A 144,179-nucleotide genomic window follows, 5' to 3' on the forward strand; every position below is an offset into this window, starting at 1 on the left:
CGGAGACCCAACGAGGGAAATGGGTAGGGAATTTCTCAAATGTGTAGGTAACAGGCATTGCTTCCTTCCTTTGAGCAGGAGAGGACGTCGCTTGGCTGTATCGCCTGCATCCCGGCCTGCTTAGATACCGTAACATGAGACCCCCCCCCCAATGCTCTCTGCCGCCCCCTAGAGCCTCGTCGGAGGGGGTGAGTCTAGATGGCCTGCAGGCCTCCCAACGACAAGCGAGGGTTCAGGGGGCGACGGCGACCTCTTCGAGCGCCTGCTGCATCCCGAGGCCTCCTCTCCTCTCCCTCAGCGCTCGGCTGGGCGGTCCGAGGGGAAGCTCTCCTCTCTCTCCGCGAGGGCGGGGGGAAGGAGCCAGCAGCCCGGCGCGGGAGAGGCGGCTCTAGGACCCAGGGGGATGCGGCGCGGCCGGGTTCTCCGAGCCAGATTGCAAATTCTCCTCCGTGACTCAGTCGGCTCTGCGCAGCGCACAGTAGGCGGCGGCAGCGGCAGCGGCGGCCGGGGCTGAGCTCGGGCGAGCAGCAGGTCCGTGGGGCTCGAGGTGAGGGGGCCGTGGGGGGGGGGGAGAGGAGGGACAGGGGGAGGGAACTGGGCCGGGCCCACCCGACCGGAGCGCCACGGCTTCCTCCGCCGCGCTCCCCTCCCCGCTCGGGCCTAGCGTCGCCGCCTCCGCCGCTACCGCTAACGGCGGCCGCCGCCTGTTGTCTTTGCAGAGCGCCAAGATGGAGTACGAGTGGAAACCCGACGAGCAGGGGCTCCAGCAGATCCTGCAGCTGCTCAAGGAGTCGCAGTCCCCGGACACCACCACGCAGAGAGCCGTGCAACAAGTATCCTCCTCCCGAAGGGTTGGCGGCGCCGGGAGGGGATGAGGGGCCACAAGGCCAGGCAGCCAGTCCGACGCCAAGCGGCGGGAGCCCGGCCGGGCCCATCGTCTGGGCCCCCCGCGGGAAGGGCAGAGGCGGCCCCAGAGGATCCGCGCAGGAGGGAGAGATTCCGCCGGGCGGGCGGAGGAGGCCGCTTCCCTTCGGGGGTCGCTGGCTGGCGAAGGCTGGGGGCGTTGTAGGCCCGGCCGTGGCGCGGGCTTTGAACCGCGAGGAACGGAGCCTGTGGCGGAGGCGGCGACCCTGCTCCGGCCCCGCGAGGCTTCGCGGCCTCGCACCTGTTGCGAGCCTGGCGCCGAGCCCCGTTTTGCTTTTTAAAGGCTTGGCAGCTCCGGTGTCGGTCACTTGCCCGGGGTCTCGTCTCCCCTCATCTCCGGGCCTGGGCATGAGGACCCTTTCGGCCATGAATTCTCGTCCCGTCCTGCCGGGGGGCAAGCTCAACCCTCCGCCGGTGGTTCCTCTGGATAACCTGGCTGGATCTGGACGAGACACGTGTGGAAGCGGTCCTTTGTACCCCCGGGCACGGAGTCGTGTCGGGCCACCCCGGTGCAGGTGTGAATGATAGCGCCCGGTGAGGCAAGCTGGCTTTGTTGGCATTTCGTTTAACAGGTAGAAAGAACGGCGGGTCGCTGTTGCAGACGAAGAGGGTAAGGGTCACCTTCAGAAGTGGGGAAATAGGCTGCAAACCGTTAGTTCCCAGATTTCCTTTTGTTGCATTGTGAAGACCCATTGTCTGTTGTGGACTCGGGTAGAGAGCTGATGGATGGGCTTGCTGTTGAATGTCGGTGTATAGGAGCCACTCATACTTCTGCTAAAGGCTGAATGAAATCAAAGGTTTCTCGGTTGAACCCCACCCCCTAAAGCATGTAGTTCTTACATGTGTATTGGTATGGTTAAGACAAAGCTTGCAAATGGATGTTTATAGCATTAGGGTCCAAAGTTACTGTGTTTGTTTTCCCTTGGACTAGAGATTGGGTATGATTCAGGAGGTTGAATCTAAGTAAAAAGCATGCAGCTAATCAAACCTAAAATGTACGACAAGGCACAGTGCTACTAAATTGAAATGATTGAACAGCTGGTGGTTGATAGGTATGGTTTGTTCAGATTTTCAGTTTACAAATGTGTATTTTATCCCCATTAAATTCAGATTTCCAGAGTACTTTACAATGAAATATCACTGAGCACGGTGTAGTAAATGGATGGGAGAAATGTAAAAAAATCTCATTTTTTACAAAAAGTGGTCATGATGGGTGACTTTCGCTCATAACTCTACAATTTTATGAGCCTATGATGGGTCGCACTAGATTGCATTATTTTGTTTTCCCATCTACACTCCGTTGGGGTAGGCTATTGTCACGGATAACTAACTAATTTGGAACCTAATTGCAGAAAAGTGTCACAACAGTCCATGAGCGCAACGAAGGTGGTACATTTCCCTATGAGTAGAAAACTATAGAATTGTAGAGTTGGAAAGGACCTGAGGGTCATCTAGTCCACCCCTTGCAATGCAGGAATCCTGTCCACAACCATCCCTGGGTGGGCTCGAACCACCAGCCTTCTGGTTAACTGCCAGATGCACTGACCCATTGTGCCACTGGCCTGCTTTTTGGCTGGCCAAATGGGACAAAATTACTACTTTTCTGACATGAATATCATGGCCTGCATCTTGCAAAAGGATCAGTGAGAAACTTGATCCTTACTTGACAACTGTCTAGACTTCTCTGCTGAAGTTCTTACGTTTTGAGAACCATTGACATAGCAGTGGGAACATAAGGAATTTTCTACTTGAGTCATTGCAGCACCTTAACCATCATTTGTAAAGAACCTTAATTACAAATTACAAAAATAATATGCTTTTATATAGATAGTAGGGAGAAGCAGAAACTGTTTTCATAGCATGGCTCAATGGCTGGAATATTTGATACTGTATGTCCCTCCTACCTCTTTGATTGTTAATTGGGTGTAGGGAGTGCTTAGCTAACAGCCTGTATTCAGAAGTAATGTACAAAGCTAGCGTGGCACTGAGAGTATGAGTATGGTAGCTTTCATTGCAGCCTAAGGCTGCAATCCTGACACTCTCAATAAGATTCCATTGGACCCAGTGGGATTTGTTTTTGAATAGGTGAGCATGGGATTAAGCTATAGCAGGCATGTCCAACAGGTAGATCGTGATCACTGGATGTCTGTGGTAGATCACCGGTAGATCAATGGCTCTCCCCCCCCAGAAGCTAAAAATCTTTGGCTCCCCTAAAAAAATCAACACCTTTGCTCTGCACCCCTAAAATGACCTGAACCACCAAAAACAGGGCTTTCCTTCCTAAAAAAAAAGCTCAATGTCACTTTCCTACTTCCTAAAAAAAGCCTCAACAACTTTGACCTGGACCCCAAAAAGGGGGGTAGATCACTGCCAGTTTTTAACTGTGAGTAGATCGCAGTCTCTTGGAAGTTGGCCACCCCTGAGCTATGGGATGTATAAGCATGCATAGTGTAAACAGGTATGCTCAGTTAATCTTGAAATGAGTCCCTTTGCATCAGTTGATTCTCGCAGTAGTCAGTCTGTGAGTAACTTAACTTTAAACGACAGCAAAAATCTAGGTGAGTTGCGAAAGTTAGCACTGGGTTTCTGCCAGTGTGGTACTCACCAGATGTTACGGACTATAATTCACATCACCACTGACCATTGCCGTGGCTTGGGGCTGATGGCAGTTGTGTTTCATTACTTTAGTCTCATGGGTTGAGCCCAGCAGAGACCCGAATTTGCTGCCATTTGCTTTGGATTTGACAAGGCCTAAGGCAAGTGATGGGGGAGGAATGGTTTCTGTATATGCTAACCCCTACTAAGCAGGGAAGAGGAATGATCTGAATTATATTTGCATCCAACAAAGAGCTAGGAAACAGTGCTGTATGGGAGGCTCTTAACAGCAGAAGGGAGACATAGCTATGCATGCCTTCCACATGGTACTGCGTTAAATTTCTAGTTTTTTCTATTGTGGTTGTTGGTGGCAAATGTTCCTTGTTATTGACAGCCAGTTAAATGGCAAATAACAAGACCTCCAGATTTGTATTGAAGTACCTTGCTGTGTTTGCGGTCCTGATTACACTTTGTCAGTAGTTAGAAACTTTTTTCTTCCAGTTTTGATCTTTAAAAACAAACAAAAAACAAAACAGTTTCAGCTGTGTGTTTAAATGTATTGAGATCTTGCAAACAATGCACAAGAAATGGTCTTTAACAAAATGCTCTACTGTAGAAACTGGAACAGCTCAATCAGTATCCAGACTTCAACAACTACCTGATATTTGTTCTTACAAAGCTAAAATCTGAAGGTGGGTCACTAGCTCTATACCATTTTTAATAAGCACTCACAAAACTAGAAAAAATACGCAGGCACTTTTCATGTTTGGGGGCTTTTTACTTGCAATTTTGTAGATTACAATCATCCTGTGTTTGCTGTGTGTGATGAAAGGCACCGTAGGAATTCAGTGCATACATAAATACAGTCTGTAGACTTGATTATAATCAAATGTTTCTTATGCTGTGGTCCCAAGATCAGTTGTTTTGAAACAAATGGAATTTGCTTTCAAGCACATCTGTTTAAGTTAGGGTTGTGAGTAACAGGTATTGGTGGAGCTTTCCAAGATTCTTATTAAAAAACCCAGATGTGTTTATGTCAATGAAACTAGTAATACAGTAGTGTTACATGGCTACAATATCTCACAGAAAAGCAAAAGTTCTAGGGCAAGGGTCCCCCCCCCAACATTTATAAAATGATGGTGATGCTAAATAGTACAGAGATTTTAACTGTGGAGGGGGAAAGCAGAGAACTTCTGCTTAAAAGGAGTGCATAAAATTATGCACTTTTGCTAGCCTTCATTTATTTTGAGCTACTGTTGTTGTTCCTGTGTGTCTGCCAATTGTTTAGATATTTTATGCCCCCTTTAGTAATCTAGCTCCCTATACATTAACAGTGGCTCCATAACAATGCATCCATCTTTAAAAAATAAAACATTCTTTTCTAATCCTGCTTTTGATGCATGGCTCCCTGCTAAGGTCTTCTAAAGGCCAATGTTTGGATCCATAACCATGTATTTCCTGCTAAATTATTCAAGCCCTGGATTCTTACTAAATGTGGCATTTGGATAATAAAAAAAGCACTGGTTTGTGTGATGGTGGGATTTGGTCTTTATGCAGGGAGTGTACCTCTAGTTTGGGTTTTGTGCTTGGCTATTTCCTGTAACAGTGGAATCCTACTCATGGCCTGCTTAGAACTAAAGACACATTAAGTTCTATTAAATTTATTCTCAGGTAAGTGTATGCAGGACTGCAGCCTTAGTCTGGGTGTTCAAATCATGGAATGTTTTCCAACAGAAGTTTATACAGTGGTACCTAGGTTTAAGTACTTAATTGGTTCCAGGGTGCCATTTGCTCCCCGAAAAGTACTTAAACGAAGTGGCGATGGCGCGTGTGCGCTAAGTGCCGATAGAGCACTTCTGTGCATGTGCGGACCGCACAGATCACTTCTGCGTGCACGGCGGAACCCAGAAGTAAACACTTCCGGGTCTGTGGAGTACTCAAACCGCAGTGGACTTGAACCGAGGTATGACTGTATTTTTAACACACTTGAAATTCTGTTTAACTAAATAAGCAACAGGGTTCATTCTTAGAATGTCAGTATCTAGCCTGGCTCACCAAATCATCCAGGAGGGGACAAAGAAGCAATTAAGACATCCAATAGGGTCTAAATTGTATTATGCTTTCAATTCCTTGATTGTACCTTAATGGGAAACTACTCATATGCAAATATTTGTTTTCTTTTCAGATGGGTTTTAGTGTATAAAAATCCCTCATCTGCCTTGTACGTTTTTTATGTTTTGGAGGTGAAAATATGGCATTTCCATACAATAGTTAAGAAAGAGACTTATTCACATAAGACTTTTTAGGATTTCTTTTTCCTTAAATTTTGATGCAGGCCATGGGAAGGTTCCCATGTACAGTATTCTGGATAGATGGCTTCCCACTACAAAGCACAGGATAAATAAACTCTGGACAAAGTGAGGTGTTGTTCTCAAGATATTACTCTAGTACCATAGGCCTTATTCCTTAGTGACAGCCATGAAATATAAAACAATTTAAATTTTATACTTGATATTGTGAGCCGTGCTACAAGATGACTGGTATATCCTGTTTCTAGGTAAAGGAGTGCTTAACTCATACTGTACTATCAAGTTCTTGCGTTTTTAACTGCTAATTTTAATGTGCCCCTGATACATTTTTGCCATATCAAATATTAGCAGTGTTTAAAGTTTCTGTAGAGTATGTATTATTTTACTAAAATATTTAAATTCCTTTTTAAAACACTTCATTTTAGATGAACCTACACGGTCGTTGAGTGGTCTCATCTTGAAGAATAATGTGAAAGCCCACTTTCACAATTTTCCTAATGGAGTAACTGATTTCATTAAAAGCGAGTGCTTAAACAATATTGGAGACTCCTCCCCATTAATCAGAGCCACTGTAGGTGAGTTGCCGGTATTTAAAGTATTTGTAGGCCAGTTCTTGGTGGCAACTGTTTGCATGCTATGCTAAATGACTCAAAAGCTTCTGGGATAGCTGTTTTAGAGGGTTTCTTAAAATGTGTTTGTTTTTTCAATAATTAAGAGGTCCAAATATGCTAGTGTACCAATCCAATCTGATTGAATTGGATAGTGTACTGTACTTCAATATTTTAATTAACATTGGAATATTGTGGTCTATATTGCCGTAGTGAGACATTTTGACATAAATCAGTTTAATATATCATTGGTTTCATATTCCTTTGTTCTGATCTTCACAGAAAACAACATTTTTTTCTTTAGATGTTTTTGTTTTGACCAGTTACTATTCTTCTGGTCAAGATGTGTGTTAAAGTAATGTTTCATCTTTGTGACTAAAAATTGAAATGGGTTTTAAACTTCAGCTGACTGTGAACTGCCCTGAGATCTTCGGATGAAGGGCAGTATACAAATTAAATAAATAAGACTTTACTATATATATGTTCTGGTTGTAGTGACAATCAGCAGTGTGTTATATGTTAGTGCAGGGAAAAAGAAAGTAGTTGCTGTCTACAAGTCTTTACAATGAAAAGTCACACACAAAGTAAAGGTAGCTGTGTTGGCTCATAAAAAAGAATTAGGGCAATACCTTCTGTTGGGCTAACCAAAATAATCATAAAATGGTGGCCAGGGTTCTGAAGAACTCTTCATCAGATTAGCAGGAAGGGGGTGAAAAATTTGGCTGGTGGAATGAGTCCACATCTGGTAAGTCTTCAGATAGAATGTGGGATGAGGTAGCAGAGATCCAAATGAAACTCTTAGGTGCTGTGCAGTTATCAGGTTTCACAAAATGCCTACTGGGAAGAGGCGAAACAGTGGCTGATTCCCCATTTCTGGAAACACACAAACACACGGCTACCTAGAAGATAGTCATTGGAGTGTGGAGTATGGTGACATTGTTTTGACATGTGGAAAGGAGGATGGATTAAAGCTTTCTCCTTGCACTTCAAGGAAGCAATTACTTTAAAATGGATTACATTCTGTCAATATATGGTTGGCTAACTTCTGAAACATTTAAATGGCTTTTTGCTGGACACAGCTGAATTCTCCACAGTTCAGTCTCCTCCACACCTCCAATCCATGTTGATAAATAACCATTTCCATGCTTTTGAAATGTAACATTTTAAGGAAAATGTGTAGAGTATGATTATCAAGGTGGGATTTTTACTTACAGAATGCAAATACAAGTCATATTTTCTTCTGTGAAGTAGGAGAGGAGCACGTTTCCTTTGGCACAACCACATTTTGCAAGTGGAAGTGTTTTCTTAGCTGATTCTATAAGCTACAATATTTAAAGGGGGATTATATGAATCAGTGTTTGGCAAATGGTTTAAGAGAAGCTATTTATACTAGTAGGTCTATCCTCTTGACCACTACTTGTGATGTAGCCATTTAGTACATTGAATAGCTTGGAGCTGGATCACAAGGATTTTAATCAGAAGTAAGTTCCCTGCTTCCTTGTAAATGTGCACAGGGTTTCAACATTAGGTTTGAGCCACAACATTGGAGGTTGTTGTTTTGAAGTCTTTACCGCTAGAAAAGTTTAGTGTAATCTGTTTTGCTTGCACTGGTTATTTACTGATAGTTCTCTTATTTCCCTCTGCCACACGTTAGAATGTGAATATTTTTATAGCTTTATGGTGTAGCTAAATGTCTTCAGTCTGAAATGATTGCCTTGTTTCTGTGCTTTGAAGGTATTTCAGAGATCTTTCAGAGCTGACTGGTAATTGTTCCAAAGAGGAATGACTTATCAACTCTGCCTAAGGGGGGTAGTAGTTCCATAATCTGAACCTAATAAATGGCTTGTTACAAGGCAAATCCAGCAATCAGTTTGAGTGTGGTCAGTGTTAAGATTGGTGTTAGTTTTGTAGAGCAAAATTATTGATCTTTCTGCACTATTATAACTTGGTACTCACATGTTTACTTTAGGTGAACAAGTGTGGTCCCCAAGTGTTCCCAATGCTGCCATAAATGGCTGCCTGCAGCTAGAGTAGTATAAGCATTACTGCCCTGTAAATACGCAATTGAAAAGTTGCATATATAGCTATACCACTGCCTGCTAGATTCCCTCACCCCCTGTAGTAATGGCCAGAAGTGGCCATCTATCTGCCTAGTGTTAAACAGTGTTGCTTGGAATGTTGATTTCATCACTTAATATTTCTGTAGCTTTAGAAAAACAATGGATTTGAGAGCAAAGGAATTTCTTTACGGTACTTATCAAATTAATTCTGTTCACAGACCGAACGATTCAGCCATCTTTCTGTTTAATATTCTAAAGAGGAAGACTGCTCCTGTTTCTGATATAATTTGTTAACCCTTGTACGCTTACAACAGAATACTAAATGGGTTGGTTAACTTTATTCTTTTTCCAACAAATCCAAGGTATCCTGATTACAACCATTGCCTCAAAAGGAGAATTGCAGAATTGGCCTGACCTCTTACCAAAGCTTTGTAGCCTGCTGGATTCTGAAGACTACAATACCTGTGAGGTATGACTTATTTTCCATCTACTACTACATTTGCATTTGGTAGAAGATAACCAAATTTTAAATTGCATTCAAATTGCATTGTAATCTAACCATAATTACTGCTGAACAGTGTAGGAATCTATTTTTACCTTTAATCTTCCAAAAAGCGATTTAAATGATTATGCTCATTCAAGCACATTAGTGTTGATCTGTTACCCATAAGAAAATAGCATAATTCTCAGTGAAAGTAGAGTGAAATGTTGGGATAATTATTGTATAACAGACACTCAACAAGGTCCAATTTTTTTGCTGCCTGATACTCAAGTGTGCAAATGTTCTTTCACATGTCAATGTAATCCTACAAAAAAAAAAGAATTCCTGTTTAGTATTGGAGACATCCAAGAGAACAGGCTAAGCAAGACTTGTTCATACAGATTTTTGCATTTATCAAAAAATCTTGTTGTCCTATGAGATCTGGGAAGACTTTAGGCAGGATGCTTGGGTGCCAAAACTCAGGGCTACATTTCTTGATATTTAAAATAAGAATTCTGTTAAGTTGGTGGTATCTTAATATTTTAACATAGTAAATGTTTTTAAAGAAAAACCTTGTACTCTTTATTTTGCATTGGCTTATTTTAAATAAGTATTTTTATTGGAGTACTGAAACTGCTAGTTGTAGCATTTAAATGATCAAGATGAATAGACAGTAATAAGAAAGCAACAAATGTTATGTGGTGCTGCAAAATAAAATAATGAATAGAGCTAAAACATGAATTAATTGGTCTTTGATTTAAAAAGTGGTGTTTTTACTTAGATCTCTTCCATTGTAACAGATCATAATACGGATTCATTTCTCTAGTGGTAGTAGGACATTCTGTAAACTGGGATCACTTCTCCTTTGGCAGCAAAGAATTTTCTTTCACTGATGTCATCCTCCAGAAGGAGGAGCTCCTGTTTTTGCAAGCCAACTGTCTTAATGGCAGAAGATAGATTATTCAGAGATCTCATTAAAAGAATTCCTAGTTAGTTGTTTCTCTTTTAAAATATGCTCACTTACAATTACTTTATTCAGGAGCTGAAGGAAGGACTTCCTTTGATTCTGCTTGTCTTACTGATTCCCTTCCCCTACTTTGTTTTCAGTAGTTCTACAGTTTTCTGCAAGGAAGGAGTATGGTCTTCCATCTGCCTGGGTGGGCCAGAAGCACTGAGAACTGAATATTGCAGTCACACACCCCCTCCCAAATGGGGTTACAATGCTTTCCCTCAGTTTCTACAGTGGGGAATAGACTGTTGATTTCCTCAGTTTGAAAGAGGTGGCATAGAGTTCTGTAGGTGTGATTTTACCATGCTGTAGTCACTTTAGAAGCACCATGAGAATTTTCAGTGGATAATCTGCTCCAACATGGCAACAATTTTAAAAAGCAAATTTGTCATCTCAGTCTACCTTCCACAACCTTTCTGCGTCTGGCTGAGCAGTTGGCACTTCCTGAGAATTTCATATAAAAACTGGCTTTGGAAATACTGGGTTTGACATATTAAACTGATGTCTGCTCTGCAGGCTTTTTCAGGATCTCTGCACCCAGGAATAATTTGCACCCAAGAATCACTCCGTATTTCAGTGACATCTTACTGAGATCCTTTGCCTTGAGAAGCACAACATGATAAACAGTGACAAGAATGTTTTGCAATTTCCTTGGAGGCTATACTGCTTGCACCCTGGACCCTACTTGGGACTGGTCTTTATCTCCCCAGACAGAAGATTGGGTACTTAATTTACTATTTACCAAGCAGGAGCACCTGGATTCTGTTTTTATGTTCACATCTTACCAGAAGGTAGTCAGCTTCCATATCAGACCTCTTCCAGAGGTTCTTCAGCGATTCCTATGTAACATTCTGTGTTTCATAGTGAAGAGGAGGCATTGACTCCTTACTTTTCCTTATGCTGTCAAGGGTAGTCTTGGTTGGTGGCTATTCTCGGACATCTTCCTTCAGGGCCCTTATCCTGACTAATGCAGCTTATTCAGCTGGAGCCTACTGCCAGAAGATGCTGGAAATCATCAAACACATCATATCTCAGTTCTAGGACAGAGTCAAGGACCAAGATATTGTGATGATATGCACGCAGAATATTTCCATCCAAGATGGAAGGACCAGGCTAAACAGCCTTCATCAATAGGCAAAGCAGATATTCATAACAGCATTGTAATTATAAGGGCATCCGTAACGATTTGCCTAAAAAGGAATTGGAACCCCAGACAATGCACATATGATCAATACTTGTCTGGATTTATGCAAGATTAGCCATGCCGGGTGAGATAAAAGTCCTATCTAGTTTCAAATAGTGACTAGCCAGACCATGGGAAGTCCACAAGCAGGACATGAGGGCACCAAGATGGGGACAGCTGAGTTAGCACTTGAGATAAAATGGATTGTATCTGCTCTTACTTGCTTGTCATAGCTGCTCCTAAGCCAATCCTGTTTAGCTCTGATGCTCAGGTCTGACCAGTGACAGAATCTTCTGGGCCAAGCTAAAGACACTTGCAGAACTATCCTCTGGACTTTGGCCTATATCTTCATAAGAATGGTTTGTGTATCTCCTTCTTGGTGGTTGTCTCACACCCATTGCTACTGTATACCTCAGTTTCAGATTGCCCTACTTTCCTTAGGAGGAGAGAAGGAATTTTGTTACTTACCAACAAATTGTTCCAAGTGAAGCTAGGGCAGTCTGACCTACCTTTGAAGACTCTGAGATTATGGGGCTGCTCTTTCCTGTCCTAGATTTTTAGTGTTTGAACTGTTGATGTTGGCTTAGTTATTTCAATCTAGTTTAAGCTCTAATGCCTTTAGCCACAGGTGAGAAGGAGGAATTGTAGTCCTGCAGTGCTCTATAGGTCTGCCTGAGCTAGCTCCTTCTGGATGACATCATTCTTTCAAGGTCACGATCTGCTATTTGGAGTGATCACAGTAATCTGATTGCTCTCCTTCAATTAGGAAAAAACAGGAACTTCCTCTACTTTTTGATGCCCAGATGCTTGGTGCTTTCCTCTCCATCCACTTTGAGGGCTAACGTGGGGAAACCTTCCCACTTCATCCCTGGAGTCAATCTATCTTTTGCTTCCACAGCAGATGGTTACAGGATCCCAGGCAGGTCTAACTGATTGGTTCCAGCAGGATTTTTTTTTGCTTGTATTTTTAATCTAGAAATTGCTACCAGGTGTTATTTTTTAAATATGAGTATACTGAGATAAGGGAGTAAGTATTTCTAAAATAATAAGGGTGTCCATATAGAATTTTTCAAACGATCACCAAAATGTGTGTTTATTTGGCAGGGTGCATTTGGAGCTCTTCAGAAGATTTGCGAAGATTCTGCTGAAATCTTAGATAGCGATGCATTAGATCGCCCTCTCAATATCATGATCCCTAAGTTTTTACAGTTCTTCAAGCATAGCAGTCCAAAGATAAGGTAAGAGATGACCTTGCATGTTTGTACACACACACACACACACACACACACACAGACACACACACACACACACACACATTTTTCAAATACTTCAGTTAGCAAGATTTTATGGGAAGGTATTTTAAACATGGCTAACTTGAATAACACTTCAGGCCAAAAAAATTGTTTATCTAGTCTGACTGATACTCTTCCAGTTTCTGAGACCTTGAACAAATGCTTTGCATTTGCTGAAGTTCCTCAGCATCGTTTCATGAAAGCATGGTTCACTTCACTGGAGCTTAGCACCATTGTAAACAGTTATTTTACCTGGCCTCTAGGAAGGGAAATTACTGTAAACCAGAAGAGTCGGTTCTTTTTGCCCAAGGCAGTTGCTATGACGCAAGTGATTAGGAAGTACAGGTGGGAAACCAGTCAATAAACTTTTGTCATTAAGGCAACATGGGTGTATTTTTGTTGTTGTTGTTTTTTGTCCGACTCTTCATGACCCCATGGACCAGAGCACGCCAGGCACTCCTGTCTTCCACTGCCTCCCGCAGTTTGGTCAAACTCATGTTCGTAGCTTCGAGAACACTGTCCAACCAACTCTGTCGTCCCCTTCTCCTAGTGCCCTCAATCTTTCCCAACATCAGGGTCTTTTCCAAGGATTCTTCTCTTCTCATGAGGTGGCCAAAGTATTGGAGCCTCAGCTTCAGGATCTGTCCTTCCAGTGAGCACTCAGGGCTGATTTCCTTCAGAATGGATAGGTTTGATCTTCTTGCAGTCCACGGGACTCTCAAGAGTCTCCTCCAGCACCATAATTCAAAAGCATCAATCCTTCGGCGATCAGCCTTCTTTATGGTCCAGCTCTCACTGGAGCTCTCACTCATTTTGCCAAGAAAACTCCAAAGTCAACAGGTGTATTTTTACTGGATACTAACAGAAACACCTCTAGTTGTCTCCTGGGTGTAAACTCCCTCTCTCCCCCACTCCACATCTTAGTGTTCCCAAACTACTCAGTTAACCACAGTTGAATCTTAATGTGTGTATGACATTTGGAAAGAGCCTTGACTTTGGAGCAGCAGTCCAAAAATAAATGTCTTGACTTGCATGCAGACCTCTTTGGATCCCGGCTGCAGTGTTCATGTTTTGTAACTTGCAAATCCTTGGGCTCACTTAAAATTTGGGCATGCTTTAGAGATTACAGTTGGTTATAACTGGTGTAGAATGTTTTTGCTGTTCCTGAGTCTTTTCTTGTTGCTAATAGTTGCTATACAGACATGCTATTGCCATTGTACTATTTTTAAAAAGCTGGCTGTTTCTTTCACACATCAGTTTCAAATCTGTTTTGAGTCTTAGAAGTGTTGAATGTACTTTTTTATTTGAGTTTTAAAAGAAAAAAATTACATTTTTGTAGGTCCCATGCAGTTGCATGTGTCAATCAGTTTATCATCAGTAGGACTCAGGCCCTTATGTTGCACATTGATGGATTTATTGAGGTAGGTGACACAAAGTTTCTTATCTTTTCTGAGTCTGATCCTTTAAAATTGTTGATAAAATTTTAATTAAACTATGGAAATTGAACACAAACATGCAGGTCTCCCACAAAGCAGGGTAAGAATGAAATGTGTGAAGTCATAAATTTTATTAGTGTGTTAAACCACTGCAGAGCCTAGAACTCTGAACAATAGCTGCTTTCAAGTTCTGTATTATATATATAGCAGGGGTGGGGAACCATTTTGGCCTGGCAGGCCACACTGTCAGGTAGCTCCGCACAACCTGGTATGCTTCCCACATTCCCTTCCCTTGGGAAAGGCCAGTGGGCTTACCTGGTGAGGAGGAGGGATGATGGCTACAATTTTGGGGTAGCCACAAACTGTAGATCCTTCCTTGTGAAGAGCTACAGTAGTAATTAAATGGAAACTTTAAAATGGTCCCTGCAGATATCAAAGCTGGTAGAATTCCCACTATAACAATTGTTTCATAAGTGTTTCCCCCTGCCCAGCCAAAAGACTTTTAGAAGCAGAAATTTCATGGCTATGCAATGGATGAAATCCATGGGTGTCTGTCCATAAGTGGAATTGACTTCTGTGTGCACAACAGAACTTTCCGTCTGTCTCCTCTCCCTCCCCTAAATCAGTGCTGGAGGGTTGAGTGAGGCATGGGAGGTGTTATGCAAGCAGAATTGTGTTCTTGCAACATTGGATTTCACCTAATAGCTTTTGGCTTGAGAAAACACAACAGACCCCCAGTCCCTAATATGAGCTAATCCAGTAAAAATGTCTATTTCAGTTGACAGATGCTTTTTCCCAATGAAGTTAAATTTTTTTATCTTTATAACACAGTAAAAAAAAACTGCTTGAGCTCTGAAGTAAATCTGATAGTAAGGCAAAATAATAATTCTAAAAAATTAATATTTAGGTCCACTTCTTTCCTTCCAAATAAGGGGATTACTAAAAATGAATTGACATATTTTAAACCTCATAGATGCTGTAAACCATTTAGTTTGCTCCTATTCACAATACCTTTTCCCCTTCAACAGAATCTGTTCGCGTTGGCGGGCGATGAGGAGCCTGAAGTACGCAAAAATGTGTGTCGGGCTCTAGTGATGCTCCTGGAAGTTCGAATGGACCGCTTACTTCCTCACATGATTAGTATTGTTGAGGTAACTTTTTTGTATTTGTATGAATACACGATAGAAGTTTTTGTATTTGTATGAATACATGATAGAAGTTTTTTGTGTGTAGAAGGAGAGGGAGGAGAAGTAAATGGGTAAGATTCACATATGTTCAGACATACATGTGTGTGTCAAATGTAAAAGGAAAGCCATACTATTTAAATTCACTGAGTGATTTTTCTGCATATGTGGGGTTATTTTTTAATTTAATTTGTATACCACCCTATACCCAGAGGTTTCAGGGCGGTTCACAGAAAAAAAAATCAAAATATAAAACCACAAAATACATAAAATAAAAACAACCCAATACCCCCCCCAAAAAACCCCCACATTTTAAAAGGGGATAGGATGTCAATCAAATCAACCAAAGGTCTTGTTTACAACGTGCAGGGGTCAGCAAACTTTTTCAGCAGGGGGCCGGTTCACTGTCCCTCAGACCTTGTGGGGGGCCGGACTATATTTTGAAAAAAATAATGTATGAATTCCTATGCCCCACAAATAACCCAGAGATGCATTTTAAATAAAAGGGCACATTCTACTCATGTAAAAACACCAGGCAGGCCCCACAAATAACCTAGAGATGCATTTTAAATAAAAGGACACATTCTTCTCATGTAAAAATATGCTGATTCCCAGATCTGCCGTGGGCCAGATTTAGAAGGCGATTGGGCCGCATCCGGCCCCCGGGCCTTACTTTGGGGACCCTGTTTAAAAGTACAGTAATGTTTTTGCCTGGTGCCTAAAGGTGTATAACGAAGGCGCCAGGTGAACTTCCATGGGGAGAGCATTCCACAGACTGGGAGCCATTGCAGAGAGGCTTGTTCTCATGTTGCCACCCTCCGGACCTCTTGAGGAGGAGGCACACGGTGGAGGGCCTCAGAAGATGATCTCAGGGTCTGGGTAGGTTCATATGGAAAGAGGCAGTCCTTGATGTATTGCAGTCCTGAGCCATTTAAGGCTTTATAGGTCAAAACCAGCACTTTGAATTGGACCTGGAAACTATTTGGTAGCCAGTGCAGTCGGACCAAGGATTGGTGTAATATGCTCAAACTGTCTTGGTCTGGTGAGCAACCTGGCCGCTGAATTCTGCACTAGCTGAAGTTTCTGAACCATCTTCAGAGGCAGCCCTATGTATTGCAGTAATCTTGCCTTGAGTCGTTTTTGCACTAGATTAAATATGTATTGGCTGTCCATTGCAAAATCAAATATACAGTTGAGGGTTGTTCTAAATGTTCTGTTTTATGTTTGTGAGCTGTTTCTCCATTTGTCAAATTCTGTGTGAAGTGTGGATACATAAACACATTTTGTGAATTTCCTGATTCAGAATGGCTCAAATCTAGGGGAAGTGGAATAATCTAGGGGAGCACTCTCTCTGTCATGCACATGCACACACTCATACTACCAACATGGTTAGCTGTTTGTGAAATCTGAGCTTGAGCACAAAAATATTATCATAAAGGGTCAGTCAGTGCAGTGGGGGAAAAAAGAATTAACTGTGGTGTTCACGCTTAGCTGGCACTTTCAGTAAAAAAAACAAACACACTCTTGTAAGCAACCCCATTGGTGGTGGATTATTACATTAAACTCTTTTGAATTAGATCACATTTACAAAGAAACTGACACCTGTACAATTTCATTCCCTTGACATTGTGTGTAGTATATGCTACAAAGGACTCAGGACCAAGATGAAAATGTGGCTTTGGAGGCTTGTGAGTTTTGGCTGACTTTGGCTGAACAGCCAATTTGTAAAGATGTTCTGTGTCGGCATCTTACCAAGTAAGTTGATCCTACGTCCATAATTTTACTAATAGTTTCAGAATTTATTTGCATCATGCTTTCAGTGTCTTTTTTTTAAAAATTGATTTTGGGACCAGACAAGAGGCAAGAATCCACGTATAAAACTTATACATTCTTTTGCATTGATGGTAGCGTAGTTGAGAGTGATCATTGGTGGTGTTTCAGTGTGTGCAAGGAAGATAACTGGCACACCTTTTTAATACTGGGAATGTATGCAAGGCTGCTGAAATCTTATGCCTTCAAGTGGGGTTAAGGGGGGTGTCCTTGTAAGTGCAAGTGCTAGAGGCTCAGAAACCACAGCTGCCTCAATGAATGCTTCCTGGATACCTCCATATTTTATTGGATGCAAAGGAAATTATATAGCTGCAAACCAGCTGATATTCAAGAAATGTCCTTTCTCTTTAGGTTGATACCTGTGTTGGTAAATGGCATGAAATACTCAGAGATAGATATAATTCTCCTGAAGGTAAGCATGATTTCCCCCCTCATTTGTTGAAGATATGCCACTGCCCCTTATATTAGATACTCTTACAATGTTTGCCTTTAACATGCACAATATATGCAGCAGCACACACAACATTCAAACAACTCTTGATTATTTGTGGACTCCGACCGCTTTGTTGCAACATTGCTGTTTTTTGCAGCCTTCCCACTTGTTGTTTCACGGGCTATGAAGGGAAGACGCAATGCACTGAATTAAACAATGGGATTGGGTGCAGGGTGGCTATGAAGCTAAAATTTAAGGCAAGCTGGATTTTCCAGAGTAAGATCAGTTTTTGGAGATACGGCAGTTTGGGCTTATATGTTGTAAACTCAGAAGTCCTTCACTTTGCAAATAGATTTAAATCACACTTTTACTCTACTTCAGTGCCCAGAGGTTTAGGGCAAGTAACATAATGTTGAAGTCTCAACTCTGCACAGATAGTACAAAAACAAATACACCGACATTACTTCAGCATGTATAGGCTCTTTGTCATTTTGGTTTCTGATTACAGGGAGATGTTGAAGAAGATGAAGCTATCCCAGATAGTGAGCAAGACATAAGGCCCCGCTTTCACCGTTCACGGACGGTAGCACAGCAGCATGAAGAAGATGGCATTGAAGAGGAGGAGGAGGAAGAGGATGAGCTGGATGACGATGATACTATTTCTGACTGGAATTTAAGTAAGGCCATATAAAATACTGTGCAGTCAAAATATTTATGTGGTGAATTTGTAGAATTGTAGGTTTGAAATGGACTCTGCGAGTCATCGAGTCCAACCCCCTGCAGTGCCCAATGTGGGACTCAAACCCACGACCCTGTGATTAAGAGTCTACCAACTGTCCTTATATTATTGTTCACCTATTCAGCAATTGTTCTGAAGTTGTACTGCCAACTTTGTAAAAATTCTAGTTTTTTTAAAAGTCCTCTGGATTATGTTCTGTACTTGTAATTTATCAGTCACTGAGCACAAGTAGAATATTTCTTCTGGATTTTTGCAATTGTTGCAGATTTTCGATAAAAGGTGTGAAAAACATTTATGAAGTACAAACCCTATTGAAATTAATGGGGGCTTGAGAGCCTTTTAAGGAAATCATGCTCACAGTTGAGCAAATAAAACTTTTCAAGCTTTTCAGAAAGTTCTGTTACTTAATACATGTCTTGAGTGTTACTCAGATGTTATTCAATAAAAGCATTCAAAACATGTTGCACATCTTGTGAATTGCCTTCATGAATGCTGTAATGAAAACTAATTGAGCAGTTAAACCTTCTGATAATATGCATGGAGTGATTTTGTTTTGATTATTTTATAAAGTTTTTGTGGCCTACAATTAATACGAATGCAGCATTGAGTTGAAATTTTATGACTAAAATGTGTCTCAGATGTATTGAATGTGTGTTTGTGTATCTATTTTAGGGAAGTGTTCAGCTGCTGCTCTTGATGTCCTTGCCAATGTATTCCGCGATGAATTGCTGCCACACATTTTGCCCCTTCTAAAAGAACTGCTTTTTCATCCAGAGTGGGTTGTGAAAGAATCAGGCATCCTAGTACTAGGAGCAATTGCTGAAGGTTAGTCAGTACTTTCAAAGACAGGCTTAGCATCCTATATTCCGCGCCAGCCCCTGGCCATGCTTTTTCTCCCCCTCCTCCTCACCCTGTCTGCTTCTTGTGACCTCTGGCTCTTCCTGCCCCAAACTCCACCTGCTGTTAGTTGCCTCTGCCCTGTTGTTTTCTTTCCTTCTTGTTCTCTCTACCATCCCCAGTGGGCAACAGCCACCACTTGTGTTTGCTAAAATATGTTGCCTCCTGGAAGTTTGTTAATATTATGGATTGTTTTTTCATGCTGGCTTCACTCCTTTGTGTGTGTGTGTGTGGAGGGCAAATTCTGCTAGGCATTTCTAATTTGTAACCTATTTTTACAGGTTGTATGCAGGGTATGATTCCATATCTTCCCGAGCTAATCCCTCACCTTATTCAGTGCCTCTCTGATAAAAAGGCTCTTGTGCGCTCCATTACTTGCTGGACTCTTAGCCGCTATGCACACTGGGTAGTCAGTCAACCCCCAGACACGTACTTGAAGCCATTAATGACTGAGTTGCTAAAGCGCATCCTGGATAGCAACAAGAGAGTACAAGAAGCTGCCTGCAGGTAGGTCAGAGTCATAAAAGTATTGCCAGTGGTCCTCAAAGAACAGGGTGAAGATGTGAAACCCTTTTTCATTGTGCTGTAATATTCTGTTTGATCTTGAACAAACATTACCATAGTCTAGACAAACATCTTACTTTTGAAGTTGTCTTAGGAGTTTCTCTTCTGTTCTAAATGCCCTTGTTCATTGTAGCTGCTTTTATTTGTTTTTTGTGGGAATGATAACATTTGTCACTGATCCTCACTTTGCACAGAACATGAATGCTGTGTATTGTCAAGTCAGCAAGTTCTGTTCTAGGTATTATTTTAAGAATTTAATCCAGAGACACATTCAAGTAACCCATCACACCCACTAGAACTTTCGGATTTCCATACCTTTGGAGCTGCAGCCTAGCTTTTACTTGGAAACTTGGGGACTTTTGAAAACTCTTCGGGTTTATGGCTTTGTTTTATTATTAAAATAATTTACTACCCTCTCTTCATTGTTCACCCAATCCCAAAGCAACAAACAACTTTGAAATACAATAAATACAATAGAACAGTATTTCACTTAAATACAGTTTAATGTGAAACCAGACAAAATATAACTTTATATATTGCAAGCACTTTAATCAGCACTTTAATCACTTTAATCAGATACTTGGGTGAAGAGCAAAATCTTTCCTTCAGTTTAAAGTAGGGTTTCTATATCCACAGGGGTGATATGACCTGTGAAAATAAATGCAAAGCCAACTTTCAGTGCATCTCACCAGAATGGGTTCTCCCCCCCCCCCATGTGACCTTTTAAAAAAAGCTGTGAAAGTTTGTCTCAAAGAGAAGGGTGCATTACTGCAAACTAAATTTTTGTTTTGCTTCTTAGTGCCTTTGCTACTCTAGAAGAGGAGGCTTGTACAGAACTTGTTCCTTATCTTGCTTATATACTTGATACTCTGGTCTTCGCATTTAGTAAATACCAGCATAAGAATCTGCTCATTCTTTACGATGCCATAGGAACTTTAGCAGATTCTGTAGGCCATCATCTAAACAAACCAGTAAGTATTGTTATCCTTCCATTCATTTTAAACTGATAATTTTGTTCACTTCTCCATTAGTCCTACATTCTAGAGGCTTATTTCCTTAATTTGGTGTGTTACAAGAGGGTATATTTCATCACACTCCATTGTTTAACTACCAAGCAATTTGCCTCATCATCCTTTAACAAAATTTCAACATATATTTCACTGTCCTGAATATTGCTTCCTTTCTGTTCGTTATGAAATATTATGAAATCTATGGTGCTATCTTCATCAGATTGGAGAACTGTGCTAAAGCTAATAAAATTTCAGTAGGAACAAATGTAAGGTTCTAAACCAGCTTCACTAATATAAGATGGAGGACACCTGGATTGCCATGTGAAAAGGATCTGGGGGTCGTAGTAGACTACAAGCTAACACGAGTCAACAGTGTAATGCAGCAGCGCAGCAAAAAAGGCTAATGCTATTATAGGCTGCACCAAGTTTAGTGTCCAGATCAAGGGAGGCAATAGTAACATTCTATTTTGCCTTGCTCAGACAATACCCGGAGTACTGTGTCCAGTTCTGGACACAACAAATTATGGAGGATATTGACAAGCTGGAACTTGTGCACTTTCTCCTTGCAACATTCCTGTCATGTAGGTTAGACTTGAGAGCTAGTGATTACCCAGTGATCTTTATTATGGAGTGAGATATAAACCTGGGAGCCTCCAGACCAAGTATGACACTCCTTTTTGGGAGTCTGTGATTGTCATTTGGTAAGGTAAACTTTTGGAGATTATTCCTCTGTAATTTTGATAATACTGGATTTTTTGAAAAAAAAAAGGTGTCAGATGTTTGAAGTGGAAACAATGCTGGATTTAATGGAATTTACAATGGCTTACTTAAATGTGTCATTTTATTTCATTGTCTTTAGGAATATATTCAGATGCTTATGCCTCCATTAATCCAGAAATGGAACATGTTGAAGGATGAAGATAAAGATCTTTTCCCTTTATTAGAGGTATTTGGTTGATTATTTAATTTCTTTAACGCTTAATATATTAAAAATATCTCTAAGCCGCATACAAATAAGAAGCAACAACAGACAACTTAAACAAAATATTACAAAAATACACAGTTACATATAAAAATGTTTCATTTCCTTCTGACATTAAGCCTCTGGGTTCCTGCTGAGAGTCCAAGCAAACTCTCAGCTCACCCAGAAAAGTCTCACAATGGGAAGAGTTCCTGGAAATAGCAGACATAACGCTAGTCTCTCACTCTAGACTTGATTTTTATGGGCATGCCCAAGGTGGGTGGGAACTCTCTCAAGCTCCCCCACAGCTGTGTCCTATTCAGCTGCACTCTCCACACCCAGTTCCAGATAGAGCAGGTTTGTTGAGTTTTTCAGGGAACCCAGAGGAGGGAGAAAGGGCCCCAGTCCACTCACAGCTCTTTCTTCACCCTCTGTCCTCTCTTTATCCTCCTCCTCCAGCTGCAGTTTTGCAGTTTTCCTTGATATACATACGTGAGAGAAGCTTCTCCTGGGAGATTAATTCTATGCCCGTTTACAATTCTACACCCCCTTACTTAGGAATAAACCCCATTCTGACTTGGTGGGATTATTGTCTATATGTGTAGCAGAATGCATTGAGCTCAGGATATATTTTGAGGGAAGGACACATAGGGTTGAGCTGTATCAATTAATGATGTTGGTAATTGCATGGGTCTTGGCATGGCCAAAGCTAGAACTCTGGCCACGCTGTTACGAAGTTCCTTAATTCTGCAGTTGATATACTTCAAAAAGTTGGCCTTTCTAAAAGAAATTGTAGCAAACGTGCATGCCCGCAATTGAAAGCTCATATCAGTTGAATATCCCTGATACTCACTACTTTATCTTCTGTATTTCAGTGCCTATCTTCGGTTGCCACTGCCTTGCAATCTGGCTTCCTTCCATACTGTGAACCTGTGTACCAGCGCTGTGTAAATCTGGTACAGAAGACTCTTGCACAAGCCATGGTATTTTTCTGTTGTTGGCCTTTGGAGGATGGGGAAATTTATCTTCAATTGGATTTTAAGTGAAACTTGTTTTCTGGAGAGATTTGTAATATTATTTCACCAACTTAAAATAATGTTAATAGCAAAAATGGTTCATTGTATGTCACGTAATTAAGCCTTTTAAGCAGTGTCCAACTGTGTGTTTTTATTACAGTTGCACAATGCTCAGCCAGACCAGTATGAAGCTCCTGATAAAGACTTCATGATTGTGGCTCTTGATTTACTTAGTGGTTTAGCTGAAGGACTCGGAGGCAACATTGAACAGCTAGTGGCTCGGAGCAATATCCTGACACTCATGTACCAGTGCATGCAGGTGAGGCAAATAATCCCCTTCTCCTGCCTCGCTTTTGAAATAGAATGCTTAAAAACACAAACTTACTCTGTTTCTCTCTTTTAGGATAAAATGCCCGAGGTACGACAGAGTTCTTTTGCCTTGCTGGGCGATCTGACAAAGGCATGTTTTCAACATGTGAAGCCATGCATTGGTATGTGACTTAGCAAGGCAAATTCTTCAAATTTGGGGTCTTGTCCGTGCATGGCATCATTGTGACTAGAAATGCTCCTTCTATGTGCAAAGGGAAATTTTTGAGAGTTTTGTTTTTCCCCCTAACCGGTTTATGGTACAAAAGAGAATATATTATTGCCATCTAAGTTTGATGTAGAACTTTTCCTCCAGGACCTTGTTTCTGGCTAGGCAGTGCCTAGTATACACATGCTTACTTTATAGCAGAAGATCCTGTTCAAAATGTTGGCAATGTCTGAAACTGCTTTTTTTGTTTTGTTTCATTGAACACTTGTGGTTGTATCTGCATCCCACTCAAATTGGTAGCTGAAATCCCTTGCTTGCAGTGGAATTGAATTTAACTTACTGGACTGTGCCATGAGTTGCTTATGACTAGGAAGAGTTTCTGGCTAGGAAAAAGTGATTGTCCTTCACATGGGTTTTCTGCTGAAGTTATATGAAACTGAACATTTGTGTGAAATTTTAGTTGTGGGAGAGTTTTAACAGTGTGGCTTGTGTTCTTTTCAGCTGACTTCATGCCTATTTTAGGAACCAACCTTAACCCAGAGTTCATTTCTGTCTGTAACAATGCCACATGGGCAATTGGAGAAATTTCTATTCAGATGGGTAAGGTTTGCTTCTTTAAAGTTATAGTTTGGATTTTGCATGGTATAGATTAAATTTTTTACCAGTTGTAAATTCTGGTGTTCAATTGCGCTTATGTACCTGTTATGAAAGCATATATTCAGGTTCTTAATGAATTGTTTTATGTTGGTGTTTTTTTTCTTTCTTTCTAGGTATAGAGATGCAGCCTTATATTCCTATGGTCTTGCACCAGCTTGTAGAAATCATTAACAGACCCAACACACCAAAGACTTTGTTAGAAAACACAGGTATCCTACAACTGAACTCTTTGCAGTGAATGAAGTTATGCAGGTTTCTGTTTGTAAACCAGACTATTCAGAGAGTCGTAGGTAAACTGCATCAGTTTTAAAGGAAAAAGCAACTCAGTTTGGATGATGTTGCAAACCTCAGTCTTGCAATTAAGTGTCAGATTAAACAGATTTAATTTTCAATTAGCAGATGCTATTGATTAAGGACTTAAAGGTAGCATAGAATTTGACTTTTTTGTACAAATTGTATGTGTGTTCTGTGCACATAGCTAATTTACAGAAGCCTTCTAACTATAGCTGGCAAGAGGATGCAAGCAAACTGCTATTTAAAAATAAAAGAGTAGCTGACTATCATATATTATATATATCTTGCTAACTTGTTACATAGTTTATTAAATATAGCATGCTCTTAAATGGAGGCCTTAGAAATTGCAGATTGGTTGAAGATTAAAAGACCTTTTAAAATTGAGTTTGAGGCTTGTTCTGTGCTAGTAGAAAGCATGTTCTGTGTTTTTTTTTCTTTTTTAAAAAAGCTTCTCATTTTCTGAAAAATGCTAATTGTCATCTCTGACTATCTCTGTCTGCACTGTAATCTGATACCAGTGATACTAAGAATATGAATGCAGATTTATAGTTACAGCCCGAAGTGAAAATGAATGGTTACCAGAATTTCAGTCTAGACATTGATAACTTGGCCATTGCCTTCACGGCTGTGGGTGTGAGTCAGGTTATATTCTTTGCATGTTTGTTAAATATCTAGCAATGAGTGCAAAGACCGTAACAGTATATTTTATGTTAAACTGGAAGATAAGCGACATGGTAATTTGGCACATTATGTATTGCACTATTCACAGTACAAACACATGATGTGTCTTGTGGAACAATTATTTTAAATCAAAGAAGCCTCCTAGCAATAACTGGGAGTGACACCTGTACATGTTCTTTATGGTCATTGGTACATTACCTGTAGTGCTTGCTTTTTACACAGTGCAGAAGTTAAGAGACATTTGATCCCTCACCATAACTTCTAAATATTAGTTGTAAATATCCAAAAGGCTGATACTACAGATAAATGTTGAATGTGTTGTACTTTAGGTTTGTTGTGGGATATTCTGGTGTATACTGTAGGATGTTGTCATACTTGAAATCTCAATGCAGCATGCATCGATCTACCAAAACTAGCACCTTTTTAACATTAGAGTGCTTTTCCTAATTGGCTTCTTATGTTGTAGGCTGCTTAAGAAATGAACTCTGTAAGAGTACTTGCCCAAAATAACAGGCTTTGTAGTCTAAATTCCACTCTGTATTCTCAACCAGTACATCATTTCCATTATTCTTTAAATAAGTAATTCCAATGGGAACTGAATGAGCTTTGCGGCCTTGTTGCCCATAGCACTGGAAGCGATCTCAAAGGTCATCTAGGTCAGTCCCTTGCTGACGCAGGAAATCCACTACTATAACATCCCTGGTAAATGGTAGGGTAGGAATTGTTAATATTAGAGGCTGATTCGTGTATAGCACAATTGGAAAACAAAGCCGAATATTTCCTTTAGCCATATTAATTGTAATTCCATTTTATAGTGTTGGTATATCCTACACCAAATCTCATAGTGAAAAGAGCATCATCTGCTTTATTGCATGTGTTCATGAGATTGTTCACAAATGCCTGTTCTGGAGTGTTGCACAATGTCTTTTAAGCATAGGCTTCTCTGCTTCATATGAATCTGCTGGATTTTAGTATTCATGTAGTTTGCTTCAAATAATCCTTAAACATACCCACACTCTCCCTTTTCTGAAGAATTACTCTGCGAGTTGAGAGAACACCATTAAAGCCACACAGGGTCACCGTCCAAGCAGCCTCTTCACATGAACGGCCAGGTGCCTGACAGATCAGTTCACACTGAACAGATTCTTTCATATTTATGAAAGATATTTGACTTCAGAGATTAATTCTGACAATTGTTGAATCGTTAGATAATAAAATTAAAAGCTGCCGTATCTTGTAATGAAAAGCTAATACAGATAGAACCCCGTGACTCCTGCTGAATTTAGCTTTTATCTTTAAAATAATTCTTTGAGCATTATGAATAGAATTCCATTTTTTTCCCTGGAAAATCTTACATTTTAAAAGCTTACGTTACTTTGATTTTAAAATTAAGATCTGCCATTTAAAATTTAATTACAAATAGTATTTGTTCAAGGAAGCTAAGTAGCTATGGGTTTTTAACCCTGAGAAATAGGCTAGGAACTAAGTGTAATAAATAATAGTGACTTGTTACTAAAGGTGACTCAAAATACCTTTTGATTAAATAGTGTTGTCACAGTTTGAACCATATTATTTAAACTGAGCATTTGGATTTTAATTTGTGCTTTTGGTGTTCTCTCATTTGCTTAATTCCTTTTCCCCTTCTCCAAATAGTATGCCACATTTGCTACCCCTTATTTTTAGGGGTGGTAATGAACAGCACTGGTGAAATCTTATGTTATTATCATACACAGGTTCTGTTGGTTTCTGTTTCTGAGTTATTTGTTGTTTTTTCTTTATTTTTCTCCTTCCCCCCTCATTTGCTCATGTCTTGGTTGGCGTTTGGTGGTGTATAACCGTGATTGCGTTACCTTAGCAATAACAATTGGTCGTCTTGGTTACGTTTGTCCTCAAGAGGTGGCCCCCATGCTACAGCAGTTTATAAGACCCTGGTGTGTATTATTCAATCTTTTTTTTATTCATTTTTTCTTCACTTTCTTCTTTCTTTCTTCCTTCCTTTCTTTCTTTCCTCTCTCTATCTCACTTCTAGATATACTTTTCAGTTGGTTACAAAAATCACTATTCTTAATCATTGCCAACCATGTGACTAATCTTGTCCTATCAGGTTTGTGAGTTTCTTTAGCAGTACCGTCATGTATATATTTCATGTTGTGGCTAACAACTAATTAATGCATGGGATAAGATTGTCACATGCTTGATGTGTTAAAGCTTGATTATTAAAAGCATTTTTAAAAATCCACCAGTATGATGATGTGCATGCAAATAGCATAAAACGTTAAAACATCGCATTACATTACTTCAAACTCATTTGCGATTTGACTTGCTGTCTGAAATACATGTTTATAAACTTGTACCAAAATAGCTTGCTTGCTGCTGTAAACAAGTGAGAGATGTTCTGTTCCTGGTATTTGATAGACTTCATACTGTGGCAGTATATGCTGCTTTTAGCAATGAAAGCTAATAATGATACAATGCAGAAAATAGGAATATAGGTCACTTGCACTACAAGAAAGAATTTGAAATTGGCTGATCTGGCATCTATAAAATTCTTTGGGTTTCAAATCAGGTTGAAAGTGTACAAAGTAGGGATACAAAGTAAGAAACCTGACAGTATGTGCTGCATAATCCTTAAGCTTCACTGGAACACTTATTCCATCAAATACAATACCAGCTAAAGTTGGACGCAGAGATTAATCTAACCCTCTGTTCTTTGTTTTAATAGGTGCACCTCTCTCAGAAACATAAGGGATAATGAAGAAAAAGATTCAGCATTCCGTGGAATTTGTACCATGATCACTGTCAATCCAAGTGGAGTAGTCCAAGTAAGTCTTGTGTTGGTCTTGATTGGCTTAGATGAACACATTGCCCCATTGGTTGCAGATAAGAATTGAGATGGTGGTGTGTATTTTTAGGAAAAAATCAAGACACATACAGTCATACCTTGTGTTTTCTTCCGCTCTTGTTATGCACTTTCAGCTTACGAATGCGGCAAACCCAGAAGTGTTTACTTCCGAGTTTGCCGCATGCTCAGAAGCGATCTGCACGCTTCGCGCACACGCAGAAGTGCTCGATCGCACCACACACATGCGCAGAAGAGGCGCTCTACTTGCAGACTTTTTGGGGTGCGAACGGCAACCCCAAACAAATTAGGTCCGCAACTAGAGGTACCACTGTACTGCCCAAAGTACTGTAGGAACAATGCTGAGAGACATTAAAAAGTGAGGATCAGAGATTGGTAGGACCCTTTAAGCCAGGCATATGGTCTAAAATTTGATCCTCTGCCCCATGTTACATTATCTTATTTAGATACCAGATTTAAACTATACATATGGGATGAAACCAATGGTGTTCACACACAAGCTGAAGGGGCTTCTCCTTGCGCAGTGGGACTTCACCTTCCTTTCCTCCCCACTGCAGTAACTTGCACACACCCAAAATCTGTTCTAAGGACTGGGAGTCTATCCAGAACAAATTTTGAAGGAGGCAAAGTGGTGCTCCTATTGCATGAGCAGAACTGCACTCACACAGTGTTGGATCAAACCAATAATGATTCTCTAAAATGCCTCAGGAAGCTACCCCCTCTTAATTCTGTTACTCATGGTAGCCACTTCTGAAAAAATTAAATGCTGGAATTCTGCTCTGTCTTTATTTTATTGAGGTATTGTTTGGCCGACATGTATTCAAATCCCTTTATGAATAACAGTTCTTAGATTATTGCCAGACTAGAATACCTGTAAGCAAGAACTAGATAGTGCGACTGTCAGCACCTTTATTTCTATCACTTTGTTGTCTCATTTGATTTTGATATCTACACACACACACACACACACACACACACACACACAGTGTTTGTCGCAGTTGGCTTCAAAGAACATCAAGTGTTGGTCTGTTTCACTGTGGATTGGTCACTGCAAAATACATTGTTAATGGCTTGGTATGAGTATATACTATTTCAAATACCAGAATTGAAAGTGGACACTTCAAAATGTTAGTGTGAGTTAATTTAGTGATATGATGATGTGTTGTTCTCTCTTTAGAATGATGAGTAAAAAGAAAGGTGGGGTTGTAGTATCTAAAATCTTACATTTTGCATTCTTCAGATCAGCTTCTAACAGGAATAACTTTGAAATAAATATTTAGAGTTTAGACAGGGTGTAACTACATCTTACATGGGAGTTCTGTGATTTGGTACTCCCTACTTTTTGTCCTTTTTTGAAAGCAATGATTGGCAAGGGATATTTGGATTAGGGCCGGGGTGTGTGTGTAACCCACCACTAATTCTCTGATTTAAATCCCCTGCAGCTGTTTAGTTGCAGAAGGTAGAACTTGGGGGGGGGGGGACAATGACTTTTGGTCGAAATATTCCCACCCCCACCCCCATGACAGCTGCTTTTTCAGAAGTGGTGGCGGAAACAGTGGAAGTTCAAATTGTGAAACTCCTGCTTCTTCCTCCAGTGGGGTCAAACTAGATGCTAAGTTCAGTTCTAAAAACATTTATTGCTTAGCTTTACCATCAATGGGACTTGCTTTCAGATCAAGTGCTACAAAGAGGAACCCTGCACATTTCTCACAGTTGATCATTTTAACCTTAACTAACTCCATTCTCCTGACCCAAGCCCCTGCGTGTGTTTCAAAATTCACATGGAGCTCTTGGAGTTACTGTCTGGAGCCCAGCTACCCATTTGAATGTTTATGCAGATCACAGATTTGTTACTGAAATCATTGCTACTGTTCCCTATAAAAAGGATACAGGAGAAGGAATTTGACATACAGTAGGTGCAAAAGGCTTCAGATTTTTTATTGGAGATAATTAAATGTTTGATGGAGAAACTATAAAATGTAGAGCTAGACCTCATCTGCACTATACTTTTAAAGCAGTATCATACCACTTTAAAGTCATTACTTCCTCCAAATAATAATCAGAACTGTAGTTTGGTATGGGTGCCGAGAGTTGTAAGGAGACTCCTCTTCCCCTCACAGAGTTAAAATTCTTGTGAGTGGTTGAACAGGGAATTTCTGAGGAAACTGGGAATTGTAGCGCTCAGCACTCTTCACAAACTGCAGTTCCCAGGATTCTTTGGGGGGGAAGCCATGGCGATTTAAGTGGTATAAATAGCTCTTTAAATGCATAGTGCCGATAGGTCCCTAGAATTTGATTACATTGATATTTCTGTGCAGAATCTGTCTATTTGTAAGTAGTCCTCTCTAATTTGCACATTTGAAAACATTTGCAGGACTTTATATTTTTTTGTGATGCTGTTGCATCATGGATTAGCCCAAAAGATGATCTTCGAGACATGTTCTGTAAGGTAATGAGTTATTTCACATTTTTTGCTTTATGGGGCTGTATTATTAGAACATGTGAGGTTAGAGTGTACTTAAAGTGGCACAAAAGGAATGTAGACTATTCTGGTGTTCTGAAAAATTGCTCTACAGTATTTCTATCTGAGCATTCATAATTAGTGGTGAATTCATTATGAGTTCTAATAGCCTGATAGCTCCTTCCAGAAACTAAGAATTGTTAATACACACAGTTCCATCACTACCCCTCTTGATCTTTTTCTAAGTAAAACAGCTGGAGAATGGAATGTGTGTGCAAGAAGAGATGAATATATGCCTAGAATCTAGGGCTTTTTGATGGAAGATAAACTTGTAGCTCAAATAGAACTCATTTTTAAAAAGAAGTTTTGGATCTAGTATGTGACTTTTTGCAGACACTGTAACCATTAGCAATGTGCATCTAGTTTTTCTGTTGTCAGATGGTCACTCTTCTAAGACTTTTCATTTAGTTGGTTTTTGAAGAAAACATTTAACTTTCTGCTCCCCTTTAGATCCTTCATGGATTTAAAAATCAAGTTGGAGATGAAAATTGGAGGCGTTTCTCTGACCAGTTTCCTGTTCCCTTAAAAGAACGCCTTGCAGCTTACTATGGAGTTTAACCTAAAGTATTCAAGCTGCAGTACCATAATGAGGGGTAAGCTGGGTTGATTTTCAAGACTCCTCCCTTTTTCCAGTGCATGAATTGTTCTTTATTGTGTATGTTGACTGGTAGATAAACTGAAGTTTTAATCTCCCTCAAATAACCATGTCTCTTCACCTATTTAGCAACAGCTAATGGAGGAGACTCATTTAGTAGATTTTGTTTGTTCATTTATTCCAGGACTGGGGACCTTTTTGGCCCCACTTATCAGGATCAGTATGGCGTTGCTCATCTGCCTTCCAAACACCAAGTGTTGCTGTCAGTTTCTGAGAGGGAGAGGTGGGGAGCTCAACATAGTGTGGGCACAGCAGTGCAGCTAATCTGACAACCCTACTGCCGCACTGAGTCACCTGCACCTTGCCCCTCTCTGTAATCGGCAGTGATGGCTGGTGAAGGCAAGTGAGCATCGCTGTACTGCCCCACCAATCACTACTACTTGCAGGCCAAATTGGACACATCACCTAGCATGGCAAATGATTTGGTGCTTTCAAGTCCCTATGTCAGCACTTCAAAGTACAGCCAAATGGAGCAGGTGCAGGTCCCTTCAGCATCTATAGCAAACAAGATTGGCCACCCCAAGTTATCAGCTGATGCACAGGTGTACAATCTTCTTTTATACAAAGTTTCAGAAGCTCCCAAGAACCAGCTGGTTGGTGAGCACTTTGAAAGGTGTGCAAGGGGGTTTGCAGACACTGCCGATCACCATGCCTTCAAAGCCCCTTTTGGCCGAGCTCCCACCCTTGCCTGCTCCACATTGATGTCAGGTGCAGGGTAGGTGAGCATGGCTTGACTAAAATAGCCTCATGGGTCAAATGGGGAAGACTCATAGGCCAAATCTGGCCTGTGGGTTGGAGGTTCCCCGGATTTATTCCTTCTCATGGAAACATGCCAAAGGCCATAAACTGCTGCATTCTCTTTATTCAGCATTCTCTTTATTCAGCTGAGCTAAGCCCATAGCTAGTTTCTCTTCTGCAAGCTTTTTTTGTTGACTTCACATTTTTTTAAATTACCTTATGGAACCTTCCATACCCTTGCATGGGTACAAAGCAGTCTTCATATATGAAGTGCAAGAGTTGCAGAGGTGAAACTTCCAACCATTAATGGTCATTACTTATCTTCTTCCATGGTCTCTTCTGAAGGGTTACGGGTTCTTCCTGCAAAATCCCACCTCATGGAAGAGAAGCCACACCCCTCATTTACTCCTTGAAGAACTTGGGGTGAAGATCAAGGCTTTTGCAGGAAGGACAGGGACAGTTGCCAAGTGAGGAAGAGTTGTTTGCTGCAAGCAAGGAAATGAATTTATGGCATCTGCACATAGAATCATTGATAGCAGGGTGACCCTTTATCCGTATCACATGGAATTTGCCCCCTTTCTGTTGGCAGGGGCTGAAATAGAGGGAAATATATCTGATACCTTAATTCTAGTAGTTCTGCATATAGCTTTATAACTATCCTGCTAGAAGTTTTGTCAGTTGCTTGTCTGGGACAAACATCACAATGGTATGAGCTTTCAGTAAAACGTCATAGGTGATGTTTTAAACCCAGAATGATTTAAAGCAGTGTTTCTCAACCAGTGTGCCTCCAGATGTTTTGGGACTACAACTCCCATCATTCCTGACCACTGGTCTTGCTAGCTAGGGATGATGGGAGTTGTAGTCCCAAAACATCTGGAGGCACACTGGTTGAGAAACACTGATTTAAAGTATGTAGAAGAGTCTACTTCAGGAGCATAGAATCATAGAGTTGGAAGGTACTAGAGTAGAAAGGGGAGAGTACCACCTGCGAAAACTGCTTGTCATTTGCTAATAAAAAGAAAGGAAATAGAACATCACTCTAAATATATTAGTACTGCTTCTCTTGGAGGTTCACATTGGGGAAGGGCCGTAGCTTAGTGCAGGCTTCCTCAACCTCGGCCCTCCAGATGTTTTTGGCCTACAACTCCCATGATCCCCAGCTAGCAGGACCAGTGGTCAGGGATGATGGGAATTGTAGTCTCAAAACATCTGGAGGGCTGAGCTTGAGGAAGCCTGGCTTAGTGTATGCAGAAAGTCCCAAGTTCAATCCTCGGCATCTCCAAAGAAGTTTGGGAATGGCCCTTGGCTGAAACGCTTGTGAATTGCTGTCAGTTGGTGTAGGCAGTACTGAGTTGGATGGACCCTGAAGGTTTGTCTCTGCATAAGGCAGCTTCTTATGTTTTTAACATAATCACTTTGCATTTTTGGCTATGTATTCAGATAGTGGTGTATTTAGTAATAACATTATTTTAAAACACTTGCTTTCTGAACACTAAATCTGTGACTTGCTTGCTTCTTTCAGGTCCTTCAGTCTGGAAGACTGGGAGGGAGCCTCGACACCCAGGGAAAAAAATGTTACCCTTTACTGGGGGGAAGGGTAAACCAGTAGGGAATACAGTACAATCCCAAGCCTACTGGGAGGGGCGGGAGGGAGGTGTTGCCGTCACTGTATTAAGCCGATGTTGGGAAATGTTTTAACATCTGGAGCTTTTGTGGGTGGAAGTCTGTCTCCTGTTACAACTCTGCACTGGATGTGAAGAAGCTCAATATATATATAAATATATATATATATTTACAACAGCACATTCTGCAATATTATGGGGAACTGTACCAAAATGAAAACTATAAAATTGAACCATAGAGATATGTAAAGAGGAAATACACTGTGTGAACACGATAAAGGAAACCGAAGGGTAGCGATTGCAGAGAGTAAAAGGTGTGTCGTAATAAGGGGTTTCTGCATTGTTTCATCTTGATGGGATTCCTAGGTGTTGCATGTTAATGAAGAACTAAACAAATGAAGTTAGTACAGTTAAAATAAAGCTTGCTGCCTGTATTAGGAGCAGGCACTTGCAGTGTACAAATTTTAATAACCCCATAATAAAGTAATAAAGGTTAACATGAACAAAATGAAGCAACCTGCAAGATGCCAAATGAGTCACTCCTTTTCATTTTTTGGGGGTGGGGGGAGGGGCATTAGAGAAGAAAGGTGAATCTTTTTTAAAAAAAAACATTGAAACTGCAAAGGTAGTGGATATGATTTGATGGTTGTACTTCATTAGATTTAATTTCTAGAGTAAGGCATAATTCTTAATGTGCCGTTTAAGGTTCAGGCATGCATTTTGGATCATAGTGATCAAGCGTATTTTTAGTGGGAAAGTAGCATGCTTGCATCAAAGGGTGAGAGTGGTATACATTTTCTTATGTTGCGCCAGTTTTGTGTTGCAGTTTACCAATTCAGTATAGCCCTGCGTTTAAAATTCCTTTTATGATTCTGTGGATTTTATTTTTTCTTAGGAATAGAGGTATAAAATACTGTAGTGACAATTAGGCCTCCAAATATCTTTTTAGGATCTGTTAGGATTAAGATTGATATTGTATTGTGTAACCTGCACAATGTGGAAAGCTGATATAGCTGTGCAAAGTATTGCCTCTGTGCTGTCAGTGTGATGTGCTTTCTGCATGGTTATACTAGTGATTTTTATCAAACCTAAAAATGACTTAACATGGTAAGACCTGTTTAAAGGCTACATAAATGTTAGTTGGCACGTAAAGACAATGGTAGAAAACTGATGACATGATTGCTACATTTCAGTGTTTATTCCCACCCAACGTATTACCTTTCTATAATTTTCTCCTCCGCAAAGTATGATCTTAAGAGATGCATAATTTGGTGGATGTAAAGCAGGGTATCTACACTGTATTGGCGCATGTTGGTGGCCCTTTGTATCCTAGAGAGGACACAATGGTGCAAGTTAAACGCTACAGAGTGAAAGTTGGTTTGGATCCTCTTCATTTCATTTGTTTTTAGCTTTTCTGTTTCCCCACCCCCTCTACTCACTTGTATTCCTGTGAATAAATCCTTGTTAAGTTAACCCTTTACTTTTCTTTCCATGTGTATTTTCTTACGTACTGTGAATGTGAAAACCTAACTGGTACACTTGATCTTGTGTTACTATTAAAAAAAAAAGGAAGTTGTGATTAATAAAGAATATCCCATGATGATAAAGGAAAATGGAGGGACAATAACTCTGCTGGTCAGAGGCAAAAGCCACACTTTTCCATTTTCCCTTAAGTGCTGCAAAATTAATCTGTGCAAAAAAAAAAAAAAGCCATAACAGCCGCCTTACATTTTTGCTTCTCATCTTTGCATTGCAAAAACAACTACTGGAAAACTGTTTTTGCAGGGTCTGACTTTGCATGATTTGGTTCTTATAAAGGTTGTTGGATGATTTAGCCATTGCACTGACGTTCAATCTTGTGTGAGTGAATTTAAGAAATCTGGCTTCAAATTTTTGTTTGATGCACGGTAGCATGTATAAATCTTACACATTCCTCTCTCTTTTTTTGCTTTACAAATTTGAGTGGATTAAACATGCTTGAAAATGACCTTTTTAATACATGTCCTATATGAAAGCCTTTGAAGAATGGAATTAATGCTACTAGGTCTTGAAATCTACTGGAATAAAACTGCATGTGGTGATCTACTTTAAAATTAACTTGCTGTGTCAGTAGCTACAACTTTTCTTTTGGCTGAAAACTCTAGTTGTAGCTTTTCCAATCATCAATTCCTAAGAAAGGAAATCTGAAAAATTATTTAGGGTGAAACTTGCCTTAGACAAGGGTTTACATTAATCTTTCTGAAGACAGAGCATTAGCCCAAAATTTCTATATGGAATTCTCTAAAACAAACTTATTTGTTTTACCCTTGTGAAGTTGAACTGTTAAGTAGCCACTTACATAAATATATATACACACACATATATATAATTTTATTACATGGGTTAATGTAGAAGGAAGTGACTGTTATACTGTGACTTAGCTGATCAGGCAGAAAAGTAACAAACAAGAAAGCAATATTGTGGTTAAAATGGTAATTATTGTTATTAAGTTCATAGCAAACCAAAACATTCATTCTGAGTAAAGTATAGCATATTTGCAGAAACCACTTGGGTTAGAATTTGAGATGAGGAGAGCTCTGATACAACACTAACAATTGTAATTCAACTATATTGCATCATGGGATATATAAAGCATCTTTTCATGTAGTCTTGACAGTTATTTGAATGTTGACTGAATGTTGATACTGGTAGACTTGTGAGTTTGTCTTTGTTACATTCCAGTGTTCTCTGCCTCTTGGCATGCTACAAGCACGGCTTACTAAATCTGCTCCTTACACAGTGAATAAAGTGCTTAGTGTGCAAAACTACAGAAATAGCCGCTGCTAAGTGATGTAGATTTTCTACTTGAATATTTTTGTTGTAGGAACCTCAGGAGGTCAGTGTTTACTGTTTTTATATATGCCTTTGTTTTCATGTCTAAGGGCCCCTTGCTTTGAAGGATTCTAACAGTGAATAAAGCTGCTGATCAACCTAAGTTGGTAACAGAAAGTGTATTTTAAAACATTTTAAATGCATCTCTTTTGCAGTTAAACTTGTCTAATATTATAGGGTTTTCTAGTGGTACACTTTCACTATTAAGGGAAAGAAGTATCTTAATGTTCATTTCATTTCTTTAAATCTAAGGGGAATGGATACATTTTGTAAGTTTTTTTAAGCTTGATTTGTTTTCTAAATTGGTGTGTAGACATCAGTTATAAGATGTAGATCCTATCTCTTGCACCCTGATGCTTCGGCATGTTTACGATGAAGCAAATTCTATTCCTTTAAATGGGACTTGCTTCCAAGTAAGTATGCTGAGGATGGCAGCCATAAAAGGGTGCAGTCATAGCAACATGCATAGAATAATGTTTTCAAATACATAGCCAATAGGATTTTTTTAAAAAAGAAACATAAAGTAATTTTAGTTTTGTAACAAACACTATTGATACACACTGTGATAATTCTGAATTTTTATTTAGCATTAGCATGAATTACTTAAGCTACATAAATATTGTGTAATTTAGATTTATACTACTTGTAAGAGGATTTCCAAAGCTGAAACTTATGTTGCTGTTTGGATAAGAATTATTCATACTAGTTTTATCTCAGGTAAAATACTCTTCTACCCATTTTGTTCAACTAGAGGCTTCTAATGTGTCTTAAGTGTTCCAGTTTGTCTTTCATATAGGAACTGCCTAATGTCTTAAACTCTCATATCTAAATTAACTTACTGTGGAACAGCAATGACTGCTTCAATATAAGTCACCTATTTTATTCATATTGAATGTATTAACAGAGATTTGTAACATTCTTCTTAAGAGAAGAATGCACCTGCGCAGAATAGCACCTAAAAATCAGCATAAAGAGTGCTTCATATTGTGCAGTGCAAAGGTTTAAGTTCCTGATTTTTAAAATTAATTATAACTTGGCATAAATCCTTCTGATATATTTTTCTTGTATAGATGCCTATACCTTTTTAGCATAGTATGTAGAGTCAAAAGAATAACACTTCTTAATGCAGTACTAAGCAGTTAACTTCAGCAGAGATCAGACTGCTTTTGTGAGCTACTGAATACCAAGCAGTAATCTTGTAAGATAATGTTGCTGTTTGCATATGGATTTATTGCATATGGATTTATTATGTACTATGTAAGCATTTGGCTGTCTGGGATACTTTAATGTTGAAATGAAAATAGAAATAATCTTTACATATTAATACAATTCTGCTCAACACTGCACTCAGTTTCAGATAACTCTTCATTTCAGAACTATGTGCATAGCCCAGTTTTGCTCTTTCTACTTGTCAGAGCAAATGAGGATTGGACTGTCCTGAATAAAACTTTAATAAGGGCATACACTGCAGCTTTTATTCACTAAGAGAATAAACTAAAAGATACTTAGATCTGTGTGTGCATGACAGGGAAACTAATGGTTAGTTTAGTTTAGTTTTGCTGGACAAATGCACTTCTTACGCAAAACAGTTATTTTGCAAATCAGTTTCAGGACTCATGGTATGTTACCTTCCACACATGCCACATCTTTATGTCAGTTCATTTAAGAATGGAGTTCTCTTTTGGATGTGCAGCAAAGGTACAAATCCTTGGCTAATTTTTGAGGGCACTCTCTCCAAAACTTAAAAGCACTCTTTCTTCTCCATGCCCCCCTCTGGGAAAAAACATAATCAAAAGTTCTCTCAATTAACTCCTACCTGTCCTAAAATTAATCGTTAAGAGTTGGATATACTAACAATAGTTGAAGTAGCCAGATCTTTCTGCTGACAACTTAGGTTGTATGAGTTATGCTTGAAAGCTTTAAATTGAATGTGTTTTCTGTATGTTAGAATATTCCCTTCAAACATCCTTCCACAACCTCTAAAGCTGTATTGAGTTGATTTTTCCTGTCTGCCTCTGCTAACACAACTTCATTCTAAATAGAATATGGTTTTGATTTTTGATAAGCTGCTGAATTCTAAAGAGTTTTTTGGGGCCACCAAATATTTTGGATCATGCAGAGAATATATATTGTAATGTAGTAATTTTGTATTTACATTTGTATGATGTGACAATAGATGTGAATGTTAATCACTGCTTGACGATGTTAATAAAATTTGTTTAAATATAGATGCTGCACTCTTGATTCTTAATGGAAAGAGGAGGACTTCATTCAAGATCATTGGTTTGCTCTAAACTGAATTACATGCTTGTGTAGCTTTCAGTTTCTTTTGAAATTAGGAAGCAGTTGGGTTTGAAGTTTAGTGTGATAGCTAAAAACATTTGCATTCACACATAATGCTACATCATGTTTTTGTGAGATGCGAAGGGACAGGACAGAGTCACATTGAGCCTTGTGCTCGCATGTTCTCTTCATCATTGCCTCCTCACTCCACAAATGTGGAGGAGGGTGTGTTTTCTTTCAGTTTCCCTAAAGTTCTGCTTATTGTGTTGTGCTGATCATGCATTATTATTTATTCCTGCTGCATATGGTCAGTTTCTGAACAAGCCAACCTAGAACTGTGAGTTATTGGTACAGTAGCTTGTTCAAACTAACCATAAGGGTAAAGGTAAAGGGACCCCTAACCGTTAGGTCCAGTCACGGACGACTCTGGGGTTGCGGCGCTCATCTCGCTCAATAGGCCGAGGGAGCCGGCGTTTGTCCGCAGACAGCTTCCAGGTAATGTGGCCAGCATAACTAAGCTGTTTCTGGTGAACCAGAGCAGCGCACGGAAACGCTGTTTACCTTCCCACCAGAGCAGTACCTATTTATCTACTTGCACTTTTAACATGCTTTCGAACTGCTAGGTTGGGCAGGAGCTGGGACCGAGCAATGGGAGCTCACCCCATTGTGGGGATTCAAACTATTGACCTCCTGATTGGCAAGCCCTAGGCTCAGTGGTTTAACCCACAGTGCCACCCGCTTCCCATCCATCAAACTAACCATAGATAGGGATAAACCATCATTTGTGGTCTAGGTGGCATGACATGCTAGGGTTCAAGGAAACTGAAAGTAAGCTTTGCCAAAGTTGTGGACCTAGCCATGAAGGAGGAAGAAAGAGATGGGGGAGTGTGAGAGCCCAAGGCTTGCTGTGGCTTCTTCCTGCTCCATGCTTATTTCACTAAAGCATGATTTAGCATGATTTGTGAACACAGCCAATGTGTAGACTTAGTAATATTGTTTCTTATTTCAATTTGCTTTGGGTTTTTTTTTTGTCTTTGTAGCAGCAGCAAACAGACAACAGCAGTGAGATTTGAAGATGTTACATTAACATTTATTTGAAAGCAGACTTCACATTCAGAACTAGGAACGTATTTAGCCAGTTGAATGTTAAGCTGGTATTTAAACTTTAACATGTTTTCAGTAGAGTGAGAGATTGTGGCTTGTCTAAGATCATCAGAGAACTTGAAAGGCAAATGCACTGACAGCATGAACTGTCCTAATGTAAAATGAATTGAGAAGATTGCTTGATGTTTGGGGACAGTTTGCCTTTTTTCTTTCAAGCAAAAAACGGGGAAGGAATCTGTCTGGGGTTTAGAAAAGGTTGCAAAATGGTGTTCCATTGTCTTTTTAGTGTTTGCTGCAGTATTTTTCTTCCTTAAAGGTTTATTGGTTTGCTCCCATGGTTTTTAAAAGGGCACAAAACTGGCTTGAACTATTATGGAGAAATGGTAGTGGGCCTCTTAAAGAAATCCACAAGCCTTTCTATCCTAAGTTTAAACTGGTAGCCTTCTAAGAACAGTTAATAAAGGTGCCAGCACAAAAGATTAAAATGCCAGTGGCCCTTCTATTCCAACCACCAGGGCTTGAACTGCATACAAGTGGGGACTCGTATATCAGAAGTAACGTCAAGGACACCAGTCACTTTGTGCTTGAGATACTTGAGCAGCTGCATTCAGCGTGGCACTTGGAAAAGTGGATGCAGTAAGATGAAGCAAGGGAGCATTGTAACTTCATAGCAACGAAGTCCTGGAACTTAGAGCACTGGGGGAAATACCTTTACGTCGTGTTCCATCCCAAAGTGAAGCGGTGCAGGTGATGATTAGCCTGACCAAATAATTAGGTGAATGTCATTTATATTTATAAAACATGCATACTGGTTTTCACCTATAATGTAATATTTTAATAAAATATTATTTATTACAAAAATGCAATAAAACACTGGAAGATAGCTGAAAAATGGTGGAAGCATCCTAGTCTAATTAGCAGAAGAAGGTTGGAATCACTGTGCTATCACTGCAGAAGGGAAGATACTAAATGGATGTGCACTGGGAAAGCATCAAGTACTGGTAGAATTACCAGGCTTTCGTCAGTAAAACCCTCCAAAACCGAAGTCTAAAATGAACATATAAAAGCATAAACTCCTATTTTAAGACCTGAATTTTTAATTTTTGTATTAGCCGATCATAGATAATATTTTATGGAAGCTAAACTATACTAGATGTTACAATTTTTGACTAGCATTTGGCCAGTAGGTGTTCAGGGTCTAGGTGGATTGCAATGGAATTTGAAGAGAACTAGGGCAGGGGAAGTTAAATAGGGTGTGTGTGTGTGATTATTATGATGTGCAAGGTTTTTTGAGGAGACCGCATCTACATATATTGTAGCCTGATAGCTACAGGATGATAGAGTGGTATTAAAACCATTCTGTCTGTGGCAAAATTTGAGTAGATTGCAAATGCCAGAATGGTTTCCACAGTTCAGTAATGTACACTGAATCCTGAGCTGGGGAGCAGAAGAAACTTCAGTGGCATAGCAGGATTAATGCTGATTAGAAGCACTGGGCTGTTCAAAGTTTTTATTTGTATAATGTAGTGGAGTTGGGGTGGTAATGGCAAGTAAGATGAGGTGGGGTGGAACAATGCTTTTGAGAAGCGAAATAGACCTCGGATTACAAGAAGAACTGAGTGTGCACTGCCATGGCTGTAGCAACACTGAAGAAGTGGGTATAAAATTAATCCATAACTGAAATGCTGAAAGAAAGTATGGTATGGTGAAAGAAGGAATTCTACAAAGTGTGGTAAGTTGGAAGAGGGCAAGAGGAAAGGGTGGCAGAGGGAGGAGAAGGTGCAGAACTGGAGATGCGAATATTGGGTAAGAAAGTCAGCAGGATTGGAAATGTCAAAAGCAAGAAAAAAATATCAAGATCTGACTGCATTTAAAGGAGTGGGATGGGATGGGGATGAGAAACACCAAAGCAAATGGAGAGATAGAAGGGAACAGATTCTGAGAATGAACCTTCAGAGACTAGAACTGTCTGGCAGGATTTGACAAGAAGACCAAGTATATTACTCTGGGTGTTGGCCTGGGATGTGTGGGAGAAAAAGACTGGCAAATAGCACAGTGCCATCAGGGGGGAATGCCAGATATCAATGAGAGCAAGATGCTAAAGGAAGGGAACAAGGAAGAAAAGCAATTGCTTTCTCAGTGAAGGAGCAGGAGATCTGGCACAAGAGAAATGAGAGCAGGAAGGTGATGGTAGCAGATAACATGGATAGAAATTGGAGACAGCAGATGGGCTGCAGGTAAGAGTAAAGGCAAAAAAATTGCATGGATGACCACAACAACAATGAAGGGAGCTGAGTGGAGGAAGGAAGATGAAAATTTGTACAAATGAGATCCTGGGCAGAGTTATTCTGCCGCAGCATTAGCATTATGAGCAAAGGGGCTGGTGAATGAATCCAGAATCTTGAGAGTGAGGGGAGAGCTTGTTCATTTTTTAAAACAAGTAATAAAAATGAGAGCACACGAGACATAAACGCTTCCACATCTCTGAACATAAGTCATTTGAACAAGGATTCAAAAGAGAACATTCTCAAGGTGTACAGTTCATTATGCATTTCACTTTTAATATGGTATGTAAGGAATGCAGCTTAACGAACAAGATTTTCAGCCTGGCTGAGAACAATTTATTAAATCTAGAATAAACCACCCAACCATATAATCACTTTTTAAAATAAGCATGCCTTTTATATTGGATTTTAATCTCAGGAATGCCAAAAGACCAGTATTCATTCTTTTAAAAACTCAATTAGCAAAACTGGCCAAAGAATCCCCCCCCTTGCAACCAGGTTTCCCTCCAAGAGACTCCTGCACTTCTCACCCAATTGATTTTTTTCCCTCTTTGGTGTGTGTTTTCTCACCAATTTCAGTTGATTTTGTTGGATTTTTCTACATTGTAGGAAGGAAGAGAAATTACATGCATTAACTCATTTGTAACTCAGTTTTAGGCTTTTGGATAATAGCTGACAGCGAAAACTCTTGTGACACTTTAAAGATGTATTATGACAAAAGCTTTTGTGAACTGGAGTTCACATCATCAGATGTATTGAAGATTTATCCTCTTCATACACAGGGTTGATACCTAGGACATTGCTAAAGTGACATGCTAACCAGTGTGAGGTGGTTTAGTAGTTATGGGACCAGTTCTGAAGAAGGCATCATAAAGCCATTTGAGTGGCTACTAAGATATGAGATACTGGGGCTACAGGATGTTGGTACTGTACCACTGAAGCTGCAGTGCTGGAGGTGCCATTGGGTGAATGGGGGGGGGGGTTATGAGCAGTTTGTACAGCTAACAACCATGTTTTAATATTTAGAACCTGAATGGGGAGGCTGAGGCCCTCCTAAGAATGCTGGACTTCCATAATTCCTGACTACTCACCATGCTGGCCAGGGTTTATGGAAGTTGGAATTAAACCTACGGGAGGCCACAGGCTCCCCAGTTCTGATTAAGAAGGAATTTCTGGCAGAGGCTGATTAAAATCAGAATACAGTACATGTCTGAAAAATGATACATATATTGGGTATATCAAGAAGTCAGTAAAGAACGCATTTGAGGTGACCTTGAAGCTAAAACTGTTTTTTTATGGGGATACTAAAGGGTCCCCAAAATGTTAAAAGTGTGGCACTTACTGTAACAACTTCATGGTGAGTACCAGTTAATAATAATTATTATAAAGCAGTGTAAAACAATGCTAGTGAAACAGTCCAGTGTTCTCTGTCATTCTTGAGTTTAAACTGAACCTTTGGCAGCAGGTATTAGAAGGGCAGAAGTTGGGTTTGTTCTCAAGCAGCCATGGAGGCGGTGCCTGGAGTTTCACAGGTCAGTCTGAAATCAGGGCAGCAAACCCTTTCCCATAATGACACCCAAAGCTTCAAGGAACACGCATGCTTAGTGGGTTTTAATAATGTGGGCATTGATTATAAGCAGTGGTGGTGAATTTGCTATTGGAAAAAAGCATATTTTAAAGGACTCCAGAATTTGAAGACTAATAAGAACTTGCACAAACTAAAACTGAGGACAATGCCTGCTTAAACAAAATGAGGAAAATGGAAGAGCTCTCTCTTAAGGGGGGGGGGACAGAATAAAGCTCTGGAGAACAATTCAGTGTTTCTGAAAGGGTAAGTACTTTCTCACTAATCTTATTATTTGAGTGTTACAATCCCTGGGCTCCTTAGGAAGTGTGGGGTATCAATTGAATTGAATGAAATACATAGTGAAATAGAAATGCCACAAAATTCCAAATTCTACAGAAAATTGCAATGACATTCCCTGTTGCCATGGAAGAAGAAAAATGGGAGATGCACACAAGTTTTATGTTGTAAACTGTCCTGAGATTTATGGGCAGCATACAAATTAATAAATAATAAAATAATTCAAAAGTGTCAAGGAAAAAAATGGAAAGAACAGTTCTGTGACCAGAGAGCTCTATAAACTGCACCCAAAAGTGCTCCGCAAAGGCACATATATGAGGAATTGTGTGGAACTGTATACACAGAGAGAGAAAAATAGGGAAATGCAGGACCAGTCTTCCTGCACGTTTAATAAGCTGTACATAAGAACTTCAAGGTTTAAAAAAGCATTACTGTTAAAGATGGGTAGAAAATCATTAAGCTGCAAGCCCTTGATCATCAAGCTGCAAGAAGCCTATCCCAGCAGCAAAAATTGAAAATAAGGAACTTCCAGCTTTCATTATAGAAATTCACCTGCTTAGCATAACTGGCTATTTCACTCCTCTGTTCAGTTCATGTTCAGTCTGGATAACATCTTGCAGACATCAAGAGCTTCCCAGACATATTTGGTGTCCTTATCCACAGAGCACCAATATAAAATCCAAGTATCACAACTCAGTTCTGTTAGAAAAAGATATACTGTACTGAGACAATGCACTTGCTGACTTCACTAGATTGGACCTAGATCAAGCCTACTCACTATCGGAGGGTTTGCCATGTTTTGTCTGTTCCTACAAAAACAATGGTGTATTGGAGCAGGAGCAGGTGCCAACAAGGCACTGGCACTTATTTCATGGCAGGGACAATGATGTCATCTCCAGGATTGCTATTTGCCAATCCAAACATATACAAAGAATAAAAATTAACAGCAAAAGATATTAAAACACGTCAACACCTATGCATCTGGATAGGCTTGCCTAAACAAAAATAGTTCAACATTTCATTCTAACAGTGGCCAGCCTGGTGCCTATGGGAAGCCTGTAAGTCATAGCTGTCAAAAAACCCCTCCCCATTTGAAGATAAGGAATTCTATGGGACTGTCAACGTCCCGGATATGAAAGTAAGGGCGCTGAATAAGGGAATTTCCCACAAAAAAGGGAACGTTGACAGCACTGCCATAAGTAGGACAAGAATGCAATAGCACTCTGCACACTTGTGATGATTCCCAGCAACTTAGAGGCATACTATCCCCAACAGCAGAGGTCAAACACTGCCACAATGGTTGGTAACAGTTGATAGCCCTGTCCTCAAATTTGTCTAAACCTCATTTAAAGCTATCCAAGTTGGTGGCCGTCACTAAATCTTATGTGAGCAAATTTTATAGTTGAGTATGTACTGTGCAAATAAGTTGTTTCTTTTGTCTGTCCTGAATTTTCAAACATTCCACTTCATTGGGTGGCCCTTGGTTCTAATTGTATGAGAGCAATAGAAAAACTTTTCCTTCTCTATTTTTCCCCACACCAGTGATGGGCAACCTTTTGAGCTTGGTGTGTCAAAAAACCAAGCATAACTTGGGTGGTGTGTCACTTCAAGAAAAAAAACCATAATTTCGCGATATTTATAGTTTGAATAACAAAAATGTATAATTGTAATATATAACTGTATTTAATAAACCAAAAACTAATTATTTAACCAAACAATTTATTTAACCAAACCAAACAATTTATTTAACCAAACCAAATATTTAACCAAACCAAACCAAAAAACCCCTTATTTATCACAAAGTGCCCAGAGTTGTTGAGCTTTGGGGGGGGGCTGCTAACCAAAGTTGTGGAGGGTTTTTTTTGGGGGGGTGCAAAAGTTGCTTTGCTTTTGGGGGGGAAAGAGAACAGAAATAAATGACAAATAATACCTTCGCTGGAACTAACACGCAGCACCGGCATAGTCTGCCAAAGCACCAGAAAAAACAGCACAGAAAGGGTTAAAAAACGATCTCCGGCTACCAGCAACAACAACAGCAAAAAAGGATCCGGGTTTTAACAGCGGAGACAAGCTGTAGGAGGAGCGGGAGAACAAATGGGGGGGACCAACAACAACAGCGTGAATGGGCCGATGGGGCGTGTGCCAGCAGTGAGGGCTCTGCGTGTCACGTCTGACATGCGTGTCATAGGTTCTCCATCACTGCCCCACACCATACATAATCTTATACACCTCTTTCATGTTTTCTCTTACTCAGCATTGTTGGTTGGATCACCCACATCTATATCCCGCTTTATCACTACCCGAAGGAGTCTCAAAGCGGCTAACATTCTCCTTTCCCTTCCTCCCCCACAACAAACACCCTGTGAGGTGGGTGGGGCTGAGAGACTTCAAAGAAGTGTGACTAGCCCAAGGTCACCCAGCAGCTGCGTGTGGAGTAGCAGAGACGGGAACCCAGTTCCCCAGATTACGAGTCTACCGCTCTTAACCACTACACTACACTGGCTCTCAAGGAGCTTGTTGACACTCAAATAGTGTAATAGGATTTACCCTTTCGGAAGCCATGCTGATTCTCCTTCAGCAAGACTTGTTCTTCTATATGCATGGCAACTTTGTTTTTAACAATGATTTATACTAGTTTTTCTGGAACAGACTTTAAGCTAACCAGCCCGTAAGTGGTAGATTAGATTAACATACTTGGCTAAAGTTACAAGTAGGTAGCCGTGTTGGTCTGACGTAGTCAAAACAAAAAATAAAAAAATTGCTTCCAGTAGCACCTTAGAGACCAACTAAGTTTGTCTGTTTCAGTGTATCTGAAGAAGTGTGCATGCACACGAAAGCTCATACCTATGACAAACTTAGTTGGTCTCTAAGGTGCTACTGGAGGCATTTTTGTTTGTTTGTTTCACATACTTGGCTAAGAGTTCAACTGCCATCAAAAGCAATTATTTATTATGACCCACTAAAAGGACAAAAATTGGCAAGCAACCATCTCCGTCCTCCAGTCCTCTTCAGTGTATGCAAAGTGGAAGGAGGGCAGAGAAAAAACCTGGCTTGGCACTATGCTTACAGTGATATAGTGTTATTTGTTGTTATATGGATTTGGCTGGTGCACATTCCATTTAAAGCACACCCACCCACAACCCAGATCCTGGGAGTGGTTGTTTAAGGTTGCTGGGAATAGTAGCTCTAAAAGGGGTAAACTGCAGTTCCCACAACTCTTTTCATAGGCGGCAGCGGGTGTGCTTTAAATGTATGGTATGTCCCCAGCCTTGGTGGGAATGGCAAGTGGGCAGGGAAAATGTCATGCCCTGCTTGTGTCCTTCCCATAGCTGCCAAGTTTTCCCTTTTCTCACGAGAAAGCCTATTGAGCATAAGGGAAAATCCCTTAAAAAAGGGGTAACTTGGCAGCTATGGTCCTTCCCATGGGCCACTGATGATGGGCCACTGTAAGAACATGATGCTGGAGCAACAACAGGTGGGCTTGGGGGTCGTCTTAGGGTTCTACCATCACACCACTGCCGAAGCCAACCAAAAAGCCTCAGCGTGGACGAGAATTGCTTGAGCTCTGACCAACGGCTCAGCCTCCTCTGTTGTTTTATTTTCCCCCGCCGCCGCTCCGGCTTCCCTCCACACCTGTTGGAAAAAGTCGCCTCCTTACAACCTTTGTACGTGACAGCATCTCCTTCCTTTTGATCATGCCTTTCCATCCAGGCGTCTTCCCAGGGCGCCTTACATTAAGATATCCCTGATTGCGGTGGGGGAAGGGCATACCCCGCTTCTACCCCATCCCCCACCCCTCTCAGACGCACAGAGTTCCTCGACTCGCCCGCCCCACCCTCCGAGCCTCTCGGCGCCGGCCGCTGCCCCATAAGCTGGGCCTCGCTCGCTCCCCCGCCCCGCCCCGCCGCCTCTCGAATCCTGCACATCCGCCTCTCCGCGCCTGCTCACTCCCTTCGCCAGGGAAGTCAGCCGTTCCTGCGCCGCCCGTGTTGTGCCGAGCCGCGGTGCGCGCGCCTTGGCCGGCAACCTGGCGCATGCGCCCCTTTGAGCTCGCAGGCTGGCTGGCGTCTGTGGAGAGAGGGCGAAGGAGAGGGGACAGAGTTAGAGCAGGACGAGGAGGAGGAGGAGTTGTGCCGCGAAGGGAAGGGCGGCGAGCAGCGGCGGCGGTTCCCTCTTTCTCCGAGCCGCTCTCCCCACCCCCAATTCCCGGTGGCTGTGGCGGTCGGGGCCGGGCCGAGTCAGCGAGATGGTCATGGCGTACTTTGTGGAGAGTTTCTGGGTGAGGAGCTGGTTTTTTTTTCTTCCCTTCCCTCCCCCCTTCCCGGCTCTCCCTTCCCCAGGGGCCGGACCGTGTCGCGCACAATGGAAAAGAAGCGCGGGGAGGGATAAGAGGCGACCCGGACGGCGACCCGGAGCCTGGTGGCGGCGGCGGCGGCGCCTCTGCCTCTTCTCCTTCCCGGCTCTTGCGCCACCTTCGGGGCAGGGTTCGGGCCTGCCGTGGCGACGGCTTGGGATACGGGGGGCGCCGCTTCCCTTCGCTGCGAAGTACGGTGGCCTCGGCTTTTACCTCACGGGCCGCTCCGTGGCCAGTGCCAGCGCCTGCTGCTGGGGGCGGGGGGGGGGGGTGCGAGCGAGCGAGGCCGGCGTGAGGGGGACGGGCTTGTGTGGCGGGGGCTTAACCCAGGCCAGTGCCCTTGTGTGGCTCCTGTGCTGAGGATGCCTGCCTTCTCCGGCTCCCTCTTTCCCTGGGTGAGAAGGAAGTCCAGGGCACCTGTTGCTGTTGCTTTGCCCCGAGAGGAGGGTGACTGGGAGTGGCGGCGGCTTAAAATGTGCCCTCCTGCCCCCGAGGGGCGTCTCTCGATGCGGCGGCGGGACGGGGCCAGGCTGCTGGGTGAGGTTGTTTACTTTTCCTCTTCTTCACTCTCGCGGACAAAACCCTAGAAACTGAGGCTCAGTGGAAGTTTACTTGGGATCCTCCCCCCCCCTTCCCTTGACTCTTCTACTACAGTAAATGCCGCTGCTGAATCTTCAGTGTCTTGTGGAATCCGAAACTACTCCATTGTAGTGCTGCTTTTTTTAAAAAAAGGTCTTGTTTATGCTTGTTTTTTTTTAAAGCAAGACGAGGTCTTTATTTATGACTTAACAAGGAGATCTTACCAATCTATTATATATAAAACTTCTTAGCAAAGGAACCAAAGAGATGAAGTAGCCTAATAATAGGAACCTCAAGTCACTGTCTGGATATTGAATTTTTATGTACTTACTACTGTACATGACTTTTGAGTTAAGCAGTTAGAGGTTTTTAACACTATATAGTAGAATCAAGGTAATCACCTAAATGCAGAGCAAACCTGGCTTGGGTTTTTAAAAATATCCTCTATACACGTACATGCTTTATTTCAGAGACACTGTGTTAGTGTATCTGTGCTTTCCAGGAATGAAACTGTATACAGTGGTACCTCGGTTTATGAACACAATTGGTTCCGGAAGTCTGTTCATAAACTGAAGCGTTCATAAACTGAAGCGAACTTTCCCATTGAAAGTAATGGAAAGTGGATTAATCCGTTCCAGACGGTCCGCAGGGTACTTAAACTGAAGCGTTCATAAACTGAAGCGAACTTTCCCATTGAAAGTAATGGAAAGTGGATTAATCCGTTCCAGATGGGTCCGCGGAGTACTTAAACTGAAGCGTTCATAAACTGAAGCATGGGTGTAATTGGTTCCGGAAGTCTGTTCATAAACTGAAGCGTTCATAAACTGAAGTGAACTTTCCCATTGAAAGTAATGGAAAATGAATTAATCCGTTCCAGATGGGTCCGCGGTGTTCATAAACCGAAAATTCATAAACCGAGGTGTTCATAAACCGAGGTTCCACTGTACAAGGACATACAGCTTGTCCTCTTTTTCTCTGCCTCTTCTGCACTTCATGATTCAGAAGAACAGCAAGCTAGTAGTAGTTTCATGAAATGATTTAAATAGCATGTATAGGTTACTAATAAAATAATTAGATGTTGCCTTGGAATATCTGCTATCTTAAAAGTGTCACAGAATTTTTGTCCATATAAAGTTTCTAAGAATGCTCATTCAACTTTGATTTCCTTAAATTGGATCTGCTTTTCTCTGAAAGCTCAGAGTCCCAGTGAATTGCTGCTTAGGATTTTTTTTTAATTAGTACCCAATTGAGGTTGCTGTCTGCCATTTACCTTTATGGGACTTCCTTCTGAGTAGACATGTATGGATTTGCAGTAGAAGTGACAGATTCCTGACAGAATCAGATGGACTCAAGAGAAAGTCCATCTGAATTCATTGTGGTATATACCGTAGTAAGAGTGCACAGGATTTCAACCTTGGATATCTTGGGACATTTTGAGACAACAAATGTGACCAGCTGTTTCAGAATCAATTGAAATGTTGATTATGGCTTTATAAATGTTTATTTATGGCTGAATGTATTTCAAATGACATCTTTTGAAGGAAGTACAGATATTGGTAGTATATTTGGGGTGGCAGTTCTGCAAATATTTGTATGTTCATTATGTCCAGGATCTAGTCCTTTTATTATATAAAAGTCAGAATATATAACTTATTGTTTCCTCATACTTATTGCCTGTATTTTCTGTTCCTGTATTTTACAGTTGGGTGGTGGTTGTGACTGTGAAATATGTGGCAATTGTTGGTCACTGCTGGAGAAGAATATACTGTACTGCCATTACTGAAAACCTGCATACCTTCTTGGTGTCAGGAACAGATAATGCTAATAACTTAATTATTAGGTTTAACAAGTAAAGGTTTAACTGAATCCAGGTTTAAGTGGTGTCAATTTCAAGGGAAGAACACTGGCAAATGAATGTTTCTAAATTTGATGAGACTAAAGGCCTATTTAAAAGTAGATCATGAATGCAACTTTGTAACTGAACGTGTGAACTGACTCCATAGAAGAGCATTCTGTATGAGGTATTGCGGCCATGATGTTGAGTGAAAATATTTGTTTCTTATACTGTAGATGAAATCTACCTTCACTATATTTTCCCTAGAAACATTTCTAAAAACAGAAACTCTGCTCCAAACTCTACTGTACACCAAGTGGTTGAGTGCGAATTAGTTTTGAAACAAAATGGAGCCACCCCAAAATAAGCTAGTTTTTTTTGCTTCCTTGAGGGGTGCCCTAGAGATACAGAATTTTATAAATCTATTAATGAAAAGTAAAGTAAAACTGCTAACAAGAACATGGGAATTTACAGAACATTGGTAAGAGTTTAGCCTACAAAGAGAGGGGTGAGGGAGGATCTAAATAAATAAATTGGTAGACTGTGAATCTATCAGTCCAATCTATGTCTGAGAACAGTTTAAGACATGGAATTTCCATTTTACTCAATCAATTATAATATTTAGAACTCACCTTTCAAAGGATCTCAAGTTGCAATACATGGTTCTCTCCCAGTCCATTTATCCTCACAACAACACTGTAAAGTCAGTTAGGCTTAGAGAGAGTGGCTGGCCTAAGGTCACCCAGTGAGCTTCATGGTTGAGTGTGGTTTTGAGCTCTGCTTTTCCAAGTCCTAGTCCAACATTCCAACACAGCCTTTCTCAACCTTGGGTCCGCAGATGATGTTGGACTACAACTCCCAGCATCCCTGACTACTGACCCTGGTAACTAGAAATGATGGGAGTTGTAGTCCAACAACATGAGGGGACTTAAGGTTTAGAAAAGCTGATCTAATCACTAGAGTACAATATTTCTGTCAGTTGTAAAAGTAAGAAAAAAGCAAATGAAGGGCAGAGGAAGAGAGGAAATTGACCTATTCAGCAATCAGCTCCTCAGCTGAGTGCCCTTCTACACTTCATAGCTATGAAAGTATTGGGTTTGACACTGACAACTCTCTAGTCACAGTGCTATGTAACACAGCTGTAGAAGGCCAGCAGGGACAGAAACTCCTGAAATTCACTTTGCCCCAAGGCCTGAAAAGCATTTAAAGGCTCCTATTCTGGGTTCTCTGAATATACTGCAACATTGTGCTGCAGGTCCCCCTTGTTTTTGAAACTCATTAGTGATGGAACAATGATAGAACATTCCTGCATTGCAGGGAGTTGGACTAGATGAGCCTTGGGGGCTCTTCCAACTCTACAATTCTATTATTCTATAAAATGGTTTCAAAGTTATAATTAACTGTTATCCCAGTGACTTTGCCTGAATATGTATATAGGGACACACATACAATGTATATGATTTTTCACTCACTCTGACACTTGATTTGCCAATGAGGGTAGAAGGTAACAGGGCTAATATAAATAATCCCAAAATTTGCAGAACTGACTGCAACTATTCTGTTAATTACATTTCATAAAATATATCAGGTTTGATAATTTTGACTATTATATGTTTTTGAGATATTTATGCATTACTCTGAAACTTCCTCCCTGGAGAAACTACACTGGCTTCCTCCTTGTCCTTCTGCTGGCAGGTAAAGACATTCTTGTTCCAACAGGTTTTTTGGAATTGACTGCTTTTGATGAAAGGGCTGGTGCTGTGCTGCTTTTATTGTAATTATTTGTATGTTTTAAACATATTTTATATGTGTATATAGTTTCACCTCTATTAATGTTTAATTGTTTTTTAATTATAGTTTTTTGTTTTGTTTTTAGTGATTCTTGTTTTTATGTAGGTATACGTGAAAACAAGAATCACTAAAAACAAAACAAAAAACTATGTCTGGTTGTTTTAACTGTATCTAGTTTTGAAATTGTTTTGTGGGTCTTTGGACCGCAATAAAGTTTTGATTTGTTTTTATGTGTAAGCCACATTAAGTCCCTTCACTGAAAAAGATGGGGTATAAATATATATATTATAATAATAACATATTATGTGTGTAGCATATTTTTAGTTTTGTTTACCAAATATAAACAAATCGAGATCACTTTAGGGCATCAGTACATTTTTCAGTTGAAGGATTTCCAAATAAGCATACAAATTTATTTACAGAGTACAGTGTTACCTTGGTACTCAAAATTAATCCGTTCTGGAAGTCCGTTCCAAAACCAAAGTGTTCCAAAACCAAGATGCACTTTCCCATAGAAAGTAATGCAAAACCGATTAATCTGTTCCAGACTTTTAAAAACAACCCCTAAAACAGCAATTTAACATGAATTTTACTATCTACCGAGACCACTGATCCATAAAATAAAGCAATAATCAATGTACTGTACTATGAAAATAAATAAAACAGTATTGTAGATGACAACAATTAGAATTATTATTTCTTACCTGCACTGATAATAGTCATTGTTTGGATGGGGGGCTTTTGTCCATTTGCACAGTCACACAATCAATCAGTATCTGAACTGGGTTCCACACAGTCACAAAAACAAATTAACCAAAAAAGTCACAAAACAAAACAAAAAAATGCAAAATAAATAGCACTAAATATAAGCTCCAAATATCACCTCAGAACACTGCAATTGGAAATGGAAGGCTTGAATTACAATGGGGGGATGCAAATTAGCAGTGCAACAGTAAAAATGGAAACAAGGCTTGAATTACAAAATGGAGCACATTTGGCTCCTGAAAAGAAGTTCGAAAACCGGAACACCTAATTCCGGTTTTGCAGCATTCTGGTTCCAAGTTGTTTGTGAACTAAGCTGTTCGAAAACCGAGGTACCACTGTACTTGAACTATTGTTGCTGCATGTATGCGTATGGAAAAACAATGTATCCTTTGAAAACATACACTTCTTATACTATGCTAGCTATACAATCTTCTGTGCAACCATGATTTTTTTATGCATGTGTAACAGCTTTCCTTTCAGGGTTTATTTTCTCATTTATGGTGAAGTATAATGTGAAGTACTGGGTTTGAATTATATAAATAAGATTATGTTGGCACTGTCATGGGATAAGCCATTATGTGGTATACTGTATTTAAAAAAGAATAATGTGGTGCAAGCAGTATAACCCAGTATCAACCCAACCAATACATCAGTGTTTCTCAACCTTTTTTGGGCCACGGCACACTTGTTCTATGAAAAAAAATCCCGCGGCACACCAACTCTGTGCCGCCCTATATTTAGTTTAGTTTGGAGGGGAGACGTAAAGCATGCCACTGAAGAACTGCTGCGCGGTAGCCAGGCGGACCCACCAGGCGCAGAGCCTGCGGAGCGAGCGGGGACACGTTAGACGGCACGCACAGACCCCAGGCGGGCAGACACGGGCGCGCAGCTGCCGCCGCCTCCCTCCCAGCCACCCCAGGCAGCCGCCGCCGCTCTGGCCCGGTGAAGGGAAGCCCTGCGCAGCCTTCCCCGCCTGCCTCCTCCTCCCCAGGCGGCGGCGCCCTCTCTGGCCTCCGGCTGGATGCCAACTCTTTGCCGCGACGTGCGGCGACGAGAAGGGCGATTTGCATTGTCATGTGCCTGGCGGCCGCCAATATCCAGCACTGGCCCGCCGGAAAGGAAGCCGGCCGGGTCACGACACGGGCGCTCGCCTCGCGTCGTGACCTGGCCGGCTTCCTTTCCGGTGGGTCAGCGACGTGACAATGCAAATCGCCCTTCTCGTCGCGGCACACCAGCCAGCGTCTCGCGGCACAGTAGTGTGCCGCGGAACACCGGTTGAGAAACGCTGCAATACATCATTCCTAATACAATGAAGGAATTATGATGCCAGACTGTGATGTGGATTTAATGGGCAGCCAATCCCAATGCATGTAGATTGTGTGACTTGATTGCTTTTTGCTTACAGTGTATAGGTGCCATGTGTATATAAACTATTTAAGGCAAAATCCAAATACCAAATTCTATAATATAATTCATAAATTGGAAGGGACCTTTTAAAAAAAACTGCAAAGAAAGTCCTGAATTGAGCACATCAACACTGGCATGAAAAGAAAATAAGTAGGTTGATTTGTTCATTGCAAAGTCTAGCCCACTGCTCAAAAGCATCCCTGAGAGAGAGAACCATCCAGCCATTGAGCAAAGAAGAGCTTGCCAAGACAGGCTATTCTAATGTTGAACATCTCTTGCCGTTAGGAAGTTTCTCTGCATGTTTAATCAAAATCTCCTTCCTTGCAATTTCCACTCACTGTGTCTAGTCTTGCCTTCTGGAGTAACAGTGAACAAGTCTGCTCCATCCTCCACATTGCAACCCTTCAGATAATTGAAGGCAGCTATAATGTTACTTTTTGATCTTCTCTTCTCAGTGCTGAATAGCTGATAGCTCTTGGTTTCCAGATTCTTCACTATTTAGGTTGCTTTCTTCTGGACATACTGGATAAGGGATAAAGCTCTCTAGCCTTACTCTGCCAGCTTAAGCAGACTAGTACCGTAAATATTTTTGTAGGCTAGTAACTTTTGTGGGCTGATTGGCAATGCAGATATAATGAACATATGCAATGAACATGCAATTATTGTTCCATTGGAAGAGGTATTTTAATTCATAGTTCTTCTAGTTTTATAGGCTGAAAGTAGTAAGGCACTGTTAAGCACTGAGACTCCTAAAAGTGGGCTCATGTTTATATAGAGAGGTACTTTGCTTTTTTACTTTAAGTTCCCTGCTCCATTACAGGATAACTTATTTATAATTGATCATTTGTGGTACTGTAAATTCACATCTGGTTTGGTGCTTTAAGACCTTTTGACAATTGCTGCTGTTTTCCTGTAACAGCCTATTAGTACACTGCATTTTTAAGTACAGGAGATGTAGAAGTGGAATAGCCATCTTCATATAAGATCAGGAGATCAGATAGTGGAACACTCAAAAAGCTTGCTGTGACCAAATGGTCACAGTTTTCAGATAAAATCGCTTGTATCCGCACTGGCTTCTGAGAGGAATGGGGCTTGGACACTGTTTAGTCAGTTGTTATGGATCCTTTTAAGCTTGTATTGCATGAGTATGTGCACAAGTTGCTTGGAAGGCTGATACATATATGTTCTATATAGGGTCTTTCCCATCCTGACAGTTCAAATCAGCTAGAACTGGGTTGGTCATGTGGACAACTCTGAAGGATTAGTTCCCACAGTTCTTAAGGAGGCTGTGGTATAATACAGTGGAACCTCGGTTTATGAATTTTCGGTTTATGAACGCCGTGGACCCATCTGGAACGGATTAATTCACTTTCCATTACTTTCAATGGGAAAGTTTGTTTCAGTTTATGAATGCTTCAGTTTATGAACAGACTTCCGGAACCAATTACACCTATGTTTCAGTTTATGAACGCTTCAGTTTAAGTACTCCGTGGACCCGTCTGGAACGGATTAATCAACTTTCCATTACTTTCAATGGGAAAGTTCACTTCAGTTTATGAACGCTTCAGTTTAAGTACTCCGCGGACTGTCTGGAACGGATTAATTCATTTTCCATTATTTTCAATGGGAAAGCTCGCTTCAGTTTATGAACGCTTCAGTTTATGAACAGACTTCCGGAACCAATTGTGTTCATAAACCGAGGTACCACTGTAATAATAATTTATTATTTCTACCCCGCCCATCTGGCTGGGTTTCCCCAGCCACTCTGGTAAAGAAGTTGTATTTGGACCCAACAAATAGTGTACTTACCTCCCAGTTTCCAGTTTGCAGTTTTGGAGATTTTGGTGCTGGAGTGGGTGATTTCATCTAGGTGACTTTAGAGGACACTTATTGCAAATTTTATGAAAATGGAATGGAGGATGCGGCTTAGTATGACTGACTATTATGTGAAACCTTATGGTTGTTGAGTGTTTGCAATATTTGATAACTTAAGTTGGTGTTTTCAAGGCCTATTCAGATTCTGGGGAGTTTATCTATATATGCATTTACTGAAGAGAAATTATTGACTTGTTTAGCCCTTGGATGCTAGTAGTCAATATAATATGGCTCATGCCATGGAGTATGAAACCAGCCTTCAACTTCCATATGTTTTGTACTAGAATGCTTACAGTGCTTGTTAGGGCTGATTGGAATTGTAGTCCCAAACACCTGAAGGGCATTGGGTTGGAGAAGGCTAATCTAAGCAGTGAAATATTGCCTGTGAATTTGTGACTTACTTCTGAATAGAAATGTTTAGGATTGCACTGTTAAATGTTCTATTCAAACACATTGAAAGCTTTATGTATAAATTATTTTTCAGTACCTGCAAAAATGTAAAGACTGTGGCATGAACTTCTTTTACATTATGCAGTCTGAGATGAAATAAGTTTAGCTTCATTTTTTTACTTGACCTGCACAGGCAATCAGGTAACATTAATGTGTATTTGCAGTTTTATTTTATCCCCAATGACAAATCAAGAAAATATATAGAAGTGCATTCTTTAACACTTCATGAGAAACATTAATTACAACTCTGAAACTGCCAAGCTTGCAGCTTGTAATGGTATTGGTATCCACTAATTATTACCACTTTTATGAAACAAAATTTTAATGGGACATTTTCTACAGAAAAATTAAGCATTGGAAAACTACCTGCAGTTTTCCCACTTTTGCAAAACTTTCCATGGTACATTACTGTTGTCAAACCTGTGACAATTACTCCACAATCCTAATACCCTCTTGCTACAGAATGCTCAATATAAACTGGTAGTCACTTGAATGAGCCAATGCTCCCTCTTCCTTTGCCTTCCATTTTCCTTTTCTATTTTGCAATTGAAACTCTCAGCCATTAAACCAATAGATTCCCACAGCTAACAAAGTTCCCCAGGTGAATGTTGAGAACTACTAACAGAAAATGCAGAAATTGAGGAATTTTGCATAATTGCTCCTTCCAAGGAAAAGGATCAGAAAAGACAACAGTTCCTGTAGTAGCCAGAGAAGATAGGTACAGTGCTGTAGATACAGAAGACATGTTCTGGCGGTACAGAAAGCAGGGAATTGGTGCCCATCTTACAGGGCTCCTTGTTTGAGCCACACACTGTCTGAGGACCTAGCATGAACTTGAAAGTTCCATCTTCAGGCAATAAAATGAGTTACTCTGGTATTTTCTCATTTCTGTGCCTTCTGCCCTATAAGTTGTAATGAGGGTTTTCAGAAACTTTTCCACTACCCTAAATCAGTTGTATCTGATTTTGTGTGTGCATATGATTATTGTCAGAAATCAAAACTGAAAGTATGTCATCTTATTAGCTGTATGGATTTACCAAAGTTTTCTTATCCAGAAAGGTAGTTGAACATAACAGGCTCCAGCAAATCTACTCTCCATGGTAATTATGGTGACTAGTCTTCCTTGCTCTGCAAAGTGATTGAGGTGATAATGACTAGGCTCAAGTTTTGCTTCTGTTTGTGATGATTAGATCAAATTCAAAAAGGTATGAAAATACAGGAAACTGAGCCAATCTCTCTGTAGGAGGAAAGGTTTACTTATTTATGCTAATCCATTGCAGTAAACAGGAATTGCAGTTTAAAAACAAAGTAGAGGGAATGGAGGGTGAAGCTTGATTCTCTCATCAGGCTAGTAACCTTTTTGCAATCACTGGCCATGTCACAGTCAAGCCCCAGGTGAGGAAACAAGCAAGTGGAGGAAAATAATCAAGTAGAACCCGGATACTTCTCTTTTTCTTTGATGTGCTTCCTGTTTTAGCCTAGCACTTTAAATAGTAAAACTTTTTCATAATATTTTCATTTCTGATTAAAATCAAAAGGTTGTATTTGGCTGACTGAAACTTTGTTAAACAAATGTTCAGTGTGTTTGAATCAATGCTGTTTTACTCAAAGGAAGTACCATGGGGTTCAGTGGCGCTTACTCCCAGATATTTGCTGTCTTGGAATGCATTACATAAATCGTTGCATTTGCATATAACAGAAAGCCAATAATTTGAGTTTACTAAGCCATGACTTGCCTACCATGCAGCCTCTTTGCAGCCATTTCTCTCCTTCCTTTATGCAAACACCTAGCATTTAACTCTTATCCATAACGTTCAATTGTGTGCAAATTCAGAAACACTGGTTAATAGCTTCAAAGCAAGCTAGGATACAAGACATTCTCTGGGTTCATATCCTGCCTTGTTTTGAGTAGATTGCAAATGAGTTTAGCCTTTTAAGATTCCACATGAACACTTTCATGAAAAACTAGTAGTTATTCATTTTTGTGAATAAATAGTCTTAGAAAATTCAAATAATTTTATTAGCCAGATTCTGCTTGTTCCCTGTATTTTGTGGTTGTACCAGGAAACAGCAATGTAACTATTTTGTAACTAAACTGATATAAATCATTGGGTAGTATTCAACTGAGTTTTACTTGGAAAAGACCCACTGAAATATACATAACTAAGTTAGGTCCATTAATTTCATTGGGTCTCTTCTGAATAAAACCTAGTTGAATACCACATACCTGCAGTTAAAATATGAAAGGAGAAGAAAAAACCTGTAGAGCAAATTTCATGTTGAAAATGGTTGTGGTGGAGGAATTAAGTATACATAAAACTCAAGTTACATCATTATACAATATGTGTATTGATAAATGCATATAATGTGTATCATGGCAGGACTGGACTTCACAGCTGGTTACTAGATAGTAATGCATGGCTTTTCAACCTGGCTATAATTTGTATACTTAAATGAAATTTAAATAATTAAAGTGCACTTAGTGTGGTTTAAATACTAAATATGTTCAAGCTTGGAAATGCTTGTAAATATTTTATACCAATGGACAGAGTATGGCAAACAAGCAAGCCCAATTTGAGCTCTTAATACAGAATGGCATCTAATAGGCATTACAGAAACCTGGTGGGATGAAACTCTTGACTGGAATGTCGAAATTGAGGGGTCCAACCTGCTGTAAAAGAATATATCAAACCCGAAGGGATGTGGATTACCATTATATGTAAATAATGTGTATACTTGTGATAAGATCCGTGACTTGGAACATGGAAGGCAGATTAAGAGTCTATGGGTAAAAATATATGGACTTGCAAGCCAGACTGATGAAGATTTGGATGATGACTTACTAGAGCAGATTACCAATCATTCAAAAAGGAGAGAGATAATAGTTATGGGAGACTTCAACTTCCCTGATATATGTTGGAACTCAAAATATGCCAAGAATATAAGGTCCAACAAATTCCTCACTTGCCTTGCTGACAGTTTCATCCTGTTCCTTCAGTGGCCAGGTGTATGCCTATGAGAAGCCTGAAAGCAGGACTTTAGTACAACACCATTCTTCTGTCCTGTGATTCCCAGCAATTGGTATTCAGAGGCATACTGCCTTCAATAGCAGAGGTACTTGCCATTGTGGCAAGTTGCTATTGTTAGCCACTAGGGAATACATATTCTGGGACAAGCTGTGGCTCCTAAGAGGAATTTAGTCTGGTGGACATGCTAATGTCCCCATGATCAAAATGCTCAGAGTGGTCTTGAGATGAAGAATGAAATCCAAATCCAAATGAAGCATTGAAAAGAGAGAATGTAGTAATGGGTAACTTAAACCTCCCCCACATCTGTCATGTATATTACATGACAGAAAGGTAACATTTCCGGATACCCTAAATGCCTGTGTCCTAGAACAGTTGGTCATGGAACTGACTAGAGGGGCAGCAACCCTGAACTTAAGTGGTTTCCAGGACCCAGTATGATATGTAAGTGTTGTCAAGTCAGTTGGGAGCACTGGTCATAGTTCTATTAATTAAAACATACATGTAGATTGCCAATTTTAAAGAAAGCCCAGAACAGTCACATTTGATTTCAAAAGAGGATACTTCCCCAAAATGAGGACATTTGTAAAAAGGAAGCTGAAAGGCAAAGTCAAGTGGGCAAAATCACTCAAAAATGCTTGGGAGTTCTTTAAAAATGCAATGTTAGACGCTCAGCTGGAGTGTATACTGCAGATCAGGAAAGGAAGCATGAGGGCCAAGAAAATACTGGCACTCTTAACAAGCAGAATCAAAGAAAATAAAGTATTACTGGCAAGAAGGCTTCCTTCAAAAAATGGAAGTCTTGTCCAGATAAAGAGGATAAAATGCAACACTAACTTCAGCCAAAAATGTGCAAGCATATAGTAAAAGATACTAAAAAAAGAAAATGGGATTGGAGGAATACATTGCTAAAAAGCCTTAAGAGCAAGAAGTTCTTTAAATCAATTAACAACTATTGGAGACTATTAGGGAAGCAGTTTCACCCTTTGATGTCAAGCAAGTCAAAGATGTGTTAAAGGAGGATAAGTTTGCAGAGAAGCTGAATTCTTTGCATCTGTAGGGCAGATCCCAGTGCCTGAACTTTTGCAGGAAGGAAGGAACAAGAGATGAAGTTCTTGGCCTAATAGACAAAATAAAAATTGACAAATTGTCAGGTCTGAATGACATCACCCATGTGTTCTGAAAGAAATCAAATGTGAAATTGCTGAGCAGCTATCGAAAACTGGTAACTTTCCCCATGTTTCCACCCCTGAGAACTGAAAAGTAGCCTATGAAACACCAATTTTTAAAAAGGCATAAGAAGGGGTATCTAGAAGGGTGTTCTCTGTGGTAGGCTCCAGACCCTGGAATGATCACCTGTTAAAGGTGCTGCTGTCTCTTACATTGTTGGGTTTGAGACTCCAGTTGAAAACATTTTTTTCCCATTCAAGCATTTGCAGTTTGACAGATAGAATGTATACTCTTAACAACTTATGTACTTCTATTTTAATGGTTATCAATTTCTTGGTGTATATATGTTTTCAGGATTTCAAGGAAGTAGGATTTATAGATAGGGTGATTTATAGAGAAATAAGTAATCAGTACTGCCTTCTTGTAGTTTATACTTCAAGCATAAAAATACTGTGGTATCAGATTTGCTAATGTTAATGTAGAAACTGCAGCAGCTTAAGTTGCTGTATTTACCAATAGAATAATGGAAGGAAGCTATTCCTTGCTTAGTTACATATTGTAGAAACAAGAATGCTGTTGAAAAGTTGCACTGCTAAACAGGAGTTTTAAAGTTCAAATATGCTGCTTGGATAGACAAGGGTGATGCCTTCTATCTTTTCTGCAGAATTTTCATATAGCATTAGGATAGTTAACAAAACAAGGAGTTCCTGTAATGTGTTTCCTGTTATGAACTGGTTTTTTGGAAATGCTCTAGTCATCTGATAGTGCTTGCACAGCTACTTTTATTTCCATGTTAGCATTAGAATTTGTTTACTTAGTTGATAAAGAGAATAGTCAAATTTAATACAAACATTTGTTTTATTTTATAGCCTTGGACTTAAAGAATTGCTAATGGATTCTTGTTCATTAACACTAACAGTTTGAACAGGGTTCCTTATAGCATACGGTCATGTACTACACATGCTCCCCAAAGCTCATATGGGGAACATTGGGCTCTACACCTTCACAAAAGACAAATAGCTTCATGTTTGCAGCATCCTGCCTTGCATTGCATTTTCTGAATTTGTTGTGTGATAAAGTGTTGAATCAAGAACACAAGTATTATTGGGTGACATACCGTATCATTTAGAACCTTAACAGAGTAATTTGGGGGATGGCTTACAATGGAAAGAGCAAACAAAAATATAAAGCTGAATTCTTTTCTCAGTTTTTATTATGAAATTACTTTGTGGCAATCTTAACTGATTCATTGTAATCTAGATACTGTATATTACAAAAGCTTTCTTAACAGTTTTTCATTTTTAAATGTTAGTTAAAAGCCTTAGTCAGAAACAAACTATGGTTTAATATGAATAAGCAGCATGCTTCTGTACACAGCTCAAAGTTCTCGCTGTGCTCTTCCCACACTCCTGCTTATGCACCACCAGGAAGTAAACTGGAGTCAACCTTGTCATGATGTCTAAACCTGGGCTTTGGTTTGTTTCTCTCCAAACTATAAGTGATAACCAAAGTTTGTTTTGTTTACTGTTCATGGTTGATTTGGGGAGAAACAAACCACAAGCCTTAGGTCAGATGTCACAACAAGCCACACACAGGCTTGTTTCCTGGTGGTGTATCAACAGAAGGAGTGAGGAAGGAGCAGAGCAGCAATTTTTCAGCAGCGCGCATAGGCATGTTTCACGTTCGCATTATATCATTGTTAGTTTTTAACAATGGTTTGATGTGGTGGTTTAATGCCATCAGTCACTATTGTCAGAAGGTACATTTATCTAATTTGGAGCAGGGAAGAACAACACCATGGCCCCCTTTTTACTCTTGGTTTACCATGTTGAACAAGACAGTAATTGCATACTTAAAAAGGAAAGAGCCCTTCTTGAAGCATTTTAGAATGGGCCAAACCTCTGTTGGAAGTAATAAGTATGCAAAATATTAGAACTGAAGCAATTATTTTTTGCTGCTTCGTCTTTTAGTGTAAGAGAAGGCTAGTAGAAGGTGTGGACTACGCAAGTGATGTAATCCCCATATGAGGGTGCTGTTTGTGGTCCCTACTATTGTTGCTCCACATTTCTAAATAAACCACATTATATTAATAGTCCTACTGTGCTTTAGTTCCAGATACTTTGTTTCACAGAGTTTGCTTCTAGTGCTTGTGCAACTGGTTGTGGAGCGGCGCTAATGAGTGAACTTCTTCCGTTATTAATTCTATTATTCATAACTTCAACTAAGCCATTTAATTTTTTTAATCATAGGGGGAAAGGAACAATGGCTTTGATGTCCTCTATCATAATATGAAACATGGACATGTATCTACAAAAGAACTAGCAGATTTCATAAGAGAAAGGTATGTGTGTTTATTAGCTAATTATTCTGGCATACTTATTTACTTATTTTATTTAGAAAGACATCTTTCTAAATACTAGTCAACTACTGTATTACAGTTTAATGGTTTTATGTCATAGTTCTATGCATGTCAACTTAGACGTAAGCCCCACTGAATTTAGTGAGACTTAATTTCCAGGTCTGTGTGCATTGGACTGTGGCCCTAATAAATCAATATAGCTTTGGGAACCTCCAGTCTGTGCGCCATTATTGCCTCCACCACCTGGAGAGCTCCTGAACCTTTCTCAGTGTACTGACACTCATCCAGCCTACATTGGTTCAGAACAGTCATAGCATACTGAGGACATCAGAACTCAATCTCCTAGTCACTTGTTTCTAAAACATGCACTACTGGTTGCTAAACTGGTTTGTGCTTGCTGTTGGAAATGCAAGGAGGCCCTTCAAAACAAGAAATAATGGGAGATGGTTTGGTACTCTTTATTTAGTCTGATTGACAACATTCTGTAAATCTTAAAATGCATTCAAATTTGTTAATGAAATACAGAATTTTGTCAGTGGGTTATGACCATTTAGAATGGTGAAACTCCATATAGTGGCTAATAGTCTACCTGTTGTAAAGATCTTATAGAAATGTTTTTAATATAAAGTGGATGATTTAATTTGTTTATGTTTTGATACTTGTATCAGATTTAATTTATTAATATTAAAGAAAAAAGAACACTGAAAGTTTTGTCTTTCTGAGAACACTACCGTACATAATCAAAACTTTCTCTTCTAGAATTATGCATGTCTAATTTTTGATCCAAGAAATTAGGCATTTACACTAGGAAATGCAAATTCTGCATTCTAGTCATGAAAATTAGTGTTCATATTAGTGAGTTAATACAAATGTTCCCTCCCTTCAACAGAGGCAGAACCTTGGATCCCACCTAAGTTGATTTTGCAGCAATACATTGTCCTTACATAGCTTATTTTTCACATGCTATTTGGGTTTACAGCAAGTGTAATTATAGACTAGTGTGCAAAGTGGGAAAATGAGCTATTTGAAAAACATCTGTTTGTAGTTTAAAATATGAATTTGATACAATCAGTTTGAAAATTAAACAGAATTCGGTATAGAGCAGTATTATAAAAAAAGGGAAACAATGTATTTCTGTGGTGATAGTTAAATGTTGTAGAGAGATATTTGTAGAAGTATGAACCAGTTTCCAGTAAGCAGACAGAGGAATTAAAAAAGCAGAAGCTTGAAGTGTACTAAGGGACTTGAGTATTTTAATGGAACGTGGGGGGGAAATACTTTTAATAAATAAAGCTGCAAAGTTTTAAATAGGATTAGCTGTGCATTGTTCATACCCTTGATCCTCTGTCTCATAGTTTAGTTCATTGTCATCAGTTTCTTTAAAATATTCTAATTTGTAACTCTTAAGAGTACGAAATCTCTTTTGATGGTTACTTAAAGACCTATACTGTTGCAAGCCCTTTGGTCTTGTGTTGGAATGTTTTTATTTATTTATTATTTAAAATCATTTATAAATTTCCTTATATTAAAAAAGAAATCTCAGGCAGAAATATTATCTGGTGTTGTGTGTTTGCCCTTTGGCTGCTAACACAAAACTTGATGTAAACTGTAATTTGAGTCACAAGCTTTGCTCTCAGTAGTACAGTCAAAGATATATTACAGCCATATCACTTTACCCCTCATGTGGAAGAGATGTGGTGGCGCTGTGGTCTAAAACCACTGAGCCTCTTGGGCTTGCTAATCATAAGGTTGGCAGTTCAAATCTGCGCAGTGGGGTCTGCTCCCATTGCTCTGTCCCAGCTCCTGCCAACCTAGCAGTTCAAAAGCATACCAGCACAAGTAGATAAATTGGTACCGCTGCAGCAGGATGGTAAATGGCATTTCTGTGCGCTCTGGCTTCCATCACAGTGTCCTGTTGCATCATAAGCGGTTTAGTCATGCTGGCCACATGACCTGGAAAGGCTGTCTGCAGACATACGCCAGTTCCCTCAGCCTGAAAGCAGAGATGAGTGCTGTACCCCATAGTCAAATTCAGCTGGACTTAACTTCCAGTGATCCTTCACCTTTACCCCTCATGTAAGACACTTTCTGCTGTGCTCTAAAATTAAAGGAGATTTAAAAGCCTAGGTGGCGCTGTGGGTTAAACCACAGAGCCTAGGGCTTGCTGATCAGAAGGTCAGCGGTTCGAATCCCTGTGACGGGGTGAGCTCCCATTGCTCGGTCCCAGCTCCTGCCAACCTAGCAGTTCGAAAGCACGTCAAAATGCAAGTAGATAAATAGGTACCGCTACAGCGGGAAGGTAAACGGCGTTTCCGTGTGCTGCTCTGGTTCGCCAGAAGTGGCTTTGTCATGCCGGCCACATGACCTGGAAGCTATACGCCGGCTCCCTCGGCCAATAATGCGAGATGAGCGCGCAACCTCAGAGTCGGTCACGACTGGACCTAATGGTCAGGGGTCCCTTTACCTTTACCTTTAAGGTTCTGGCAGGGACCTAATGCCCTCCTATCTCCTTCCCAAAGCTGGGAAAGCCCTAACTAGGCTTTGGAAAGGGGGTAGGAGGTCTCTAGCACCCTGTCAGAGCCCTCACACTTTCTTCCCAAAGCCCAGCACCCCACTTACCTGGCTTTGGGAAGGCAGCATGAGGATTGTGAAGGGTAGGGGCATCAAGTGCTGCTGATGGCCATGTGTTGGACCACCCTGGTCAATATAGAGGGGTTCAAACCATTATACTCAAAGAGGGTCTCTTGCTTCTTCCATTGGCACAGGTGCATTTGGGTCCAAAACACAGAAATCAGCCATATTCTTTCTTCTGTCTGTCTGTCTGTCTGTCTGTCTGTCTGTCTCTCTCTCTCTCTCTCTCTCTCTCTGTGTGTGTGTGTGTGTGTTACAATCAGCCTACATGCTGTCCCTGGATCCCCTTCTTCTTCCTTGTTGCCTCTAACAGACTGAAAAGGATTTACTTCAGCCTACATTATCCTTCCAAACTCAAGCTACCAGCATGAGTTTGAGCAAACTGCGGGAGGCAGTGGAAGACAGGAGTGCCTGGCGTGCTCTGGTCCATGGGGTCGAAGAGTCAGACACAACTAAACAACAACAACAACAACAACATCCAAACTGAAATCCTTAACCCCTTTTATCTCTGCCCACTAACATACACTGGAGCAGTGTTTCTCAACCTTTTTTGGGCCACGGCACACTTGTTCCGTGAAAAAAATCACGCGGCACACCACCATTAAAAAAGTTAAAAAATTTAACTCTGTGCCGCTCTATATTGACTATAATTATGACTGTAAGAAACACTTGCCAATTGCTGTGTTGGTTGCAATCTCCTGTAATAAGGCTTCACAACCCGTTCGGCGGGTCAGCGCTGTGTATTGGCGGCCGCCAGGCTCGTTTGCACTGAGCTTTGGGAAAGAGGAGGAGAAATATTGCTTTCCGGCGGGTCAGTGTTGATTATTGGCGGCCGCCAGGCACGTGACAATGCAAATCGCCCTTCTCGCCGCCGCATGTCGCGGCACACCAGCCAGCGTCTCGCGGCACACTAGTGTGCCGCGGAACAGCGGTTGAGAAACGCTGCACTGGAGGAGGGGCTCCATCCCCCTTGATAGCAGGCATTGAAAATGTCCTGATGGCTCATTTTTTGATAAGTCACCACCCGTCTTTGTCCCCCTAATGACCCACACTCAGCTATTCTTCTACCTACTGCTTTATGTGACTCTTAGGGGGGAAAGCACACCTTAGCAGATTGAGTTAAAACACCTGATTTTAGGCTAGCTTTAGGCTAACTTAGGTAGTGGTTTGTTAACAAACAGTGCATTTGTTCATGTGCTCGTAAGATTTGTATTTTGGTTTTGAACTGCTGATTGCTGATTGTCTTCTTCCGTTGATAGAGCTACAATAGAAGAGGCATATTCAAGATCAATGACAAAGCTAGCCAAATCAGCAAGCAATTATTCACAGCTTGGGTAAGTTATGATGATTAAAAACAAAATAATTTTGTGCAGGTTCTTGGAGGCTGTTGGAGGAGCTTTTCTGCCTTTCTCTGTATAATATCATACTAATACTTAATTATATTACATAATTATATGGAATGTGTGTGGATGTATACAACACTTAAAACTGAGCTCTGTATGTGTGTGTATATGGCTTTGGGAGCTTACTCATTTTTTCTTTCTTTGTGTGTGTTTTCTGAATTCTGAATAAAAACAAAAACCTGTGCATTTAAAGAAAATGCAAAATGCTTGTGTATTTTGCATGAATTTGCTGAAGCATGATATACTCTATGTATGGTAGAACTTGTGTAGTTATGTGTTGAATATGGGAATGAAAAGAATCTGTCCTACCTTACAAGGCAATAACAATAATTATAAGATAAAGTATGTAAAGTGGCTGCTAACTGCCGTATTAGCCAGGTAGCTGCCACATTCATTCAGTACTGTAGAAGGAAATATGTGGATGCAAACCTACTTCCTTTACTGAATTGAATTTGGGCAGCCCTTAGTAGCTTACACATTTAACCCATATGTGACTCTCTCTTTAGTGGAAATTTGACATTCAACTTCCTAGAGGAGTAATACTCTAATAAGTGCTCCACTTGAATGTTAAAAAACTTAAAACATTGATGAGTTCTTCATCTACACATTTGAAAATACAATTGAAAGTTATTCACAAAGCACCTCCCTGTAATGTCCCTGCCATTCCATTCTGCTATGCCCAAGGCCCCAACTACCTAACTAGAGCAGGAGTGTCCAAAGCCCTGGTGGAGCATCATATTTTGCCAAGAATGAGATTTAGAACTACCAGGCCTAAAATTATCTGCAGGAATATGACATAATTGGGACTGAGGCACTGCTTGCCTCAGCTGTGCTTGTAAGCCTTTGAATAGGGATGAAAACATAAACATTCCTGTTCAGTCAGAGCTCCCACATCTAGAGTAAATTTCTGAATTGGCGAGCATTCCTATTCCTGTTCTTGTTATATTAAGTGAATTGTTTACTCCTACTAATTACTTTTTTGCTTCTAAACCAAGTAAATTTAAGTGAGTCATGAATATGCATTGAACAGTAATAAGCTGTGATGACATTTGTCAAACCTTGAAATTAACATGTAGCTAATGCAGGACGTAGAAATTCTTACTGGGTCACAGGGAATATATTTTTGTTGGGTCAACATAACATGATAACAGTATAAAAGTAAACAAAAGTAACTCTCTCACAAATATTCTTAGGAGTTGCAATTAATAGAAAAAACCGTGGGTTTTTAAATTTATTTTTTGCTTTCAAGCTATTTCAGCACTAAAACACCCATTTTCTCTCTCTTATTTGTAGGACATTTGCACCAGTCTGGGATGTTTTTAAGTCATCATCAGAAAAATTAGCAAGCTGTCACTTAGAACTTGTTCGGAAGTTGCAAGAGCTAATAAAAGAAGTGCAGAAGTATGGAGATGAACAACTAAAAGCTCATAAAAAGGTTGTGTATAGTCATTTTAATGCATTTTAATAACTTCAGATGACAATATTAAATTGGTAGTGTTTAACACACATGTCATATTTAACAGACTAAAGAAGAAGTTTCAGGAACTTTGGAAGCAATGCAAAATATTCAGAATATTACTCAGGCCCTTCAAAAAGCAAAAGAAAACTACAATTCAAAGTGTGTGGAACAGGAACGTTTGAAAAAGGAAGGTGCAACACAGAGAGAAATAGACAAGGTAATGTTTTAAAGGTTTAGCTGCCTTTCTTTATAGTTTAATAGTCTAACTGCACAGATAGAAAACATCCATACGACATTGCTGCTTTTAGTGTTTTTCAGCATAAAAAATAAGGATAATCAAAGGATGTCTTCTGCGTAAAACAAACAATAGGATGTTATATAATAGTATAGAGTAAGGTTCTGTTTGCTTATTGAATTAGCTTGTGTCACAGGTGCAACATTTTGAGATTCAGTGAGGCTGTAATCCTAACCACCTGATGTAGATGATGAGGATGGGCCAGGGAGTGGCATGGGCTCTTCTCTGCCAGCAGAGAGTAGTGTCACTGAGTTTTGCTGTGACAAATGCTTGAACACTGCCTGAGTGAGCAAAGTCTCCCACCAGTGGTAGCCGAAACAGGGTGTTCTGGTGGGATGCACTGGGATCTATGCTTGATCCTTTGGCTCCTTAACTTGCCAGCCCTGCAACTGGCCCAGCAAAAATACAAAAAGCTGCATCTTCCACCCTGACTGGCAGGAGCAGGCAACATTTTGGAACAGTGGAACCACCACAGCATCCAATCTTTGACCCCTGTTAGGATTGCCCTGCTCTGTTTTGTTCACTTGTTCAGTTATGTGTAACCCCTACTGAATTTTCTGTGAGGAAAACACATTTTCCCCAAAGCACCTTCTATTAGGCTATGTAATATATCTCAGACTACTAAAAAAAGTTACCATCCATTTAGATGTCTAAAGGGATGTCTTAACATGGTCAGCATGCAGTAAACTCTGATGCCACAAGCAAGTATGATTACTTTCAGCTTGAAAAGTGTCGTGGCATTTGAATCCATAATGTATTTGACTCCTCTGAACAATTCAGTTTTCCACTATTGAAGTGCAAAGGAGAGAATGATTATGGTAAATTCAACTTTGGGTCTAGTTGGAATTTTTCTTTAAAACAGGCATAGTGCTACACTGATACTGTGCAGTGTAACTGAGCCAATACACTTGATTTTTAATGAAAAATCGAATATGTGTAGTGAGATTCAGGAAAGATTAACACCATAGTTTTCACTACTTATTTATATATCATTAAAGAATGCTTTGAAAGAATTAGTAGAGAAAAGATAGTAAAATAGGATCATAGAATTGTAGAATTGGAAACGGATCCCAATGGTCATCTAGTCCAACCCCCTGCAATGCCAGAATGTCAACTAGATCACACATGACAGATGGCTATCCAACCTCTGCTTAAAAACATCCAAGGAAGGAGAGTCCACCACCTCTGTTCCATTGTTGAACAGCTCTTACTGTCATAGAACATCTTGTTCTATGTTTTCCCCTTCGAGTTTCAATAAACTCAGTTATTTTAAAATGTGCTAGAAATTACTAACAACTATGTTTTAACATTGCAAGGTGATATACCAACTTAATTGCATGTGGTATGTTGTTTGCATGAGCCCTCATGTGGTAAGAACTGGAAATTACTGTGAGGGAGCAAAACATGAAATAGTAAGTGAGCTAAATTGATTGTAAAAAGTATGCCTTGTTATTCCTTCCTTCCTTCCTCCTCTTCCTCCTCCTCCTCATTATTATTGTTGTTATTGTTGTTGTTATTATTATTATTATTATTATTATTATTATTATTATTATTATTACTATAGGCAGCAGTAAAATCCAAGAAGGCTACCGATACATATAAACTCTATGTTGAAAAATATGCTGCAGCAAAATCTGATTTTGAACAAAAAATGACCGAAACCGCACAGGTAAACCTTCTTTTCTGTATCTGCAAGGCAAACACTATAATTTGCACAGTGTCTCTGCTCTTTTAACTTACAATTTTCCAAGGAGTCTGGAAAAAGAGAATACAGTCAGCAAATTAAATAAAAGTATTCCTAATCTGCACAGTTGGCTTTAAGTTCTGGGTTCAGAATTTGAACTTTTGTGTCAGGAAATACTTTTGAATAAGTTTTAAGTGCATGGGATAGAGAAACAACATTATACTGCCCCTGGCTAATTTCTTCTTACATAATGATTTGCTTCTTTCACCTGGATAAAATTTCCTGTGGAATTTGTTGTGCTATTTGAATATTGCCATTTTAGTTTTGATATTAAACACTTAACTTTTGGTCCTAAAACTGTTGTTAATAAATAGAGAAATAACATAAACATGAAAAATATGTGAAGTATGCTTGCCATTTAAGGCAAGCTGAGAACTTCCTTGGCAAAGAATGTCGTATTTGCAAAGCAAACAAACTGTACTGTAAGTTAGTCCTTTGTGTTGCACTAGAACAGAAGCTTCATATTGCATACTTGTTGGAAGATTCTTAATGTACATCTCCTTATTTTGTTTAGATTTGGCATATCAATTTTTAAAAGTACATTGGCATTTATAGGATTGAACTGAATATCAATAGAATTTTGGTCCATTGGAGTTGTTGGTGACTGCAACAGAAGGGCAGAGTAAAAAAGTAAAACAAATAAATAAAAAAGATTGATATAATTTCCTTGATGAAATTAAATTCAAATTTGTGAATATAAAATATATATGCCAGGATTTGATAAGTTAATAAAGCAAAAATGGCAGCTGTAGTCAATGAAGGCTAAACCTTAACGGGCCTTTTTTTAGTCTCATATTTTTTCAATTTTTAAGTATGCTGTCTAAACTCTTAAAACCCACAAAATGGGTCTGTTTCAAACATGATTGTATAGGGGGGAAGACTTTATGCAGTAGTAATGTTCATTTACTGAAATGTTACATGTAGCTGAGATGTATAGACTTTAGGTAGGGTTGCCATACGTCTGGAATTTCCTGGACATGTCAGGGATTCAAATGGCAAAATAAGCGTCCAGCAGAATTTTGAAAAACAGAAGAAGCTGTACTATGTATAAGTGCATTTTCAGTTACAGTGGTACCTCGGGTTACAAACGCTTCAGGTTACAAACACTTCAGGTTACAAACTCTGCTAACCCAGAAATAGTACCTCAGGTTAAGAACTTTGCTTCAGGGTGAGAACAGAAATTGTGTTCCAGGGGCGTGGTGGCAGCAGGAGGCCCCATTAGCTAAAGTGGTGCTTCAGGTTAAGAACAGTTTCAAGTTAAGAACGGACCTCTGGAACGAATTAAGTTCTTAACCAGAGGTACCACTGTACTGTGGATAGGGACTTACTTTGTCACATCATTGGTAGAGTCTTTGCAATATTAAGCAGCTGAAGGATGCGTTAGAACCAAACTAGATACAGCTTAACTGATGAATGTCTTCCATAATTCCAGATATGAAAGCCAGCTAATAATGGGAGCTCAGTGGACAGTTCAGTATATCAGTATTTGAAATCCAGTTTTGACTTAAGCTGTTTTAACTCTAATTAAGCCCTAAACACAACACTTATTTGTTCTGCAGAAATTTCAAGACATTGAAGAAATGCATCTGTTCCATATGAAAGAGATTGTAGAATGTTTTTCAAATACAGTAAAAGAAGTTCACTTACAAATTGGCGAGGTGAGTTTTTGATAGTGGCTCTTATTATGCAGGCTATGAATTAAGATGTATTTCATCTTCACTGAAGTTTGTAGGTATCCAATTTTAGCAGGACTTGTATTTAATCTGCTGCTGTGGGTGTGGAGGAAGAGATGGGTGTGTGATAAACTTTCAATCAAGTTTTATAGATTGTTCCTCCAGTACCTGTATCTAGATGTAAAAATAATTTTGGTGATTACCATATATATTTCTAGAATAAGAAGAAATAAAAAGCAGCTTGTGATTGGAGTATAAACCAGTAAGATCCACAGAAACCTGGTTCTTTTGTTGGTTGGGATAGTTTTTTCTTTTTGTATTGGATTTTAAAAGCTCTTTGGATCTCTTTGCTGTACACAGGCAGCACATATTCTTTGCCTGTATCAATTGTTTAGCTTAATAATATGTTGTAAATTTTGGAAGAGATCTGAAATACAAGATTCTTTACAAACTGCACCTAATCCAATAATAAGCTGTGAGCTAAGAACAGTATTATAAAGAGAAGTAGGAAACCTCTGTAAGGTGTAAGTTTGGTAATAACTGACAAGTGAGTTTTCCACACGGCTTAATTTTAAATGTGCCATATTAGGGCCCATAGAGCTTAAGTCTGTGGGAACGCCCCACCCATCAGAGACTCACTTTTCAAACTTACGGTTGTAAAGAGAGAAAAGACAGCTTTACAAAAGTCTAGTTGTGAGGAGCTTCTCTTGAGATGATGGAGGTTAACCTCAATGCAGCAGTGGTCTTTGTCTTGAGACCTCCGGTACTGGGAAGCATTGGAAACTACAATCTGCTATAGTTCACATGTTTCCCAGTATCTTTAGATGCCTCAAAACTGGGTATCTTCTGCTGCTTTGATGCTCCTTAAACATTCACCCTTTCTCAATGCAAGGGTTAGATTGGGAAAAGGGTGGGTTGGTAGTGGGGGGGGGCTTGCGGAGTGGCACTGAGTCAAAAGAGTTTCTAAATGGGTCCAAATTATAGTGTGGTTTTTGTATAACTTATAATTGGCCCAGACAGGGAACTCATATATTCACAACTCTGAACACCCTGATCTAGAGATCTGGTGGTAGCATGAGAAAACAATTGTATGTGACTAAGGTTGTTGATCTTTGTCACATGGAACAGGGACACTTCAGTCAATGTAGTGCCCTCCAGATGTTGTTGGAGGACAACTCCTGTCTTTCTTCAGCATTGGTGATGTTGATTGGCACTGATGGGAGTTACAGTTCAACAACATCTGAAGGGCACCACACTGGCATAATTATTTCACTGTTACCAAACAAATTTACTTGGAAGTTGGTCCCCTTGACTTTTATTTACTATAAAAAGGATGCCCCTGAATCTAAATGAAGAAAACTATTCGCTAGGCACAAAGTAGAAAATATATCTCCATTGGCATTTAGCATAAATGAATCTTGTCTCATAGCTCATTTCTAGGAGTAAAACTTTGACTGCTGAATTTCCATACTGAATACTTTTATTGTCATCTTGGCCGTTTGAATTCTAATTTTTCTTCTTCATGTAATTCAAGAGATCAGTTTGCCCATCTAGGATCTAAAAACAACCTACCATAACAGTTTATATCTATTGTACCTTGTATTCTAGTATTTTTATAGTTGTGCAGTATTCATTATACTATTAGAATGTTGATAAAGCATTTTTGCATATGGTTAAAAAATAACTCTAAGCAAAACTTATTTTTTATTCCCCAAATCATTAGTTTGAGTTAAAAATACAGATATTTGAGATCAAAGGGATGGTGTTTATGATTTTGAAATTGTTTCTTTACACTTTTTTTGTTTTGCTCAAATTCTTATTAGGATTAAACTTAGATGGAGACATGGGTATGGTTTAATTTATATCATCTTTATATCAATTATAAACAGCTATATCATGCTTATACTAAAAATGAAAGTGCCCTTGAGGGAGACAGAATGTATTTCTATCATTACTTGGTAGAACAGATATTCTGAGTAATCCTCATATGTTTGGTATTGAAAGAGACCCTCAGTATGCCATTTCCAGACAGATTTGACCCAAACAACTTTTTTTAAGAAACTAAGTTGTTCATATAAGACACATTTCAGGATCTCAGAGGGGAGTAGTCCTAGCTTATTATATTAACAGTACAGTGTATAAAATCCAAAGAGTGGCCAAGACATAGTCAAAAATATTGTGCTAGCTCTGTGATCATATTTACTTCAAACAGCTGACACACACCCCCAATCATATTGCAAATTGCTTTTGAAACTAAAAGCAGTTTGCCAGTCACCATAGGGAATGTTTGAGGAAAACAACCCTAAGGCTTACAGAACTAGTTTCATGGTTTTTTTAGTCCCAGCCTGATACTTTTTACTTATAAGAGCAAGATGGGAAGTGTAATAATTGAGTAATCCGTTAGTGTGCAAATTGCTGAAGCCCACAAAGTCATATTTACTAGTGTTCTTTTTCTCAAAGGTACATGAAGAATTTATAAATAACATGGCAAACACAACAGTTGAAGGTTTGATACAAAAATTTGCTGAATCGAAAGGCACAGGCAAAGAGCGACCTGGTAAGAGATACAAAAATTGGTATTTTTTTAAATAAAAGATTGCTTGATATTATCTCCCAGTGTTTAATGCATGCACACACAGACACACATCTCCATCTATGCTCCTCTTGAATAATTGATACTATGCATATATAACTGTAATTTACTGGCAGTAATGAATGCAGATATTTAGTTCACTATCATGATTCTTTTTTCTTTGAATAATGCCAGTGCAAAGGAAAAAAATACTGCTCTCTGTGTCTCTGTGTGGGACAACTATGAAAAGGTGAATTCCATGCTGGGTATCATTAGGAAAGGAATTGAAAATAGAACAGCCAACATGATAATGCCATAGAAATATAGGGTGCAAATTACTTTGATTACAGTGTACTGTATAGTTCTGGTCACCGCAATTCAAAAGGGATATTGTAGAGCTGGAAAAGGTTAACAAAAATTATCAAGGGGATAGAGCAACTCCCGTATAAGGCAAGGTTACAGTTTTGGGTGCTTTTTGGTTTAGAGATAAAGTGAGTAAGAGGAGACATCATAAAGGTATATATGGTGTAGGGAAAGTGTTCAGGGATTTTCCCTCATAAACCTAGAACTTGTGGACATCCAGTAACTGAATGTTAGAACATTCAGGACTGACAAAAGAAAGTACTTCTTCACTTGGTGCATAGTTAAACTCTGGCACCTGCTCCCACAATAAGTAATAATGGTCATCAACTTGGATGGCTTCAAGGATATCTAAGAGGATTAGACAAATTCATCCAGGATGCGGTTATCAATTGCTCCAAGTCATGGTGGCTAATATAACACTGAATACCAGTTGCTGAAAATGGAAGAAGGGAAGAATTCTGTTTTGCTCAAGTCCTGCTTGCAGGCTTCCTATGGGCATCTAGTTGGCCATTGGCCTCATTCAAAAGGCTCTTACATTCTTACAATATAAAATTAGTTTTGAAAACTTTTATTTCTAGTCAAACAAAGCTTAAATTCCTTCCATGTGACATTCAAACAGATTAAATTATTGATTCTCCAATCATATTCTTTCCTGTCTTCAGCTGTATTTTTTATTGCCTAATTGTGTTAGGCTTAAAATAGTCCATAAAAATTAATAGCTGTGCTCTGCAAACAGCTGCCAAGTTTACCATAATTGTTCTGCACTTGTTGCACAATAATTTTAAACCTTGTCACATTTGTTTCTAGGCTAGCATTCTGATGTTCTGCAGATTGGTTACATGTTTCCAAGGCATTAATTTCCATGACTAATATGCATATATTACTTAGCATCATCTTATTTGATGTAGTATTGGAAAATCCTGGTAGAAACAAGACTTCACGGGCTGCAGATTTGTACCCATGTACCTTGGGAGTGATGATGCACTTAGTGAGGCTTACTTCTGAATAAACATGTGAATCAGCTTCCAGCTGTCCTCATTCTAAAAATAGAAACCTTTTTTATTTTTATTTTCTCCGGGATCATTAAATGCACATAAAATCCAAAAGAGGAAATGTTGTAGAAATGACTGATTTCAACTACCCTGATGTAGACTGACTACATATACATTCCAATGAGGTAAAATTTCTAGATACCCCAAATTACTGTGTCTTAAAGTGGTTGGTCATGGAACTGATCTTTAGTAGTATCCATGACCTGGAATCAGATATGTGTTGTTAAGTCAGTTGTGAGCAGTGAGCATAGTGCTATTAAATATACATGTAAATGACTGATTGCTAAGAAAGTCAATATGGTCACATTTGATTTCAAAACAAGAAACTTGCCCAAAATGAAGGGATTTGTAAAAAAGAATTTGAAAGGCAAAGTCAAAAAGGTGAAATCATTCAGATGCTTGAGAGTTGTTTAAAAGCACCATGTTAGAAGCCCAACTGGAGTGAATGCTGCAGATCAGGAAAGTTAGGAGGGCCAAGAGAATGTTAGCTAACCCTCATTTTAATGGAACATCATCATATTCAAAGCAGAGCACAATACTGTACCTGTAGACACCATACATTAAGTGCATGCACACAGCGAAGGTGTGCAAGTTGATGTTGAATTACAATAAAATGCAAAAAAGTTCAGCTTTGACAACTTAATCAGAGCTTAAATGAATGCAAAACAAATACATTACAATTGATTTTTACAACCCCTGTAGAAATTCCAACCAGGAATTTACAGACCACATTGGCACCTGTACCAGACCCAATTAGTTTAAGGGTAATACTTGAATACACTTTGCCTTCTCAGCTTCCATATTTTGCTTGAACATGTGGTAGATATGCCTGTGGTGTATATTAAAGGACAGAAACTGTGTAGTCTCTAGTTTTCTGTGCTTTATAGATGAATTGCTTGTGCAACTTTCTGCAGTGCTGCTTCAGTTTTTAAAAATAGGTATTGCTTTTTTATTTTGGCAGACTGAAGTTACAGTAGGGCATTATTTGACTGAGCAGATGAGTAGTGTAAATAGGAAAAGGAGAGCATCTCAGGTTGATAGAATTGGAGGAAATCAGTTTTACTATTTCTTTTTTAATTCACTGGCAGTGTGCATGACGCAATAGTTAAAAGTTATGATCTAGTAGTATACAAAAACCTGTGGCCTGCCCAAGCTAATATTCAAAGAGGTGAAACCTCTTATGGTTCCTCACCTGTGCACAACACTTAAAGGTACAAGAACCCTGAACCCGTCTGCATTTGCTCTTATGCATGTATGTAAAACACATTCCAAAGTGCTGGGAAGATTAGACTGTTCTGGTAGTTCAACTGGTTAACACTTCTACGGAAATTATCAGAAGTGTGGAAGAGATAAAAATGGGTATACAAGACTACTAAGATACAGCTTGGGCTTTAACAGGATGAACCTTTAGATCAGGCACCCCCAAACTGCGGCCCTCCAGATGTTTTGGCCTACAACTCCCATGATCCCTAGCTAACAGGACCAGTGGTCAGGGAAGATGAGAATTGTAGTCCAAAACATCTGGAGGGCCGAAGTTTGGGGATGTCTGTTTTAGATTGTTTGCTTGGAGGAATAGAAAGTAGGGAACATACACAAGATATGTGTATTTTGAGTCTTACCCTTCTGGGTAACAATGGCAAAATGCCATATACTAAAACATCCAGTACATTTGTGGGTTTTAAAAGACATGCAGTACAGCCTAACATTATTTTTTTGTTAAGGCCCAAGTCATACCGAACCATTATTTTCATTCTGCATTGTGTGAGTGGACTTCTACGCATGCCATTAGCCTTTAACTTCCTCTTGCCCTCCGTACATTTAAAAAAAAACTGCTCCAGAGGGTCCTCCAACCTAAAGCAGATTTTGAGGGTGTGCAAGGGACTGCAAAGAGTAATGTGAATTCCCATTGTGTGAATGGAATTACATATGCAAATGGACAGCTTTGGATACAACCCATAATATTCAAAATTATCCTGAACATTGTTTCATTTTCCTGTTCATATATTGTTAGAATAATAAGATCTAATGCATCTTGTTTTCTTCACTGATTACAGACGAGAGAGCTCCAGCACTAATTCTTTATTTCATAGGAAAATTGATCTGGATCCACTCTGGTTAAAGTTAGTTGTGTGATGAAAGTCAGTAATTGGATTTACATTAGTCATGATTGAACTATTCTGTTGCAATGTGATTGGGTCATGACTAGCTGAATTGTAATCTAGGTATGATCATAGTGGTATATGGTCAAATAATCTAATACATAGTTGTCACAGTGGCCGGAGCGGACTACTTCAGAGTAACGACGCTACGCAGCTCTGCATTTTATTCTTTTATTGGTGCTGCGTATTTACAGTGCTAAAGTCATTGCTATTTACACGGAGTGATGTGATCAGTCGGTTTCAGAACCTCCTAATGGCTTTTGGCGCGTCTTTCTCCAACACAAAAGCTTTGGCAGACCCATCCTCTTTCCCCTCCTCTTTCTGCGTAGTTCTGGCGTTGGGGGGATGGGTCTCCCTCCCTTATTCGCCCCTTCCTGTCCCGCCTGGGACCCTGGCTCCTCTACCTTGCCTGAGCCTCGGACCCGACTTCCTGCTTCCCTACTGGAATCGGAACTCTCTCTGCTTTCCCCTGTGCTCGGTGATTGGCTTGAACTCAGGAGGGGAGGGACTTCGCGATATCCCCTGTCCCTCACATCCACCCCCCTCCCAAGCTCTCCTTCACCCCTCCCCAGGTCCCCCCCAGGTGTCGGTGACGACTGGAAGCCTAAGAACTCAGTGCTTTCCGAGCCCGTTGGTGTGAACACCTCCCCCCAGTCCTGCAAGCCCCCCCCTTCCGCCTGGGAGGATGGGAATCCCAAAAAGTCCGTGGCGTCAGAGCTGGTGGGGGTAAAAATGTTCTGCCAATCTGCTCCTTCCTCTGACTGGGTGGATCTCGGTGACACCCATACCTCATCCTCTGGTTCCTCAAACTCCGCTTCCCAGCGCCATGGTGAACTGCTCTCCCGTGCTTCCTCCCCCTCCCCCTCCCTTTCCATGTGCCAGGGCTTGGGTCTATGGGGAAAGAGGGCGTGAAATTCTTCTACCAGGAATTCCTCCTGTATCTGAGTGGCTGGGACCCATTCATTCTGGGACGGTGGAGCATCCTCCCATGCCATGAGGTACTCCAGTCCCCCCACCCCCCACCTTGAATCCAGGATGGCCGTGGCCTCATTGAGTTGCTCCCTGCCTTCCCTCTCCCCCCCTCCCTCAGGGGTTTGTTCGCTGTCTCGGAGCCTGCTGCTTTCCCTGTACGGCGACAGCAGCGATCTATGAAACACAGGGTGCACCCTCATGTCCTCTGGCAGTGCCAGCCTGTATGCCACCGGGTTTACCTGTTGCGTGACCGTGAAGGGGCCCAACCTTCTGGGCGCCAGCTTTTTGCATCGCCCTCTGATGGGAAGGCCCTCCGAGGACAACCACACTTTGTCCCCCACCCTAATGACCTCCCCCGGTCGCCTGTGGCGATCTGCCCCCTTCTTGTACGCTTCCTTGGCTCTCTCCAAGTGTTCTCTGAGCTGCTGGTGCACCGTCTCCAGTTCCTCTGCCCAATCCTCAGCCTGTGGGCCCTCCTCCTCCTCCTCCCCCTCCCTCTCTGGGAAAGATCTGAGGTCACGCCCGTAATTGGCCTTAAAGGGCGACACCCCTGTGGAGACGTGCACCGCATTGTTGTAGGCAAATTCTGCCAGTGGCAGGCGATCCACCCAGTCCGTTTGCCGCTGGCTGACGTAGCATCTCAGGTACTGCTGCAGAATGGCGTTGACCCTCTCCGCCTGTCCATTGGTCTGCGGGTGTCTAGCCGTCGACAAGCTGACCTCCACCTGCAGGAGGTTCATGAGCCGCCGCCAGAACCTGGAAACAAATTGGCGGCCACGATCCGAAATAACCCTTAAAGGTAATCCATGCAGTCTGAATACGTGATCCACAAACAGTTTGGCTGTCTCTTCTGCAGAGACCGCCCTGGCACACGGTATAAAGTGGCACATTTTGGACATGAGGTCCACCACCACCAACACTGCGGTCTTGCCCCTGGATGAGGGCAGGTCTGTGATGAAGTCCATGGACACTACTTCCCACGGCCTGTGCGGTGTGGCTAAGGGCTCCAGCAAACCTGCTGGTGGCGCTCTGACCACCTTTGCCCGCTGGCAGGTGTCACAGCCCCTTACATAATCCCTCACATCCTCCCGCACCCCTGGCCACCAGAAGTGTCTCATGACTAGGTGAGTGGTTTTATCCCTCCCAAAATGACCCGCCGTTGGGTTGTCGTGCATCTGCTTGAGGACCGTACGTCTGAGCTGGGTGGTGGGCAGGTACAGTGCCCCCTTGTAGAAAAGCAGCCCCCTGCGTTCTGCAAAGTCTTTTGCCTGCTCCCCCCCCTTCTCAGTTCTCTGAAGATGCGGTTGGCAAATTCATCCGCTGCCGTCAGTGCTGTGAGTTCTGCCTCGCTTACCACTGCTGCTCCGCAGGACCAAGCTGACGGGGGGAAGATGTGCCTGGGTGCCGGTGGCGCCTCCTCCTCCATGTACTCTGGCTTGCGGGAGAGGGCATCCGCCCTGACATTCTGCTCTCCCGGGATGTAGTGTATGGAGAAGTTGAAGTTCGAGAAGAACTCTGCCCACCGTATCTGCCGCTGGTTGAGCACCCTGGCAGTTCTCCAGAACTCCAGGTTCTTGTGGTCTGTGCACACCTGGATGGGGTGCTTGGCGCCCACCAGGAAGTGTCTCCAGTGCTGGAACGCAGCGTGGATCGCCAGCAGTTCCCGATCAAACACCGTGTAGTTTCGCTCTGGCGGGGTCAACTTCCTGGAGAAGAAGGCACAGGGTCTCCACTCTCTGTTGGCGTCCAGTTGCAACAAAATGGCGCCCACAGCTTTATCAGAAGCATCTGTCTCCACGCGAAGGGGCGCGTCCTGAACCACGTGGAACAGGTTCTGGTCTGAGGCGAACACCCTCTTGAGGCTTTCAAACGCTGCTTGCGCCTCTGGTGTCCACCTGAACTTCTGCTTGCCTCTCAGGCAGTCAGTGATGGGAGCCGTAACGCGAGAGAAGTTCTTGATGAACTTCCTGTAGAAGTTGGCGAAGCCTAGTAGGCGTTGGGCATCTTTGCGCGTCCTGGGGCTGTGCCAGTCCAGGATGGCCTGCACCTTGTCCTTGTCCATCGCCAGCCCCTTGTCTGACAGCTTGTAGCCTAGGAAGTCCACCTCCTTGGTGTGAAACTTGCACTTCTCCAGCTTCACATACAGGTGGTTCTCCTTCAGGCGCTGCAACACCTCCCTGACATCCTTCACATGCTGCACTGGGTCATCGGAGTAGATAAGGATGTCATCCAGGAAGACCAAGCATTTCCTGAAAAGGAGGGACCCCAGGACGTGGTGCATGAAGGCCTGGAAGCATGCTGAGCCCCCTTGCAACCCGAAGGGCATCACGAGATATTCAAAGGAGCCCAGAGGCGTGAACATCGTGGTTTTCCATTCATCGCCTTCCCGGATCCTGATCAAGTTGTACGCCCCCCTCAGGTCTAGCTTGGTGAAAATCTTGCCCCTGCGTGCCGCTGTCAGGAGATCATCCACTCTGGGCATGGGGAAAGCCACTGGCTCTGTCACTGAATTCAGTCGTCTAAAATCCACCACAAGACGGCGCTGTTGCGTGTCTTTCTTGTCCACCCAGAAGACCGGGCTGCCCCCTGCTGCCTTGCTTTCTCTGATGAACCCCCGCTTGAGGTTCTTGTCGATGAAAGCGCGCAGATCCTCCAGTTCCTGGTCTGACATGGCGTACAGCTTGGCTGGGGGTATAGTTGCCCCTGGCACCAGGTTGATCTGGCAGTCAAAAGGCCTGTGTGGGGGTAGGTGGTCGGACTCCGCTTCGCTGAAGACCTCCTGCAGGTCCCAGTACGGCTTGGGTATCGCCTCACCCCCTTTGACGTGCATGGTGGCCACCGTGGCTATCGGAGGCCCCTCCCCTGGTTGGTGCTGCATGCAATGTTCCAGGCAAAAGTCCGATCCAAAAGTGATGCATCTCTGGTGCCAACTGATGGAGGGGTCGTGGCGCGCCAGCCAGCTCATGCCCAAGACGATGGGGGGGTCTGAGATGGTGGTGACGTTGAATGCCAGTGTCTCTGAGTGCCTCCCCACCGTCATTCTCATGGGGGGGGTTTGATGAGTGATGGCCCCTCCCAGCAGCTCTCTGCCGTCAATGGTTGCCACGTGCAGAGGAAAATCCAGCTGCAGAAGCTGGATCTGGTGCTCTTCTGCAAAGTTTCTCGAGAAGAAGTTCGCTGACGCCCCACTGTCAATTAAGGCGAGGACTGTCAGGGGATAGCCATTTGGGAGCGTGAGCGTCACTTCTAGAACCACTCCTGCTCTGGGAGGGGTGGGCTGGCTCTGCTCCTCTCTGTGCGGGTGGGTGGGCTGGGGCTGTTTTCTGCTGACTGTGCCTGGCTGCTGCCCCTTGTCTCCTGCAGCCAGGCTTTCCCGTTTCCCTGCTGTGGTGCTGCGTCAGTGGGGGAGGGCACAACCGTTCCCGCCTTTCCTTGCCACTCCCTGCGATGTGGGCAGTCTCTGACGAGATGCTGGGGGGAGTTGCAGAGAAAGCAATTCCCACCCCTTCCCTCCTTGCGTCTTGGCGCCGCTGGGGTTTGAAAAGCCCGCGCGCGCGCGCTATCAATCTGCATGGGTTCCTGGTCCTGACTGGCCCCAGGCGTGGCTTGAAAGGGTTGTTGGGGGAGTGGCTTCTCCTGCGACCGTGGGAACCAAGCCCGCTTTGCGCGCGTTGCTTGCTTGTCGCTCCACCGGGATTCCTGTCTCACCCCCACCGCCAGAGCCGCTTTGCTCAGCTGATCCATATTACTGGGCTTTGGACCTCTTGAGAGCTCATCCTTCACCTCCTCATGCAAACCCAAGTAGAACGCCGCTTGCATTGGGGGCGACTCGAGTTCCCACCCCAATCTGTGCACCAGCATGGTGAATTTCGCCCAATACGCGCGAACTGTCATATTTCCTTGGCGTAAATTATGCAGTTCCTCCTTAGTCTGGTCCATATGACTATCGGACGAATACATCGTTTTCAAACCTTCTAGAAATAGTTTGACATTCTTCATGCAAGGATTCTTTGTTGCGATTAACGGTCTTAGCCACTCCCTGGCTGCCCCGGTAAGGTGCTCCACAATAAACGCTACCCTGTGCTCATCATCAGGGAACTCAGCGTGGTGCAGCTCAAGAGCATACACAATCTCAGTCTCAAAGCCCTGATATTCCCTCGGGTCTCCATTGAACTTGCTTACTAGGGTCCCGGCTCTCCTTCCTGGCAGCACTTGGACTTGGGGTGCCCCTCCCGCCTTGTTTTTCTCTGCATCCAGCTTGTTTTGGAGGTCTACCGCCACCGCCCTTAATTCCTGCTCTCTTTCCTGTAGCGCTCTCACCTGTTCCGCAAGTTGTAGCCGGTCGTCCTGGACCTTCCTAGTCTCTTCTTTAGCTGCCTTCAATTCCCCCTGCGCCTGCAGCGACAGCTGCTGCAGTTCTTGCTGGGCTTGCTCCGCGATCTGCCGCCATTTCTCCGCCTCTGACACGCTCATCCCGGCAACTCCAAAGTAGCCCAAAAAGGATTAGGAGGTTGCTGTCACAGTGGCCGGAGCGGACTACTTCAGAGTAACGACGCTACGCAGCTCTGCATTTTATTCTTTTATTGGTGCTGCGTATTTACAGTGCTAAAGTCATTGCTATTTACACGGAGTGATGTGATCAGTCGGTTTCAGAACCTCCTAATGGCTTTTGGCGCGTCTTTCTCCAACACAAAAGCTTTGGCAGACCCATCCTCTTTCCCCTCCTCTTTCTGCGTAGTTCTGGCGTTGGGGGGATGGGTCTCCCTCCCTTATTCGCCCCTTCCTGTCCCGCCTGGGACCCTGGCTCCTCTACCTTGCCTGAGCCTCGGACCCGACTTCCTGCTTCCCTACTGGAATCGGAACTCTCTCTGCTTTCCCCTGTGCTCGGTGATTGGCTTGAACTCAGGAGGGGAGGGACTTCGCGATATCCCCTGTCCCTCACAATAGTCTTCCCATTTAACATAGCATCTTGGCGAATTTTTGTTAGGATATTAATTAAAAAGCATTAAACTAACCTTTCACAGCAGGCTAAAATCCTACAAAGATATGTCTAGGTCTGACCTGTCATACTTTGTAGCTCACAAAAATGTTTTGAGATTTATCTTTGTTGTGTTTCTTTTTTTGTCTTTGGTTTCTTAATTTTAATTTTAGTAGCTACCATGAATTAATGTCATGGATATTGTTTGAGTGTGCTGATTGTATTGTGATCACTGACTCTCTGTACCCCAGGGAATATAACTTGGCATTGTGTTAAATTATTAAAATTCATTGTCACTGGACTTGTCTTGATAGAACCTTTGAGGCGTAAATAATATGAAATGGAATTTTGTGAATTTGACATGTATTTACCTTCAGTGACACATGTACTACTGGCCTATTGTTGTTCTAAAGGGGGAAACCCCTAAGTAATTGGACTGCTTAGTTTCTTTAGTATCTCTGCAGTTAAGGCCAGTTGCCAATCATAGTAAATATTTGTAAACAAAATGTATTGCATTTCTTTTCTCATGCTAGATTTTTAGATTAACATGTTTAGTGACTTTGTTTTGTTGTAATGATGTGGAAGAGATAAAAATGCATCTTGCCTTTCCAAGTCTAAATATAGCCACAGAGCTATCTAGAGAGTGGCTTGGTTTTTATTTATCAGTCAAAAAAAGCTACTGTTGGAGAATATTATTGACTGACAGTTTATATATCTCTCATTTTCAATTTGAAAATTTGTTGGTGCTAAATATGAAATGGCATCAGATGTTAGCAAGGAAAAGATTGCTTGTGTGTTTGTACATACAAAATTGACCTTTGTGATCCAGCTTAACATCTAAGTACTAAGAGCAATCATTTGTTTTGACAGCAGAATTAATTGAGGCTAAAACAGTCGAAATTCCACTTGTATCAAGCTGTTCATTAGGAATTGCTCTCTGGCTTTAGTGCTGTCAGAAAAATAACCTGTTCTGCTATGATTAAATAGCAGAATGATGGTCGGTCCACTGCATTTGAGAAAGAGGTTGAATAAACTTTCTACTGCGGAAACAATTCAGAAGTGACACGCTGCAAGGGGGGTCAGAATGTGCATTGATATCCAGCTGAGCTGTCAACTGGCACTGAGCCAGACACGCAAAGCTTTGCCATTTTGAAGCAGCATGTGAGGCATATGCAGTTTTTTAAAAAATTGTTCTCCTTTCATGCATGATTTAATGCCAGAGGGGAAAAACCCTTTTGTTTTCCTCTAAAACCAAGCATATTGTCTGCAGTTATATTTGCAACTACAAGTAGCTTTTAAAGCTTTTGCCACTTCTAAATAGAGGCTACTTTTTATTATTCAATGTAATATTTTAGCAATATGTAAAAACCAATTTGTTGTAATATAAGTTGGTTAGCATTCCTTTATGCTCCACAAAATGTGTTCCTAAGATACTCTCTTTTTCATTTTAATTTCCATTGTAAAGCTACTAAAATATTTTGAGAATGCATGTGCACTGTTTATCTCTTACAAAGCAAGAACTTTCAACACACATCTTTTTTCTCTCCTCTCCTATTTAAATAGCCAACATACAGTATTTTCCACTTCATTCCTTTTTTTCTTTTTTTAAAGTTCCTTCAGACACATGAGTGTGTAGCTGCTGTCTTCATCAAGCTTGGCTTATCCATTTCTGCAGAATACACACTAGTTGACTGATCACGACACTTTTCTCTAACTGGTTGACAAAGCACTTAACTGTTTTCAAGGCCATTAGTGCCACTTCACAGATTAATTAGGTGGCAGGTGACACTGTGACATGACTGGGGTTTTTTGTTTTGTTTTTTTACTGTCTCATTAATCTCTCTTGAGAGATGAAGTGCATCACTGGTAACTATTTGTCTAGCATGCAAAAGATCAAAATAGAATTGGATGTAATACTATATTTACTACTATTACTTCATCAGTGTAATTTCCAGTTCAGCTGAATTTGTCAAAGTGGTGTCAGCTATGTTTGTTTATCCTTCTTAATTGTGTTAACAGCACAATCATCAGACACCTGATACTAAATAATAATAATAATAATAATAATAATAATAATAATAATAATAAATTTTTATTTATACCCCACCCTCCCCAGTCAAAACCAGGCTCAGGGTGGCTAACACCAATAAAATTACAATAAGGCATAAAAAAATAAAACAATTAATTAAAATACAGATTAATATACAATATTAAAATCTAAAATGCAGCCTATATATGCCTTATATGGTAATGGAAGATATGATTTGCATTTACTGTATATTTCTTATAACATAATACCATATGTTTAAGATCATGTAACTTCCTCTGGCTTCCTGCGGATCAGTATAACTAGATCAGTGGCAGGAAGCCTCTTTTAGGCCGCTGTTGTGGACTGGCTGGATTCAGAGGGGGGGCACCAGTTGGGGAACCCCCAAGGAAGTAAGGCTTCGAGCCAGGGTATTGGTGGTGGGATGACAGTGGGTGGTCAGAGGGAGAAGAGGGAGCAGACTGCGAGGAGGAGGTGTCAGAAGCTGAAGAGGTAACAGGGTTTAGTGAGCAGGAAGACGCCCAGCTCCAACTGTCCATTCCATCTATAGCTATGGTAAACTAATGCTTGGAGGCAGTGATGAATTAGATGAGGGTTAATAAACTATTATTTAATCCCAATAAGATGGAGGTACTGTGGGTCAGCAGTTATGAAGTCTAGAAATTGAGGAGGTGGAGTATTTAGAATAGGGTAGCACCCACTCACCCCCAGTGTAGCTTAGATGTATTTGAGCCATAGCTATCATTAGAAGCACAGGTGACCTCTGTAGCAAAGGAATGCATACAGTATATCCAGCTCTAGTTCATTCAACAGCTACAACCTTTCCTGGACTGAGATAGCCTGCTATCAGTAACCTATGTTGTAGTGACCTTGCAGTTGGATTATTGAAAATGGTTATTGAAATGGTTATTGAAATTGAAAATGGATTATTGAAATTGCAGTTAGTGCAGAATGCAGCTGCCAGGTTGTTAAGTGGAATATCCAGATGGGATCACGTTAACACCTATCCTAAAAGCTCTGCACTGGCTGCCTGAATGCTGCCAGGATCAATTCAGGGTGTTGGTGATGGTTTTAAGAGCCCTGTGTGTCTTGGGGCCCAATTATCTGGAGGAGTGCTTCATCTAATACCAGCTAATACATTTCGTGAGATTGGTGTGCTCTGTGTCTGTGTGTATACTCTTTTCCCAGTCTCTGCCATGATTCAGGGTGAGACAACACACATAGAAGGTCTGCCTCTGTGGTTGGATTGTAATTCTGGAATGATTTCTCCTTAGTTATAATATATTTTTACTTTAATTGATCTCCTACATTTTTTAGTGTATATATGTTATTAGTGCTCAGGGCCAGCCCTACGGCCAGGCTGGGTGGCGCAGGGCACCACTGCGCCGGCCCACCAGGGGGGCGCTGCGCAGCTGTGCCCGCTGGCTGCTCCGCCATGCAGCTGCGCCTGCCCGCCACGCTGGGAAACGGGGCGGGGGGCGCCGGAGGGATCCGTTGCACCACGGTGCCAGGGCGCCAGAGGTGCTTAAGACGGCCCAGTTAGTGCTGTTTTGTTTTATTCTTTTCATATGTTTGTACATCATGTGGGTTGTTTCCGAGGCGATTTGTAAATAAATACATAATTTATTGATGTGGATCTCAACTTAGAAATCATTTTGGTGGGGGTGTAAGTCTGTAGGTACTTGTGCTTTAAAAGCTGTCCCATTAAGGGCTGGATACAGTGGTCTACAAGAACTCTTATCTAAAAACTACCTGTAACCCTGTCTCACAAACAAACAAACAAACAAACAAACAGGTTCATGTGTGGTATATCTATATAATTCTGCCAAATGCAGTATGTGTATGTAAGACATTTTTGTCTTATAATACACATTGATAGGTTTTATGCTCTTTCTGAATTCAAAATCTAGTGAGCTGCTCATCAGTTAAAACAGTTAAGACAAAAATCAAGAGAAAGGTGTATACAACTGGGTTTTATTCCAGAGTAAAAATACATATGCTGCACATCGTATTCAGTAATATTTACATGCGTCTTAACATCTTTATGTTACAAAGAGGCATCATTTCAGTTCTTTCATAATCACTGTTCACACATTTATTCAAAAGAGAAGCAGCTAAAACTAACATGCATGCACAGTCCAGGCAAGATGTGTAGCACAAGCATTTTATATCCTGAAGGCATTTCCCCCCTTAAATCTCATTGAGATACCTATTGCATAAAAGTAGATTTTGCCGGCTTTCGAATGGCCTAAACTGTGTTATTTTATCCTTAAATTGTGAAGGGATTACAAAATGTTACTTCCTGAGTTTACAAATTTTACAGTTTGTAAAGTTGCTCAACTGCACTTTACTTTTCAGAATAGTCTAAAAAGTTTCTGTTAGTATTACAAAAGACATCTACTGTATATTCCTGCGTATAAGACTACTTTTTAACCCAGGAAAATCTTCTCAAAAGTTGGGGGTCGTCTTATACGCCGGGTCGTATTTATTATATGGCGAGTATATCCCAAACTCTATATTTTAACTGGAAAAGTTGGGGGTCATCTTATACGCCCAATCATCTTATACGCTGGAATATACGGTATATAGTCTCTACTTGTGCTGTAACAAGTAGCCTCTTTTTGTAGTCAAAACACTGTCCTAGTTCTTGGTATGTAAAAAAGAATGCCACTTAAAATCAAATGATCAAAAAACAATTTTTGGAATGCACTTTATAATAAACCTTGACCATTTGGTCTGATGGCTGGAACTGAGGGGAGTTAAAGTCCAGCAGCTACAGATTCAAGAAGATGAAATCACATTAGGGGTTTGACTGGTCTCAGTAGGCAGCCAAAATTTGTGCTTCTCATTAATCCTATTCTCCTTTTAAAAAAAAGCCTCTGTCATGTGAAAAGTAGTGATCAATGTCACTATTTTCTCACTGTTGCCAAAGCTAAGTGCAGTCTGAGGGACGAGACTCTGCCCTTCTCCAGCCTTGGGAGAAGGGTGGGGGTTCTTTCCAACCTTAGGCAGAAGGCCCCTCCAGACTGGTGGTATTTTTGCAGATGTCTTCTGCAACATATAATTGACACAATAACAGTGCATTAGTGCTGTATGATTTTTAAAATTGTATTTTTATTGGGGGTTTTTCTTCTAATGTATGTATTTTATTATATTATAGTCTGAAGTCCATGGAATAAAATAATAATAAAAGAGGCAATTGAAATACAATTTAAAAATATGCAGCATCAAACACAGTTCATTTCAATTGCTGTTTCTTGGCAATTTTAAAGGTTTTTTTGGGGGGGGTTGGGAGCCACTGATCAAACAAATTGATTGAGTAAATACTGCCGCCCTAGTCTTGATGCATAATGTTTCTCCATAAATTAAAACATGAAACAGCATTAGAATAACATTGATTTTCCATCGTTTAAAGGACTTATTGAATTTGAAGAGTGTAATACAGCCAGTGCAGTTGAAGGTGAGTTTTTCTTGTATTGTTTATCATTCAAAATCTTACATCATTTGTAGTGAACATTGGGTAAAGGGTTAAAAGTGAAGTCGTTTGCTCTAATTAAGATGAAATGAAGTTAATATATTTCTGATATAACAGGAAATGATCAGCAGGCTTATGTTTTGTCTCAATTAAGAGTCAGAACTTGCTCAGTGTGGTCCCATCACAGATGCTAGAGAGAAGTTGGCTAACTTTCAGTATCCCATTAGTGAGCGAGTGGCAAATTTTACTCACATGCATACATAACATGTCCTCATATATCAGGCATCCCCAAACTTCGGCCCTCCAGATGTTTTGGACTACAATTCCCATCATCTCTGACCACTGGTCCTGTTAGCTAGGGATCATGGGAGTTGTAGGCCAAAACATCTGGAGGACCACAGTTTGGGGATGCCTGTCATATATTAATGTCCCTGTATCTAAAACATGCCTCTTCTGTTCAATACTTCAGTGTTGCTTCTTAGTCCCCAGACCAATTATTAGCACCTTAGTGGAAACTAAGCCCTACTGGTCTCTCTCATTCTTTCTGAATGAAACAGGACCAGTGGTTGGGGAAGATGGGAATTTTAGTCCAAAACATCTGAAGGGCCAAAGTTTGGGGGTGCCTGGTCTAGATACTTGCCAGTCCTGTTGCACATGAGATTTTGCGGCCCTGGTAGATTACTTTCGCCAGGAGTTAGCCCTTGTTAATAGGCCAGGGTGTCTTGGATGCTTCCTTTGATCTAATGGCAGAGCTAAAGATTGGGGTTGATGTTTTGAAGTAGTTCGATTCTTTTTTGTGAGAAAAGTCTGAAAAGATGGCTTCACACAATGGAATTTATCCTCTAGGATGCACTGGGTTTCATTCGTGTCCTCCATACTTTGGAAACCTCTATAAAACAAAGGGGAGAAAACGTATGACATATTGGAATAATATACCAATAACATTTAAGCTGGTTCTGATGAAAAGGGATAGTACTATGTTCTGGAAGCACTGAACAGATACTTTGAGTGATACACTACTTGAGGATGACCAGACTAAAACACAATCCAGGCAAGACAAGATGTGGTATTGGTAGTTCTCTTATGCACAATATAAAATGATACGTAATATATTCATGTTATTTACTGCAATAGTGTATCTCATCCTGGATATGCCTGAGTCAAGTATCATTTTCTGTACATAAGGGTGCAAGGACCACTCTGCATACAGATCATTTCCATATTTACAAACTCAAGCTATTTGCTGGAGATTCATAAAGTGGTGCCTCGCTTAACGAATGCCCTGCTTAACGAAATTTCCGCTTAACGAAAGGATTTTTCGAGCGGAGGTTGCCTCGCTAGACGAATTTGTTTTATGATAAATTCGTCTAGCGAATCGCGGTTTCCCATAGGAATGCATTGAAATTCAATTAATGCGTTCCTATGGGCAAAAAAAAAATTCAAAAAAAATTCAATGCATTCCTATGGGAATCACTAGACGAATTTTTCGTTATAAGAAAAGACCCGTGGAATGAATTAAATTCTGTTAACTAATATTTAATCTTAATTTCCATCTAACAACACATTGTCTGCTTTGCAGGGATAAAGCCTAGAAAAAGAAAGCATTTTGGGTTACCGATTATTAAAAAGGGAAAAGATGCAGAATCTGTGTAAGTATGTTTCAAACTTCTTAATAAATTGTTTAATGTTTGGTTTTTTAAAAAATAGAAGCATAAACATTTATATCTTTTTAATTTTATTATTAATGCTGTAAGAGATAATGCACCAATAAATTCCTATGTAGCCCCCACCCCAAAAAACCACTTTCCCAATTTTTAAGTGTGGGGGGGTCACAGTTTGGGAATCTTTATGGATTCTAGGTAGCAACTGTGGCTAGGAGTGCTTTTCCCTAGGTCAGGTTAGGGCACAAGCTGCATCAAATTTTTGGAGGATCATGGCTATTTATTAGGGTTGGATTACTCTCATCCATTACTGTCACACCCTGAATCATCATCAGAAAAACTTCTGACTAGAGCCAGGATTTTGAGGATGTGACTCCTTCATTATGGTAGTTTCACAGTCTGTGCATCCCACCATTTTCTGAGGTGTGATCAATGGTGGCTCCTGTCAGGACCTTTGCCCTTGTGTCTACTTGCCCCCAGGAAATCCTCCTGGCCACTTCACTAATTTTCCATAGGCAGCTAAATACATTGTTACTCTAGCATCCCAGTGTCTGAATTTATCTTCTTTTTATGTGCATTTATATATGTATGCTTTTATTAATGCTAGCTGCTGCTGCTGTTATTTTTGTTGCCTTGGGCATTTTTCTTTTACCTGAAAAGTGATATATGGACTTGAAAAATGGAAATTGATATATGGAAATGGAAAAGTGATATATGAATCCTGAAAAATTAAACAACTATAGCCTGATTTTAAAGGTGTTCTAAAGCAGCTATGTATCTAGTGAGATGTTAACTAGAAAATCAGAAGAGATTTTGGTAAATAAAAGCCATAACTATTATAACAATTCACTATTTTTTTAAACAGGGAATGTCCAGATGCAGATTCAGTTGTAAGTATTCTTATATTGATTAAAGTTATTCAAGAAATTTGTTGTTGTTGTTGTTGTTAATTGAATTTATATAACGCCCTATACCCGAGGGTCTCAGGGTATTTAGTTTCTTTAGTTTCAAACAAGTTATGTATAGTGTGTTCCTTTCATCATTTGTATTTCTAGTTCCTCTTGGCCATATTATCAGTGTTTAATTTGAGATGACAGAAAGGTGGAACTCCCTGTGGCTGAAATGAAAGAATGGATTTCCAGAATAATCTGAAAATTTTCCTGTAGAAAGGGCAGCTATCAGCCCATGTATTAGGCCTCCTAGAAAATTCATGGGTTTGGTTTATTTTGTTTAAACAATTTTGTGAAATGAGAATGTCTCATAATAAATAGCACAAAATAAACAGATATAAAATGTTTATCTGTCAAATAAACTTTTACTCTTTTAAACCCATTCCGAAGTTGCTTTTTTCTGAACTGTTGCAAGAAGCCCGAGCAGATAAAGTTTTTGTGTGATTTTATGTTGCTCAAACTGATACGTTTATTCCAGGAATTAGGCCATTCACAGAGTGAAACATAAGTGGGGTTGACTTACAGTGTTTACTCTTTGACTTGTTTGTTTTGTTGCTCGTTGTTTAATAATTAATGAAACAAATCCAAGTGTAAATGTGTCTGGCATATTCCTTTCAAACTACACCAAGCATGATCACTCACTCTGCCCTTCCCCAAAAGAATAACTCTGCTTCATAGTTTCCAAAACATAATTTTTTCTCTCCTTTCTGTAGCATTTTCAAAGTGTTACATACAGTATATACTCAGTCTTTTTAATGCCAGTTTTACTAAGTGGCAACATTCTTCAAACTTCACTTTATAACAAAAGTTATGCAAATATTACAAATACGTGAAAAGCACTAAGTAGAGCATTTCCCACCATCAGTTTTCTGTCATCAAATAGATGTCCTCAAATAGAAAATGTTTTTGGTATTGTTTGAACTGGCTGGCATGACTCATTTTAAATATCTTCAAAATATATCCATGTGTTTTTAAAAATGTAGCATTGAACTTGTCGTTGATAGTGACTTTCTTGTGTAGAAGCAGAAGGAAACAAAGAGCTCATCTTAGAATATTGATCACTGCTCTTCTAATGCACTTGAATCCAATGTCTTTATCAAAGGCAATTTAAATGCCTTAGTAGAGATGGTATAGAGGAAATAGAGGAAAACAATAGAATGGGGAAAACCAGAGATCTGTTCAAGAAAATTGGAGATATGAAAGGAACATTTCGTACAAAGATTACCATAATCAAGGACAAAAGTGGTAAGGACCTAACAGAAGCAGAAGACATCAAGAAGAGGTGGCAGGAATACACAGAGGAATTATACCAGAAAGATATGGAGGTCTCGTACACCCCAGGTAGTGTGGTTGCTGACCTTGAGCCAGACATCTTGGAGAGTGAAGTCAAATGGGCCTTAGAAAGCACTGCTAATAACAAGGCCAGTGGAAGTGATGACATTCCAGCTGAACTATTTAAAATTCTAAAAGATGATGCTGTTAAGGTGCTACACCCAATATGCCAGCAAGTTTGGAAAACTCAGCAATGGCCAGAGGATTGGAGAAGATCAGTCTACATCCCAATTCCAAAGAAGGGCAGTGCCAAAGAATGCTCCAACTACCGCACAATTGCGCTCATTTCACACGCTAGCAAGGTTATGCTTAAAATTCTACAAGGCAGGCTTAGGCAGTATGTGGACCGAGAACTCCCAGAAGTGCAAGCTGGATTTCGAAAGGGCAGAGGAACCAGAGACCAAATAGCAAACATGCGCTGGATTATGGAGAAAGCTAGAGAGTTCCAGAAAAACGTCTACTTCTGCTTCATTGACTATGCAAAAGCCTTCGACTGTGTCGACCACAGCAAACTATGGCAAGTTCTTAAAGAAATGGGAGTGCCTGATCACCTCATCTGTCTCCTGAGAAATCTCTATGTGGGACAAGAAGCTACAGTTAGAACTGGATATGGAACAACAGATTGGTTCAAAATTGGGAAAGGAGTACGACAAGGTTGTATATTGTCTCCCTGCTTATTTAACTTATATGCAGAATTCATCATGCGAAAGGCTGGACTAGATGAATCCCAAGCCGGAATTAAGATTGCCGGAAGAAATATCAACAACCTCAGATATGCAGATGACACAACCTTGATGGCAGAAAGCGAGGAGGAATTAAAGAACCTTTTAATGAGGGTGAAAGAGGAGAGCGCAAAATATGGTCTGAAGCTCAACATCAAAAAAACCAAGATCATGGCCACTGGTCCCATCACCTCCTGGCAAATAGAAGGGGAAGAAATGGAGGCAGTGAGAGATTTTACTTTCTTGGGCTCCTTGATCACTGCAGATGGTGACAGCAGTCACGAAATTAAAAGACGCCTGCTTCTTGGGAGAAAAGCAATGACAAACCTAGACAGCATCTTAAAAAGCAGAGACATCACTTTGCCGACAAAGGTCCGTATAGTTAAAGCTATGGTTTTCCCAGTAGTGATGTATGGAAGTGAGAGCTGGACCATAAAGAAGGCTGATCGTCGAAGAATTGATGCTTTTGAATTATGGTGCTGGAGGAGACTCTTGAGAGTCCCATGGACTGCTAGAAGATCAAACCTATCCATTCTTAAGGAAATCAGCCCTGAGTGCTCCCTGGAAGGACAGATCGTGAAGCTGAGGCTCCAATACTTTGGCCACCTCATGAGAAGAGAAGAATCCTTGGAAAAGACCCTGATGTTGGGAAAGATGGAGGGCACTAGGAGAAGGGGACGACAGAGGACGAGATGGTTGGACAGTGTTCTCGAAGCTACGAACATGAGTTTGACCAAACTGCGGGAGGCAGTGCAAGACAGGAGTGCCTGGCGTGCTATGGTCCATGGGGTCACGAAGAGTCGGACACGACTAAACGACTAAACAACAACAGAGATGGTATAATAGTGATTGTATTGCTACCAGTGTAGCCTATTGTGTTACTTTACTTGTCACCTGTGGCATTCACCTGGTCCTTTGAAACATGGGTCCCAAGATACAATGAAATAGATCAGGTGTGGGGAACCTCCTTGACTCTGGGAACCCGATCCTTATCAGGATCAGTCTTACAGGCCAAATTTGACAGGTGGGCAGGGTGTATTGCTCCTAGGAGGCTGGGGAATATGTTATGAATCCCCTGGGCTACCACTGGATAAGCAAGTAAAGGTTTTAGGTCACACTGAAGGGGACTTACCAAGGCAGATATTTGTAAGCTGAAATATAATTTAAAATTATTATTTTGTAGTTACTATTCTTTACCTAAATAGCGATATTTCATAAGTATGACTATAGCAACAGTAGAGTACTGTAAACCAACTGCTCAATATCTATGCTTTTGGACCACCACCTTTTCCACATTTTACGCTCGCATAAAAAGCCAGCTTACCTGGTGCTGCTTTGATATTGCTCCTTGTTCTTCAGTTTATGTCACAAGCTATCCAGAGTCTTTGTTTAATGGTCTTTGTTGCATTTAGCTATGATAGGTAACATAATAGCTTTCCAACTTTAACAATATAACTTCAGAAGTCCTTTGGTTGTATGAGAATGTACACATGGCCTCTAGCTATTTGTATTTGTTCCGTTTACTTTGTTGTCAAGTCTTGTTAGGACATTTAACATGGTTAGCTTGAGGTCAAGCATAACAAAAGCTTCGTGATTCTAAACAACTAGTGCTAAGGTATTGAACCATGTGATGCCACTCTTTCTGTTTTTAAATCATGTTGCTTTATAAAAGCAAAATGTGCAAGTTCTTGAAAGAGAAACTGTCTAAATAATCTGGATGAATATTTTCTGATGCATTTTTTCTGGTTTCAGTTATGAAGTTGGTATTTGTTGAGAAATTTGTACTCCTAAGAAAGAGAACGTGTTTTACAATGTATAAAAAGTGAAAAATTGCTAATCTTCAGGAAAAGGACATAAGAAGCATAATTAATGGGTCTATAATAAAGCTGTCATGTGAATGCCTTACCCATTAAACATTCTGTGTAAACTAATGTCAGTTGGCATAGCTCTGTCTGTTCTTGACCAAAAAGTACCATTACGATGCAGCAGAAGGAACTGCTTTTCACATTGAGGTACTACAAGCAGCAGATCCTGATTGCTTCTCTGAACCTGCCAATGCACGCAGAGTTTATTACATTTGTAAAATTTCTGGGCATTGTGATGGTGCATTGGCATTTTCATTATGAGAGCCTCACATCCAGGGGGTCGGCAACCTGTGGCCCATGGGGGTCATTTAAATGGCCCACAAGCCACCCCCCCAACCGAGCCACCTGCTCAGCGAGCCCCCCTCCCCCCGTGCTGTGCTAAACCAGCGCAGCGCAGAGCGGGGACTCACTTCCTTGGCACTGGAAATTGCATCTGCACAGACACCGGAAATCGCTTCGCCCATGGAGCGATCTCCGCAGGAGTGAACCGGCCCAGGCGAGGTAAACCTTGCCGACCCCTGCTCATATCTGTACATACTCAAACCTAAATTGAGAGGCTTTGGGGGTTACAGGTTATCTTACTGTATATTAGCTTAATTCCACCCATTCTAAACCCTAAATGAGGTTTTTAAAATGTATTTAAAATTTCTTTCAGAAGGTTGAATAGTGTGCATAAAATAGTAAAGCAGTGTAAAATAGCAAATACTACATTACTTCTAAAAGGTGTTCAGGGCTTCCTGAAAGTCAAAGATGAAAGAAAAGTAATTGAAAATGCCATTTGTGCTGCTATTGTGTGCACTTAATTGGGAATGAAACCCATAGAGAAGCCATCTGTTCCTGGTGCACACCTTAATTTAGCATTGCTGTTAAGAGCAACATATGAAAATGCCGTAACTGTTCCTGGTAGGTTGTAACAAACCAGTGCTGATCTTGCAACAGTATTGTAGGTTTCTGGCGGCTGGCAGTAGTCTATACCAGGTGCAATATTAGAACAATAATCAAAAGCTGCAGTGTAGTATGTCAAGGTTATGAAAGCAGGAATAATAGGTCATAAATTCTTTCTGGAGTACAGTATGTAATTCCTATGCTTGATTGGTCAGCTATCTCTTGTTTTAAGTGTTGTAAGGGGGGAAATAGCTTCACTAATAGGTTCATGCATGTGGTATATTGTGTCCAGTTCAGTGGACAGTGTTTTGGACATAGATTTGCAAGAGTTTCTTTTTTCTCCAGACTCTCTAGCTAGGTTTATCCCCCAGTTTTGATTCCCCAATTGTACAAAATGAACTGTGAATGTTATAAGACTTGTAAAGTACCAAATTATGAGTAACCTGATTCCTCTGAACTCGTGGCTTGAAGTTCTGATGACATAAGCACTGCTGCTTTCATAAACAGGCTTAAAGATAATCAACAATACATTTTGCTTGCCTTGACATCTATTGGGAAATATTTTGATAGTGATGGTCATCTAATAAGTTACCTGTTTTCTTTCCAGAACATTCCGGATGTTGATGATGAAGGTTATAGCATTAAACCAGAAGCTAGTCAGAATATCCTTTTATTGTAATGCTTAATTATGAACATAGAGCATGAGCCCTGCTGGATCCATGTCAAAGGCCAATCTAGTCCAGCATTTTGTTCATTTAGTAGCTAACCAGATGCCTAAGAGATGCTGACAAGCAATATGTGTGCATACTTGATAGCATTCTCTTGCTTGTGATCTGCAGCAACTGCTACTAGTGGCCACTGATAACCTTATCTTCCATAACTTTATCTAATCACCTGTTAAATCCATCACAGTTTTCTGTGTATCTCACCATTATGGTTCATTGGATAACCCTGGGTTCTATTATGACAGATGAAGAGAAAACTATCTGCTTTTTCCACAATCTGCATGTTATATTGTTTTCTAAACTAGAAAGTCACAAATGTTGTAACCTTTCCTCATAGGGAAGTTGCTCCAGCCTCTGTATAATTTTGGTTGCCCTGGTTGTGTACAATCTCTTCACAAAGCTTTATGAATATGTAAAGGACTAATATCAGTGATTTTTGTGGGTCTTAAAAATCCTGTTTAGCAACTTATTAACTAGCAGTTATTCTGTGTTTGTGTGTATGCATATAGCAATGCTATTAGTCATTATGTGATTAACTTCATGACGTTCACCTTAACTGCAAATAACATACCAAAGAGAACCACTTCTATTCTTCAAGTGATTCTGACTCTGAAGATGATGAACCAAGGAAGTTCCATGTGGAAATTAAGCCTGTACAGGCAAATAGTAGTTCTCATTATACAATGCCTTCACTGGATGAATTAAAAGAATCAATAGGGAACATCACACTTTCACCAGCTATATCTGTAAGTAACCTGAGCACAATATTTAGTATATCAGGCACAATTGGTAAATAGTACTTTAAAACCAACAATTTTAGCGTAAAGCTAAAGGGACCCCTGACCATTAGGTCCAGTCACGGACGACTCTGGGGTTGCGGCGCTCATCTCGCTTTATTGGCCGAGGGAGCCGGCATACAGCTTCTGGGTCATGTGGCCAGCATGACTAAGCCGCTTCTGGCGAATCAGAGCAGCACACGGAAACTCTGTTTACCTTTCCGCCAGAGTGGTACCTATTTATCTACTTGCACTTTGATGTGCTTTTGAACTGCTTGGTTGGCAGGAGCTGGGACCGGGCAACGGGAGCTCACCCCGTCGCAGGGATTTGAACCGCCGGCCTTCTGATCCTCAAGCACTAGGCTCTGTGGTTTAACCCACAGCGCCACCCACTTAATTGCCTACATTTAATAAGTTATATATTACAAATGATAAAAGGATGGATTTTTGGAATGTGGTATACCAGGGCTTTGGAGCAAGAGCAGAGATGCTGCCAGTATATATATGAAGTTAAGACACTGGAGTATCTGCTGCTATTATGAGATGGAGTATGTTTCTCAAAAGATTAGGGAGAAGGGTTTAAAACAGTGTTTCTCTAACTTCGGTCCCCAGCTGTTGGACTACAATTCCCATCATCCCTAGCTAGCGGGACCAATGATCAGGGATGATGGAAGTTGTAGTCCAACAACAGTAGGGAACCAAATTTGAGAAACACTGGTTTAAAATGTCTCATTTAAGAACATTTCTATATAATCCAGTACACATCCATTTTAACTATTTGTGTGTCAAATCTGAACTTTTTCTAGTTTTTTGTGTTGTTTCCTTTGTGAAAAGGTCATTCTAGATCAGGGGTTGTCAACCTGGTCCCTACTGCCCACTAGTGGGCATTTCAGGATTCTAGGTGGGCGGTAGGGGGTTCTACGGTATAAGCTGAATCCTCCTTCCATTGAGCACTGGTGGGCAGTAAGGAAATTTTACCATCAAGAAAGATGCATTAGTGGGCAGTAGGTATAAAAAGGTTGACTACCCCTGTTCTAGATCAGCGGTTGGGCTCTAATACCCATCAGCATGGCTACTGGTTGGGTGATGGGACTTTTAGTCCAACATCATCAGAGGGCCATAAGTTAGCACACACACCCAGCTCTAGATAAAGATGGATACAAATATGCAACTAGTGACTCAGTATTTTGGTGTTTGAGATCTCCAATAAACAGTTGGTACCATTCAGACCACACCATCAGGATTCTTGCCTTTTTCTTTAAAATGTTAAAATTATATTTTACACTTGGGCTTTTTTATTACATTAACATTATGGCTTGATGCTTCAAGATTCAAAGTTGTGGGGAGGGGAATACAGTAGTACATTTAACTTGACCAAATTGTATGTAATTATGTTTTCCCTATTTTATTTTGTATGCTGACATCAGAGACATAGTCCTGTAAGTATTAAATTATATTTACCATAGTTTACTCCTAATGAAAACTTAGCTGTGTGGGCTGGTGATTGTTTTGAGTGTGTGCATATGTGTGTTTCATGGTGGTGAACTTCAAGCTTACTTTTTTGCTGCACTTCCAAGACACTTTGAAGCGTTAGAGGCAATTGGCCCCTGACCTTATACTGTGTGAGGTCAGGGACAAGGGGACAAGTGGCTGCCTGTTGTGGAGCAGTGTGGTCCCCATGACAATCATCTGAATTTGGGGCACTATGTCAATTTCATATGAGCACCTTTTAAAAAAACAAAAACAAAAAAACTGCATTTTGCTTCCTTAGCTGCTCTTGATCAGTAATTTACTGTACTTTCATATCAGCCTAGCACAGATTTCTCAGGGTGGCATCACAATTTGATGCCTAAGCAGAAGCCATTTGAAGCTGCTCCCACATGGCTACTAATGTGCACACAAATTATTTCAAGAAAATGCAGAGTAGTAGCTGCTTGGCCTTAAAAACATCTGCCAACAGTATTCAGCCTTAGTCATGAAAAAAAAGGAAGAGGACCAATTTAAGTGGCATAAAGTATCGGCTTGCAATAGAGAGCAGTCATCACATTCCAGCAGTTTTAGGCAGTCTGCATAGAATGGGATGGCCATATCGTGAAAAGCCACCATCGGTTAATTTTACCACAGATTGCAAACTTAATCTCCAGAAGATCTAACCAATATTTCACTACCTGTCTCTACCAGTTACTTTGCCTGTTAGAGGTACTAAGCCTAATAGCTAGTGGTGGCTTTGGAATTTATCTCCAACTGCCAACTCTTTAGTTTAAGAAGAAAATATTTGTTCACTAAGCATTGTTCATCTTTGTCATTTTTCATCTAGGCACAAATGAAACGGAATTCATCCAGTAAGTGTGTGTGAACTGCTGACCATCATCTAGTTTTTCTTATGTTTATATTGGACTTTAACTTCCTGTTCATGAAATCATGCCTGTATAAATTGTTTCTTGTAAATGGAAAGTTGTATATGGTGGGATATCAGGGAGTCCTAAATCAAGGTTTTTTTCTGCTGCCATATTAATGACTTTAATGACAATTCACCCCCCTGCCCTCACCTACAGAATGCAGAAGTCTGCCTACTTTTGGTAGTTGTCCGAAACATAGATATATATATGTCCATAATAAAATTGATTAATAAAATGACTGTGTGATATTAGATGGTTTTAATGGAACTGACAGTAGAAACTGTACTACACATTAAAGCTTAGTGCTTGCATCCTGGCTTTTGGGTCAGGCAGCCAGGCTTTAGGCTGCAGTCCAACTCCCCCTGGTGAGAATGGATTTGGTGGAGATGTTCCTTCAGGCACCCCTGCCAGCCTCCACCCACAGAGTAACTGCTAGCATGGAGCTCTTCATTCCATTTGCTGGATGGGCAGAAGTACGGTGGGATCCCCTGGGGCAGTAGCTCACAGCTCCAAAACAAGGGTGTTCCAGGGTGGGGCTGGCTCATGCTGGGATCTACCTGATCCTTAACCTCACTGATGTCACTTGATGGCATCTGGCCCAACATGGGCCCAGTTGTTGCTCCTTTGCCTTTTCTCCCTGGCAGCACACGTGATGGAGCTGTGGTGATGTCTCTGTTACTCCACCATGCCCCGCTGCTGCTCAACCAGGATTTGGATTGTCCTGTAAGCTATTTCTAATAGCACTTCCAACTTCAAAAAGGAATAATATATTTGTCCTGTTAAACTTTTCTAAAACCTTATAGGATATAGTGACAGTTTGTACTTGCTGTTAAAAGAACTAGCCTTCATTGGAGCAATGTGTATAAAATATGTGACAAAGCTCCTCTCCTGTGTGCTGGTGGTGCTCAAAGAAGACTTATCTAGCTTGGTGCTAAAAGCAAAAACATTAGAGAGTTGTGATCTCCCAGCTTTTTAATTTTGGAGTGGGGCATTCAGAATCAGGACTGAAGCCTGAGGAACTACAGGTTAATCCCCCGTGCTATTTTCAGCTGCTATTTCCCCATTAGGGCAATCATACAAGTACACTAGTTCCTTAATGGGGTGAGTAGGAGCTAGGGAACCTTTGCAATTGCCAGGTTGCCACATGACAGAGTGATCTACATGTTCCCATATAGAAGTGACTTCCAAATAGGAATTTGTCAGGAATTAGTTATTTGAATACTAAGAGTTACTTTGTCAGCATTGTGTACATATGTGCTTGATTGTAAAAACATGTCTCTCTCTACATTTGCTTAAGGGTTTAAATACCTATTAAATACTTACTGATTTAATACAAGTTATTAACCATTAACTGCAAAGACAGGCTTGTACCCCAAATTTCCTTCTGAACATGTTCACAAATCAGGGTTTTCCCACAGGCCTGTTTCCAATGCACCTCTGAAAATCTGTTTTTGAGAGCTGGAAGTCTCTTGAGAATGGTGCAGGGGGCTATAGATGGAGAGAAGTTGTTGCAAAAATCAACCGTCTTCTTACATGAGTAGAAGAGCAAATTAGAACCCAAGCCATAGTCTGTGAAGAATATTGTAAACTATTCTGAAATCAGCATCTTGCAAAACTCGCTTCCTATTTATTTTTCTATTCATATCCTGTTTTTTAAAAAATTGGAGTCTTCAAAGAGCCTCTCAACATTTATAAAATGCATTCGAAACATTAAAAACTATACATCTTAAAAACCAACAAACTGATTCCGTTTAAGCAGGCATTTGATGTCCGCCCACACCCATGTCCTTCCTGGATTCCTTCTCGCACATCAATTTTTGTTATAAACACTTTTGACAAAAGCAGAAGATTCATACTGTGATGCATTTACACTTCGTGTCAGTGTTTGAGTTGTTTTTTATTGCATCTTTGCCATTTAAAACATTTCTTATATAAAGCTGGCTGATTTTGTTAATTAAATGTCATGGCTTTCAATTGTCATAATATCTTTTAGGTGAAGAATTAACAAAATCAAAGCTTTCTGCTTCATCTAATGAGTAAGTTTCACATTCGACATTTATTTTTATTTGAAGAGTCACTGAATATTTGTTTGAAGGGCTCCCCCCCCCCCCAGATTCCTATGTTCAGTGTTCAGTTCTGATGTGACGGTTTAGGTGTGGGCTGCTTGGGACTCCAGAAGATTAATTTCTGCATTTATTTATTTTTCCATCCTTCACTTTGGCTGCTTACCTGACTCCCCTTTTAATTTGTGCTCATATCATATGATATATAATGTTTTCAGAATAAAACAATTAAGATGAAAATTTGATAATTACCTGTAGCATAAATACAGTGTACATAGCTTTGCATCTGAAATTTTATATATGATCTGCCAGAAGAATATAAATCACTTTCTTGCTATCATAAGCCAAAATATTTTTATTATCCCTAAGTAAAAAAAAAGCCTTAACGTCAACCTATATTCTACAAGGCCATATTGGAAAAAATAATAGCATGGTTGCAGACCAAGGCCAAAAATAATCAATTAACTTGCTAGGCATACATGATTCCATCCCCACCCTGAAGTGCTGCTCTTATGCAGTCTTAAAGCTCAATCAGAAACCTTAGGAATCTGCCAGTCTATAGGAAGTTCTTCAATGGAGTGCTAAACAGATTGCTTTGTCAGTGCAAGCTTTTCTGCTTGTCTGGGGGAATGAACTGCCCTCTCCCCCCCCCATGCATTGTTTCAGGAGTTCTCCTGCCCCTCCTGAGTAAATTTGGGGGTGCAGGGGACACGTAGTGGAAGCAGGGGAACCCCAATTGTACTAATGGAACTTGGGGGGGGCAGTTAGTTGAATCTGGCCCATAATTATTGTGTGTAAAATGTATTTTGTTCTATCTGAATCAGAAGGTTTTTTTAAAAGTCAAATAAAACAGGTTTGTGACAGAATTTGATTCAGATGCTTACAGAAGGGGTTTCATTCCATCTGCTTTTTCCAAATAAAAAAAATATAGTATAGCAAATTTCAATATGTCCTCATCATGAACATGTTTTTCTTTACTTTTAAAAAATAATTTAATCATTGTTTGGTCAACAGTTGTTTAATCTTATTTTACAAACACACAAGTTCCCAAAGTGGTTTATGGCACATAAAATAGAAACATAATTAGCAAAAGTAACACTGGCATGCCAAACAATTGACAGTTTCAGGGATGATGTCTATGATAATTCAATAGACCATTAAACAGTAACCCAGCAGCTCAAAGCAGCTGTAGGAGTGCACAGATGTAAAATTAGATTAAGGCTACACTATTCACCCAACTAAGCTAGCAGTAAACCCCATTGAATTCAGTAGGGCTTATTTATGTGTAGAAATTATGAGATTGCATTATTTATTAGCCAAGTTCTCAAAAATGGCAAGTGGATTAAAAGCTATAAGAACGATAATACTTTATATTGATTTAAAAAAATACTAGTATTCTCCCTTTCAACATTTGTAAGGGAATAGTTTCTGGTGTAAAATATTTAAGTACATCATTATTATTTTAATATACATATGCAGCTTCAACTTTTAGTTCAGTTCTAAAAACATACCTGGTATGATTTATATTCATTTTATGATGACTTATAGGAAGGGGAACAATGACCTCCTGGCATGGGATCCACTCTTTAGGAATTCTGGTGATTCATCCTCCCTGACCTCAACAATGTCTTCATCTTCATCAGGTAGGTTTATCGATAACAAAGAAAAGCCTGTGGAAATGCCTCTTTTTCCATTGGAAAACTTTAATGACAAGTGTGCAATGTAAATAGGATTTTCAAACGTAGTCACAGTAATGTCAACTTAATATGATTTCCAAAAAAGAAAATGCTGATAAAGAACATGCAGGTCCCACTTACTGAACACAATGCGTTCCCTGGAAAGTATTTACATAACGAGCCATGATTTCCATTGATTCCTATGGGAACATTTCTAATTGGGATTTTTCTGATTTCTCTTACCACTTTTTCAATGGTTTCTTTTTGAAATGGCTCTAGCCAAACAGAGACAAAGAGAAAAATTGATTTGTCTAATCTTTCCTCCTCTGATTTGTCCAATCTTCCTCTCTCCCTCCCTGCTTGAAAATGGCTCCAGCTCCCCACCCCTCAAGTACCAGCGATACATACCAGGTCACCCCATTCACTCATGATCAGATCATGGATCAGCCTGGTTTTATTACAGACAGTAATGAAGATGCTGCTTCTTGACTGAATGAAGCTTTGCTTTTTATTATATACTTGGCACTTATAAGGGTTCTCAAATACAATGAACAATCCAAGGAATCTGAAGAAAAGCTATCATATTTGCAAATAAAAGAAGAAACAACTTTAGCAAGTTTGCTAATACTGTATCCTGTCCTAGATCCAGCACCCTGTTTCATGTGTGCTTGTGGAAGGCACTTCCATATATTTATAGAAAAGGGTTGTTTATTATCTTTCTTCCAGTAACAAATAGCATTTCCTGCTTCTAGGAAAAGATAATCACATTGAAAGTTCAAAGTAAGACTTAGCATTTCATGTGTACTTTGCCCCCCTAGTTGCACAATGAACAATTTAGATCTGACCATTATTACAAGTTTATCTGAATCATGTAATTTGGCAGTCTATTTTTTATGTTACAAGTATAGCTAAGTAATGTTACTACTTAAAATTGCTGTTAATTCATAATATTGGAACAACATACTTTCTAGTGCTGCTTTTTAGAGTAGTATTCATACTATTGTTACTACTTGACCACCAATGTTGTGGTCAGTACTGTTGAACTGTTTAGACCAGTAGTTTCTATGTTTAAATTAGTTTTCTATAGCAATAGTTAGTGTACTAGAATATTTTATTGCTGTTCGTAAATGTAAATGTTATAGAAATATATTAATCTTTACTATTGCCTTCCAGCAAGACCAACTACCCCTCTTTCTGTAGGTACCTTAGTGCCTCCTCCAAGACCAGCTTCCAGACCAAAGTTGGCTGCAGGGAAACTCAGTGGAATTAATGAAATAGTAAGAGTAATGCAACTTGCCTTAAGTTATATTTATCTCTCTGTGTAGCTTTTACCACTTAACTTTTGTATGTATTCATGCTTTTGCATTTTGTTTTCAAGCCGAGGCCATTCAGCCCTCCTTTGACCTCCAATTCCAGCCCACCTCCTTCAGCTCCTTTGGCACGTGCAGAGAGCTCCTCCTCAATATCATCTTCTGCTTCATTAAGTGCAGCAAATACACCTACAGTTGGTAAGGAAGTCTATCAGTGATTCCCTGTGTAGTATCTAATTCTAAAACTTTAGCCTTTGAAAAATGGATGTAAAAGCTGTTTATAAATCCTTTATATGAGATGTGAAAGAATTTGTTTAGGAATAAAGGAGCTACTTCAAAAAGGGTCTCTTCACCAGGCATGCATGCATGCACACCACACACACATTGCAAACATGCAATGACAGGATTCATTTTAGCAGGATTTTAGACTCTGAACATAGGTGATCTATATTTTTATACAAGTGGGATATCTGTATGATAAAGCCTATAAGGTACTGATAAATTTCTTTTTAGAGAGAATACTTATTTTCATAGCTGGAGTTCTTCTTCCTCTGCAAAAAAAGCTCTTTAAAAATAGCTGGTTATTAAATTGGTTGTCTGGTGCTGTTCATGATAACAAGCAATTATCCAAACATATTTTTCTGGATTGATTTTCAAAGGTATTTAAGATGCAGTATTTGACAAATCTGGCCTTGCTCTCTTAAAAATCATTGTATCAGCTGAATGGATTTTTTTTTAATGTGTTCACCAGCAGTATGTAGAATGTTCAGCTGTTGTCTGGGGGTCATGTTAGCTGTTTCATAACTTCCAGTTCTGCCTCTTGCTTCAGGCCAAGATAAAGGAACTTACTTAGCTTCCTCCCTCCCTCCCTCCCTCCCTCCCTCCCCTCCTTCCTTCCTTCCTTCCTTTCTGTTGGTTATAAGTTGCTTTGGGTTGCCTTGGGCAAGATTTAATAAATAAATAATAATAATAATAATAATATTTAACCAATTTTGTAATCTGTAATTTTAAGTAACATATTTAAAGAAATCCCTTCTTCCTTTTTTCTATGTTCATCTTCCTAAGTAATCTTTTTAAAAGTTACAGAACATACAGAATTACTTGGCATTTATTCTGTTTTATATGTTATTGTAAGAAACGTTCAAAAGTAAAGCCATATTCACAGTGTGGGGATTACAATGCCCAGCTGGCTTTGCCCGTTGCTGTGCTTGTGCCAGGCCTGTCAGCATATTGGCCCTGTATACATGACCCCCACCCCTCAAAGCTATCTGTGTGAGAGAAGCGTGTTCTGCATATTGGGCCTACAAAGCCTTATTTCCAAGAAGCAAAGAAGGCCAGTAGGTGTTGTTTCAGTCTTCCACCACACATAGATATTATGTCACCTGCATTACTCTGAAACATTTTATGGCTGTAGAACTACATGGTTTCTTGTTCTTTCCAAAATGGAAAAAATTATGTGATTATCTTACTTTCAAGTGGGCAAGGAAAAGTTACTTTTCTGCAGTCATTTTAGAGGAAATGGAAATAATTGGCATTAACTGGTGGAGTCCTTTGTTAAATATAGACTTGTTATCTATATTAAATGGTTGATATGATGAAGGGACCCAGGTGGCGTTTCCGTGTGCTGCTCTGGTTTGCCAGAAGTGGCTTTGTCATGCTGGCCACATGACCTGGAAGCTATATGCCGGCTCCCTCGGCCAATAATGCGAGATGAGCGCGCAACCCCAGAGTCGGTCACGACTGGACCTAATGGTCAGGGGTCCCTTTACCTTTATGATGTTATACATACATACATACATGCACAGGTATTGCACTAGGATTTATGGAAGTAAATATATTAAAATCTGCAGAATCTAATATTTGTACTTCAGTATTAAGTCTTACATTAATAATTAATGTCTTTTGAAATTCATAGCTGAAGTAATCCATCTTTGAAGTTGCTAACATGATAGGAAATGACATCAATAAACTATGCATTCTAGGTATTTCACGTGGCCCTAGCCCTGTCAGCCTTGGAAACCAGGACACTTTGCCTGTTGCAGTGGCCCTTACCGAGTCTGTTAATGCCTACTTCAAAGGAGCAGATCCCACAAAGTTAGTGAAACATTTGTTTTGAATTTTATATCTTGCATTTAAAAACAGATTAGGGTTTTTGTTTTGTTTTTGTACTTTGGAAAAAAATAATTGAACTTCAGAAGTGAAATTCTAATGTATATTGTCCAATGTCTATTTGGACAAATACACTGCTGATGAAAGTAAGTATTATGTTGTTAGATAACTATTGAATGTCATTGTGCCTATACCTGCATCAGACTTGCTACACTTCTCTCTAAGCTTTTCAGCTTTATTTGTGAATGATTCTTAGGGTAATATTGTGACTTCCAACTTGTACAGCAGACTTCTGTATTTACTGTATATTTATATATCACTTTTCTACATCAAAAGGCATAAAAGCTAACAATGTATAAGAGCACATAAGAAGCCATTTCAGAGCTTATATATACCGTAGCATTTATTACCTGTTTCTGAAAGGAAACAAGTTAGGCAAGTTGTCCTCTTGAGGGAGGGAATTTTACAGTTTTGGAGCTTTCACAGAAAAAGCCCAGCTCCCAACTGGAGATGATCTAGCATCCAAAAAAGACCTCAAGCAATATTTCGCTGGTTGACCATAATGGGAGTCATGAGGCATTCCAAAGGTACTCAGAACTTGTGCTGAATGTTTAGAACTTTCTGTTGCAATCTCTCCTAGTTTTAAAATTGCATTATAAATGAGCAACCTTAGTAAATTTGTATGTTAACTAATACTTTTTTACAGTTAGATTGTTATAACAACAGACATATTTTTACTAAATGTACATGCATCCTATAGTTTGTTGTAAAAGTAATGCTTGTAATTTTACATCTTTTTTTTAGATGTATTGTGAAAATCACTGGTGATATGACAGTCTCATTCCCAAGTGGAATTATTAAAGTCTTCACCAGCAATCCATCTCCAGCTGTGCTCTGCTTCAGGGTAAAAAACACAAGCAAACTAGAGCAGGTTCTTCCAAATGCACAACTTGTATACAGGTTTTGTATTTTTTTATCTAATAGTAAACTGTCTAATCTATAAATGTGTTTTGTTGCATTATTACATTTTTATTTATACATTCTCTCCTGCTGAAGCCCTGTTCACCCTGCAAATATGCTTTGGTAAATTGCATTGTATATTTTATGCTTGTCGTCTTTTTCAACATCTTCATTCCAATTATAGTGTTACTTTTAGAGATTTAATAAACTTTCCATTAGAGCTCACGTAGAACAAATTACTGAAATAACCTAATTTTAAACCATAAACATTTTTCATAGTACCATAATTCACAGCTCCTTAAAAATCTCCCCCACCTCCTGCCAGATTCACCATGCAGAGTTCACATTGCATGCACACACAAGATGTAGAAACAATTCCAAGAGGGGTAATTCATAGAGCAATAGTGGGTCCATGGTGTCTGAGAACTGGATGAATGCTAAATAAATGGTGGTTCTAAATAAATGCATAACTGCAGTGTTAATTAACTGTAATGACCACAGTAGCAATGTGCTATTTCATGGGTATCAGGGATGTCTTCCCACCTCCTAACTATGCTGGTATTCATTACCCCGTGAAGCTAGTTGCATTTCATCATATGGTTTGATATTACAAACAGATTACATAGCATGCTTCATTTCCTCAAGGCAAGCATCTAATGCTTTTTGTGATTTGATTTTATTTACATTATTTTTCAAAACATATTAAGCCCCTTCATTTGAAGAAGGATTTAATCCAGTTTCGAAACATGTTAGAGAATAGTTCAGACATTACTCATCACATCAAACTGGAAAACTAAAATTGTATCACTTGTAAACATTTAGGTACAATCTTAACTTGTTGTTGATTTGTGCCTGTGTGCCATCATAAGGATATGTGTCATGAGTCCCCAGAGGTGTTTGGCTTGCAGGTTGAAAGTATGGCAATACATTCTCTATCTGAATTCTTTGATTCCCAGGCATTATGGAAATCTGAGGGTCGCTCTGTAATTTACTAGCTTTCTGCAGGCTCAGGATGTGCCATATATCTTCAGGATTGCTTTTTAAACAATTGGCTGTACACAACACACAGAGTACCTCATTTCTGAGAAACTACAGCCTTCATTTTGGGTTTACATATGGATTACACTGGTCTCTTAATCGCAGTCACCTAATTATGTTCTGAGCCACTGAATAAAAAGTTGATTTCTTCACTCAGTACAGAACGTGTTCACTGTGGACAGCTGCTCAAGCTCGACAGAAACTGCTGTGTAGTAGACACATATGAGAGTGATTAAGGCTACTATCTTAGACCAGCTGTCTCTCTTACTGGACAACATGAATTTTCCCCAAGATACGCTGTTCGTGTGTTTAAAACGAGCATGCTTTATTCTACAGGGTTTTACATAAATATAATAATTTGTGCAACATTTATTATGAAGTAAATTCATCCTGGGCTGCTCCTGTCTGTGTGTTACAGTGGAAGTAGACTTCCACCTCCTTCATATAGTACCCACTGTGTAAAAATGCAAAATTGAGTACAGTATAAAATTGTAGAGGTAGTGTATTACAACATTTTTACCATCATACTTTATTCATTTACTTACACACACACTGCTTTTTATTTATACATCACAAAGCAGTTCACAATATGCATAAAACCATTAAAATAAATAAATAAATAACAGTTGAACTTTCCAGATAGTCATATTATTTCAGCAACTACAGAAGCCAAAGAATTTACATATAGGGTGCTGAGGCAGAGAATGTGTGAAATGCCAAGTCCTTCTAGTTATATATGGGCAGAGGGGAAGTGAAACCAGAAACTTCCAAATTGTAATTTAGCCTCTCTGCTACAGCAAAACATCATGAACAGAGACAAAGTCACTGTTCTGCAAATATGCAAGAGTTCATTTAGTTTTAATCGGTGGGTTCCATAGCAGCTCCCATTTGTTTGTGTGATCTTCTGCAAAGGTATAAAACAGTTCTTCTGTGTGTGCTGCGGACCCTTTGGATCCAACCCCCATCCATAGAAATAGTTTTAAAAGGTGGTTAAAAACTTTGTATTCCTTGTTTTGCAAAACATTTCCAATATGTAAGAAATCTAAAACCTGTGTTTTCACCAACTTTTTGCACACAGTGATCCATCACAAAGCAATTCCAATGTAATGGATTTTTGGATGGACATGCAAGCTGTTACAGTCTACCTCAAGAAGCTATCGGAACAGAATCCTTCAGCTTCTTACTATAATGTAGATGTTCTAAAATATCAGGTAACTTTTTATTTTTATTTTTTACTTTACTTACATCACACTAGCTTGGCTTTGCATCTGACTGCAAAAAAGCAATTGACTCTTCCCTTGATTAATTTGTTCAGACTGTTTTTCCTCACAGTATTTATAGAAACATTCTGGTATTTTCTTTCTAAGGCTCATATATGATAACCTAATACTTCTTATCTTGGCTGTTGTTCTAGCTGCAATATGCTGTTTGTTGCCTTTTTTGCCCAGATGGGTTCAAAGATCAGGACGGATATTTTGCAGTACTGAAAGACACATATTGGAGCGGAGAGTTCATAACTTCAGTCTGTGCCTTTATCATCTAAAAGTATTTCCTGGCACCGTAGCCATTTTCAGGACTTTTTATAGTAATGTGGTTAATTTATACGTATTAAGTGTAAAGTTTCTGATTAAGTATATTTTGCAGAGCACAGCACAAAATTGAAACTTTATAGTTTTCAGTATTGGACCTAAAAGTTATTATTGGATTATTTTCAAAGGTATCTTCAAATGGCATCCAATCTACACCTCTGAATCTTGCTACGTACTGGAAGTGCAATAGTAACACTACTGATGTAAGAGTCGATTACAAATACAACCCGGCCTCTATGGCAGTGCCAACTATGCTTTCTAATATACAGGTCATGGTACCAGTTGATGGAGGCGTAATGAATATGCAGTCACTTCCTCCAGCAAAATGGTAATTATTATTATTATTATTATTATTATTATTATTATTATTATTTTACTGCTGGTACTACATGGAATTCATTCCACTATGCTGCTGCTGTTTTACATCTGAAACATTCTGAAAATCAATCCTTTTATCTTTAAATTGTTCACACCATGGTACTGATATTAGGGGTGCTGTACATCTCCTGAAAGATAATACACAGAAGACGAGGTTTTCTGCTTTAGTACAAACCTTCAACAAAACAATGACTTTTTCAAGATATTTTAGAATACAAAGTTAATTTCCTTGTTCTGCCCGGCATCTAGCAAATTCTTGTTAAGTAAAAAGAAAAAATTAAAGTTAATGAAAATATTAAAATATTTATTTATTTAAGTAATATATATCCTGCTACGATTGTCTCTTGTTAGTTTACAGGCATACAATACCAAAAAAAAAGTACAAATCAATTTAAACTATAAAATCAAACTTCAGTTAAAGTGCCTGCTGGAATTAAAAAGAGAAGTTGTCAATAGGTGCTGAACTTTCAAAAGGAAGCCGGCCTATATGACCTTTACCTGGAAGGAGTTCTATAAAAATTTGCTATTAGGCTGCAGTCCAATAACCAGACTTTACTTCTTAACAGGAATTCAGAGCAGATGAAAGCTTTATGGAAATTATCTAGTATTTCAGAAAAATCAGAAAATGGAGGTAAGAAAGTATTTTTAAAAAATTAATGTTAACCAGTGTATAATTATTTCTTGTTTATTTTCTATTTCAAATTTAACAAGAAAGCAGTGGAAAACTGATGCACACTTAATGGTGTGTCTAGTATATAGATAATTTTATACATTTTCCACATTTTTATATGTATATATATATATATATATATATATATATATATATATATATATATGTGTGTGTGTGTGTGTGTGTGTACACACACACACACACACACATATATATATACATATATATATATATATACACACACACACACACACACACACATATATATATATATATATATATATATATATATATATATATATACACACACACACACACACACACACACACACACACACACACACACACACACACACGTGTCGGGGGGCCTTTCAGGTGGAAAAAGATGCCTACTAATGTATTTCTAGGTCTCTTTTGTTCGAAAGGCACTTTTATGATTTACCTTGCCTTCAAAAATAAATTCGACTATATATATGCAGTTTTAAAATTGGCCTTGGATATTATAGGCTGTTGCTTTGGTCATCAAAATAGCAATGAGAAATAGCGGTTTTGCCTATTTATCCTAAACTCAATTAAAGGAAACCATGGATAAGTTTGAATGAGTGAGTGTGCAAGTGCAGGGTGTGAAAATGTTGTCACTTCCTCCTCTAGTCCACCTACCACACTACCTGGACCTAGGTCAGCTGATCAGTGCAGTCAGTGAGCCCCAAGTGCCAATTGGAAGCTTAAATTCCCAGTTGTTCCTTTGCAGCTGTGTCTTAACCATCCCACATTTGACATCACATTACATCAGGTGTAGAGCAAGTGGTTGTGGTTTGAGGGAAATGACATTGCAAGCCACATTAGAAGTCCTACTGGGCCTAAATAGGTCCATGGACTGGAGGTTCCCCACTGCAGATGTTGACCTTTTATGAAATTAAATGTACATGCCTGTATTATTGACTTATCAAGGTACCCTCCAAATTATTTCCCATTCAGCTAGATGTTGCATTACAAATCAAGTCCTTAATTATTATTCACTTTGTGTTTTTTCCCCCCTGAATAGGCTCTGGCTCCCTCAGAGCCAAATTTGACCTTTCAGAAGGACCCAGTAAGCCAGCAACACTTGCAGTGCAATTTATCAGTGAAGGAAGCACACTTTCAGGAGTAGACGTTGCGCTAGTAGGCACTGGCTATCGGCTTTCCCTACTTAAGAAGAGATTTGCCACTGGTAAGAAGCATAATTATAGTAGGGCATACATTTCTTACCTTTTTTTTAATCATCAGTGGGATGTGGTTAATGCAGTACCAGTTTGCCCTTGCATGGAAGTCAAACATTCCTCCTGAAAGTACACTGTGACTCACTGGGGTTCTGCTACACTCAGAACCATGAGTGCAAAGGGAAGATATTTTTCTATAATGTAGTAGACTCAGGAGAGTTTTCCCTGTCAGTCACAGTGCTTTGACACGAATCTCCCCTTCACATTTTACAACATTTACAATGGCAAATACCAGTGTGTGTTCTACAAACATATCTGTTGAGAAAAGGGGGGGGGGGCTAAGTTCTGTACTGACTTGACATATTGGAATATAAGCAACTGAGTGCTCTAACATATAGAATTCAAACATTGAAAACAGTGCCACAATTTTTGGCTGGCTTTGTTAGCCAACCAAAAATTATGATTGCCTGTCCCTGTCTCTCACCTTGTTGGTGAGAGCCTGTAAGTAAGGCTGGCAAAAGACTTGCTGCTTGGGTTCAAGTTTCAGGTTTGGGGAGAAGAGTAGAGTTTGTGTCACCAGAGCACAGGAACCTATTTGCTATGGCCAGTGGAAATGTGGAAGCATACCGTATTTCACTGAATACTAGTCGCCACCATGTAATAGTCACACACCCCTTTTTCAGACCCCAAAATTGGTCCCAGAGCATTCCCTGCATAATAGTCACAGAGGTAATTCTGAGGCAAGCTGCGAGTAGGCACAAAGGGCTTCTGAGGCAGTGAGGGCCGGAGTCCTGGCCCTCATTGGCTTGCCAGCTGGAGGAGACAAGGCTCTGCACGAGCGAATAGCCTTGAGAGACCTAGGAAGAAAGAACTCTTAACAATGACTGAAAGGGTGAAGTCTGTGCCTTTTGCTTTGTATTGCAACAGTTCCCTGTTAAGAAACCCAGAGTCCATGGCATGTTGTTGCTTCTTACCGTAATTCACCTTGTAATAGACACACACACCTTTTTTGGAAGGGAAAAATTAGCACAAAAAATGTGACCATTATGCAGCAAAATACGGTAATTTAAAAATATAGCCTTAGTTCAAGAATCAATAAATCATTTATTGTGTTTGACTAAAAGCCATTACAAATTCAATTATAGATCCACAAGTCAATTAAAACCTGTCAAAAGAAATAAAGAGATATACATCAATTTACAATTAGTCAAATTAATGAATCTCCAGCACAGTCTACAGCATTGTCTCTTATATAGCTAGCATGAATACTTTTTGCAGCTTTAGCAAATAGGGCTGTTTTGTATGTGACAAGTGGATCTTAGTTGTTATCTTTAAATAGAAGAAAATTGTATGCAATTAGTATAACTGTTTTTCACTTCATTGAAAAGGTATTAACTACAGAAGCTTTTTCTATCTTTCAGGTCGATATATGGCAGATTGCTGATGAGCCAGTGTGGGGGAAATGAATTCTCTCAATGCATAGAAATTCACTATTTTACTACCTTTCCAACACTATTTTAACATGCATTTATTTTTTAAAAAATGTGTTGCTTAGTTTTTGAGTCTTATATCCAACAAAAATGCACTTTCCAAAATAAGTCATTTAAAACAAACTCTATTTTATTAGCACTGAAGTGAACTCCAACACTATCTGTAGGTGGTCAGCTGAAATACTGGGAAACAAGATTACACAAATGCTTAATACTTATGTAGCCTCAAAGCCAAAATAGCAGTCATTTCTGGTATTTAAAAGGTGTAGTGCTTTGTAATACCAAAAGCAACCACATTATTTTAGCTTTCTATAAATATTACTGAAGTATACTTTTTCAGTTTCAATATTGCTATTTCATTTTAAAAAGTGGAAAAAGTAATTTTTGTTTCATTATTGTATATTCATGTGCCATATCTGGTTAGAGATATGTATACAAAATAACTTGATTTTCATATACCATATATAATTAAGTGTATATTATTTTATAAAAGATGGTTTTAAAAATGTAAAGTGCAATGTTTTTTTTAAAATTGCAACAGACAACAGATATTTACTTCTGCCATTAGTTAACTTTATGGGAGTTGTAATTTTTAATTAATGCTGTAGATTAATTTATTTTTATATGGAATGTGTAACATTTGTGCCTTTTAAAAAATGTGCCTATCAAAATGTCTATGTGCCTCTTATTTCTTATTTTCAATGTCTTCCATACAGAAAAGCTGATGTTTTTCTGTGTAATATGTACAACTACATAATTCCCTAAAGCAGGGATTTGGAAGGGACACTTCAAATAACTCTAAAACAGCCGCTAAAATATTACATTGCTTCCTTGTGGGTTGAATGCAAAAAATGCAGCCACTGGAAAGGGAACTGCTTGACTTTTATATATTCACAGAAAAACAACTTGATATCAAAATTCAACTTCAATATCACCAAAGATGTGTAAAATCCTGACGGTGTGTTAAATAAGTTTAAAACAATTCATACAAGAATAATTATAGCATTCCCTTTTGCTAACTATAAAGTTTTGAAGTTTCAAGTGCTTTCAATGGTGACATGAATGTAAATGTAGTAGCTTTAGAGAAGTAATATTTTTCAATGTTTATTTTGAGCAGAACAAAAATTGTCATTCATGCTAATTTCAACAAAATTGATAAACCTAGCATTTGAATGTTTGGATTCATCACTTTTTAAACACAGTGGCTCTAAACATCAACAGAAGTGATCTAGTGGGATCGTTTTTAGCACAAATTCATACTTTTAAAGCTTGTTATATATTGTGTTGTTAAGAACTTGTTAAATCCTGAAATAAAAAGTTAAGGGGGTGTGGAATTCTGTGCACTTCTGAATTGCAGTGTCTAGGGGGGAAATAATTAAACATAGAAATGCTTATAAAATCAGTATTTGATTGACCAGTCAGCTTTATATATAAAATGTAGATATACTCTTAGCCACAAGTTTTGGAGAATGGGAACACACCATAAAGGCTGCAACTTAGTCGCAAGTGCATGTGTTAATGCACATATTACATAGATTTCAAAAGAATTTATATTCAAGCTGAGCCAAGTATCCTGTCCTCCCCTCTCCCCCACTTTAGTCTCCTGCAAAAGGAGACAGAATATCAGAGATTTTGGGGAGACAGGAACAAAATTAGGAACTTCTGGCTGGAGGATGGGCTTGCGTTACAAAGTGGCTGAAGGTTTTTTTCATTTTTAACAAACGGAAAAATAAACTCTTTACTACCATTTCAAGTGGTGTTGCCCTGAGCAGTGTTACTTTTGAAATTAGAAACAGAATGTCTTGTAAGAATGACACACTGTCATGACTTAGTGTTGTTCCCAGCAGCACTCTTGGAAGGAAAAGAAGTGTCTGTCACCATTGGTCAATGATATACTGTAGTAAAGTTTCCATGGGGTGTTCTGTCCCTAATTTCAAAGGGAAGGCTGCCAAGCTGCTTAAGGCAGCCAAGTTGCCTCTTGAACTGGCAGCAAAGCTTCCCCCCTTTAAAATATAAATAAAAATGCCACCTTCCCTTTAAAGGTAATCCTACACCACATACCCAAGATTCTTTGATTTCACCCATTCTCTGAAGATCGGATTAATCTTGGGTAGGAGTCCTGTCTCCCCGCCACCGCCCTGCCTCCAAAATGCTGAAAAAACTCTGGGCTGAATATTTTGGCCTAGTCATATTTTATTCATTCATGACTAAGTGTAGGGTTTCAGTCAAAAGATTTATAGTGAATTAGTTTGCTTTTTAAATGTTTTGATTGTTTTATCAAATCTTAACTGGGATTTCATTGCAGCAGTATATATTGGATCTTCATATTTTAAAATGTTAGTCTTTACTGAATTATTACTAGAATTTTAAAACTAAAATAGGCATAAAGTGGCATTTCAAAATGTACAGTCTTTTACCAGAATCTTAACTGTAATCTGCTAATGCAATCAAAACTGCTTGAACAGTTTAATCCTTACTATTGAAACTCAGTTTATTTTGTTTTTCATTATTAATCATGTATTATTTCTAAATTAGTGCAAAAGCTAAGTTTCAGCACTTTTAATCTAGCCTTAATACCAAGTGTTCTCAAACATACATTCGCAAAGAGTGCAGGTTACAATTTTGAAGCCATACAAGTTTATTAGAATATTTGTAAAGAACTCTAGAAATTGTATAAAACCACAGATATCTGAAAAACTGCATGTAGCAAGCTGGATCTTGCTTCTTTATAAAAGTGATCCGTTTTATAGCTGCCTCTTGAGAGAATTTGTAAACACAACTCAAAAGGGTTTTAGGTTTGTATGAACTGTAAATTAGAGCAATATAAATCTCCTAGAAAAATTGTAAATACATCTGATCTTTCACAAAATGTAAAAATATTGCACCCCATAATAAACATATAATATATAACTTATAAATTGACTCTGCTGTTTATATGCTATCTCAGGTATTTTCAAGCATAAAAAAGGATCAAGGACAGTCTTCTCACATAAAATGTGTTGGTTTTTCAAACAAAGGAAATACTTTTAATTTAACATGTTTGTATTTTATTAACGCATGTGGTACAATAGGTTTTTTCCCTTTTCTTTTAAATGCTACCTAAATGCTTCCTAGCAGCCTCCCCTCCTATGGGCAGATGGTTCTATTTTTCTGCAGGGGCTCATTGGACAGAAAAACTTCATGGGATCTTTGTACCATTTTTGTTTTTAAAAACTCAAGAGATTTGGCAGGAGGAAGCAATGGATTTATAGTACCGTAGGTCCTATGCCAAAAACAGTCTTTCTTTCCACTTAACAGAAAATGGTTTGCTTTTCTACTTCCTTCCCTCCCATACAAGAAAGTTGCACAGTATATCCTGTAGTGGAAAATTCAGGCACAATAGGATATGGGTGTGCATTCTTACACTCTCTCTCTCTCTCTCTCTCTCTCTCTCTCTCTCTCTCTCTCTCTCTCTCTCTCTCTCTCTCTCTTGCACTGATGCCGCCATTTTCAGGAGGCCAGGTGCTTTGCTAGAACCAAAGGGGGGACATTTGGAAAGATAACAAGTAGAGCTACAGTAATTAATCAAAGATCACATCATCAGTTTTAAATGTGCCCTGATTTTAAAGAAGGGATTCCTCTTCCTTCTCCAAAATGGGTGCCTGCTGTTTCCTTCCCCCTTCTGTTAGTAAGGGGAGGAATTAGATGGAAACTTTGTGTGCTTTCACAGGCCAGCACCATTACTGGTGCTCACCACTTGGAGAAGTCAGGCTGGTAAGGAAGAAGGATGATTTATCTGCTCCACTGCTATGACAAGCCATCATACTGAGTAATTCCCAAAGAGGAAGTAAGACTGCTATTCTGCATATTTCTTTTGGAGGAAGTCCCATTGAACCAGAAAGACCTATGATTGACTGGATCTAGAAAGCAAGTTTTTTTCCTCTTCAGAATCCTTGGGCTATGTAGTTTATATACCACTTCACATTTCAAAGAAAATATCTAAACATTTTACAACAACCTAGCAATATCACCGATAAAAATCTAATGCAAAAAATACAGAAAAAAATCACATTTTAGGGCACACAAATAACTATTAGGTAACATATCCTCTTAAGGGACCCAGGTGGCTCTGTGGGTTAAACCACTGAGCCTAGGGCTTGCTGATCAGAATGTCGGCGGTTCGAATCCCTGTGGCGGGGTGAGCTCCCGTTGCTCGGTCCCAGCTCCTGCCAACCTAGCAGTTCGAAAGCACATCAAAATGCAAGTAGATAAATAGGAACTGCTACAGCGGGAAGGTAAACGGTGTTTCCGTGTGCTGCTCTGGTTCGCCAGAAGTGGCTTTGTCATGCTGGCCACATGACCTGGAAGCTATACGCCGGCTCCCTCGGCCAATAATGCGAGATGAGCGCGCAACCCCAGAGTCGGTCACGACTGGACCTAATGGTCAGGGGTCCCTTTACCTTTACCTAACATATCCTCTTAAACATCAATATTAGCTGCAGCAACTACCATATGGGCACCATAACAACTACCGTCACAAATTGACAATGCTTTGCTTTTCTGCGTTTATTATAAATTATTTTGATTCCAAGTTTGTGACCCTAGAGTTGAAGTACTCTGTTAAGTGCCCCACCTTGTCTTTTAGCTGTGATAGTGTATACAGTATACAGTGCATTATTTGAGACAAGAGCCAACAGGCTTCACTCAAGAATTTCAAAGTCTGTATTTTCTTGTCTATTCCAGTGCCAAATACACTGTTTCTGCAGTTTGTATTCCTGCTATGTTAAAGTGTCATGTCCTTTCTTTTGTGTCTCTGGTGATAAACCAGAAGTAACCTCACAGAGGCAACATACTTTCACCATCCAGGTTTATTTTAGTTATTCAGTGTTTGCTCAAACAATGGGAACTGTATTTGCATAGGGTAGGCATATCTCCTATCATGGTCAGGTCAACTGACCAGTTAGCTAAACTTTCATCAAAAGAATATGTGGCAGGGCCTGTTTACACAATGTATAAAACAGTGTTTCCAGAGCAGCTTAGAAGTGGAAGACCTGAGCTGGTTAAAATAGGAGCTTATAAACTTTGTTGTCTATGTCGCCTGTATATTTGTTTTTTTATACAATGAGGAGCCAATTTTACATGACAGCAGTTCCTAACCTGCAATCCTCCAAACCCTGTTGGACTCTAGCTCCCATCAACCCCAGACAGCATGGCAAAAGGCCAGAAATTATGGGAGTTGTAGTCTAGAAGCATTTGGAGTGCCGCAGGTTAGCTATGCCAACTACTCTGATGTGGCTACCTCCATGAATATGAGTGTGCAAGTTACTAACCTAAAACACTTTTTGCGTGAAACATTTTATTTATTTGCTAGAATGAGTTCAACCATACCAGCAAAGTGTGCTGAATTCAAATCTTCCTAGCTTGGTTAAAATTGCCTGAAAAACAGGAAAACTATTTCATTGAACCCATCATGGATTACTAGTAAAACTCCTACACTTAGGAGCCCTTTGTTATCTCAGTGGCAGCTATACTATCACTACAATGTAAGAATGAACCCTTAGTTGCAAGCTGGCAAATGTAGACCATCTAAATGTGCAATTACTGGAGAGTGGACCGCCGTCTTAAGAGGACATCCTTGGACCACAAACTATTAAGAATTACCACCCAATGACAAATATACCCATTAAGTGAAAGGTGTTGGAAAGGGCGATGGCAGTCCAGCTTCAGGGATGCATGGAGGAGTCGTAATGTCTGGATCCATCTCCGTCTGGCTTCAGGACAGGTAGTAGCTACCTCTCTCACCCTGGTTACTTACATTTGTCAGCATAGAGATGGAAGGAGGGCATGTAGCCTTGCTCATTCTTCTTGATATTGCAGAGGCTTTTGATACCATTAAATACTATGATATCCTTCTGGAGGGGCTCAACATGAGAACTAGGGGTACTGTACTTACATTTTTCTACTCCTACCTCCACAGTTATTTCCAGAAAGTAGGGGTGGGTGGGACTGTTCAATGCCATGACAGTTTTCCTGTGGTCTCCTGCAGGGTTCCATTTGTTCCCCATTAGGGTGGGTCATAAAAAAAAAAATCAAAAATGTTTCCTCCCTTGATCTTATCTCAGGCGTATGGTATAAACATAGTCAAATTTCAAATTTGGGACAAATTGGTTAATATTTAGCCCCTGTTCCTACAGATTGAATTTTTGCCTCACTACGAGTGATAAAAACATAGGAATTTGACTCATTTAATTCTCAGTATGTTAAATTGTGAACTAATAAACATAAATTTTAGGTTTTATGTAGAGCAATAATAGTTGCATACTATTATTTTCTGCAATATTTATTTATTTAAGATAAAACATGTTGATAATTTACATGAAAAACCAATGGTTTTGAAAAAATTATATGGAATAATTAAGCAAACGGTGTACTAAACAAGTAAACATAAACAATAAAACACCACTCATATTATGTGTTGCGTCAAAACATCACATTATACTTAATTACTTGGTATAAATTGTACTAAATGCTTACATTTTGTGTAATTAATAAAATTATGTCTCATGCAATATATACATTGTACGTGTACACCATATTATATCCTGCTAAAAATATGCTTTTATGCATTACACTAAACGTCTATCTTGGTGCAAAGTCCTTCTTTGTCTCTTGTTTTGGGAATTTAGAGTGATTGTTCATTGTTATTTTGATGGTAGCATCACATCTTGTCTTTCCAATAACTATCCTAGATGCTCTAGTAACCTCCTTCACTGCACCATTTGCGAATGGCACTTGAATTTTGGAATTGTTAATGGAGTGGTGAGTCAACTTTCAGCAGTCGCTTGCGATGGGAAAAACACAAACATAGGTGCCCAGGGAGGAATTAACCCACTTATTGAAATAGACATTGGCCGGCCATTGCAATGGAGTATTTCCCTCCTTCATGCCAATGAACTGCCTCTACTACATCTCTTCATTGAACTAGATGGATCCACATTCCAAAATGATGCTACCATAGGAGCAGGGTCTAAATATTAACCTATTTGTCCCAAATTTGAAATTTGACTACGGTATGTTTATACCATATGCCTGAGATAAGATCAAGGGAGGAAACATTTTTGAAAAAAAAATTATGATCCACCCTATTCCCCATGCTGTCTATGAAGCCCATGGGAACTGTCATTTGAAGTGAAGTCATAAGTATGTGAAGGACAACTAACTCTGTTTCATCTGAATCAGGAAAGGCAGCTGAGGTGCTAGGCCGGTGTTTAGAAGCTGGATGTGGGTCAGCAAATCGAAACTCAATCCTGAAAAGATTCAGAGGTTGTATTAGACTAAATTATTATTATTACTTAGGTTGCTTCCACAGAAGAACTTCATATTACAAATGTGTTGTTCTGATCTGATTTTTCTCTGCATTCATCTGACACATTAGCTTCCATGCATTCATTCAACGTTCATTGCTGTTCTGCCATCCATACCAGCAAGCATAGGTTGATGGAATGTACGGTACCTGCCCTGTGTTTTTCTGTCCTTCCTCTCTCACACTCCTCCCTTGACTTTTGCTACCTTTTCCAGTGCTGGGCATGCATGTAGTTCTGAACCAGAGTGTGCATACTTTTAAAAATTAATTACCAAGAAGTGTGCAAAAGGAAATACTATCTACCTTAAACACCCAGCTAATGTTTCATGATGGTTATACTGGAGGTTTCCTTTGGTGTTGGGGTCTTTAGAACCAAATGGCTGGGTTGTACTCTAGTGCAGAGCAAATGGAAAGGGGTGCAAAGATACCTATCACCCACCAAAACATAATCACACGTGACAAAAGACAGAAGGCACTAAGGAGTGGTTGTAGATAACAAACTTCCAGCTGTTAAAAAAGTAGGAGCTGGAATTTTGACCAGGATGTGCTTGACTTGAGGTGGGAGCAATACCGATTCCACAATAAACTCATATACAGTAATTAATTTTCTAGAGCTCCAGCGCCACTGTCTTTTCCACTACACATTTTCTGGTGAACCTGCAGCAGTATAAAATGTGCCTGTTTGCCACAGAGAGCCCAAGACGGAAAATGGGAAGTTGAAGCCTGGCTTCTTCCTGCATTGCCCTTTCTTATTGCATCAAATATATCAAAAATTATCTAAAAGACTTGGGGTGTATTTTTTATTTATTTAGGTGGCGGCTTTATTATCCCTGGCGATGAAATAGTCAGCCTGTACCTGCGGACTAGAGGTTTCTGTTCCTTGAGCGTCCTGCTAATTTAAAAGGCAACTTTCTTTCCTTGCCCTCCAACGAAGGGGGCGCCTAGCATGACGGACCCCTCCGGGCAGCCACAGAGTCCCCCCATTTCTGCTTTCCCAGCCCTCAGGCACTTTCCCTGCCCAGTCGCCGCCCTCCGCTTGGCGGACGCAGGCGCGCCTCCCCGCCCGGTGCTGAGGGGGCTTCTTCTCCACCCCAGAGGGCGCGCTTGCCTCGCACAGGACGGCGCGCTGGCCGGGTAAAGAATCCTCTCGTTCCCTTCAGAAGCGGAGACCGAAGGGAAAGAGGGAAAAAATCACCGCGCGGCTCCCGCTCAAGGTCACTCCGGGCAGCCCCAACCCAGCGACGTCAACCCCCGACGCCGAAGGGAGGCGGCCCGGCTGTCGCCCAGCGGCGCAGCGCCTCACTCCGCGCGCCCCAGCGAAGAGAAGGCGGCACTCCGCGAGCCCCTCTGCTTGGAGGTATTCGCCGCGCTTCTTGTGCCGCCAGCAACCTCTCTCGGGTCAAGAGGCGGGGGTGGGTGGGGAGAGAGAGAGGCGGGGGGGTAGCCTATCCATGGGTGCCGTGGCGGGAATGGCGGCTGGGGCCGAGGTGGAGGAGGCGAAAGAGAGGTTCCCTTTCCCCCAGAGCGCCAATGATAGGCTGGGGCTTTCCTGCCTCCGGGTGCATTAGGCAAGGGTCGACGCTTTCCCCATCCTCAGGGTAACAGCTTGGATATTGCAGCTTTTCTCTCTCTCCCCCTCACAGCTCCCTGTCATGCTAACGCGCTCCTCTTGGTGGCGCTTAAGGTGGTGGTTGGGGGGGGGGGGTTGGTACGTGCCGACCATCACGGGGGTGGACATGGCGTGCGTAAAAGCGCCTGTTTGTGTCTCGGACTGGGCGCTTGCCCGCCAGGTGTGTCCTTGGAAAAGGCCGCGCTTTTGACTCGTTTCCTTTCCCAGGACTGGGTTGCAGGGGGTCCTCGCTGTGTGCAAGGGGTCGCCGATCTGCACGCGGAGGAATGGGCGCTCTTGCCCCATGCAGTGTGGCCGCAGCTTAGTGGTAGCATCTTGCTGGGCTTGGAAAGTCATTCCCTGCCTCAAACCGTAGAGAGCAGCTGCCGGTCAGTCAGCAGTACCGATGGACCATTGCTCTGCCTCTGTATCAGGCAACTTCCTATGTTCCTACGCTGTCTCCTTTTTACAGGTCATGCTCTCTCTGCCCTTACCTTTAATGGTGAACCAACAACACCCAGGAGCTACCATGTCTGTGTATACGGTGTTCAGGTTGCTGGCCCCAGATCGGATTTGTATATTCCCTTCCTTACCTGCTAACTGTAGTTGGATGGCACAATATTTATTGTTTTACTAGCAAACTGTTTTCCCTTCTTTCACAAACACTGCACACAATGGGCTTTGGCATTCTTAATGTTTTGTTATGGGAAAGGGGATGCATACAAACTGCAAAAAAAAGTTAGCAGTCTAAATGGGGAAATATGCATACTTGCAGAAAAGAATGTTTCAGAGTCATCGTTGAACTCATTCTTCAGTAGGGGCATGCCAACAAATCCTTTAGGGGTGTTTTGCTCCTGTTGACTCTGCATTTTAAAAAAAGAATATTTCATTTATTTCCTGCCTTTCCTCTAAGGAGCACCCACTTCTGCATTTTATTTGCACAACCACCTTGCAAGTTGGTTAGGCTGAGACTCAGTGACTGGCTCATGGTCACAGCTGAGCGGATATTTGAACCAGGTCTCCCAAATGCAATTAAATACTTTAACAAATGTGCCTATTTAATTATTTTAAAAAATAGCTTCAGATTTAACTGCAGAAGTGCTTCCAGCCATATGTACCCTAATCTTTTCTTGTAAGTTTCAAAGGTGCATTTGTGCATGGCTGCTTGCTAAGGCACACTTTTATCTGCATCTCTGGCAGGCAAGCAGTGACTCTCCTGATGTTATTGGACAGCAACTCCCATCATCCTTTGCCCTTGGCTGTGCTCTCTGGGGCTGATGGGAGTCAAAGTCCAACAACACCTGGAAGGCTGAAGACACTTCACCCCTTGTCTATGAGCTACATGTTCCTCCTGTGTTTATCTTTTCTTCAGACATTATCAATAAACATCTATACTGAATTTAAAAAGTCACTTGTGCATCTGTCTGGCAGGAATCTATTAACATCCGGAGCTGCTCTTGATTTTGAATAATGTCTAGCATTTAATGCTATCAGTCTTTAGCATAGATAACTGCATCTATTGGAAGGTATGCAGCACATGTCATATGCAATCTCCTGCTTGCGTTGTAGGTGGAAGCCCCTTATTCATTTCTTTGTCCTTATTTTTTGATGGAATGAGGACCTCACATCTCATTGTATTGTTACCGTAGGAACATAGGAAGTTGCTGTGTACTGAGTCAGACTACCTGTTCCTCTAGCTCAGTATTGTTTACTCTGACTGGTAGTGGCTCTCAAGGGTTTTAGGCAGGAGTCTTTCCTCCGCTGTATCTGGAGGTGCCAGGGGGTGAACCTGAGACCTTCTGCATGCACGGCATGTGCTCTTCCACTGAACTATGATTCTTTCTCAAAATGCTGTGGTGTTTTGGTTTTGGTTTACAAAGGGGCAGCAACCCTAAAGCTTCAGCAAGTTTTAACAAACTAAAAATTATTCTTTATAAGCACACACACACTTGCTTATTTGCAAGATGATTATTATTAACCAGTTAAAGTTCCTCATTCAATAAAGTTTTAGTTTCCTTAGTTTTCAGTGGGAGTCTGCAGGTGGCAGGTATCTCATATTCTAACCCAGGTCCAGCTACACTTGGGTTGCTGTCCTGTACGCAATTACTTGAGAGTAAGCCCCTTACTTCTGAAATGTATGGAAGCAAAGCTCACTGTTGGTGATGGCGAAGTCCCTTGGAGTTCTGGTCAGTCATTACAGCTGATGAGTTGGCTTTAAACAGGATTTAATCACAACTCATTTTAGCTAATTCTGTGTTAGTGTCTGGAAATTAATTCAGAGAGATTAATTCAGAGGTTTCTACTGAATCCTGTTCATGTTTACAGTGGTACCTCGGTTTATGAACACAATTGGTTCCGGAAGTCTGTTCATAAACTGAAGCGTTCATAAACTGAAGCAAACTTTCCCATTGAAAGTAGTGGAAAGTGAATTAATCCGTTCCAGATGGTCCGCGGAGTAAGCGTTCATAAACTGAAGCAAACTTTCCCGTTGAAAGTAATGGAAAGTGGATTAATCCGTTCCAGACGGGTCCGCGGAGTACTTAAACTGAAGCGTTCATAAACTGAAGCATGGGTGTAATTGGTTCCGGAAGTCTGTTCATAAACTGAAGCGTTCATAAACTGAAGCAAACTTTCCCATTGAAAGTAATGGAAAATGAATTAATCCGTTCCAGATGGGTCCGCAGCGTTCATAAACCGAAAATTCATAAACCGAGGTGTTCATAAACCGAGGTTCCACTGTACTTCAAAGTCTCATGGAGTTATTCTTGAGTAAATACACATTGGGTTGGAGCATAGCTGCCAAGTCTCCCACTGAAAAATGCGGGATCAGCAGCGGCGCGGCACTGGAAGTCGCTTCTACGCATGTCTGGACATGCGTAGAAGCAACTTCCGGTGCCGGCGCTGCCCGATTTCTGGTACCCAGACATGGGTAGCGCGGCACCGGAAGTCGCTTCTATGCATGTCCGGACATGCGTAGAAGCAACTTCCGGTGCCACTCTGCCCAGTTTTCAGTGCCCAGGCACGGGGGGAACAGCACCGGAAGTCGCTTCTACGCATGTCCAGACATGCGTAGAAGCGACTTCCGGTGCTGCGCTACCCATGTCTGGGCACCGGAAATCAGGCGGCGCCAGTACCCAAAATGGAGCCTCTGGCAGGTAGGAAATCCGGGGGATTTCCGGGATTTTTTTCCATTCGGGAGAACAGCGGGAAACGGATTAAAATCTGGGGGTTTCCCATGAAAAACAGGAGACTTGGCAGCTATGGATTGGAGCCACAGTGTACATCATAATCTTTTCTACTGTTTTGACTTCATAATTCCCACGGCATGTGACCCTAGGTTCACTAATATTTCGAATCCTAGTTTCCTCTCGCCTTTGCTGCAGTTCACTGTGGGTAAATTTGGGTAGCACATAAATGCCAGATCTTCAAATTGTACAGTTGTCACATTCTACATTGAGACAATGTGGGGGTTGTGGGAATGGCAAGCTTTGATGACTTCATCAAAAACCAAATAGGCACTCTTAATGTGTTATGGTAGAACTTCCTTAATTTTACAAATTAAAGTTCGTTGAAAATGAAACTATATAAATTTTCTAACATAGGCGCTAGATTTCCCAATGTGAAACCCACAACAGAGAGTTCTTTGTGTTCATTCTTTCATGGTATTGAAAGAATTAAAAAAATATGCCCGACTTCCCTTTTATATATATTTGTGTCTGCTAAATTACATTGCTACAAGATTGGTGAGGAAAGGACACTTCCCCAAAACAGCAATAAAGAGGTCCATATTTTTCTTTTATGTAGACTTTATAGCATTTCAAATTATTTCCATTTGTCCTAGTCTTATGGCTTTCTATCATGTTTTAGAAGGGAAGTATGAAGCTTTGTTTATGGAAGGCTTTATTCTGCTTCCAGTTTGATACTATAAATTTACCAAACGTAGAAAGAAATCACTTGTGGAAAAACCTCCATGCACAAGCATCCTATCTGTGAGTGGGGCACTTTTCGTTGCAGTGTCTTTAGGGACTTAAGGCTATGCTGCCCTTTAGCACACCCGAGGATCTGGAATGCCAAACTAAACTACACAGGATGTGTATGTTGCTTTTTCTCTCTCTGCCACCCCGTTCAAGGCACAAGGGCATTGTTTCCCATTCCTGTATCCCATCCTGAGCACAATTATTTTACACATGTAAAACCTCTGCAAACCGCTTAGAGGTTCTATTTACAATTAAGTGACATACAAATTATCTTAAATACATAAAAGCTCATACTCCTCTAAGTGTTCCGTTCTTTTAAATATCCCCACAATAGAGAACAATGATGTTTTTCCCTTGTGGTGGAGTAAAAGAGCTGTCGTTGTGTTATGAAAATCTTACAGAGCCCCTTGCAAATTCTTCACAGTGTATAGCAGGCATCCCCAAACTGCGGCCCTCCAGATGTTTTGGCCTACAACTCCCATGATCCCCAAACTGCGGCCCTCCAGATGTTTTGGCCTACAACTCCCATGATCCCACAGGACCAGTGGCTGGGGAAGATGGGAATTGTAGTCCAAAACATCTGGAGGGCCGAAGTTTGGGTTGCCTGGTGTATAGCTTTTAGGCATTTTATGCATTGTGGGCTTAAAACACAGCTAAGTTGTTCTTTTTCCCATTTGGATCGAAGCTGGTTTGGAGAAAATACACATGATCAAAGCACAGCGTTTCCTAAGAAATTACAAGATAGATACAGGAAAGATGTGAGTTAACATTGGGTGTACACTGCTTCCTAGGCTGCAGTGGGGATGCACTGGATACAGAGTAAACAGGAATGTGTACACAGCATTAATTACCCTACCCTACAGCAATGTTCATTGCCTGATTTATCACTTCAAGAAGCTTATATTAGCCTACAAGGGGCTTATTGGGCAGTTTCTCATATGAGCACTGGACAGATCCAGACCTGTTGAGCTGTAGCAAAGGCTTCATACACCATACATGTAAAAAAACATTAGTTCCTGCAGGGAATCCTGGGAACTGTAGGTTACCCCTTACAGAGCTACTATTCCCAGCATCCTTAAACAAAGCACCATGTGACTTGTTAAGCTCCACCCCACGTGTTGTGTTCCTGGAAGGAGTCTTTTAGTTGTATCCTACACAGTGGACTGGGATATTTTGGCTAGTCTGTGCTGTTCCCCAATACGTCTCCTCCATTATTGAGGGCAGCTGCCTAGAGGTAAGAGCAGGGTTGAAGTGGTAGCCTTATGAGCTGAAGCTGATCACATGGTATAAACCCTCTTATGCAATCCAGCTAGGATAAAGTACTGGGGAAGATGGGGACCTGCTATTTCACCCCCCTCTGGATCATGTATATCACACTGAGGAGTAAAATTCTAGCCTGTTTTGTGCACAATGCAGGTTTGGGGCTAGGAAGCAAACTGCATTTTTCTTCATGGTCTCTCTGCAGTCCTTTATTCCCTTACAAGGAATTCTTGCAATCTTAATTACATTTTTACAGTTATGAAGGTTTGCATTTTGACTTATCAGTGTTGTGACTAGCCACACAAATGAGTTTTTGCTTTCTGATTTAATAGTTGCAAATGGACTTTGGACTTCTGTCCTTCTAAATGCACACAAATCCTTACCTCTTCCTGCCTGCCTGCCATGGTCTCTATTTGTCTATCACATTTATATCCCAAGATGCTCAATGCATCTTACATGGAGTTGGCTTATTTTATCCCCCACAGCACCCCTGTGAGGTACACTAGTCTAAGAAGGATTGCGTAAAGCCTCCCAGAGCTCAGCACTCCAGCCCAACCTTCCCCCAAGCTGCTGCCTTCCAGATGTTTAGGACTCCAACTCCAGCATGGCCAATTATCAGTTGATGGGAGTTGTAGTTTAAAACAGACATAAGCAAACTTGGCCCTCCAGATGTTTGGGGACTACAACTCCCATGATCCCTAATAGGACTAGTGGTCAGGGATGATGGGAATTGTAATCCCAAAACATCTGGAGGGCCAAGTTTGCCTATGCCTGATCTAAAACATCTGGAGGGCACCAGATTTGAGGTAGGCTGCTGTTCTAGCCATGCACCACAAGCTCATCAATGCACCGCAGCCTGTCAATCTCTCTACATTCCGGCTACCCTGAGAGTTTATTCAATTCTACTGAATTAAGTTTACAACATTTACTAGCTTCATTGAAACAAACCTCAAGTCCCTGATGCAGCAAGAGAGAGCCATGTGGATATCTGAGCAGGGGTACCTGCAAATGTGAGCAGCCCTGCCTCAGTACTAGCGATCAACACTGATACATGTCCACCATTGCTTGCAGCCAACACTTTTTTCCAATCTGATCCCCTGAGAACCTACCTTTGGGGCTGGGGAAGGCTGTGAAGGCATGGTAGGAGCTTACTTGTACAATTGTAAACCACTGAGAGCCCTTCACTGCAAATTGCATATTGACCCAGGGACCTCCAAGTGAGAGATGCTGAGGAAGTACACATAGAGGGTTGGGATACACCGTGTTGCTCAAGACACACACATTATTCTTTTACTTCCTTCGGGACCTTAGGAATGGAAGAGGTTCAAACTTTGGACATGAGCTCTCTTTCTCTGGTGAGTCACCGCCCCCTTGCTTATCTGTGTGAAGTGCCTTGTCTTTGCAGCCTATGCTTGAGGTTCCTGGTAGTTATTTGCATTTGTAAAAGATCCAAGAAGACTAGCCTTATTCATCATTTGTTGTTTGTGCAAAGTGTGCACCTTCACCACACTTCCTAATAGGGAATTCCCACTTGTTGTGCTCCAAACTCTCCAGCCATGGAGGGAGAAGGCTATGGCCCTACGCCACACATGTTGATAAATGTGAACTATATTCCAGTTTATGTACTCCTGGGGTTAATGCCACAACTGGTTGCAGAGTTGGTCAGACTCTCCTGCCACCCATTGTACCTGGTGGGGAGGTGGTAACAGAGAGGGGAAAGGTGGGACTTGCATGTTGAGCTTTACCCTGACTACTTCAGTGAAAGTATTTTCAAATTGAGCTGCCTCTTATTCTGATGTAACATGGCATTCTCATAGGCAAGACCACCCCCTGAGCAAGCAGAGGATTTAGCTAACTTCTCCCATGTCATATCCCCAACTCTGCCTGGGAGCAATCCTTTTCCCACCCAGCAGGTGTAAGTAAGGGACAAACTCAATATGTGAATTATCTGTTGTTGCGCTGTGGCTTAATAATCATAGTCCTCTTTTCGTTTTCGTTCTCAGGCCTACTGAAGTGGTAATGTCATTCTGATCTCCATAGAAGAAAACTTGTTATTCCTTGGTTTGAAGAGTGATTTAATAATACAGTAATAATAATAATGTATCCAGTTCCTGGTTCCATGCATGAAGGAGATAATGGACATCCTAGGAAACTTATCTCTTTCCTTTTCGTTTTTGGCATTACGTTGTTATGTGCTGGATTTCTGCTTTCGATGTTTGTGTTGCAGACATGCCCAAGTGGTGCCTTTGGTGACTGTAAAGGAGCCCTCAAAATCATTGGGCCTCTGCTTGCTGTTACTGGACTAGTTTGTATAATTCTGGCACAATCGAGAGCTAAAGGCTACCTCAGAGAGGTGCAATTGCAAGATGACCAGGTGTACGGGTTTGTTTTTTGTCGAGGAAACTGCCAGTTTGCTCAGTTCCTTGTCTTTGGTTTTTTATTTTTAACTAGTGGGATGCTAATCAGCGTCCTTGGCATTTGGATTCCGGGATGTAGCCCAGGCTGGCGCTATCAGCAGTTTAACCATAGCAATGCTTCTGATGTTGAACTCCAGGATTGTGGATTTCATTCTGTTCAGACCATGGGACCTTTGATTGTGCTCATTGGGTTGTGTTTCTTTGTGATAGCTCACATTAAAAAGAAACAAAACATAAATTTCGTCCATGAGTCTTCTGTCAATGAAGAAGAGCAGCTGGATCCTGAATCATTTCAAGTTACAGTGGGTAAGTGAATGACACAGCCAAGAAGTCTTCCAAGTGGGCAGTCCCTAGATGTCAGCAACAGGTGGATTAGGAGGGGAGGGAAGAATTTTGGAACTGGAATGTGGGAATGGTAGAAGAAGAAGAAGTCAGGGTGGGTAAGAAGATAAACCCCAGAATCTAATACGGAAAGTGTAGTTGCAAGGACTACTTTTGAAGTACAGTACACTCCTCAAAACAATGGTGAAATTAATGAGAGAACTGGATTCTATTTTACAAAGTATAATAGCAATATTACTTCACATTGTGTCATGAGCACTTGTCTCAATAGGCCCAACAACAGCATTTTAGACCTTCCGATTTATGGTTTCACACCATTTGTATGTCTAGATGAATGCAGATCTTAAAGCTTTAATCTCCAAGCATTTTCAAAATATTTTAAGTTGCCCTGTGATCCTTTTGATGAAGGGCAGTGTGGAAATTTAATAAATAATAACAATATTCTGCATGCTAATAAAAGTACAATTGTTTTCCAACAAAGTGTAGCAGGGAAAGACTGATAAGAGTTTAATCAAATGCTTTGAAGATGCCCTAATGCCTGGGAGCGATAATTCTTAATGAAATACACTTCACAAGCAGGGCTATCTTGTGTGTTGCTCCAAAGAGAACTGCAGATAAATTTGACCTTAAAATTTTGGATTTTTCTTTTGTAGGTGATACTGTAATGGTATTCCCACCACCGCCACCACCTTATTTCGCTGACTGTCCACTGCAAACAATAACTCCTTGCGTGGTAACAAGTGATTTGCCTTTAAGTGAAAATCCTCCACCGTACCACAGCACTTTTATTAATTGGTAAGATCATTTGTACTTTTAAATTTGAGCATTTTGAACATTTTGCACATGGGCTAATGCACAGGTTGCCAAAGTGGGCACCAGTGGGCATATCAGTACCTCAGGGGGCACCCACGAAAGGTCCCAGCAAAAATCTCTTCAGAAGTCAACAATACATGAGACCCTGTTTGCTGCTGCTGCTCAGTTCCTGTTTGCTACATTGGCAATGTCCCCTCCGACATTGGGCCGGCTCTCTTAACAAGGTCCACATTTCACTGGATTCCAGGATTGGGTATCCACCCTTACTTTCATTCTAAATAGAAGAAACGTGCAAAGAGGTTCTCACAGTGAGCAAGCACAGAATTGGCTAATGTAGCTATTTCCCCCCTCTTGGGGTTGGTGGAATTCCTGCTCCATTTCGAGGTCTTGGCTCTTTCTCTGGTCTTTTAAATGTGGCGGCCGTTTTGAGTTGTGCCACACAGCCCACAATGCCCACTAGTCAAAGAAGATTGGCACATCCATTACCAGAGAAGATCGGTAATGGATGTGCTTAAAATAAGGGTCAAACTGGACTTTACATGAAAGACCAACAATCATAGCTGCCAAGTTATCCCTTTTTTTAAGGGATTTTCCCTTATGCTGAATAGGCTTCCTCGCGAGAAAAGGTAAAAATTGGCAGCTATGCCAACAATTGGCGCTCCAAATACCTTCTTCTCTTCTTTTTTGTTTAGATTAGAAAGCAGCCATGAGGGTTGGGCGGGAGTGGGTGGGTGGGTGGGTGTGAGGACGCAGGAGAGAAGATTGAACGGGTACATGGCAATGTCGTTTGGGTTTGCCAGCAGGCCTATTCGGTTGTGGAAACCAGGCATCCCCAAACTCGGCCTTCCATATGTTTTGGGACTACAACTCCCATCGTCCCTAGCTAACAGCACCAGTGGTCAGGGATGATGGGAATTGTAGTCCCAAAACATCTGGAGGGCCAAGTTTGGGCCAAGTTTTTAAGAGGAGCCAGCCAGTCATTTCTATGATTTTGTATTTTTTAATTATACTTTATGTTTTATTCGCCTACATAGTTTGCTGTATACCACCTCATATTTTATATGAAGGGGCGGGCTATTAATATTTTAATTAGTAAATAATCAGATTCTTAGTTTTCTCAGCGCCTGGATGCCAGACCTAATGCTATGCTGATGCCAACTCCCTGCAAGAATGTAAATGTCATAAACAAGTTAAACAAGTCACAGTCATTCCATCTGAATGTACACTTCACATGACATCATTTCCATCATTATATTTCAGCCCCTTTGTCCTATCTTTTCTGAATCTACCAGAAAGGAATTCAATAAGCCTTTGTATCCCATGGCATGATTGGGATACACTTCTACATTGACCATGGGCGATGATATATATATGAAGCAATTTGTCATGTGCAAAGTACTCTTTGGCCTCTACCAGTTAGAATTAAACTGGCTGTATCCATGCCAGATGTAATTTTACCACAATTTTATCATTGCTTTTAGCCACATTGAGTATTATATGTAGAAAGGCGGGGTATAAATCGAGATAACAAATATAGAGAGATTAAATATGCAGGGCCGGCTCTAGGTAGAGTCCCGGTGCCGCGCAGAAGCCATTCTGCGCCCTGCGAGGGCGGGGGCGCCGGAGCGATCTTTGCCCCTCAGCGCCAGGGCGCCTGACCTGCTCGAGACTGCCCTGTAAACATGCCAAATCATGTACCCTTTCGTTATTTCTTTGCAGAGCACAGAATGCTGATGCATCAAACCTGGTTGCTTGAAGAGAGAATGAGCTACTGTATACAATGTCAGGATGTGATTCACCTTCTGGGAACTTAATCCACACACTCTCATCCCTCGGAGCCATCTCAAAATTGTAAGGGCAAACGAGCAGCTGTAAATAATGAATGTGTCTTTTCTTCCTCTCCTTACATCACCCAGATGATCCATTGCCATCCACTTTGAACCAGCTGTAAGAAATACTCAAGAGGGAAGGTGTATAAAAAGGGGAGAAAAAGAGGACTGTTAAATTACAGGGTGAAAATAGCCTGGAAGAGAGATGGGGGAGCTTTGAGCCAGCAAGGAGAGCAGCAAGCTCCACGGGCAAGAAAATAGGAGGCCTGCCAAGCCAAGACTTCTGTTACTGGAAAACGAAGCCAAGGCAATCTACAGTTTCCAGAGAAATACTTGGGACACGAAGGACCCAGCACCTTAACACCTCTTCATTTGGCACCTTGTATGTAACTGGAATACCCAAAGCAATGTACGTCTTAAGTCAGCTACCATCTGAACGTAGTGCTATGGCACACATCAAGCCGAAGGAGGACAAAATCTATTGGGCTTTGCCTTTCTGTTTCCTTTTCCCTTTTCCTTTTTTGGCTGTTGACAAACTCAAAAGTAAAGACACTGGAGACCCGAGAGCACAGAGTATGTTGTGTGTGTGTTTGGGCTGACCCTCATGTTAACAAATTGTACATGTGAGATTTTCAGTTGATTAAACATTATGGCACAATGTACGTGGTGACTGTAGCACTTGAGTGGTGTGACCAACGGCAAGTTTTAGCCTGTAGAAATAAGAGCCGAACTGCAAGTTACGCGGGATCCATGGCTGCTACTCTAGTACAATGTGTCGTTATGAAACCTTCAGTGTTTCCCCACTTGTAGCTCATTGGCTGCTGCATACAGCAGGCAGGGAATCTCTGGACATGATAGTATCCCATGGTTCTTATTTAATGTTACTGGGGGAGTGTGTGTCATGGGAGGGGCTCAGTTTGCCAACATCTGCGCTTCCCCTGTAATGGTTGTGGTACCTGCCCGACTGAGGATGGACATGATACAGAGTTATTAAATTATAAATGATGGAGAGAGAATGAGAGAGAAATTCTTCGCCAACTCAAAATATTAGAACTCCGGGGGGGGGGGGGACGACATAGAGTGGACATAGCTGAAGGCAGAAAGTGCTTTTTCACACTGTGCACAATTAAGTTGTGGGCTTTGCTGTCACAAGATGTGGTCATGGCCACCGGTTTAGATGGATTTTTTTAAGGGTTGGGCAAATGATGGAGGATAGGTCCTCTGCCTCCATGATCAGATACTCAATGTCAACAGCAGAAGGGGGGGTGGGGGTCACTATTGTATCCATACCAGGGCTGGCTCTAGGGGTAGACTGGGTGGCGCGGGGGTACCGGTTTGGCAGGGGGGCGCTGCACGGCGAAGCCGCGAGCAAACCACATTGCGCCCGCCCACCAGCCACGGGAAGAAATGGGGCGGGGCGGGGGCGCCGGAGCAATCCGTGCACCACGGCGCCAGGGCGCCCGACCTGCTTAAGACGGCCCTGATCCATACCCTGCCTGTGGGCATCCCAGAAATATTTTGCACACCAGTTTTGCAAACTGTATGCCTTGGTCTGCTCAAGCAGAGCTGCCCATTGGAGCAGCAGGATTGATATTATTTTACTGAATTTCTTCTCCACCCTTCACCATAAGGTCCCAGGGCAGGTTATGACAAAGACAAAATACTAAAATCCGTTAAAACAACTGAAGAATAGGTGGGCCATGCACAAATACATAACACTTGTTATAGCCTAGCTCTGGGACCTATCTGCCACTTAGTCCAACAGCAGCAATTGGAACTGACTTGTGCCGCTCTTCCTCTTATGTACTTTAATCTGCGTTGTCTAAGTGTCGAAGCTGCAACCGAAGAGTCAATTAAAAAGTAGTTCTACAAACATTTTGCCTCTTTCTTAAAATGTTGACACTGAACAGCTACCAATTGCTGAATTATTTGGGTCCAGAGTCTGAAATGCATTGAAACGGAAAGCAAGAGTCTTTTGCATTCCTACTAACAAATGCTTTGGTGTCTAATTCAGAGCATTTGCAGTCATTACATAAGTCATAATCCCCATGAACATCAGTTTTAGCTGGTGGTTAAGAGCACTACAGCAGACATGAAGAGAGTTAATGCTCTAACCCTTCAACTGTGGTAATGACTGATTTCATGCGAATTGCTCTTAGTGTAAATCACAGTGCAGGGCTTATACCAACTGGACCCATTTATTTTTCACTGGGCCTCTTCTGTGAGTTTGACCCCTCTCACTGAAACCTGCTATTTGCTCATCTATAAACCAGGAATTACTAGAGAAGATTTAGCGTAAAGGACACTGCAGGTACCTTGAACTGGCAGGTTTGCAACAGGAAGGTTGAGCTCTAATGAATCCCAGGCAAACTTACTAGAGAGTAAAACACATTGAACATAATGGGGCTTACTTCTGAGTAAACACATGCTGCACTTATTGTGATATACTGTCTTGGGTTTGTTGCTTTGCTTTTGCATGATGCCATTGCAGACTTTAAATATATATATATCTTTTTTTTAATGCTGGGGCACATGTTCGACATGTTTGCTATCATTGACTCCCAAGAACTTCCACAGTACACAGATTTTTAATTTAATACACATATTTCTTATAAAACATAAAAAACCTTATTACAATGAAAATGTAATCTGCAAAGCAAGTAATCAAAACAGTCCAAAATCCAGCCTCTGCAGAAAATGCTGAACACTTTCTCACGAGTAGGAAGGTTTAGCAGTGCCCTGATTGTGGAATATTCATAATGCTACTTGCTAGGTGCCCAGTTTGCTATGAACTGTATGTTTTTACAAGCCTCCAATACGAAATAAACTTACTCATGACTGAGTGAGCACCAATAAAATCAATTTCAGTTAGAAGCATGGTAGAGTGCTTTTGCAGAGCTTTCATTAGATGACAATTCAAGTAGTTATGCAGAAAGACGTTCTCCCCCAATTCTGTCATGAGTTAGGAGTTTAAATAAAGTTAAATACTAATATACTACTCCAAAAATGGAGAGGGAAATAAGATGAGCAGGCAAAAAAGTCTTCCTTTGTCTGTAGCCAGTGACTGTGAGAATGTTCCCCACAGGGCATTTGAGAGGCAGGGAAGGGAGTATTTTGAAAGATACTACAAGGGTTAAGAAGCTGGTGTTACTCTCTGAAGCCTGTACTAATGTAGTTAGGCATGTTGAACATACAAACGCTGATGGCAGCATTCTGCCTGGAGATTTTACAAGGAGAGACACTATAAAGAGCAGTTTCTTAGAAGGTGTGCTAATCTCAACTTTGCAGTGCCAGCCGGGGAACAGCAACTATAAAATGAAATCATAGAACTGAACTTCCTATTACAGTTCTGACCCAAAAGAAGAAAGAATCCTTATGAGAAACAAATGTGTTGTAAAATGCAACAATGAATAAACACCTTTTGGCACGCTTCATAAGGGCTGGGCCACGCGGTCTGAGAAGACTCTTGCAAGGTCACCTTTGCATGCTGCAAGAGAAGAAATAGCAATTCAGAAAGATGTGCAAATCTGATAGGAATCCGGTTAGGGCAGATACATACAGCTGCCCACCTGCTACTGCCAGGGAAGTCTGCAGAAGGCCCCTTCAAGCCTGTAGCCAACCCTGAATAAAAGGTATTGTCTGTTGTAGGGCAGTAGATGCTCCGAGTGGGTGCTGTAGTGTTGCCAATTGTGTTGTCTTCGTCTCTCCACCCTAGTTTGCCAAGACCAGTGTCTAGCCCTCGGATTCTGTGCTAGACCTAGGTCTTGCTAAGATTCAGTGGCCTTGGCTGATGCAAGGAAAGGGGTGGGGAAATTACCTAGGCTGCACTTTGCAGCCTCTAAGTGCATTAGGGCAGCAGAAGCAAGCTCCACTTAAATCCTGTAGTCAGGGTGGTACTATGATGAGTTGAGTAGGTTTAAAATGTGAAACTTGGCATAGGTTCAGATAATTTTTTTTCTTTATTTTTATTATAAAAAGCCCAAATCTGGATTGCCTTGTCAAGCTTTTAGTTTTAGAATGTAAAGTGCAGGTGTTGGCAGAGCAGGAAGTGAGGAGGCGGGTGTCCGCATTCCTGACTTTGTTTTCCTTGTGGTTTCTGATCTTCCGTATCTTTGTCTCTGTGAACCTTCGGATTTCTTAGTTGCAATCTATGCTTACCTTCGGATAAGGTCTGTTGAACACAGCTTGACTTTCTTCTGAACAGGTTACACTTGTGCTTGTCTGGGGAGCTGGGCAGCAATACTAACCAGTTATCACATTAGTGGTTCTTGCCCATTGTCACTGGTAGGGCAGAAGGCAGAGAGCCCAACAGTAGGTGGCGCCAGAGCCAATGGCAGGCAGAGCCAACAAATTCTACTTCTGTCCTCTTCTTCCCTGCTGAGTTATATAAGGGTAGCTGAAGAGGAGGGGGGAACTAGCAGGCAGGACCATCTCCTGGACTGATTGTAAGTATAAAGGCAGGCAGGTGCAGGCTGCCTCAGGGCAGACTGCGGTTGGTGGGGCATTGCCCCCTTTTCCCTAATGGAAACATCAGCTGGTGCAGAATGTGGTAACTGGATTGCTGATAGGGGGGCATCTGGCTGACAATATGTGAAACCACCTCCACCGGCTACCCATCTACTACCCAAGCAGGCTGAAGGTCCTTGTCGTCATTTACAAGCCCTGAACAACTTAAGGCCCAGGATACTCCAGGGACTGCCTGAACCCTTTATCCCAGCTCGCTCACTGAGATCACCTGCAGGAACATCGTTGGTCATTCCCCAAATTGGCAAAGCTCCTTTGACAAGAAGCTGAGCCTTTAGTGTCATTGGCCCAGTATTGTGGAATACTCTGCCAACACAGATTCAGCATGTGCTGTCCGTTTCTGAAAACCTTTCAGCTCTGTCAGGCTTATGCAGGGCAAATAAGAGCAAATCTTTCCACCAGAGCTTGTTGTTTCTGATTTTGACTTTTTAAATGTGTTTATGTTGTAAGGTTTTGTTGTGCAATTGTTAACTGTTCTGCTATAATTTATTAATAGTGCTGCGTGTGTGTGTGTGTGTGTGTGTGTGTGTGTGTGTATGTGTGTATATATATATATATATATATATATATATATATATATATATATATATATAAAATTAAGTAAACAGCTTCCCTTACTATCCCCCATAAGATGATTAAGTCCAGAGTCTAACGTTACCCAACTGCACTACTGTGAACAGAGTTCTTATATAACTAGTGCGAACTTTCCACTTGGCATGTCCTACTAAGGACACCCTCCTGCCTAGCTATTCCAGGACAGGTTTGCAGAGTAATTGAATGGAGCGCTGTTAAAGATGCCTTCCTTCCCCTGCGTGTTTTCCTTCACTCCTTGTCAGCCGAGCAGTTCTGAACTCATGGGTGTCCGATGGCGACAAAGCTGGTGCCACACTATTTTTCTCTGGTGCGTTTTGTGGGCTAGTAGGAATTACATTCACCGTGATGGGATGGGCAAAATATGAAAGGGTCACTCGCTTTGAATGGACTCAGTTGCTTGGGCCTGTTCTGTTTCCAGTAGGCGTGACTTTTTTGCAGATTGCTGTGTGCATGTTTAAAATGATTGCTTGCAAATCATGCAGCCCAAGTGAAGGAAGCGCATCTGACAACAGGCCAGACTCCTATTGGACAATCCGTTGTTTTCACTGGGATTAGCCAGCCTATAAACTTCCACGTTGCTACAGTACATCCCTCCTTATTCAGCCCAGGAAGGTATCAGCATGAATTCTCCTAATGCTCATCAAGTATTGAGTCATCCTGAAATTCTTCCATTCTCCGGGCTACTAATTCCCGCTTTGAGCCCTCCTTGTTACTATAATGTCAACCCCCGGCCTGGACAACTCTGCTTTTTCTGCAGGTGAGAATTACTCTGCTTATCTTCCTGCAGAAACCAGAATCGGAAGGTAAGTTGCTATGTGTACATTGCATTTCAGTTGCAAGGTCTTTTACATGCACTGGTTAGTGGTGTTAATGAAACATTGGCATAGTCTTTGCTCAGACAGAATTTCAATTACTGACTTGAAATAAGAGCATTGCCTGAAGCAGCAGCCATAACTGGTTCACAGATATTGCTGTTCCAATTAATTAATGATGTGGCATTCATGGAGCATTTTAATCTTCTATGTGTTGTTATTTCTCTCTGCTAAGAACAATGCCATTTTTTTTTAAATGTACTGTATCTGTTATCTCCGACACAGAATTATTTTCATTTTGTCAAAGTAGCATTAGCAGTGGATTAACAGAGATAGAACTCCAGATTCCTACCCCATAATCTATTTTTCATGCCAGAAAGCTGTAATAGTATGGGGGAAAGGTGTTTCTGAGCATATTCAGAATACGCTTTCTTCAACACTGAGCAAACATATCCCCTCCCCTTCCTATGGTCTTGAAAATTAGTTTAGAAGAGCAGGTCTGCAGTACATGCCCTTCGAAGCTCCACAGCTGTTCTCACACTGGGACTTTACCTGTCCCCAAAGAATGCATTGGTGTTTTGTGACTATCATTCTCTGCAGAGGCGGGCTGTGCAACCTGCATTAAAGGGGGGAGGGGGAAGTTTGGTTTTTTTTAATTAAAAAACCCTGCTTTTGTTAGGCGCCTGAATTTTTGCTTTTCAGTTTATAAAATTCTTCCTATCCCTTCATCAGATTTCCAGGTCAACTGACAGTCTCCAAGAACCTGGAGAGATGCTGAATGAAGATCTTAACAATGACATCTCACCCCCACCATATGAGATACTATTTCCAAAGTGGTCTTAAATATCTTTTTTAAAAAGCAGCTCTGACACTTCTATGTAAGGAACAGAGATTGCTTCTTGAAAACATCCACATCTACTTGAACAAGTAGGAACCAAACAGACTGAGGATTGTATCAAGCCACCTATTGAGGCTTTGGCCTGGTGATAAGGTCTTGCTGAGAACAGGTGTTGCTCATTTACTGCCGGGCACCTGAGACAAATGCAAGTGAACATTCCTTCCAAATGTGAAACATGTTGCATTTGGCTCCATATTTTAAAACCACCTGGCTGGTTGGCCTGCTCACCTAGTTTTTTCCTGAGCTGTTGATTTTCTCTATTCTCAGGAGTCAAAGAGCACGTGAGTGGTTACTCTTGGGTACTGATTTTTAGTCTAAGTCACATGTAGAGCCTAACTTACATTAAGCACAGGTACTCGTATTTCTTTTTAGTTGCCTAGAATTCCTAAAAACTGTGGTTCAAAAGTATTGCTGTCACCTTGCAGCTGAGAGTACGGAAAGCCACTGGTTGGCTTGTGCAGAGGAACAAATAATATGAATTGGTGCAGGCACCCCCAAACTTTGGCCCTCCAGATGTTTTGGACTACAATTCCCATCATCCCCGACTACTGGTCCTGTTAGCTAGGGATGCTGGGAGTTGTAGGCCAAACCATCTGGAGGGCGGCAGTCTGGGGATGCCTGAATTAGTGCTTCAGTCTGCATGCAGTGACATACAGATGCCAGGATTTGGCCAGCTGCCATAACCAGACAAATGGTTCCTATAATTGGCTCTTCCCTGCCTTCCTGGCCAGGTCAGAAGTCCACTAGCAGTTTTGCATGGTGCTGACAGCTGTCACCAGGATCTCTGCACCAGGTCAGTTTTATCAAAGTGTGCCTTGTTGCACTCCTGTTTTGCTGCTCCTGTGATTTTATTTAGTGCTGTGGTTTTCATTTAATCATTGTAGCGATCTATCTACTGTTTTAAATTGTAATATTTTATGAAACCTGCCCTGAGACCTTTTGTATAAGTATTAATTTCTATAGGAGAAATGGGGGGGAGTGGAGGAGGTGCCTACCAAACATCGTTATAAAAATAGCATAGGACAGAAAAGCCAAGGCTAATCCACAGAGCATGGGAAGTAAGCAAGGCGAATTCAAATTCCTAGGGTTGTGTCTGATGAAGTAATTGCGTGAGCAGGATGACTTCCACTTGCACAATAGAACTTTTCCTCTCCTCCATCCCCTCCCCTCCAGCCTCCCCCCAAATCTGCTCTCAGGACTCCCTCAACCCTCCAAAGCAAATTTGGGGGAATGAAGGGGAAACACATGGAGGAGAGGGAGGGTAAATGCCCTTCTGCAGTGACTTGAGGTACATTCAGACATGAGAAATGTTGTGTTAGTTTTCCTGATTATAATATTCTGATATTCCTGTCATACTTCAGTACCTGTTGTGTTATGAAACTGTGGCTTTTTGACTGACATGCCTGCCTCTTATGCTAATTTTCATTTGCACTAATGAATATATTTGGACTATGTCACTAGGCCACCATGTTTTCCTCACATGTGCTTCTGTTCCCCCATGATCTCTACATGAAACCAGCAGAATAGAACAGCAACCTTAGCCTGATTCCCCAAGCACTAAACTATGGCTCAGAGTCACATCTAAGCCATGAGATGTTGGCACAATTGCAGGATCTTTCAGAGGTTAGAATAGGATGCACATGATTCTGTTAAGGAAAGCCACAGTAAGTGGTTTTCTACTTGCGGTCCTCCCTGCTAAGGGACTGCAGTTTGATTTCACATTCACAAGTCTGTTAGATAAAATAATAGTAACAACACTGGGAACCTAGGAGAGTTGATCTATTAAAAATGCTTAGCTGCCCATCTCTTTCCTTTCCTTCTCTGCCCTGAGCAATCTTAAGAAGTATCAGAGTTGGGCCACATTTCCCAAGGATTGTAGGAGAGCTATCTAAGAACGATTGAGTTGGTTGCAATATGCAGTTAGGTGTGTTGCTGTGCCACCCCTTCCTCTTATAGGCTGAGTTCAGAACCTGGAATATGAGCTCAAGCAGGCTATTCATACTGTTCCTCATCTCAGAAGAAGAACTGCAT

The 144,179-nt window shown here is 40.6% G+C and overlaps 4 protein-coding genes across 6 annotated transcripts; all 4 read left to right on the top strand.

The window, feature by feature from the left end:
* Positions 1 to 384: 384 nt before the first annotated feature.
* On the top strand, positions 385 to 34,810 carry TNPO1 (transportin 1). Of its 3 annotated transcripts, none has more exons than XM_035099728.2 (25): positions 385 to 531; positions 720 to 833; positions 4,136 to 4,211; positions 6,254 to 6,403; positions 8,859 to 8,965; positions 12,274 to 12,407; positions 13,801 to 13,882; positions 14,926 to 15,048; positions 16,718 to 16,836; positions 17,263 to 17,323; positions 17,853 to 18,021; positions 18,756 to 18,908; positions 19,262 to 19,487; positions 20,344 to 20,515; positions 21,414 to 21,500; positions 22,391 to 22,498; positions 22,692 to 22,850; positions 22,935 to 23,022; positions 23,568 to 23,666; positions 23,837 to 23,932; positions 26,554 to 26,629; positions 27,421 to 27,520; positions 29,933 to 30,007; positions 30,530 to 30,672; positions 32,995 to 34,810. In XM_035099728.2, the coding sequence occupies exons 2-24, from the start codon at positions 729 to 731 to the stop codon at positions 30,635 to 30,637; spliced, it is 2,673 nt and encodes an 890-aa protein (XP_034955619.1). In that variant the 5' UTR covers positions 385 to 531; positions 720 to 728; the 3' UTR covers positions 30,638 to 30,672; positions 32,995 to 34,810. The 3 variants fall into 3 exon arrangements, 2 of the variants coding, with proteins under 2 accessions (XP_034955619.1, XP_034955618.1); XM_035099727.2 differs by having other exon boundaries at positions 452 to 547; XR_004691559.2 differs by lacking the exons at positions 26,554 to 26,629; positions 30,530 to 30,672; positions 32,995 to 34,810 and having other exon boundaries at positions 452 to 547.
* A 12,712-nt stretch (positions 34,811 to 47,522) lies between these two features.
* Positions 47,523 to 116,174, top strand: FCHO2 (FCH and mu domain containing endocytic adaptor 2). Its single transcript, XM_035099544.2, has 26 exons — positions 47,523 to 47,780; positions 63,002 to 63,093; positions 67,002 to 67,076; positions 68,439 to 68,580; positions 68,669 to 68,821; positions 70,464 to 70,568; positions 72,203 to 72,301; positions 74,777 to 74,873; positions 89,875 to 89,919; positions 91,514 to 91,583; positions 92,461 to 92,485; positions 97,957 to 98,011; positions 98,642 to 98,820; positions 100,278 to 100,289; positions 101,168 to 101,192; positions 103,243 to 103,285; positions 104,861 to 104,955; positions 106,162 to 106,265; positions 106,367 to 106,496; positions 108,281 to 108,392; positions 109,212 to 109,367; positions 111,484 to 111,616; positions 112,123 to 112,322; positions 112,939 to 113,003; positions 114,088 to 114,252; positions 115,663 to 116,174. Exons 1-26 carry the CDS (start codon positions 47,748 to 47,750, stop codon positions 115,683 to 115,685), a joined length of 2,433 nt encoding a protein of 810 aa, XP_034955435.1. The 5' UTR covers positions 47,523 to 47,747; the 3' UTR covers positions 115,686 to 116,174.
* Positions 116,175 to 123,607: 7,433 nt separating this feature from the next.
* On the top strand, positions 123,608 to 135,975 carry TMEM171 (transmembrane protein 171). The gene is made up of 4 exons (XM_035099547.2): positions 123,608 to 124,430; positions 131,923 to 132,642; positions 133,332 to 133,473; positions 135,211 to 135,975. Coding segments are annotated over exons 2-4 (768 nt in total). The 5' UTR covers positions 123,608 to 124,430; positions 131,923 to 132,017; the 3' UTR covers positions 135,212 to 135,975.
* A 4,663-nt stretch (positions 135,976 to 140,638) lies between these two features.
* On the top strand, positions 140,639 to 142,093 carry TMEM174 (transmembrane protein 174). Its single transcript, XM_035100248.1, is given in 6 exon segments — positions 140,639 to 140,701; positions 140,703 to 140,968; positions 140,970 to 141,041; positions 141,043 to 141,166; positions 141,168 to 141,241; positions 141,991 to 142,093. Coding segments are annotated over 6 exon segments (702 nt in total).
* Positions 142,094 to 144,179: the final 2,086 nt, after the last annotated feature.

Source organism: Zootoca vivipara, chromosome 11, assembly GCF_963506605.1.
Source record: "Zootoca vivipara chromosome 11, rZooViv1.1, whole genome shotgun sequence".
In the NCBI taxonomy this organism is placed as follows: domain Eukaryota; kingdom Metazoa; phylum Chordata; class Lepidosauria; order Squamata; family Lacertidae; genus Zootoca; species Zootoca vivipara.

Excerpts from the sequence above, each read along its gene's own strand:
- TNPO1 (XM_035099728.2), top strand. The coding sequence starts at position 729 with ATGGAGTACGAGTGGAAACCCGACGAGCAGGGGCTCCAGCAGATCCTG. Across the intron at positions 18,022-18,755 it reads TATTTCTGACTGGAATTTAA|GGAAGTGTTCAGCTGCTGCT; the intron begins GTAAGGCCATAT and ends TATCTATTTTAG. Across the intron at positions 21,501-22,390 it reads ATCTTTTCCCTTTATTAGAG|TGCCTATCTTCGGTTGCCAC; the intron begins GTATTTGGTTGA and ends TCTGTATTTCAG.
- FCHO2 (XM_035099544.2), top strand. The coding sequence starts at position 47,748 with ATGGTCATGGCGTACTTTGTGGAGAGTTTCTGG. Across the intron at positions 72,302-74,776 it reads TTCACTTACAAATTGGCGAG|GTACATGAAGAATTTATAAA; the intron begins GTGAGTTTTTGA and ends TTTTTCTCAAAG. Across the intron at positions 114,253-115,662 it reads TAAGAAGAGATTTGCCACTG|GTCGATATATGGCAGATTGC; the intron begins GTAAGAAGCATA and ends TCTATCTTTCAG.
- TMEM171 (XM_035099547.2), top strand. The coding sequence starts at position 132,018 with ATGTATCCAGTTCCTGGTTCCATGCATGAAGGAGATAATGGACATCCT. Across the intron at positions 132,643-133,331 it reads ATCATTTCAAGTTACAGTGG|GTGATACTGTAATGGTATTC; the intron begins GTAAGTGAATGA and ends TTTCTTTTGTAG.